At 46.2% G+C, this 130,377-nt stretch overlaps 4 protein-coding genes across 6 annotated transcripts; 3 read left to right on the forward strand and 1 right to left on the reverse strand.

Moving 5' to 3' along the window:
- Positions 1-2,168: 2,168 nt before the first annotated feature.
- Positions 2,169-15,554, forward strand: LOC115637294 (transforming acidic coiled-coil-containing protein 1-like). Its single transcript, XM_030538425.1, has 8 exons — positions 2,169-2,282; positions 3,459-3,535; positions 4,083-4,126; positions 4,729-4,889; positions 5,942-6,048; positions 9,012-9,132; positions 10,117-13,282; positions 14,848-15,554. Exons 1-7 carry the CDS (start codon positions 2,187-2,189, stop codon positions 10,183-10,185), a joined length of 675 nt encoding a protein of 224 aa, XP_030394285.1. The 5' UTR covers positions 2,169-2,186; the 3' UTR covers positions 10,186-13,282; positions 14,848-15,554.
- Positions 15,555-37,309: 21,755 nt separating this feature from the next.
- LOC115637332 (pleckstrin homology domain-containing family A member 2-like) lies at positions 37,310-90,995 on the forward strand. Of its 3 annotated transcripts, none has more exons than XM_030538511.1 (12): positions 37,310-37,362; positions 48,077-48,240; positions 51,319-51,375; positions 56,395-56,443; positions 58,044-58,141; positions 65,652-65,798; positions 74,732-74,878; positions 75,324-75,392; positions 77,347-77,417; positions 80,478-80,541; positions 87,142-87,219; positions 87,667-90,995. In XM_030538511.1, the coding sequence occupies exons 2-12, from the start codon at positions 48,100-48,102 to the stop codon at positions 88,033-88,035; spliced, it is 1,290 nt and encodes a 429-aa protein (XP_030394371.1). In that variant the 5' UTR covers positions 37,310-37,362; positions 48,077-48,099; the 3' UTR covers positions 88,036-90,995. The 3 variants fall into 3 exon arrangements, with proteins under 3 accessions (XP_030394371.1, XP_030394370.1, XP_030394372.1); XM_030538510.1 differs by lacking the exon at positions 37,310-37,362 and adding an exon at positions 37,663-37,746; XM_030538512.1 differs by lacking the exons at positions 37,310-37,362; positions 65,652-65,798 and adding an exon at positions 37,663-37,746.
- A 6,208-nt stretch (positions 90,996-97,203) lies between these two features.
- Positions 97,204-115,857, forward strand: LOC115637321 (serine protease HTR4-like). The gene is made up of 9 exons (XM_030538489.1): positions 97,204-97,636; positions 99,629-99,728; positions 100,858-101,062; positions 102,684-102,878; positions 103,781-103,813; positions 105,665-105,779; positions 108,308-108,365; positions 109,778-109,873; positions 115,643-115,857. Exons 1-9 carry the CDS (start codon positions 97,204-97,206, stop codon positions 115,806-115,808), a joined length of 1,401 nt encoding a protein of 466 aa, XP_030394349.1. The 3' UTR covers positions 115,809-115,857.
- Positions 115,858-117,806: 1,949 nt separating this feature from the next.
- LOC115637348 (TM2 domain-containing protein 2-like) lies at positions 117,807-121,016 on the reverse strand. Its single transcript, XM_030538543.1, has 4 exons — positions 120,687-121,016; positions 120,105-120,192; positions 119,114-119,229; positions 117,807-118,727 (listed from the first exon to the last, which is right to left on the reverse strand). Exons 1-4 carry the CDS (start codon positions 120,917-120,919, stop codon positions 118,514-118,516), a joined length of 651 nt encoding a protein of 216 aa, XP_030394403.1. The 5' UTR covers positions 120,920-121,016; the 3' UTR covers positions 117,807-118,513.
- Between the last annotated feature and the right edge of the window lie 9,361 nt (positions 121,017-130,377).

The following is a 130,377-nucleotide window of genomic DNA, read 5'->3' on the forward strand; positions in this document are numbered from 1 at the left end:
GTATTGATCCACATTAAGGGAGACTCTCCACTCAGTCAGACAAGTCATGGTCAGTGTCCAGGGCAGCTTGCTCCTTCCTTGGAACTGGGAGCTTGGCAGAAAGTGGGAGTGGCCGATTTGGGGGGCGGGAAACATGGGGGATTGTTACTTGCCGAGTGCTCAGAGCATGTGCCCTAGTGTAGGATATCATAGGGAAATCTCCAACCTACATCCAAGAGCTCCTCTCTTGGTGCACTGCATGGCCCTGGGCAGGGGTCGCATTAACAGATTTTTCCAACTGCACCAGCTTGGGGTCTCAGAGTATTTATGCCGAGAGCAGCTGACACTCCCATTACTGTGCTGTGTTCACTCACCTGCCGCTGTGCTGCGTAATAAGAAAGTTCACCCTCACTAACCAAACAAGATTCTGCATCTGGCTCACGACTGAAAAACACTAGAATGTACTGCTCAGAGAAAGGGTGTTTTTCTTTAACAAAACATTGCACAAACTTTGACTAGCTCCTCGGTATAATGCTTCTCTCTTTGTGGCCTGTGGCCAAGCAGATAACTGGGAAGGGAGTGTAGTTGGGATTAGTGGCATACAATTAAGAAAAGGACATTTTAGGAGACTAGGTATCAGGAAAGATTTTCTAACAGTGAGATCGGTCAGGTTGGAGAATCTCCCGAGAGAAAGGATTGGAGATATTTAAAGCTAGATTGATTGCAACAGTGGAGAATAGACCCCCTCAGCAGTGCAGTATATGAGGCCTTTTCTAAATGATTTTAGCATTGTGATTTCCTTGCATTTAAGTAAGAGGAGATGGGTTCTGAGTGGAGAAGTCCCAAGGTAGAGCATATGCGACTTTGCTCATTAGTAAGACTAGCAAGGGAAATCTGTGAAAGGTGCATTGATTTCCAGATCAGGGTATTAGATTGTGAAGTTCTCCCTGGTAGGAAGACTCTTGGTTTTCATGGGGTGTGTCCTGGATGAGGCTGCTTTGAGTAATTGGTCAGGGAATATGCAGCAAGCGTTCCAGAGAACACAGACTGGAAGGACCCTATCCGATGACCTCCTGCTCTAAGGAAGCATGTTAAATACCTGGCTGGCCCAGTTGCTCCAAGAAGAGGTTGCTGCTGCACAGCACATGCTAATGCAGAGGGAAGGGGATGGCAATCTGTCTCCAATCAGGGAAGCAATGATTGGACCCTGTCTGCACAGGAATGTCAGATAGATGGCTGCTCTGCAGAGAGATAATCGACACTGCTCCGTGCATGAAGGCTGTCTGACCCTAGAACCACTTGTGAAGCCCAGCAAAATAACCCAGGCTGAGCAAACATCTATACAACTGCTTCCGGCTGTAGTGAATCCCCCATTAAATGGGAGGTGACTGACACAGGATACGCTGTCCCCTGCAGGCCCTGACATAGGCTGCTGCAATTAACAACACTTAGCAAAGCTCATGTCCCTGGAGCTGTTTTAAATCGGTAGCAGCCCGCGGCATGTAGCAAAGGGAGTGTGATAATATTGTGGGATCTGGCTCTGGCAACATCTTCATTAGAAACTGTCTGATATAGGCCCTGCGAAACAGGCTTTCTGTCATTTCTACGTTTGGTTTAAATCTAACATCCTATTCAGGACTCAAAGTTATTGGATTTCTAAAGGGTGGTAGCCTAGAGACAAAGGCCAGGCTGACCTGGAAGGGACTCACACCCTTGCCCGTCAGGTGCATTAGCAAGAGACTTCCTTGAGGCCTTTTTCCCTTCACTGTGCACACATCCTATGAGCTCCTGCTCCTTCTAGAGCATGCGTCAAACCCCCTCACTCTGCAATGGAAGCGTATGCCCATATGCCAATCTGACAGTTGCATTTTCAAGTGACTTTGGAGGGAATCACTCATCCAGCCTCAAGAGAGGGTGGAATTGGCTCAGTAGACAATGGGACCTGAAGGGGACTGGGCATGACTGGAGTGATAGGGTTTGTATCCAGACCAGACACTCCACTGTTTCCTTCCCACAATGGAGACGGGCCTCTGAATGTTCAGTGTACATATACAGGATGGGTGAAGGAAGGACTTTAGAATGTGGAGACATACCCCAAAGACAGGCAGTTGGGCAGAAAAACTGCAGATTGAATGTGTCATTGAGCAGTAATTCTTGTCACCGCAGGGTGATTGTGGCCTGTATCAAAGGACAAAGCCCCTGGGGCCATGACGACCGGAGCGAGTGGAAGTGAAAGTCCTCTGGAAAGCATTTGCCTCAGTGAATCTGACAAAACAGCCGTGCTCACTTTAATAAGAGAAGAGGTAATGGTGACTCAGCACTGTCGGGGCTGGTGCCTGCTTAGGGCAGCAAAATGTGTTCACCCAGAGCAGGAATCCATCTCTGCCTGGGGCCTCTAGGGTCTACCACACACTAATAATATAACCTCTGCTGCCGCACATCTTAGGTGTATCCAGGATGTGGGAACTAGCCTCCAGAGAGGCAGAGATGCTGCGGGGTGACACTCTCAGCGGAAAAGGTGGGGCAGGCGATGAAGTTTAAGGCTAGAAGGGAACAGTAGATCTAGGCTGACCTCTATTGCACAGGCCATTACAATTTCACCCCATTACTCTGTATTGAGCCAAAATCTTGTGTCTGGCTGAAGCACACCTTCCAGAAAGGCCTCTAGTCTGGATTTTAAATCATCGAGTGCTGGAGAATCTTTTGGTTCCTCTTGGGTACCCTCCTACTGCTTGGCCAGCAATTCTCCTGGCCTGCAGAAGGTGCCTGCAAAGAAGACAGCAGCAGATCCCCCCACTCTCACACTTCCATCGTCTTGTGGTAAAAGCAAGACTCCAAAAGGGGAGAGTTTTATAGCCATGAATGTATCTAAGATTTGTACAGGTCCCTTTCTATAAAACCCCAGGTGAGCACCTGTTGATGTGCAGTGGCAGGCTTTGGGGCAATCATCTCCTTATGCATCAAGTTTGCCACTTAATGTTTATTTTTCAAATGGCATAAGCATATAATTTTCAGCAGAAATGCTTGCAATTAGACGCTCCAAACATTTTGAGCCAGCACTGGAATCTAGATTAAATCTTTGCCCATTGCTAGTAATCTTGGAATATCAGGGTTGGAAGGGACATCAGGAGATCATCTAATCAAACCCCCTGCTCAAAGCAGGCCCAATCCCCAGATTTTGCCCTAGATGCCTAAATGGCCCCTTCAAGGATTGAACTCACAGCCCTGGGTTTAGCAGGTCAATGCTCAAACCACTGACCTCTCCCTCCCCCCTAAAGAGCTGTCTTCAGCTAATATCAAAGCGTTCAGGTTTTGCATTGCTAGTGGTTGGATTTAATGTCTCTGATTATACTCTATGTCTTTCTCAAGTCATAGTCTGAAGCTGAGCTTCAGTTGTAGGGCTCCACCTCCGGAAAACAGCCCTTGTATGCCTGGAGGTGGAGAGTTAGAGTTTGCATTTTGTTTCCTTTATCATGTAGATAATCACTAAGGAGATCGAAGCAAATGAATGGAAGAAAAAATATGAAGAGAGCCGACAAGAAGTCTTGGAAATGAGGTAAAAATCTGAGCTCTGAGGTGTTCACCTCTCCAACATTATCCTTTAGCATTTCCACACAGAGCTACAGATCAAATCGTGCCTGACTCTTGGGGGACATTCCATGCAGCCACTGGTATATGAAGCAAAGCTGTTGATTTTGGGGTGCTGAATTGCTTGGTACTGAAAAGCTGCTCGTGCATCTCTTCTTTTGTGATTCTTGTGGTTTGGTTCGCTCTGGTGGTAATAAAATAACATGGATAGCCATGCTCAGGATGGAACATATTACAAGCCCTGAGCTCATCATGCTCAGACTGTAACAAGTCTATCATGTTCTTTGTGCTAAGAGTAAAATCCTATAGTCTAGATGTTTCAGGGACTATATATAGCTTCAGACTGTGCACACAGGCTGCCTCTGGAACTGGCTGGTATCATTTTTGTTTTCCAAAGCCATAAGAAGTGTGCATGGCAACAACATACTAGCTGCAGTTTGCCAGCAACAGAGCTTCACAAATACAAACGAAACCCCAGACTATGTGTAAATGTCCCCTGTCCCCTTTCGTTCTAGGAAAATCGTGGCTGAATATGAAAAGACCATTGCCCAGATGATAGGTAAGGTCTCTCTAGGTGGCAGCCGTCACTAGCGTTAGGAAGTTGGTGGCCTCGGGATGGCTTGTGGGATGCTGATCACAATAACAACACAGAGAAAAATGGACCCAGTTTCATCTGTTTCCCCTAGTTCAGTGCCCATCTGCTGTTACAACCAGGACTGGCCTCCATAAGGAGCAGCAGAATCCCTTACTCCCACTGCACCATCTGCCCTGACCAGCTTCTCTCCATTCTGACAAATGACCGTTAGGTTTTCTAAGTGGGAAGTTCCATGTGTTCCCATAGCCCTGACGTTCCTCTCTATTAGACACCCCACCCCATCCCGCTACCCCCTTTCCACCGTGACGATGTATCGTCCAGCCAAAGTGGGCTGACAGAAGCTCCCCTGGAAGAGCCATCAGCAACATCTGAAGTTGGCCAGTGAGGACCACTGCAGTGACAGCAGCTATACTTTCATCCTGCTTGCTCCTGGGAGTCCCTCCTGCTTGGAATCCAAGCCAGGGCTGTCACGGGGCAATTTGGAGTGATAACCCTGGGGCGCGGCGCAGCAGTCTCCATTTCAGAAAAGGACAGTTTTGATGTAAATATTTACTTCTAATTCACAGAAGATGAACAGAGGACAAACATGGCCTCCCAGAAGAGTCTGCAGCAGCTCACAATGGAAAAGGAACAGGCCCTGGCAGACCTGAACTCCGTAGAAAGGTCCCTGTCGGATCTGTTTCGGAGATACGAGAACCTGAAGGGCATTCTGGAAGGGTTTAAGAAGGTCCTTTACTCTCTTGAGTGACTTGCTTTCCTCTTCCTTGTTGTACCTCCTGTGCTGCCTGTGTGATGTTCTGTCCAATGGTTTCTGGTTAAGGGGTTATAGAAGCACACAGGCTATTACTGTTTCTTGTCCAATACTGTTTTGGTTGTCCTATGTCCCCAACGCTACTTTGAATCAATGCTCCTCGGTAGAGTTGGGCAAATAACAGATTTCTCAATACACTGGCAAGGCCAAGATTTTGGGACGGTGGGGGAGAGGGAAGGGAGACGCAATTGTTTCAGGTCAAACTGAAAATGAATTTTTTTGACATTTTCAGCAAATCAGAAAGTAAAAAAAATTCATTTCAGGGTGATCAGAATGTTTTGTTTTGCTATGGAGCATTTTTTACAATAAAATTAAAGGACATTTCTAAGCTAAAAGTCATTTCAAATAAAAACATCAGGATGGTTTATTTTTAAAACATTGAAGTTAAATGTTTAGGTTTTTTCAGATTTTTTTTCATTTGAAACAATTTGGCAAAATTGACACAAATTTGCAAATTGTTTTAATGTCACCAAATCTCCATTTTTCACCAAAAACAAGTCAAAAAATTGCCCAGCTCTACTCCTTGCCCTCAGTTGAAGGATGTTTCTGGTGCTTGCGTTTATCTGTCAACATTGGGATGAATAAGCAGGGTACCTTTCTGGGCTGTAAATGTCACAGGAAGCCAGTGATAAGAGCTGCTGGAGCTGATCGCAGCAGGGAGCCTGTTCCTCTTAATAGATTTTACAGTCACATTCTCCCTGTACTCTGTGAACCATAAGACCCCAGAAGTAACAGAGGGATCCAAGCAAAGGGCTGGAGCAAAGGCAAGGTATTATAAAAACATTATCAGAGTGGCGGAAAAAGGCCGTAGCATAAATGAGCAATCTGTCAGAAGAATAAAAAATACTTCAAATTGTGAACCTCAATTTCCATCTGGGTGTCAGTTTTGTAGTTCGTATCAGCACAGTGTGACATGCTCAACTCCATTTCTAAGTAGTCACCATTGTTTTGCAATTTTTATCTTCCAGAATGAAGAAGCTTTGAAAAAGTGTGCTCAGGATTACTTAGCCCGGGTCAAACAGGAAGAGCAGCGGTATCAAGCCCTGAAAATCCATGCAGAAGAAAAACTAGACAAGTAAGAATCCCACATGTGGGCTCTGCAGAATGCAGGCTGAGTCTGGAACTTCGGGAGAAACAAGAATGAACTTTGATTTCAGTCTTTCAACCAGGTTTATAAATAAAATATTAGATTCATACCAGAGTCTTTGAAAGAATCTGTAACGTTGAGAAGGGTCCTGCTCATTGTTTATAGACTCATAGAGTCATAGACTTTAAGGTCAAAAGGGACCATTATGATCATCTAGTCTGACCTCCTGCACAATGCAGGCCACAGAATCTCACCTATCTACTTCAATAACAAACCCCTAACCTATGTCTGAGTTATTGAAGTCCTCAAATTGTGGTTTGAAGACCTCAAGTTGCAGAGAATCCTCCAGCAAGCGACCCGTGCCCCATGCTGCAGAGAAAGGTGAAAAACCCCCAGGACCTCTGCCAATCTGCCCTGGAGGAAAAGTCCTTCCTGACCCCAAATATGGTGATCAGCTAAACCCTGAGCATGTGGGCAAGACTCACCAGCCAGCACCCAGGAAAGAATTCTCTGTAGTAACTCAGATCCCACCCCATCTAACATCCCATCACGGGTCATTGCGCATATTTACCGCTAATAGTCAAAGATCAATTAATTGCTAAAATTAGGCTATCACATTATACCATCCCTCCATAAACTTATCAAGCTTAGTCTTGAAGCCAGATATGTCTTTTGCCCCCACTGCTCCCCTTGGAATGCAGTTCCAGAACTTCACTCCTCTGATGGTTAAAAACCTTCATCTAATTTCAAGTCTAAACTTCCCGATGGTCAGTTTATATCCATTTGTTCTTGCGTCCACATTGGTACTGAGCTTAAATAAATACCAAGGAGGGAGAGGAATTATCCCTCTGATATATTTATAGAGAGCAATCAGATCTCCCCTCAGCCTTCTTTTGGTTAGGCTGAACAAGCCAAGCTCTTTGAATATCCTGTCATTATATCCAAAATCGAGATAAGATCCACTGCGTTTCCTTTGTCTAAAAAATCTGTTACCGTCTTAAAGAAGGAGATCAGGTTGGTTTGGCATGATCTACCTTTTGTAAAACCATGTTGTATTTTGTCCCAATTACCATTGACCTCAATGTCCTTAACTACTTTCTCCTTCAAAAATTTTTCCAAGACCTTGCATACTACAAACATCAAACTAACAGGCCTGTAGTTACCCAGATCACATTTTTCCTTTCTTAAAAATAGGAACTATGTTAGCAATTCTCCAGTCGTACGGTACAACCACTGAGTTTACAGATTCATTAAAAAATCTTGCTAATCGGCTTGCAATTTCATGTGCCAGTTCCTTTAATATTCTTGGATGAAGATTATCTGGGCCCCTCGATTTTAGTCCCATTAAGCTGTTCGAGTTTGGCTTATACCTTGGATGTGGTAATATCTACCTCCATATCCTCATTCCCATTTGCCATCCTACCATTATCTCTAAGCTCTTCTTAGCCTTATTAAAGTCTGAGGCAAAGTATTTGTTTAGACATTGGGCCATGCCTAGATTATCCTGAACCTCCACTCCATCCTCAGTGTTTAGCGGTTCCACTTCTTTTTTCTTTCTTTTTTCTTCTTATTTATATGGCTATAGAACATTTTACTATTGGTTTTAATTCCTTTTGCAAGGTTCAACTCTACATGGCTTTTGGCCTTTCTGACTTTATCCCTGCATGTTCTGACCTCAATAAGGTAGGATGACCAGATGTCCCGATATAATTGAGACGGTCCCAATTTGAGCAGTTTGTCTTGCGTCCCAACCGAACTCTGGTCAGGACGCCTTTTGTCCTGATATTTTGTTTCGTGCAGGGTGGCCTTTTTTTTTTTTTTTTGCTCAGGCAGTGGTGACAAGCAGAGGGAGCGCCTTTTCAATTAGTACGCTCACCTGGCGTGTCCGTATCTTCGGTGGCATTTCAGTGGCAGGTCCTTCACTCACTGACAGTCTTTGGTGGCATTTCGGCAGCAAGTACTTCTTTCTTTGCCAGCAAGATTTATTACCCACCACGGAAATGCCGCTGAAGACCGTCAGCGACTGAAGACCGGCCACCGGAGTGCTGCCGAAGACCCGGACACGGTGAGTGTAACAACTGAAAAGGCGCTCCCTCTGCGGCGGTCCCATATTTTGGAGTTGTCATCTGGTCACCCTACAATAAAGTAGCTTTCCTTGCTGATCACTCCCATCTTCCACTCCTTGTAGGCTTTCTGCTTTTTCTTAATCACCTCTCTGAGAACCTTGCTCATCCAACTTGGTTTACAACTCCTGCCTATGATTTTTTTCCCCTTTCTTGGGATGCAGACTTCTGATAGTTTCTGCAACTTTGACTTGAAGTAATTCCAGGCCTCCTCCACCTTTAGATCCACAAGTTCTTCAGATCAATCCACTTCTCTAATTTCCTTAATTTTGTAAAGTTAGCCCTTTTGAAACAAAAATACTAGTCACAGATTCATTTTTGTTTATCCTTCCATTTAGTTTGAACTGAATTAGCTCATGAAGGTGTGAATTTAAACAGAAGTAGTTAAACCAGTCAAACCCCTGGGTCCACAGTCTGATTTTGGTATAAGGAGCTTATTTTTGTTCATCTTAAACTTGTTGCAGTTGACTTAAGCTATCTCAAGAAAAGCTGCTCTGAAACCGAAAGCAGTGTGTCTACATAGGGGTTTGCCCATCTTAAATAAACCAGTTTAAAAGCCAATTTAAGTTTAAACTATTGCAACATCCCCATGTAGACACAGCCTCAGAATCTATTGCTCATAAACATGGAGGAGAACTGGAGCCAGCACAGCAAGTGCAGTTGTTACTGGTTGCTTTAACAGGTGACTTTATCCTTTGCTCTGCTAGGCATTTAGATAACTGTACCCTGTGGCACTGTGTAATGTTACTCTGTTGGGCTGTGGCCAATGCGATAAATATTCTTGCTCACCCTGTGTGTGTGTCTCTCTCTCTCTAAACCCCAACGTAGAGCCAATGAAGAAATTGCTCAGGTGCGCACAAAAGCAAAAGCTGAGAGTGCAGCTCTCCATGCTGGGCTGCGCAAAGAGCAGATGAAGGTGGAATCGCTGGAGAGAGCCCTCCAACAGAAGGTAAAGGCCCTTTGGCCACTGCCCCCATCTGGATCCTGAAGTGGTGTTTGTTTAGCTATTGATTTCAGTGGAAACAGTTGCTATTAAAGTGTCTCCTACTGATCTTGGGATCATTCCTCAGGTCACAGCCAGCGTGAGAGAGAGGGTCTCAGAAAAGCTAGCTCAAAGCCAGGCAGGGTGAGGAGGGGAGGAATATAAATTCTGTTCTTTAAATCTCTGCCTGTTCTCCACTTAACATCACACTGAAATATTGCTGTGGCTATTGGGAACAGCTGCATTTCAAGCTGCACCGTCCACTTGGGGACATGAAATCCAGACGATAAATGATACTGGGGTGTCTCCATGCGCTATTAAACTCACACGCACATGGAATGTGTGTCCCAGCTGATCCTCGACTTGAGCTGTATCAGGACTGTGCTCCTAGACAGGGACCTGGGCAGTTATATGGAGCTGGAGAGTGATAAGTTGTCATTAGGATCCCCCAGGATCTGCCTAGACAGCAGATCCTGCAGGACTATCTTGGAATGCAGATCTCTGGCATCATTCTAGGGAGATCTCCTGGAGACCAGCGTGGATAGTAAGTCTCTTTTTCGACATCCTTCTCTGCCATTCACTCAGCTGGCACATGCCAGAGTGCCTGCATACTACAAGGATAGCTGCTTTGAAATGCAATGGATGGCATTACAAAGGGATTAGTAGCCATAAAGCTGTTTGCAGAAGCGAATGCCCTGAACTACAGAGCAATCTCATTGGCCCCCACATGCCATGTGATAGAGCCCCAGTCCCTGCAGAGGGTCAGCAGCAGAAGCAAATTGGCTCTGCCCCCCTCCCCCAAGGGGCCATGCCTTCCCTTTTATGATGATAATGATGATGATTTATTTGTATTACCGGTGGGGAAGGGGTCTGGAATTGATCACTCACTGGTTACCTGTGGCCATCGGGGAACTTCAGCTCTTCATCTCCATGTGACCATTTGTCTTTCAGAACCAAGAAATTGAAGAGTTGACCAAGATCTGTGACGAGTTGATTGCAAAGATGGGAAAGACTGACTGAGCCTCACTGCCCTTCGTCCAACACTCTGCACTTGGCTGCTTATTTTGTAACGTTGCGCACCTTGCCTTATTCTCCAGGAATAATCTCCCCTGAGCAGAGAAAGCACATATGCACAGCTGCCTGCCCCACTTGACTGCAGGATCCCATCACCCCAGAGTCAAAGCTGGTGTCCCAAAGGGTTCTAGTCTGCTTGTTTCAGAGGGTTTGCAACCCCAGGTTTTTAGGGCTCAGCTCAGCTTTTCCCTAATCCGGCAGGACATGTGCATTTCCTGTGGTGTCATCAGCAGCCACATGCCCACCCCTACAGAGAGCACCTCAGTCAGGCCTGTGGACATTTTCTGGGGTCCCTTTCTGGCAGCTAGGGAGCTGGTTTCAGTTGTACCCATATGAGAGCTGGGATTTTTATTGGGTACCTTCTGTCGAGCAGCTAACCAGCTGGCATTTTTCTCCTAAAAACAACGGGGAGGTCCCAGCTATGATGCCGAGCCCACACCCAGGTGCCAAGAGCTGACAGTGCAATACTGGCAACTTGAGAAAGGAAGGCACTGTGGGGTCTCGGCAGAAGTGTCTGGGATAGGGAGGTAATGATGTTAAAATCAGGGGTATCTGACAGGAAATCACAAACACACACACGCACACGCGCATGTGGTTTTGATTAACTGGTTAATCCTACACCTGAACTGGTTTGCCTGAAAGTGCTTTGATTCATTTCTGATATGCTAATCCAAGTGTATATTCATGTAACATGTCCTAGCAAGTCCTGATCCCGTGTCCTGCCAACAGCTAGGGAGGGAAGCCCAAGTGTCTCTCTGGATATGTCTACACTGCACTCTGAGGTGTGATTGCAGCTCAGGTAGCCAGACCTGTGCTAGCATGGGTAAAAATAGCAATATAGATGCAGCAGCATGGGCTTCAGCAATGCACGTAGGTACCCAGGGTCCCTGACATGTTTGTACTGCGCATCTACATTGCTGCCTTTAACCAGGCTAGCACAGGTGTGTCAGCCTGAGCTGCAGTCACACCTCAGATTGCAGTGCAGAGGTATCCTTGGTCAGTGCACTTTATTGTCCTTGCACTAGGGCTCTCTGTTCTCTCTCATCAGCCTTGGTGGGTCCTTCCTCACAGCTGCACAGCTGGATCTTCCATCCAGACAGATGTGCTTGCATATTTGGTAACCCACTTTGTACATATCCTGTTGGGATGGTACCACTTCCCCAGTGCTGCCCTCTAGCACCATCATTTCCTGGCATTGATTAGTAGTATTTTAATAGTAATTCAAAATATGCAAAGCAGAGCTCTTTGGTATTGGTTCATAATGCTGCTGTGAGATTAGAGGAGTGACCTCTCCCTTTGGGGACTGCAGAAAGAAGGGAGCAGGCCCTAATTTATGCATATGGTGAATGTCCTAAAATCCTTTTCTCCAAGTCCATACAGAATGCCATTTAAAATGATGCAAAATGCTCTGGACTGTGTCTTGCTCTCAGAAATGCCTTTGCAGTTTTACGAATACTAAAAGGACCAGAAACTAGTACAAGCAAAGTCAGTTGCAAACAGCCATTAAATAAACTCGCAGGTCCAAATGAGCAGGAAACTGAATCATACTAGCTATGAAAGCAAACCACTCAGTGGAACTGTAGTATGCATTTTCCCTTTATTTGGACCAAGCCAGATTCATGCAGAATTGCTGAAGCACCTTTCATACTGCAGTAGAGACCCAGAAGTTCTGCAGGGTGATGTATATTTAAATGTATGTAGCTTGGTTTTGTACCATACTTTGTACCATACAGTTGCATGAGCCAAAGTTAGCAATGACTTTTGCCAGTTTGCGCATTGGCAATGCTTTCCCACCCTGCAGAGTTGCAGCTGGTCTCATCCATATGGAATTCACGAGGGTGCAGTACCCCTAGCCTGACAGCAGTGATGCTCACAAGCTGTATGAACTGTTCTGTCCATGCTAATTTCTCTTGGTCATGGAATTATGCTTTGGAACCATTTGTCTGAGGTTTTGTGCAAAGCAGTCCTGCCTTTCAGACAGAGAATGTAACTCCAGAACAAAACATGGGCTGTGCTAGGCAACAGCTGGGGTGGTAGTGGATCCTATTTTAAAGTCCTGAGTGGATAGTGGTGAAGTATCAAACCAGGGAAGGATTTGCTGTTTTGGAACTGAGCCCTAGCTAGTGGCTGATGTAAAAGTTTAGCAAGTCTTTTGGCTGCTATCGTTTCATACCAAAATCAAACTCTTCTATTTTCTGGTTCCTGACATGGACCATGCAGAGCACACATCTGTTTCTGTTGGAGATATAGTTCTAGAAATATACTTTATGAAATGTATTCTGTAGGGAGATGATGATTATACATTGAACAAGACCAAGATGGTGCCACCCTGCCCCTAGCGCATGACTAGCTAATGGGACTAGTTTAGCATGCCTCCTTTGAAAGTAGTATCCTGCTGTGCACTGGAGAAGGTCCCTCCAAAATTAGCCCGGGGTCGTTCCCTTGGTGGGATATGGACCCCCAGCATTTTTGTGACTATTGTGATGGCAGGAAAGGAACCCCCCATTCCTGTGCTGTTCCCCCGGGTGCAGTAGTTACACAGCCCTCAAGCATGTTGGTAGGAAAGCTTGTATCAGAATCTACAGAGGGAGACGGGCCACCCCCCTCCAGGCAGTCAGTGAGCCAACCACACACAAAGGAGAGCATGCGGCCACGAGGCTGCTCTTCCTGTCAACCTCAGTGATCCGGTTACACCAGAGGTAGCCAAATCCGGATGGCCAGATGCTTTAGAACGAATGCCAGAATATTTTAATTTATTTATTATCGTCATTATTGTTATTTTTTAACTTATTTTCTCTGAAGTCTAGACCTTCACTGTACCTTAACCAAGAAATTTTGGACCTTGACAAAAAATAATTGCTTGCCCCTGGGTTATACCATAGTTTGAGTATGGCCAGACTGAAGTGGGACCATTCTCTTTCGCTCACTTGTTTGCAGAACGTACCTAAATCGTGTTGTGATTCTTGAATAATAATGACTCTTTCTTGACAGGCGTTAGCTAGATGTTACTGCAAGTGGACAATGGCAAATAGATGAATCAAAGGTGAGCCCCCAAAGGAAAGAAGCCAAACACTGAGATACAGCTCTGAACCTCTGGGGTCTGCAGATTTGGGCTAGAAACCTTGTTGAAAGCAACCGTTCTGTGGGAGGAGCTTGTCATCTCCACTTCCAGCCCCAGCAGGGATGGGTAGAAAGTAGAGGAAAAAAAGATGTGTGAGGGAGGAGAGTTATCAAGTTTTTTTCAGATCTCAGACGAAGTTATTTGTTGTTTTGGGTTAGTTTTGAGTTGGGAGCAAATTTCAGGTTGTTTCTGATTTAATCAGGATCCATTTAACTCTCTCCTAGTAAATATGGGCAAAATTCCAGCACAAGGTCCATGCACCACTCATGTTGCACGTGATTTTGATAAGACTTGAGTGGTACCTAGTCTTGGCACTAGTCCTCTGCACAGGTGTGAATTTCACCCAATGTGCTCAAAATGTTGAGTTTAAATAAAGCCATTCATAAATTGTAAAAGAGTAGCCAGGATCCTGGGCTGACTTGCTCTCTGCCAACAGTGTCCATGTTGTAGCAGAGTTTAGGTAGTAACCAAATGGCACTGAAAACCTGCCTGGCAGCTCCAGAACCAAATCTGAGTTTTTGTAAAACATTATTGTACTACCCGATGAGAAAAGCCTCTGAATAAACACGAGTTTGCCACAGAACTGAGAAGAGATTTCTTAATAAAGCATGTTTAATAAAAACCCCTTTTATGTGTGAGTCACATCACAGGTTCTCCTCATCCCGAAAAAAATCCACATTAAAAAAGTGTAAAATATGTCCATTAAGTCCATTCTTTCTTTGTTATGAATAGTTGTTTGATGTAATCTCTGCCCTCAGATACACTGCCCCATATTATGCCACTCATGTTCACTCCCACCTGTGTTAAGAGAAGCGAAATTAGATTTCTGAGCAAACGTAGTTGCATTTGCTATCTCACTGGGGCCATAAGGGACTAAACCAAAAGCATTAAAGGTTTGCTTATTAAGGGCTAAAATCTGGAGATCCAGCGCGTTAGGGCACCGGGAGACTGATTCTTCAAATCTTAGCATGTTTTGAGGTAGCTGTCTCTCTTTGAGGGGTTTTTTTGGTTGCTCTGAGATGATGCGTCCTTGCAGAGAGGTTTTGATAAACTCCAGAGAACACAGCTCCATAAAATACAGTCATGAGTCTCAGCATCTATACAGAACTATAGCTTGCAAATTGCAAAGTCAATCTTTAACAAACCTCCTTCTCCTCCAAAGGTAAGAGAGCTGAAATGCAAGACAGTTCTACAGAGAGCTCCTTTCTCCCCCTCAGGAGTAATCCGATTTGAGAGCATTTTCCCATTAGTGTCTGTTCCCCAGAGTCCAGTGATTGCACTTTCTCTGTCTATATCATCTGAGTGTTGTTCCATTTCTGTGCCTCTCAGCATGCCATTAGAATTTGGGCAAATGAGATTCCTAAGGAATGATTTATTAACTATAATATGGTTATAGTTACATATATAATGGTTATAGTTATATATAATGGAAGATGTATGGAACTTTAAATGAGTGAGTCTGTTTTATCTTGTATGCTGCTTTATAGTGTACAGACCCAGAGGCAAAGCTTTGGTATACACTGGCTCATCATCGGTAGACCTTTCTATTCAGGTCTGTAAAGATGCCACTTCGTTGTTTGCCATTCAGGAGCATTTGCAGGAAGATCTGAAAGTTGGTGCTGTTCTCTGTACAGGGAGATAATGGCAATACTCAAGCTTTGCTGAGTAATTTTTACAAGTATCTTGTGAACACAAGACTCCTTCCCTAATGAACAAGCCAAGATGTATCGCTAATACTTGGAAACTTGCAAATGGCCACGAACCAAGTTCAAAGCATGATCTCTCTCTTTTTTCCTGTAGAATTGCACCACCCCTTTTAACTTTCAAAGTTGCCTGCCTGTAAAATTATTAATGTTGCCGTCTACAAGTGTACATTTGCAGTAGATCTCTTGTCTGCAGTAAAGTGCCAATTAATGACCATCCTGACTGCAAATCTGTTTCCACTGCATCTCTCGTGCAGTCTCTTCCCTCCCAGAGGCAGGAAGAAGAACTCTTTGCATTGACTACTATCAGGATTGCTTTGTATAGTGTATGTAACTGCCATCTGCATAAATTTTATATGTACAATAATTTCCCTTTTATATGTCAGGTAAATATTTGTAAGAGTTATACTCACACAAATGAGATTATAATAATGATTACTAATATATTTTTTCCATGTTTCATTGCCTGAATAAAAACTGTATTTACCATTCTTGGATGCTTTTCCTGTATTAGTTTATTGTATGTATATTGAGGACCTGATTCTGACCTCATTTACACAGGGTTAGGTGTCTCTCCATTGATTTCAATGCAGTTACTCCTGATTTACACCATTGCAAGTGTGATCAGAATCAAATCCTGAGACTGGCTTTTATGGACTCTAAAATGCACCCAAAATTAATTTCAAAAATGATTAATTTCCAGTGCCTTCAGGTCACATGCTTTATAGTTTCATACTAATTTGAGGGAATGTTCCCTGTATTTTGTGGGTTTGCATGGTGACAGATTTTGGGAGGGCTGGCTGCAGAAGGGTGAATAAAGGGTTGTGGTCATAGATCAGGAGACAGGATTCAGTTCTAATCCCAGCTCTGACACCAATTCTCTTGATGGCCTCAGGTAAATCACGTAACCTCTCCTCTTTAGCTTCTCCATCTGTAAAAAGGCAGATATTTCCCAGCCTGACCGTGGGGTCGTGAAGGGCAAGGAAGCATCACACAGTGTAAATGCTCAGTGTTAATATTCATCACTGATAATCCTCAGGCTGGGAGAGTTTCAAAGTAAATGGAGGTGGAGGATTTGGGAATGGAAGAAGTCTGTCCAGGCTGAGCTCCTTCAAATGGGAGGAGGCAGGTTCCTTTTTTAGCACTGTCGATCAGCATTATCGGCATTTTAAAAATCCACTGCAACATCAGTGTTTTCCAGCAGCTGAGAAGCATTCTATATGCAAAAACGAGTGGGACACTGTACTTCAATGCTGTATTTCCAGCAGCTCGGTTCACTTTGCCAGGACACAGCTCTCTAAGGGAAGAAGGACGTTTCAGTACTGTGTGCAATTGCCGAACTACCCAATGCCCTGCCATTCTGAGTCATGTACCCCCGTTTCCCCCATCTGAGAAATAACTGGATCCTTTGCACTAAAGTTTCCCAGATTGGAAACAAGCCTGTGTAGTCTGCTGGAGCTGGGTAGTAAATCTCACATGTGCAACCAGAGCAATGGGGAGGTACATGTTAAATGGATTTAAATAAATGATCATTGATACTTTTCCTCTCTGTGTGAGGATCTCAGAATGCTTTGGCAAGGGTAGAGCAGTGTCACTGTTCCCCCTTTTCTTTGAACATGTGGGAAAATTGAGACAGAGACATTATTTGAGCTTGGCCAAGGTCACAGTGGTACACGATTAGCTTGTGAGTATTATGTCTCAGAATTGCCTGCATGAACCACTAGACAATTCTGCCTCTCTCTGAGTGTTATTCCAACCCTTGATCCAGGGGTAATCCTGATAACGGCAGGGAACCTCACTTTCAGTTCCTACCTGTGGGATTGTTTTTCATTGTGATTATAAGAAGTGATTTGGAGATATACCTCGCTCATCTGAATGAGCCTGTTTTCACTCAATACCTCTGACTCAGAGGAGAAGTATCTGAACTGTGCTTTCTAGAGATTAGAGGTAACAGGGATGGGTACTCATCCAAGCCAGGCATACCATTATCATTTATCTTTTGTATAGTGCTACCTGTACTAGACATTCTACTGACAGGCACAAAGACAAAGTTTCTGCCCTAAGGAGCTTACGTCTAAATTGATGGAAGAATATTGTGGTCAGGTGCTTTGCTAAAACCGAGGTCCCTCCAGAGCCACCCGTGGTACATTAAGTCACTGACTGTTCCTGATTTATTCTTTCACAGGATAAAAAATCCTTGAAAACTAAGTTATGCCTTGAGATATCCAGAGTACAGCCTATAGTCAACCCTTCCCTGTATGCAGGTCTGGCAGTGCCCTTAGATGCTGCCTGTTGTCCTATGTGGCTAAGAAGGTATTAACCACAGATAGTGCACTAAGTATGTTATCCTTGGACAGCTGAGCCCATCACTCTGGTAGATTACTTGGAAGACCTTACTACACACCAGAAATTGTCCTGAACATTCCAGAGACTCCAGGAAACGTCTGCTATGAAGACCCTCCTGGCACTGGTCATCTTCATGTCCCTGGCAGCAGAAAGTAAGTGCCATGTAGTGGAAATTGATGGTAGAAGAAACAGCTCTTGGCATAACTTTGCACTGCTTGTTAGCTGCCAGCTTATCTGTCTGATGCCCTGTTTCATCTCTATAGAGCGTAATACTTCACCTATTGGACAGTGCATTCCTTCCCCAGCAGAGAATTCACTTTCCTTCAGAGGAAAGTGCCTTCTCTTTTGGAGAGAGCGCAAAGGGAAATAACCTCCCTTCACACTTTCCTCTTCAGGATGTTTGAAAAGCAGGCGTAAAATCCACTTTGCACCATATGGAAACTCCAGAACTAGCTTCTCCCAAGAGAAATGGCTGGTTCCTTGTGTTTTGGAGATCTGGATCATCCAAGTTGTTCCCTGATTAGGGAGATGTTTTCATTGCTAGGATGTTGGTTGCAAGTTTAAAACTTCGCTCTCTGGTATCATTTCTTGGAAAAGCTACTTTGAAGCAGGGAGGCAGAGCAGCTGTTTTGCAGCTGAAAGTGCTATGCCATGGTGTAGAGTGTGTTGTTATATAGACTTACGGGTCCTACAGTCTAGTGCAGCGTTATTACTTGCTTCTTGGCAAAATCAAAGGCAGCCAGGCTAGAAGGGTATGACGAGCTATTAGACAACCTCTTTGAAGAGACGCTGGCGTTTTTTATTCGTTCACTAGAGGCTGTTCTGCACCATTTCCAGGAATGTTTTCTCCTCCCAGCAGGAAAGGCCCCTGTCGAGAATTCTCTCTTCCTGCCAGCTCCCTTCCCATTCAGGCAGTGACGGCGGGGAGTCTGATCTGCCTCCTTCTCCAATGGAGGATTGGAAGCCTCACTCTGCTTCCCCAGACTGGGCTAGCAGTCATCTCGGTGGGCTAGGAGAACCTCTACGTTGAGGTCCTGGGGAGATACAATTAGATACTCAGAAACCAAGGAGCTGTTTGGTTTGCGAGCAAGTGACACCTTAAAACAATGAGGCAAGAGCCTCTGTAAACGTAACCAGATGCACACCACAGTGTTCAGATGGGATGGCTGGAATTACAGCTAGACACTTGTTACTGCCGTGCCGGTCGTTGGTGTTGTGCCCTAAGTTGTAGAGATGTTGTGATTTGCAATGGCTGATATTTGAAAATGTTCTCCTCTCTCATAGACAAGGGACAGTCAGATCTCTGCGCAGTATGTGGGACCAGCATAGAATGATGCCTATCCTGGTGGGGCGGGAAGGTCATATCCATCTGTTCATATACTGGGAGGGCAGGGGTGAGGAGGCAGGATACAGACAGGTGCACATGCCGGGGGAGGGGAGGGCAGTGCAAATATGGGGGCCAGGATACAGCCAGGAGCACTGGCCAGGGGCATATCCAGGTCTCTAAAGCCAAATCCTGAAGTCCATACTCAATATTGACCCAATCTTTACACAAGCCACATTCCCACTGACTACAGAATTTCTCCCTGACACAGGGGTGCACACGCTGCCATTTCACAGGAGGGTGGCACCACCAATCCTCCAAGTGGTTCCAAGCAGAATAGTTGGGTTTTCAGGACTCACCTGCACTGCGCTGGCACTACAGAGAACGAATCAGGGCTCTATAAATTGGACTATACTGTTTCTTGGAAAGAATGATTAGCGTTTATTGTCATTTGGCCCCATTATGGTCCCATTTCCCTTGTGAAATCCAGTCCCTCGCTTCCTGTGAGGTGAACCTCGTAACACAGCAGCAGCAGCAGCAACAACGGAATAGGCAGCCAAGATTATTCAAACCCAGCTGCTCTCCCAGTGGTATCCTGAGCTCTTTTTCTGGCCACGAGAGGGCTCTGTTCAGCTGAGAACATGGGTGCTGGCATGAGGTACAGCTGACCACATAAATGATATCTCGGTAGGGATGGTTCAATATCAAACACTCGTAGATACCAAGGTTTAGACTCAGATGGGATTCTCTAGTTTTTGTTGAGGGTTTTGGTCTGCAGGTGTTGTAAACCAGTGTTGTGCTTTAAAGTCTCTTGTCCTCAAGTGACACAAACATGTTAGCACCTTCTCAGTGGGTCTATGTGAGCAGATGATGCTTCACAATCATTTTAACCCTGTGTTTAATCCCTTCCTGTACAGCACACTGGGATGCAGCTTACAGGTGAGGTGCTACATGCGACAGAGCTTCATTCATTCAAATGCACAACATATCCAGTGTGCATGCCGTATGTCATAATGCAAGCATGTCCGTGTTTGGGCCAATCCTGAGGTTATGGATTTAAGCTCCAAGAACGCTGCTGTGTGCACAGCAGGCAGGTGCTGAGAATACTCTGGAGGTGGAGGTTAGCGCTCCTGTGGGGGTGTGAGGTCAGAGAAGCTGCAACCGAAGCACCACTGATTGCTGGGTGAAGCACTGAGGGACTTTGTTCCTATTCTCCAAAGCAGAGAGCCTAAATCCATGGCATGTCCTACTCTAGCACAAGGCTTTCTTCTTTGGAAGGCACCATGCAAAAGCCTGAGAGTGATGCACAGGAGGATTGCCTCAAGAGCTCATAGAGATGTGTTAGAGTAATGGACAGGTCTCCCCAGTGTCGGAGTCCATGTTGACATGCTTATATACTAACAGGCTGGATTTACCCATATCTTCAGGCTCCTGAGTAGTTTGTGTGGCATTTGGGCCTTTCCCATAGCATGCCACTTGTGCTCAGGACCGCCTAGAGGCGGGGGACAAGTGAGGCAATTTGCCCGGGCCTGAGGGGCCCCCACGAGACTTTTTCAGGGCCCCTGGAACGGGGTCCTTCACTCGCTCTGAGGGCCCCAGAAAACTCCTGTGGGGCCCGAGCCGCCAGAGCTTCTTCCGCTTTGGGTCTTCGGCGGCAGTTTAGTGGCCAGGGGTCCTTCCACTTTGAGACCCGCCGCCGAAGTGCCCCAAAGATCCGTGGCAGGGGGTCCTTCCACCCTGGGACCTGCCGCCGAAGTGCCAGGTCTTCGGCAACAATTCCGCCCCCCTCTCCCCCACTGCCGAAGACCCCAGGCCCCCTGAATCCTCTGGGAGGCCCTGCTTGTGCTGGAAACCAGAACTGCATTAATGCCCCTGCTAAGTCATTTCTTACAGCTATTACTCTCCAATGAGAACAGCAGAGGCCACGGCAACATCACAGCAGTTCTTGTGCCATGATTTTCCTGGAAAAACTGATGGCTGCAAGGGTGTCTGTGCTGTTCAGGTTTGTATACTGTGCCTGTTGCCATGGCATCTGAAAACACCACCATAAACAGTTACATCAGAGCGGAATTTGGCACAAAAGGCCACAGAGAGTTATAGATGGTTATTTTAGTTGTTTTTTTAATGAAAATGTTCTTTTTGGTGATTGGTAAGATTAAGGGAATAGGGGAAAGAGTAATGTCAGGAAGATTTTGCAGAACGAGAACTGGGAAGGAACGGAGGGTCCAGTTTAGCTTTGTTCTCATCAGCTTGAGTCACTTCTGGAAGATTTTGAATATATTTTGCATGTCTGAGAGAGACTTGGCTCAAAGCACTTCCCCTCGCACACACAGGGGAAAGTGAAGGACAGAGGGAGATGAAGTGACATGCTCAGTGTCCTGACTCCTAGGCCAGGCCCTTACCCACTGGTCCACATGGGCTGTGCATGAATAGCGCTATAAATGATCTTTCATACTTTCTCCCCTTTACTGCGTCCTGAGAGCAGCACCTTTGATAGGTTCTGCAAAGGAAAGTTACAGTTAATTAGCTCAAGCACCAGTCAGGTGTTTCTTCCTAATCAATCACTGACTGACAGAATCAAGCCTGTCACATAGCAGAGAGAATTGTCTTTACTATGGGCACAGTTTTGTGTGATAACGAGATTACCACGTAAATTCACTGCAGTGGGAGACAATCAAATCAAATCATAGAATTATAAGGCTGGAAGAGCCCTCACGAGGGCATCAAATCCAGACCCAGTGCTGGGGATTCTACCACCTCCCTTGGAAGCCTGTTCCAGAGAGTAACTGCCCTGAGAGTTTCAGAGTAGCAGCCCCGTTAGTCTGTATCCGCAAAAAGAACAGGAGTACTTGTGGCACCTTAGAGACTAACAAATGTATTTGGGCATAAGCTTTCGTGGGCTAAAACCCACTTCATCGGATGCATGTAGTGGAAAATACAGTAGGAAGATATATATATATATACACACAGAGAACATGAAACAATGGGTGTTACCATACGCACTCTAATGAGAGTGATCAGTTAAGGTGAGCTATTACCAGCAGGAGAGAAAAAAAAACGTTTTGTGGTAATCAAAATGGCCCATTTTCAGCAGTTGACAAGAAGGTTTAGGGAACCGTAGGGGGAAAAAATGAACATGGGGAAATAGTTTTACTTGAGAGAGAAAGTTTTTCCTAACATCTAAACTCAGTCGCCTTTGCTGCAGAATAAGCCCATTACTACTTCTCCTACCTTCAGTGGACATGAGAACAATTGACCACTGTCCTCTTTATAACAGCCCTTAACCTATTTGAAGACTGTTAACAGGCCCAGTCTCAATCTTCTTTTCTCAAAACTAAACAGGCCCAGTTTTTTAGCCTTTCCTCATAGGTTGAGTTTTCAGAGCTTTTTATAATTTTTGTTTATAACCCTCTGAACTCTCTCCAATTTGTCCACGTCTTTCCTGAAGTGTGCTGCCTGGAATTAAACACAGTACTCCAACTGAGGCCTCATCAGTGCCAAGTAACATGGGACAATTACCTCCCTTGTCTTACATACAACATTCCTATTAATACACACCAGAATATTAGCTTTTTTTTTTTTGCAGCTGTATCACATAGTTGGCTCATTTTCAGTTTGTGAGCCACTATAACCACCAGATTCTTTTCAGCAGTACTACTGCCTAGCCACTTACTCCCCATTCTGTAGCTGTGCGTTTGATTTTTCCTTCCGAGGTGAAGTACTTTGTACTTGTCTTTATTGAATTTTATTATGCTGAATTCCGACTGATTCTCCAAGTTGTCAAGGTCGTTTTGAATTCTAAGCTTGTCCTTCAAAGTGATTGCAACCCCTCCTAGCTTTGAGTCATCAGCATGTTTTCTAAGTGTACTTTCTACTCCACTAGCCAAGATATTTATGAAAATATTGAATAGTGCGGGACCCACTGCAGGACCACACTAAAGAGAAACTCCCAGTTTGACAGTGAACTATTGATAACTACACTTTGAGTCCGGGCTTTCAAGCAGTTATGCATACACCTGATAGTAAGTTAATCTAGACCACATTTCCCTAGTTTGCTCATGAAAATGTCATGTGGGACTGTGTCAAAAGCTTTACTAAAATCAAAGTATATCACATCTGCTGTGTCCCCCAGCCCCCCAATCTACTAGGAAAGAAGGAAATTGGACTGATTTAGCCTGACTTGGTCTTGACAAATCTATGCTGGCTATTCCTTATAATCCTATTATCTTCCAGGTGTTTGCAGATAAAAGGCCAGGATAATTTTATGAGCATTGCTAATTCGTGTAGCGAGCAATAACCTGTAATTGGCTCTCTTGAATCAGGACATAAACCAATCACCATAGGGATCAAAGAGGACCCTTGTCTGAAGCATTAGCTATTGGTCATTGGAGGCAGGCTGTGACGAACTGGGAAAGTTCTTAATGTTTTCTCTGAATACTGTATTGGTGCCTCAGTGTCCCCATGGCAGTTCTTAAGTATCTGGCAGAGCAAATGGCCAGTGCACCTAAATGTCTGGCACTCTGTCTCCTAGCAACTGATGGCCTGGGCCCCTCCTCTGCAAAGGTGCCAGCTGAAGGTGTTGGAGACAAAGGGATCAGGTGACCTCCTGGCCCGGGAAAGGAGCTGAGGAGAGAGGAGGGGCTGGGAGGGGTTGTTAGTCTGGAGCTGGCTGGGGACAAGGGTGGAGGGCAGACCTGGGGGTCTGGCTCACTGCCCCCCAGAATGGACCCAGCCGAGGGGTCCGGTTCGCTGTATCTACAAGCTCTGTTTTAGACCCTGTTCCTGTCACCGAATAAACCTCTGTGTTACTGGCTGGCTGAGAGTCACGTCTGACTGCAAAGTGGGGGGTGCAGAACATGGTGGCTTCCCCAGGACCCCGCTGGGGTGGACTCGCTGTGGGAAGCGCACGGAGGGGCAGAGGATGCTGAATGCTCCAAGGAGAGACCCAGGAGGTGAAGCTGTGTGAGCTTCTTGCCCTGAACAAGTCTGCTCCAAAGGAGAGGAGGCTCCCCAAAGTCCTGACTGGCTTGGGGAGCCTCGCCCGGTGACTCTGTAACACAGGCAATAAGACTTGATGGATCTATGACTTCTGATTCCGTATGGGAACTCTTGTGTTCCTAACAAGTCATGCAGAGGGACCCATGGTCAAGCTTTCCTGTGGACATGCAGCATGGTATTACAACCCTCATATGTCCTTTTGCTGTTTGATCAGAAAAGCAACACAAAGCAGGCTGGGTCTGCAGGACATGCAGCACAATTCCACTCATGCTTTTCTCTTGTCCTCTTTGCCAAGGGATGGCTCTAAAGTGCCACAGCTGCATTGCATCGAATGAGGATGATTGCAACCAGCAAGGATCCCACAGCTGTCCTCACTATGCAGATGCCTGCTCCACCATCGTTGCAACAGGTAAGTCCCTATTGACAAGGACAAAACAATTGCTAGTGAATGTATATCTAGGGGAGCAAACACACAGTCAGGCCCAAAAGGCATGTTCCATAGAGCAGCAAAAAATTTTCCTATAATGTGACCTTCATGTGGTGTATTGAAAACTCCGTTTATAATTGTAGGCTATCACTTTAAATTGCCAAGTGTAGAACAGGTTCTGGGCCTGCTTACAGGTTAGGTATCTGAAGGGAAGTGTGAGACCAGGGCCTACCAGCAGGAGTCTGCTGGCAGCCAGTCTAAGGTAAGGTGGAGGGAGTTGTGCCTCTGTGTTTTAAGGAGCAGCCTGCTTTGTCGCTCTCTGTTTTGGGGTTCTTGGGTGTTATTGTTATGAATTCTAAGACATAAAGTTATATTACATTGCAACCTTCCAGCAAGAACATTTATGTTTTTATCTAACTTCTCTGTGTGCATATACCAGGAACATAACACTTCACATGCAGCAGCATCAATTACTTCTTTAAAAAAGTCAGCTGCAAGCTAAAGAGAAAAGAGACTTTAAAAGGAGAAGACAGCATCCTGGAGGAAGAGAAGCGAGTTTAGGGACATGAGGGAGCACTCAGGAATGTGCAGTCATCACCTGTGGAGAGCTAGCAAGGAGGGGTGATGGATCCAGGCTGGAAGAAGTGAGTTGGAAAGCTGGTGGCTATGCAGTGAGGGGAGAGTGTTTTCCCAAAGCCATTAGAGCAATTCTGAATCGGATTTGGAGTAAGATGGGAGGGGCAGATGGTGCTGAGAATGAGGAGAGTAGGTAGCAGCAGATGGAGGTGAGAGAATTGGTGGGGGGTTGCAGTTGGGAGGCAAGCAAAAGTAACTGAGATTGAGGATAACTCTGGGCAGAGAAAAAATAGTCCCCACAAAGTGAGCAAAAGCTAGAATAATGGATACATGCTATAGAGGAGAGAGAGTCGCCGGCAGAACCCAAGGAGGAAAAGCTCAGAAACAGAGCAGGGGAAACCTTCCCCAGCTAGGAGTTTATTTTTAAAATGTTCCTTTTAGATTTCAATTGGTTCCAGGAAAAGAAGCAGCACTTTCCCCAGGGGATTCTCTGCAGATGTCCAAAGTCTTCTGCTGTGAGGGAAGGGGATGCACAGAAAGGGCTTGTCAGAGGCAGTATTAGCTGGAGGGTTTGTCCAGATTGCAAGATCAAAGAACTGAGGCTTGGCAGAGCCTGCTCCTGTGGCACCGTGAGTTCAGCGTCAGCAGCCTGCAGGAAGGACTCAGCAAAGGCTTCCAAGCTTTTGAGTAGAAGTCACAGTGAAGGCCAAATGGAAAACAGCAGTCCTGGGTTCTGGGCCATCCCAGAAATCCATAAATCCTGTTTGAGACGTCTAAATAAATGTCTAGCTGCTGTCAATGTTCAAGCTGGAGAAACGCTACAGCAAACAAACAGCCAGTCTCCTGGGACTAAGCAGACTTGCCAGAAACAGCACTGGAATTGGCTTGACTTTGTTTCCACCAAGAAGCAATATAGTGAAGTGTTAATAACTTAACAGCTAACATGGCTTCCTAGACCAGTAGGGAGTAAGCAGAGTGCTCAGTAGGGGCCTTAAACTCCATGCACTGCAGAACTAAGGAGAATGCTGAAACAGCTTATAGGTAGTAAAAGTGTGTTGTGGTTAGTTCACAGCTCAGCTTTAACAAGGATGAGGTTTGGTCTGCATTGAATCAGCAGGTTCATTTACGCTGAGCCAAAACTCATAGATACAGAGATTTTTAATGCCTGAAGGGACCAGTCTGAGCTTCTTGGCTGACTTCCTGCATAGCACAGGCCAGAGAATTGTATCCAGTGGTTCCTGCATCCAAGTGACAAAAAATCCACCACATCCCTAGGCAAGTGGGCTTACCAGTGGCCAATTAGCCTGGCTGTTTAACAGACTTCCAGTTACTGAAGTGTGCATAAAAACCATGTGCTTTTGCCAGTATGATACCATTCCACTGGGACTTGCATTTGCCAGGAGCCATTCAAATCAAGCAACTCTGTTAGTTCAACAAACCAGCCAGAGGAAAGATGGGCTGGCTTGCAGGTAAGGAACTCGGAGGAGCTGGGCCCAATTCCAGTCTCTTCACAGATTCACTGCTGGACTTTCAGCAAGTCATGTAGGCCCAGATACTCACAGATATTTAATACCTTAGTACATTGGAGGATTGGGGCCTTCCCCTCGCTGTGGCTCAGTTTAATGGAGAAAGTATTTCTTGAGAGATGTGCAGAAAGCTCCATTAGAGGAGCTCAGAGAGTACAGCAATGAGAGCTCCAGGAAAACATAAAGGTGAATAAATAGAATATGTAAAATAGTCCAGGCTCAAGGAAATTCCTTTCCAGCTATGAAAACAGAAACAGTCTGGGCAGAAGAAATGAATGTATTTATTTTTCACTGGCTTATGCAGAAATATGTACAGTTTAATTCAAGTGGTGATGTTTCCAATACTTAAGGCATGAAAGCAGTCTAAAAGCCATAGGAATTTCTAAAGGTCACCTGAGGACAGCTGGGGAAAATGATCCATCGTCACTTGGAGAACATTTGTGTGCAGAAATTGAGATTTTAATGAGAATTTGGTCAAAAGTAAAATCTCAACATTTCCCCCTAGATTTTCTTCTGGAGAAACTAAGAATTCTGTAGCTCATGCGTTTTCATAATTGGATCCCAGTTAGAGATGTGCTGGTTGTGATTGTGTGCAATCACAAGCTGGTTTGTAGGAAGCCTTTTGTGCAACTGGGATTTTTCCCAGCAGTTTCCATAATTGTTGCGCACAGTCGCAGCTCTGATGCTGACTTCTGGTTAAGAAGTAGCAGCAGTTGTGGGTATTGGTGGCATTCTCTGCTTTTAGTAGTGAGTGCACAGGGCAGTGACATCCTGTAAAATCATCACAATTGGTCTGAGATATACAGCAAGAATTTTCCACCCCAGAGAAAGTCCTTTACTATGCGCTGTTCTGGTCCTCCAGAAACAACAGTCTGACACCAGAAAGACCAAGTTCCCTTCAACCGAGGAGCTGAAAGACAGCAGAGTGGTGTGGAGCAGAGAGCACAGGGTGGGAAGGCAGATGGGCCAGAATTCTACTCTGGGCTCTGCCACTGTTCCACTGTATAGCTTTAGCCTTTCAAACAATGTGGCTGTGAACAATACTTAGCCACCTACTGCACAGTGGGATGGTGAGAGTTGATTCTGGAGGGCTTTGAACCCATATCAGTTCTGTGGATTATTCCCCAGGCTCACTGTGCAGCACTGCTTTGCTGTTCAGCTGTCTCAGCTGATGTATCTCCTGGTGGAGAGTCAGTTCTGGGGCAGGGAAGGTGGCATTTTTACTGCACGTCTCTAGCATAAAGGAGGTCTCTAGCTCACTCAGTGATGGGACTCGACAGATCAGCTTAACCCAGGAGAAAAGGAGATTGTTCAATACAGTAGCCTACTGCCATGACAATATGTAACCGTTTATACGCGTGTTTCTTTTCAGATAGCGTCATTAAGTCTTGTTCCTACAAGTCCTTCTGTGACCAGGCTTGGTACAGGAGTGTGAGCGGGGCCACCCTGGAATGCTGTTTCAGTGATGACTGCAATGGGCCCCAGAGAGGCTCCAGCGCTGGGACGAGGAACGCAGGGGATTCAACACAGTTTCACTATCCCATCTTCATTGCAGTGGCTGTTGTTGGGAAATTGCTGTTGAGTTCCCTGTGACGTGATGCTGCGCAGTGTCATGCTTTTCATTACGAAAGCTCAGCTGTTACAACAATAAAGGAAATGTGAAATACACCGGTAGCTGTTAAACCAGCCTACCTGCTAGCTGTAATACTGTAATGCTGGATGTTATTAAAACTAACAGTTTAGCAGCTCATATGTTTGCCCTAATTTCTTTCTGCACTAAAGTCAGAGGTTTCTAGATTGTTTTCTGTTTAAATCTCAAGAGACCAAGCCAGGAAGAAGTCAAATAAACTCTGCAGTTGAAAAGCACATCAAAGATACTGCTTTTCATTTCACAGCTAAGCCATAAGCTAGCAGTATAACAGGTCCTGAGTGAGTTGTTGAGTTACTTCCCTATCCTCCCTGTCTAACTTGGAGCTCACCCAGGCCAGGTCTGTATGAGGAGTGCTGCACCTTATACTGTGCCAACAAAGCACCCCTAGAGTGAACACAGTTTATACCATCAGAGCTGCCCAAGGTCACGCAGAGTGTCTCTGGCAGAGCAGGGGACTGGAGCCAGGTCTCTCAAGTCCTAGGCTACTCCCCTAATCACTGGACATCCTTTCTCTAGAACGAATCAATAAAAAGGACAAATGTCAGCAAGGGCCTTAGGCATTGCTAGGGAGGTGAGTCTCAGTGGGGTGATGCCCCTGGCCCCCTGACTGGCCAACCCAATGCAGAACTGGATGTTCTTTCAGGTTTACTTGAGCATTTGGGGGATTGGTTTCTCCTTCCCTGACTGTATAGATGTGGGCCTGGCCTAGACTATAAATATACCCAGAGCTGGGTATAAACTAATCATGGCCCCCTGAGTCTGCTCTGGGCACACCCATCACAGTATGCTGCATTAGAGGATGTGACCCTGCTGTGCCACCCCTCCCCCCCCCCCACCAACAAGAGCCAGATGGCTCCATAGAAATGACGCTGTTCTTCTCAAGGAGCTTGAAGCATCAGTTCTTAGCACGTTACATGGTCATATGAGCTACACAGCCCTGAACAAGTAGCACTTTGTGTGTCCATAGAGACTAAAGAGATTAAACTTTCACAGTGACTAATTCAGCTTCTGCTTATTACAATCAGCCCTGCTGGGAGATCTCGCTTTTCCTCTTCCCACCACGCTGTGCCTTTGAACCCATAATGAAGGGTGTGTTCTGCATGCAGCATGTGGCTATTATGTATTATATTGTGGTAGCGCTTAATGCCCTACTGGGATCAGGAGCCCCATTGTGCTGGACGCTGCACAAACCCATAGGCCGGTGCAGGCCCTGCCCTGAAAAGCTTACAGTGTAAAGAGACAAACAGCCAACCCATAGTGGAGATAAGAGTACAATGTGTAAGTAAAGTGACTGGGGGAGAATGGCAGGGGTGCCAACTCTTGTGATTTTGGGAATTGTATTAAAGCCCCAGATCCTGGAGTCATGTTATTATCTTAGAATCTCAGCTGCTGTTTAAAAGGGCGGGGGGGCATTTCTAGACATCATGATTGTGGGAAAAAGATTGAAAATTTGAACTCTAAAGGCACAGCAGGCAAACAAACAGATCCTCTGCCACGCACACATTTATTGTTTAAAAACCCATTAGATTTAAGCCAATCTCATGGTGCTGGGCTCTGGTTCATGATTTTGAAGTGAAAGTGGACTTATGATTTGTGAACATTTTGGAGTCGGCACTACTGGAATGGCCATAAGTTTTCTTAACTCCATTTCTTGTTTCTCTATGATTGTATGTATTTAATTAATGTATGTATTGTCATTATTATTGTATGATGGGACTGGGATAAGGTAAACAGGCAGTGAGTAGGAGCAAAGAGAAAAACAAGGAAGGGGAGAGGGACAAAGGGGAGAGGGTAAGCTGGGCCACTGCCCAAGAGTGTCGCATTGTTTCCTTGTACTCCCCTGTCTGTCTGTATCCAGCTGTTGTCTCGTCTTTGACTTAGAGTTCTTTGGGGCAGGGACTGTCTTTTTGTTCTGTGTTTGTGCAGCGCCTAGCACAGTGGGGTTCTGGTCCATGAATGGGGATTGTAGGTGCTCTAATCATACAAATAATCAGAAATAATAATGGGGGGGGAAGCATGGAGGTCAGTGGACGGGAGGCTGAGAGTAGAGTTTGGGGCAGAATAGCAATCCGCCAACAGAAGATAACGTCCAGAGCTCAGACTGTAGTGAAGTCTGCAGAGTCTCCCTGCCTCAGAACTCAAGACAAGGGGACATGCACTGACATTGAAAAGTGGCAAATGCAAAAGTGAGAAAAGAAAATATTTTAACACAACACATAGTTAACTATGGAACTACCTGCCATATGATGCCATTGAGGCCAAGAACTGAGCAAGATTCAAAGAAGAACTGAACACTTATATGGCTAATAAGAACACCCAGAGTTACAACAGTTAATGCTAATAAAAAATTTGGAAGAGATATAAAACCTCTTGCTTCAAGGCTTACACCAATGTCTATCAAGAGTTTGGATGGGGACAAATTGCACATCTGCTGACTGTGGGGTTCTTGCGCCTTCCTCTGGAGCATGTGGTGCTGACCACTCTGGCACACAGACAGGATACTGAGCCAGCTGGACCGTGAGTCTGATGGTGTCCCAGGGCGAGGAGGGCATGGGGAATGTGGAAGGAGGAGGTAGGCCACACTAGCTGAGATTTGCCCTGCCAAGCCCCTGCTGCTCCTCTTCACTATTGCTGAGGAAGGTTTCAACGCCTCCACGGTCCACCCTCTTCCCCCTAGTTCTGTTTCTGCCTATCCGTGTGTGGGGGAGGGAATGGGGAGTTCGGACCTGGTGTCTCCAGGGGGCCAGCCGGCACTGGGAGTGCTGAGAAAGGCAAGGGGCTCTGGCTGGGTTTCTCCCTGCCCTGCTGCGGATCCCAGTTGTTGCTGAGGGAGTCCCTGCTGCTTCAAGGGGCTGGCACAACACCGTCATCAGGGAGTTCCTGTTCTGCGTCCCCCAGCCCCAGTGGCTGGAGGAGTAGCTGGGGGCTCTGAGGCTTGATGTAGCAATGGGATCAGTTATATGCATATACTATCCCACTCTCCAAAGGGAGTTTGTGCAAGCCTCACTGGCAAAAAAAATCTGTCAAATGAGGGCCATAAGAGGAAAGGCTCCAGATTCCATAACTATGTTAGGAGCGCCCACGTGATCTTATCCCATGTGACTGTGCTAGTAGAAAACAGGGCTGTTTCAGTCCCAGGCCTTAGTGCAGTCACAAGGTCTGCAAAAGATGCCCCGATCTAAAAATACTCCATAGACCATTTTAATCAGTGCAAAGTAGCCAGAAAGAAAAAGGAAAAAAGAGTTGGTAGGGGTAGTCTGAGCATGCGCTGGTGAAAAATGCCATTTCTGTGCTGCATGTGGAAATATTGAAAGAGAAATCCAGCAGAAAGTGCCTGCCTGAGTGAGAACACTGATCAGAGCCTTGCTTAGCAGAGCAGAGCATTGTGTCTGCCCCAAAGATGTTCCTGCTAAGTGTAACCAGCAGAGTGTCTGAAATACTAACAGACATCAACCAGGACTTTCCAGGGGGGGAGCGAGCACATGGAAAGAGTGGAAAGCAGAGAATAATTAGAAGAGACAAACTTGTTGAATAACCTAATGAAAAAGCCCAGATTGGGAGGTCTAACTTTTTGTTACACATGTTTATATGAACAAAAGTGGTGTTGTAGCTGGGTCAGTCCCAGCATATTAGAGAAACAAGGTGGGTGAGGTAATATCTTTTATTGTACCAACTTCTGCTGGTGAGAGGGACAGGCTTTTGAGCTTACACAGAGCTCTTCTTCAGGCCTGGGGAAGGTTCTCAGAATGTCACAGCTAAACACAAGATAAAATGGTTAGTTTAGCACAAGGAGTTAGACCGGTCTCTTGGGCTGCATGTGTCTACAGAGCAACTAGACACCCTCAGCTGGCCCATGCTAGCTGCCTTGGGCTGCAGGGCTGTTTCATTGCTGTGTAGATGTCTGGGCTTGAGCTGACGCCCAGGGTCAAGGACCCTGCGGGGCGGGAAGGTCCAAGAGCTTGGGCTCCAGCACAAGCCCAGAAGTCTGCACAGCAATGAAACATCCCGTTAGCCTGGGCCCCACGAACCCAAGTCATTTTAAAAGGCCTCAGGCCCCAACGTACTGACCCCTTCTGAAAAGCTGGCCGCTTAATTTGGCACAGGCCAGCCGTGAGTTTGTCTTTGCTGTGTAGACATAAGTCTAGAATATACCCTAACTGCTTGTGCTAAACTATCTGTGTGATCTTGTGTTTAGCTGCGACACTCTTCCCCAGGCCTGGGGAAGAGCTCCGTGTGGCTTGAAAGCTTGTCTCTTTCTCACCAACAGAAGTTGATCCAATAAAAGATATTATCTCACCCTCCTTGTCTTATTTGAATAAAAGGCATTAATTTTGAGGGTGTTCACATGTATTGACTTGTTTACTTTTGGCTATCTATCATCTGTGCAAGCACCATTTTATTCCCAGAAAGGGGAAGGATCGTAAATACTCGTGTAAATGTGCCTCTGCACAAGACCACAAGTATTCACGCCAGATGTTTTCAGGCAACTGACTTGGGATCTTCCAGAGAACGTGGGAGACACTCAGTCAAAAAGCAGGAACAACAGCATGGGACACATTTTCAAGTGCTTTGCACCCAGAATTAGGTTTTTAAAAGGCCTCAGCATCCAACTCTTCTGAAAAGCTGGCCAATTAATTTGGTGCCTTCATAAGAGCTGAGCTCTTGAAAATCTGGCCCCATGTAACATAGGTGAACAATTATACAGAATGGCAAATAGCTTGCAAGCAGCCCACAGGCTGAAGTACGTTAGCACAAACTAGCAATTAAATCATTAAAAATAAGAAAAATAGCTGTGAAAAAGCCAAATCCATCTGTGGATAATTCACTTAAAGAAAAAGAGGCTCCATTCACCAGATAAATTGTTTACTGAGACTAGTTCACCCAACTCTTTTTCTGCACAGAAAGTTTGCATACTGCATCTGTATTATGCACACATATTTATGATTGCAGATGTGCTTATAGGTGTTTACATAATAATTCTGCAGATACTTACTATATGCTCATATGTAAACGCATGCATAATTTTATGTGTAACTCAGTTATCGTTATGTGCTTGGCCATTCCCAGGGCTGGAGGAGCTGCCCAAAAATGTTCTGGGTACAAAGGAATTTTAAAGTGAACATAAGAGACAGAAATGATTAAAAACTGCATTCCCCACCCTGCACCTAATCACACCTTGATGACTGGCTGACTAGGAAACATGACCTTGTGAGCTAAAAAGGAGCCACCTAAGCAGAAGGTAGCTGAAGCTGCAGCACCTTTCACCCACCTAAAAAGACATTTTAAAGGGCATAATGAAGTCAGGGGCGGCTCCAGGCACCAGCACACCAAGCGCGTGTTTGGGGAGGCAAGCCACTGGGGGTGCTCTGCTGGTCACTGCGAGGGCGGCAGGCAGGCTGCCTTCGGTGGCTTGCCTGCAGGAGGTCCGCCGAAGCCAAGGGACCAGCGGATCCTTCGCAGGCAAGCCGCCAAAGGCAGCCTGCCTGCCATGCTTGGGGCGGCAAAATGCTTAAAGCCGCCCCTGAATGAAGTGCCTCTAAATCTGTCACCTGCTCGTCACCAGGCAGCATGACTTTGGGTATTTATCCCTTTTGCAACCTGTGCCGCAATACTGCCCCCCTATAAACCTTGGGCCTGATTCTCCACTGCCCTGTACCTTGCACAGCCATGTGCCCTGGTGCATTGGGAGTTTAAAAGGCTGCCCAGTCACCCTGGTAGACTGTTATACTCACTTTGCGCTCGTTGTGAATGACCACACAAGGTACATGGCAATGGAGCCCCAGACCTCTTGACTCCTGAGAAACAGTGCACAGTTTCTAAGTCTTATGCGTCTGAGACTGAGGGGACACTAGGTGGGGGTGGGATCTGAGTTACTACAGAGAATTCTTTCCTGGGTGCTGACTGGTGAGTCTTGCCCACATGCTCAGGGTTTAGCTGATCGCCATATTTGGGATCAGAAAGGAATTTTCCTCCAGGGCAGATTGGCAGAGACCCTGGGGATTTTTCACCTTCTTCTGCATCATGGGGCATGGGTCACTTGCTGGAGGATTCTCTGCACCTTGAAGTCTTTAAACCACAAGTTGAGGACTTCGGTAGCTCAGACATAGGTCACGGTTTGTTACAGAAGTGGGTGGGTGAGATTCTGTGGCCTGCTTTGTGCGGGAGGTCAGACTAGAAGATCATAATGGTCCCTTCTGAATTCTGACCTTAAAGTCTATGAGTCTATGAGGTCGGGAGCACATAACAGAGGGGTCATGTGACTCCAGGTTGGAAGTGATGCCTGCTATAAATGGAAAAGCCTACCCTCAATAGCAGGGGATGTAGCTAGGACATGGAAGGTGGTGTGTCCTATAATGGCCGGGAAGGGAAGTGCCCTCCTCAGTTTTCAGAAAGTGGGGTAAGTCTCTGTTGCTAAATGTGCTGTTTTACTTACCTGGAGACTTTTGCGGCTTCTGTTATTTAAGGAAACCTGCTGTGAGGAAAAGGCCATGGAATCTGACTGGAGTATTTAGACTGTATTTGTACTGTTCCAGGTAGTGAATCTGCCCACCAATGTACATCCAGTCAGTGCATGTTCTTTATCTGTGCGTTCACACTGCTTCTTGGGGCAAGGGCTGTCTTCTGGGGGGCTACTGTAATAACAAACTCTGATGATGATGCTGAGTTTTACTGAGGGATGAGGTAGGCGAGGGGTGGTTCGTTCTTACTGTCACCAGCAGAGACGATGTCCAGAGGCAAACATGAATCAGCCAGCTAGGGGAAGCAAGGAGAAAAAAATACAGTTCTTTGAATGACTTGCTATGGCATGATTGCTGCCTGATCAATCCCCCTAGGATCAGATGCCCACCCCTCTCTAATTGCACGCAGACAAGCAGATCCTTCCGCCCAGATCCAAGGCTGGTGTAACAGTGCTGAAGTACATAGAAATGGTATCTAGGATCCTGCACTCCTGCAAGCAGCTCTCTGGGGTGGTTGAGAGGGACAGCTGTAAAGGGAGTGCAGCAGTTCTCTCCTGATGTAATAACACATTTTGGGTTACAATTTCCATGAGATGTTTGAGTCTGTGGCAGGGTGCTATCTCAATGGCAAAATATTTATGACAGGCTGGAACTGTCAAGATGATAAACCAGGAAGGAAAAGCTCCCTCCCCTGGAAGGGGCATCGAGAGGAACTCACTGCTTGAAGGTTTTGCCATGGCCAATCAGAAAAAGCCAGTATCAATGGCTGGGACTGTGAAACTGCCGAGGAGTTGCATGTTCCATATAATTTCATTTAATGTGTGGTTTGAAAGGAGGCTATGAAAACAATAGCTCCTTCAACCACGGCTGGGATCCCTGGGTGCAACCTTGTGCGGAGGTGGAAGTCTTAAGTGGCACTTAGGCATGTGCTACTCATCTGCTTGGTGGTATATTTCACCCAGCCAGAGATAAAGGGGGTTTATCTTGGGTCTCTGCAAAAAGAGTTTTCTTTTACAAGAGCTTGACTAGGGCATATGTTTCTTCAGGAATTTGATACCCAATTCATCCCTATTCAACACAAGCACGTGATTAACTTTAAGCACATGCGTGGTGCTGAGTAGGGATGGACTTATGCAGATGCTTAAATGCTCTGCTGCACAAGGCCTGTGCTGCTGTGCCTGGCTCTACAGTATTCTGCAACGGGTCAGTGCCTACTCTTCATTGCAGCCAATGTGGTTTTTATCTGCCTCTCACAGGAAGTGCAGGCCCCGAATATGGTCAGACAACAATGAAGACACACAGTTGCAGTAACAGCAGTTGAGTGATGTCTTTAGCATGGAAGGGAAAAAAATTGTTCTAAAAATGACCCAAACCACAGGAAATGCTTAGGGGTGAAGCAAGTATTTTAAGTAATAACAAGAGAGTGCATAATTGTTTTTCAAAACTACTGTCCATTCTTTAAAAAAAGTAAGATGAGGGGAATTGGAGATTGTTACTTACATTGCTTGGAAAAATACTCAAAACTCTCCCCAGAATTTCTGACTTTGGTCTCTGCAAAACTGCTCCACTGAGAAAGAAAACACTTTTATCACACAGTTTCTGTGCAAATTCACTCTGGCAGTTACAGAACCAGGAACCCTCTGCATGAGTAACAGATCTATCCCTTTGTGTAAAGAAAGGTTATTTGCCATAGCGGCGGAGGTATCTAGGGCAAATTAGGCATTGGCTCAATAATTGCTCTAGCGATATACATAATGTATTGCCTTCTGCTTTACAAACCACAGGGAAGCTTTCGTGGGGGGAGGCGGGGGTGGGGAAATTCTTTGTTCAATGAGATTCACGAAGATAGGAATCAGCCCATTGCTTTATCGATAAAGGAACATAGTGAATCAAACTGCTTTCACAGGTATGACCACTCCAAACTGCATCTTTGCAACATTTTTATTAAATGCACGAGTGACAGTAGAAGGTTGTATTAAAAGTGATGTTAGACCATGTGAATCATGGGTTAGGCATTTCACTGCTACCCAACCAGCTATATAGACATTGTTCACTCTTCCAGCCCCATTTTCATGAACAACAACAGTGGAGCAATCTCATATACAATCCAAGTCATTTTTGGCTTTTAGTTCCATTTTGTCACCAAGTAAAACTTTATGGTCCTCAACTCCACACTAGGGAAATACTGGCCATCACATTACAGGCAGTTTGCTGATGTAATATGTTAGCTATTTTTTTTTCTCCCTTTCAAGCAGACAGCCAATATCACAGTACTATATAATTTTTGGAGGGTCCTGATTCAAGAACCTCTTGTCTGATTCACTGATTGGTCGTAGAATTATTTTTCATCTGGGGATGCAACCTACAAATTCTGTGGCTGATATATATATCTCAGTGGATTTTAAAGGAAAATCAGGTGCAACCTTAGACCATGATTGTGCAAGATGTAAGCACTTGATTAACTTCGTGTGCATTTACTGGATGGGACCATTCATGTGCCTTACTGTTTTCTAAGGGCTGGGGCCTGAATTATGTGTAAAAACGTAACTGCATCATTAAGGGACAGATATTAATCCTGCATGAGTCAGGAAGCTGATGAGTTGAGATTCCCATAGCAACTTTTAAATCTGCCCCCTTCTGTTTATGCATCACAATAGCATCTTTCATGACATGAGCAGCACACAGCACATATGTATTGAAGCTATTAGAATTGATGAAAAGTGTTTTGGAAAACAAAAAAACAATCACCACCAAACAAAACTGGTTCATAGGATTTAGCAGCCCTGAGGTTTTTAGTTCAGCAGCGACCTTCCTTTGCGGAGCCACATTCATTTACACTGAAGCCTGGGCCAGGACACCCCCAAAAGTCAGTTGCTGAATGAAAACCATAGGTGCAGCTCCTGGTTCCTGGTATGTGTGGCAAGCAGGACAGAGCCAGGGCGATACCACTGCCTGCACTCCGGCCAGACGGCGCGGGACGAGCAGGAAAAAAAGTTGGTGCAAATCTATACGCCCCCCGCCCCCCACCCCGGAGTGAGAATGTATTTGTAAAATTCAACCCCCTTCCCCGGGCTGGCGATGCGGGCTGCAGGCAGAGGGCTCGGCTAAGACGTCTGGGTCTGCCCCACGAAGCAGGGGCCGGTCTGTAGCACCCTTCCCAGCCCCACCCGCCGGTCCCCGCTGCACCCTGCGCGCACCCAGCCAGCTCCCTGCCCCTGCACTCACATCCGGGGCTGGGTTTGCTGCTAACGCGAAACGTAAATTAACCCGGAAAAAACGAGGCGCCGGAGCCACACGCCCCCAGCTCCCGATGTGACCGAGGCGCCGGAGCAGCGCCCGGCTGGCCATGCCCCGGGGCCGCCCGCAGACGCCGCTGGGTGAGTGGGGAGCGCCCCGGGGGGGCCGGAGGGGCGCAGAAGCGTCCCCCGGGGAGGGTGGGTGCAGGCGACGCGCCGGCTGGCAGCGCCCTGGGCAGGGGTGAAGGTTTGGGGGGCACCCTGGGAAGGGGTCGGGGGGTGCAATGGGCCGAGCGCCCCGGGGGGCGGGGTCGGAGCTCAGCGCCTGCCCCTGGGGACAGAACATCGCTGGGGCGCGCGGCGCTGTCTGCCCGGAGCTGCCCCCGGAGGTGCCTGTCCGCGCCCTGGGCAGCGGAGCCGCAGCGGTTCCCGGAGCGCTGAGCACCCTCCCCACGGTGTTTTTATGTAGCAGCGCCCGGCTCAAGTCGGAAAGAGGCTGGAATAACTGCGTGCCAAGGCTCCCGCTGTGGGTATGTCTGTGGCGCCCCCACGGTCGGACAGAGTGAGTCCCTTTCCCCTTGCTACTCTGCGCAGTTTGAGCTGATCCTCAAGAAGAGTTTGTCGCTGTGCACATGGGTCATTGAAGACCACAAAATGCCCAGGCATCCTTCAGGGAGCTTGCAAAGGGCTCCATGTACGGCCCTGAGTTTCAATAGGGAACTGTGCCTGGGCATGTACTGGAATTCAAGAGGGGCTTTTTGGTTTAGCGTCTTAAGATATATGTTCATGCTGATCAGAGAAGACCATGTAAGATCCTTGTGAAGATTTTAATTCAACCATGTGATCTGTTCTCATCCCTATTCTGCACACTGTATTCCTGCCTTGGGTCTGAAGGACAGTAAATTCGTACCAATTAGTCTTTCCTTGATTTCAGAGGACTTTGGGTCTGGCCCATAGAAAGAATTTCAAGTGCCTGACTTCCATTAGCACTAATGGGAGTTACAAACAGTTTGTGTCTTAGTCTCATTTCAGTATGTTACTATTTTGAATATGTAGGAAGCCATCAGTATTCACATGGGATGCTGTCCCAAAAGGGAAAAGTCTCGATGGGGTTGGTTTGTCAGTCTTGGAATAGTGCAAGAACCTTTTCTTAGCGGCCCCTGGATCCGTAGCCTGAATCCATAGTGAAAGGCCTCTGCAGTTTCATGATTTATAATCAATAACAATTTGTTGTGTTTCTGTGGCACTCTAACCTTCCCAGCACAGAATATTTACAGGTGGGAAAACTGATGCAGAGAGATGTCTCAGATTGTTGGCACCCAAAATTTTGGGGCTAAGCAACAAATATATGGTGAGTGAGTCAGTGGGAAAGGCAGGATTAGATCTCCGGTCCAGAATCCCAGTCTCCTGGTTAGTTTCACTAGATCAAGTTGCCTCTGACAATTCATTTATGAACAGAAGGATGCTGTAATGACATAGTTTAACCTCACTACTGTCAGGCCTTCCTTTGAGCTGGTCAATTCCAAACATTTGTCTTTATTAAACAATTAACATAAGTTTTATTGCTGAACCTATTGCATCTGTTCTCCCATTCACCTGCCCTTCCTCTGGAAACTGCCAGCATTCTATGAGTTAATGGGGAGAATTTTATGAGCTCTCTTTAGTGATCATAGGCGAAAGGAAGTGGAGTTTGCAGACGTGGTAATGTCATCAAAGGTCTAAATGATCATCCATCATAGCGTAGGATGTTTTAATAACTGTACTAGGTGGTGCCTTGGGAACTGTTGACACTTTGTGGAAGAGTGGATATAATTTGGTTGCCCAAGACAGCAGTAGAGCTAAAGTAGCCCCGTGTCATCTCAAATTTCAACTCCTCAGAGAGGGAGACTGTGTCTCAGTTGTCTTAAGAAAAGCATTGGCTATGCCGTAGATCCAGGTACCAAGGTGGCAAGCCATCTCTAAGGTGGAATCTCCATCCTTAGAGGTTCTTAAGGCCCCGGTTAACAAAGCCTTGGCTGGGATGATTTAGTTGGTGTTGGTCTTGCTTTGAGCAGGTGGTTGGACTAGATGATCTCCTGAAGTCTCTTCCAACCCTGATAGTCTATGATTCTAAGCCCAGTACAAAGAATTAGAAATGTAGATTCATGTTGACAGTGTTTCCTTGGAGTGGATCCAGTGTAAATGTATCTTGATTCCCATTATTTTCAAGGATACCAAGTGCAGAGACCCTCACACTGTCTGGGGCCGGCAGAATACCCATTTATTGTAACCAATTGCACAGCATATGACTCTCTTCCATTTACAAAACACTAAACTCTGTGGTCCCGTGCAGCGTTATCTTCTGCACGGTGCCCTAGACTGACCTAGCTGTGTTATACTGGGCCATCTAAGAGTTTGTCTGCATGGGGACATCCAGAAAGTTAATCCAAATTAACTAACTGTGAGAATTTGAAATGGATTAGTTATACTGAATTAAATCCCTGTGTGGATGGTGTTGTTCAGAATGAAAATTTGCTTTAATTTGGTTTAGTTTAATTCACTTAGGAAGTGAAGGCCACTTTAATTCTGAATCATGTTATTCCCACAGGGATTTAATGTGGTTTAACTAATTCACTTCAAATTCATACCCTTAATTAATTTGGATTAATTTTCTTGTATATCCACATGTATGAAGTGTTGTTGTAGCCATGCTGGTCCCAGGATATTGTAGAGAGTAGGTGGGGGAGGTAATATATATTATTGGACCAACTTCTGTTGGGGAGAGAGAGACAAGCTCTTGAGATTCTGAATAAGAGCTCTGTGTAAACTCAGAAGCTTGCCTTTCACTAACAATAGTTGGTGCAATAAAAGATAATACCTCCCCCACCTTGTCTCTCTAATGTACATGTAGACACATCCTAATTTATCTAATGGCTACTTTGCACTATCGTTTTAGGAACATTGAAGATTTATTTTCTCTTAATATGCTTTTCGCTCTAGGAGTTGCGTTGATAATGCTGCTGTTCAGTGCTGCTGAAGTGGGATGAAAAAGTGAAGGAAACCTGTAACTTTGCATCTCAGGATAAAACTAGGGAGCAGCAGCCCTCCCTTTGATAACTCAGATTTTGGGATTCAGTTCCTGGGAACTCTGCCCCTTTGCAGCATCACAGGTCAGAAAGGAAAAAAAGGTGATCCGGGTAACTACAGGCCTGTTACTTTGACATCTGTAGTATGCAAGATCTTAGAAAAAATTTTGAAGGAGAAAGTAGTTAAGGACATTGAGGTCAATGGTAATTGGGACAAAATGCAACATGGTTTTGCAAAAGGTAGATCGTGCCAAACCAACCTGATCTCCTTCTTTGAGAAGGTAACAGATTTTTTAGACAAAGGAAATGCAGTGGATCTAATTTACCTTGATTTCAGTAAGGCATTTGATATGGTTCCACATGGGGAATTATTAGTTAAATGGGAAAAGATGAGGATCAATATGAAAATTGAAAGATGGATAAGGAAGTGGTTAAAGGGGAGACTATAACAGGTCGTACTGAAAGGTGAACTGTCAGGCTGGAGGGAGGTTACTAGTGGAGTTCCTCAGGGATCGGTTTTGGTACCAATCTTATTTAACCTTTTTATTATTGACTTTGGCACAAAAAGTGAGTGTGCTAATAAAGTTTGTGGATGACACAAAGCTGGGAGGTATTGCTAACACAGAGAAGGACCGGGATATCATACGGAAAGATCTGGATGACCTTGTAAACTGGAGTAATAATAATAGGATCAATTAAATAGTGAAAAGTGCATGGTCATGTATTTAGGGATTAATAACAAGAATTTTTGTTATAAATTGGGGACTCATCAGTTGGAAGTAACAGAGGAGGAGAAGGACCTCAGAGTATTGGTTGATCACAGGATGATTATGAGTCGCCAATGTGATATGGCCATGAAAAAAGCTAATGTGATATTGGGATGCATCAGGCAAGGTATTTCCAGTAGAGATAAGGAGGTGTTAGTACTGTTATACAAGGCACTGGTGAGACCTCATCTGGAATACTGTGGGCAGTTCTGGTCTCCCATGTTTAAGAAGGATGAATTTAAACTGGAACAGGTACAGAGAAGGGCTACTAGGATGATCTGAAGAATGGGAAACCTGTCTTATGAAAGGAGACTCAAAGAGCTTGGCTTGTTTAGCCTAACCAAAAGAAGGCTGAGGGGAGATCTGATTGCTCTCTATAAATATATCAGAGGTATAAATACCAGGGAGGGAGAGGAATTATTTAAGCCCAGTACCAATGTGGACACAAGAACAAATGGATATAAAATGGCCATCAGGAAGTTTAGATTTGAAATCAGATGAAGGTTTCTAACCATCAGAGGAGTGAAGTTCTGGAACAGCCTTCCAAGGGGAGTAGTGGGGACAAAAGACATATCTGGCTTCAAGACTAAGCTTGATAAATTTATGGAGGGGATGGTATGATGGGATAGCCTAATTTTGGCAATTAATTCATCTTTGACTATTAGCAGTAAATATGCCCAATGGTCTATGATGGGATGTTAGATGGGATGGGATCTGAGTTACTACAGAGAATTCTTTTCTGGGTGCTGGCTGGTGAGTCTTGCCCACATGCTCAGGGTTTAGCTGATCGCCATATTTGGGGTCGGGAAGGAATTTTCCTCCAGGGCAGATTGGCAGAGGCCCTGGGGATTTTTCGCCTTCCTCTGCAGCGTGGGGCACGGGTCACTGACTGGAGGGTTCTCTGCAGCTTGAAGTCTTTAAACCACAATTTGAGGACTTCAGTGGCTCCAACATAGGTTTGATAGTGGAGTGGGTGGATGGGATTCTGCAGCCTGCAATGATCATAATGGTCCCTTCTGACCTTAAAGTCATTGAGTTGACAGTAGCTATAATTGGGTTTGAATGTGATTTGAATGGTTCCCTTTCCATTTTATAACTCCCGGTGAAGCTGTTTTATTCAGGGAGCAGTGCCATACCCTTCCTGTATTCTGGGAGAAAATCAGAGAAGTTGGTTGTCTTGTGCTGGAAATCTTTTCCAGTAACTTCTTTGCTGGTGTGATCACATTAACTGAACCAGGCAAGGATTGTGTTGTTTTTTAGTATGTTTTTTGGTTTTGTTTTTAAGAGGGTGAATTTACGAATATTTTGCTCATCTAACTGTGTTGTAAAGGCAATAGAAGAAAAAAATCCCAGAAAGCAAGAGATCGTCATTCTGCAGTGTGTTGATATAAATTGGAACCAGTAATGAGATCCTAAGGGCCTAATTCCATTGCAAAGCTTGGGAAATGCTTTAAATCAGTGTTGGATTTCAGACTGGCTTCCAGAAATCGGATGCAAACTTCTCCCATAAACTGTGACTTCAACTGTTCAGTATCATTATCCTGTTCGTAATTTATAATGCATGTAATCTAAAGTTATAACGGGACATGTTCTTCTGATTGCTGAGCCTTCAGGGAGTCATTAGCTGTTCTAAATTATGTTAACTAGTTGTAAAGCATAAGCACAACAGAGTTTTTCCCCTTTTTGCAGTCAGTTCTTTAGTCTCAGATGGTACTGTCTTCCACTATTGTAGGATACAGAAAATATATTTATGTATCATCTGTTCCAGCTTGTGTGGTTGCTCCAGTGATTGTCAGCTATTTGTTCTAATAATTGATTAACAGAAGTTATTGGTTACTGAGTTTCAGGCAAACATTCTAGCCATGAATTAAGAAGCCTTCAAATCATCATTGACTCTGCGATCCTAATCCTGTGATTCTTCCCTCATTAGCATGGCTTGAACCTGTTTCTGGGCTGCAAGCTCATAGACTCATAGATTCTAGGGTCAGAAGGTACCAATGTGATCATCTAGTCTGACCCCCTGCACAAAGCAGGCCACAGAACCCTACCCATCCACTTCTATAACAAACCTCTAACCTCTGCCTGAGTTATTGAAGTCTTCAAATTGTGGTTTGAAGACCTCAAGCTGCAGAGAATCCACCAGCAAGTGACCCATGCCGGGTAACAGTATTTCTATGCAAATATGCATGTGGTAGGAAATGCTACAGTAGAACAGGTCAATGGTATGTTCAGTGTAGTGTTCTCTCCCCAGCAATGAACAATGTCAGATGTGAAATATGAAGGTGTAAACCACCCAGAATGCATCTAACTGTACAGCCAGTTGACTAATTTGTACAGTGCTCCGACAGTGTCAGGTGCTACATAAGTGCTGAGTATTGTAACAAGACTAAGCTCTGTTGGGAAAACTCTTCCCGACTCCAGCTGGATTTCTGGAGCTGGAAGATGGGGGAAAAACCCCACCTAGTGGAACTGCAGATGTTGTTCTTATTTTGAGCTTATGGGAAAGAGAAACTGGTGATGGTTCTAAGGAGACAGATGGATCATTGCAACCTCTGTCCTGCAGCATACTGGAGAATGGATCACTGTAACCAGGATGAGGAGTGTGCATGATGATTGCCTCCCTAGAGCATGCTAAAAAAGAGTACATTCTAGATCTTAAAGCTCGGCGTGATCATTATCTCCTCTGCCCACTGATTTTTGTATCTCAAAGTGCAATCTAAGGTTGGTCACTGTCACCTTTTCCTGTGCAGAAGGAGCTGAGCATTTGAGTATCCTTGATCAACCTTGTGTTAATTGAGGCAGAGTAAAACTATAAGAAGCTGCAGCATTTCTGACCAGCCTTTCACATACCACCACAGAGAAAGGCACTCTGCAGCCCAGAAGTGCCTGCTGCTAGAGTTTAGTTAATCTGTTATTGCCTGTTAGTACAGTGATACGGCTGCCCTTTATCTCTGTTAGCAAAGTCGGTTTCTTTACACTTTATATAAGCTCTGTGGTTTAAGGGCCTTGACTAAAGACTGAGATTCATAAAATAGTTTGCATCTTTATAATGGTCACTTCCAAGTAGAATTTGGCTACTGCTCACATGTGCTGCTGAGTTGTAACTGTTCTAAGGGCCCCGTAACGTATGGGAATGTCACGTGTCTGTACTTGTCAGGGATGGCCTTACTAAACAATGTTGTGTACACCTGAGAAGCAGCATATTGCTAATATACATGCTCTGCAACTTGATAGCACCTGGCTAATCGACGCTTTCATTTTGGGCCTAACCTTCCCCCTTGCTGAGCACCTTACTTCATGAGTGGTCACATTCATTTCAGTTGAGTGGTTTGTGGAGTCAGCATGAGAAAAGCTGGCAGAACTGGGCCCTGAGCTTGTTCCTGGTGGAATAGATGGGCCAGATATCTCCCCAGCTTCCTCATCCGATTGTGTGTGTGTTCTTTTTCCTCCCCTTTTGAAACACCATGACCTGTCTTACTTTTTATTAGCAGCAGCATTTCTGAAGCCCAGTCTACACACACAGTCACACCGGTTGAACCACAGGTGTGGTTTTAAATCAGTTCAAACTCCTGTGTGGACACTCTTATTTCTGTTGATCTGAAGTCAGTCAGGAACTGGTTTAAGCTGAACCAAATCAGTGTGCTCTGAAACAAAAATAAGTGTCCACACAGGGATTTGTGCTGCTTTAACTATATCAGTTTAAAATCATTAAACTGGAACAGCTTCCCCGTGTCAGAAGAGCCTGGGAAAGCGAGTGCTATCCTGCTTCTTTGGCCTGGGCCCAGTGTTTGTATTTGACAGTGCTCTGGTATGATATGTATTGTCATGTGTCTAGAGGCAATGGCTTAACAGATTAATAATTAACATTGATTCCAAATCTATTTCACAGTATCCTTTATTCTGTCTGGTTCAAATGGCTAATCCGATTCTAATGATATCCAAAGGTCTTTATAATTTTCTGTGTGTTGCCTTCTCTCTCTCACCCCTGATGGCAAGCCAAACTACCCACACTCTGCCCTCCAGCCTTTGGTCTCCTCAGAATAAGTCTGCTCAAAATTCCCCTAAGACAAGAGGAGTTTACTAGGAGGTGACCTTTGTCAAAACAGCACCGTCTCTGCTGGGTGCTGCTTCCAGGCCAGTCAAGCCTCCCTGGTCATTTCCTACCCTGCTTCCGAATGTGATACATGGCTCCAAACACTGATGCTGAAAATATGAGCAGATGACAGCAGACATTTTATTCTCTGTTCCATCTGCCTGTTTAACTACTGGACAATACATTTCTACAGGGAGGCCCCATGAGACCACCCATTGCAATTTGTAAAGTAAAAAATCATATTTTCTCCTTATCTGCAGAAGACCTTTATTTGTGCCGCCTGTTTTACTGGCGCTCATATGGGCTGCCTTTCACACTCCTGCTAGCTCACAGTCAAACTCCACCTGTGGTATATTTGTAACCAGTCCTTCTCCGTGATATAAGTCACCTCCCATTCCATCCACCAAGAGTCACAATAATTAAGAGGCTTCTTGCCGAAGGCATTACTGAGGTATGGTGTCTTTCCAGCTACCTACGTACAGCACCTGATTCTCCACTGCTCTGCACTTTGTGTTGGGACATGGACCAGTGCAAAGTGGGTCAGTGTTAGTGTTTTGTGCTGACCGTGCATGCATGTAAATGACAACAGTGTGCAAGACAGTGGGGAATCAGTCCCATAGACCATGTCTGTAGTGAGCTCCACCTTAAAGGGCCTGATTCTCCATTGCCCCAGTAATTCACGCCCTGCAAATTGAGTGTGAAGTGCTGCTACTCTAGAATGGTGGGGTTTTGCACCCACTTCAGCCTTATTGTAAATGATGGTGTTGCAAGGTGACCAAGAGCTAGGTCCCAAATCTTCCTCGCTTGCACTAACACCAGTTGGGGGTGCTGGTAGAAACCAGTCACCAGGTTCTAACCACCACGCTGTCAAACCTGGTGTCTTGTTCTTCTCTCGCTGAGTTTCTCAGGTGTCTGTCTCTGGTATCTGAGCTCTTGGCCAGCAGGGAGGGAGGTTCTTTCTCCATAGGGCTGAATCTTCTGATTGAAAAACTTTCAACTTCTCCAAAGGGACAGTTAGTTCCTGCTCAGACTGCAGCTGTTGAGCTCTCCTTGTTCAGCCAGGCTCTGTCCCTTTGCAGAACAGTATTCCTGTAGGACACGTGAGTCCTGAGGCTAGCTGGCAGATGCTGAGCCCTGAGTAACAAGGGTAGTGTTGGAAAGTGTTTGTGGCTCGTGTAGATTTAGTGTTATCTTCTGCACGGTGGTTTAATACTTTTTTTTTTTTACCCAGAGAGGACCGATCACTGCTGTCTTGCTGACTCTGCATCCCCACTGTACATACTTTCTGCAGGAGTTGCAGTTTGTTTTCCATTCCTTGGGGGGTGGGGGGAGAGAGAGAGTGAGTGTGTGTGTGTGTGTGTGTGTGTGTGTGTGTGTGTGTGTGTGTGTGTGTGTTCACCCGTGTGTAATTATTGTTTTGTTTGTTTTGGCCAAGGGCTGCTGGCTTTTGAGTTTGCTGTCTCATAGATGCCTCTGGAGTGGAATGAGGGTAGGGTCCTAGGCCTCTGAGCATCACCAACTGCTGCTCTGTTGTGAGGGATGATGTCTTGCTCTGTCCTGGGGCCTTTGTTTCCCTTTGGCCTGCTGCTGCTCTGTGACCATCCAGGTGGCCCTTGTGCTGTGACAAGGTGGGGAACAGTGAAGTGTTCTGAGTCCTCTTATGATAGTGCTGATGGGCTAGCGAGCTATTGAGTAACTTGTAGTGATTGAGTCCATCTGTAGTCCCTGGAAGCTCCCTGCTCTCCTAACTCCTGCAGTTCCCCAGCTGAGCTATTTTGATCACTCTCGTCTGTTTGTTTTATTTGCCCAGCTTCCGAATGTGTCCAGAATCGTAGTGCTGGGTGTCTTTGTCTTGCCGTGACCTTGGAATCCTCTTTCTGGTGGCCTGTCTGCTAGTAGCAGTAACATGCAAAGGTGGGATGGGGTTTGGCTCTGTCCGATCCGTAGCAGAAGCACCAGAACATTTGGATAACAGTTTGAATACGATCCAAGGCCTCAATCCTGCAGCTGATCATGCCGCTGAAACCCTGCTGGGAGCTTCACTGAAACCAACTGTGTTCTGTGCGGGTGTGGGAGCCTGCCAGGATTGAGGCCTAAATCTTCTACTCCCTACTTCAACCATCCTGCAGGGAGAAGCTCAGCCTCTAGACCAAGCTAAATACTCAGTATCCGTTGTTCAATTTCCTGATGTTTGGACTGTGAAATGATGCGCAACCTCAAGGAGGTGGAATTTGCACAAATGTTTCCATTTATGTGCAGCAGGACGAACCTGCTAATGGCCAGTTAAATGTGAAAGTGGAACAGAATGTCTTGTGTGTCAAATATGACCCAATCCAACCATCTTCTTCCTCATGCTCGGCTGCTTTAGCCTGCATGCCCAAACCTGGTGACTGAGCTGTCACCCCAACTCTGGAGAGGGAAAGGGAAAGTGAGGTGTGTGTGAATATGAAGTCAGCCTAGAACAGGGAAAGAACACTTCACTGCCCTGGCTTAGGGTAGGGGTTGGGAGTGCCCTGGTTTCACCGGCAGGCATTTGTGTTTTCTAGGGTGATGCTCCAAGAAGCCCGGAATGCCTTATGTGGATCGACAGAATCGTATCTGTGGGTTTCTAGACATTGAAGAAAATGAGACCTGTGGCAAGTTTCTGCGAAGATATTTCATCCTGGACACTCAGGCCAATTGTCTTCTGTGGTATATGGACAACCCCCAGGTGAGGTCCCAGAATGCACTCTGTGGAGCGTTGCAGATCTGCGTGGCTTTCATACATCACAGCTAAAAAGGCTTCTACTTCCTGATTTATGCTGCATCTGCCCCTCCCACTCTTAAGATGCATTTGTTAGAAGAGTTCAGTGCTGGGGTTTCACAGTGAGAGCTGGCTTTTGATCACACATATCTTTTTTTCCAGTTACCTTGGACCCCTTAGCAGTCCAGCTTGTGTTTGGACTCTGATTGGAGGAAACAGGCTTTATTTAGACAGATATGCTATTAAAACCCAGAAACTGGGATCTCATTTTTTAATTGGCTTTACACTTTTCTCTCTCCTTATTTTTATTACACCAGCTTCGCACACTAGTTAAGATGAGCAGAGACAGCAACTTCAGTGCTGGAAAAAGTGAGTTTCCTTGTTCCTGGAACCCTGTTCTTCTTAGCAGGGGCAACTCTAGCTTTTTTGCCATCCGAAGCACGGCAGTCAGGCAGCCTTTGGCTGCTTGTCTGCGGGAGGTCCCTGGTCCTGTGGATTCGGCGGCAGCCTGCGGGAGGTCCGCCGGTCCTGCGGCTTAAGCCTACCCGCTGCCGAATTGCCGCCGAATCTGTGGGACCGGCAGACCTTCCACAGGCAAGCCACCAAAGACTGCCTGACTGCCGCCCACATAGGGACTGACAGGGCGCCCCCCCCCCGTGGCTTGCCGCCCCAGGCACGCACTTGGAGTGCTGGTTCCTGGAGCTGCCGCTGCTTCTTAGCAATCTGGAATGATTTGTTTCCCGTTCTGATGTTAAAACTGCCATGTAAGAGTCTACCAGGTTCCTAGAGAGACATGGTGGGTGAGATAATATCTTTTACTGAAACTTCTGTTGGTGAGAGAGACAAGCTTTCAAGCTATACAGTTCTTCAGCTCTGTGTAACTCTTGTCCCTTTCACCAAGAGAAGTTAGTCCAGTAAAAGACACTACCTCACCCACCTTGTCTCTCTAGGATCCTGGCACCAGCGTGGCTACAGCAACACTGCAAATATCAGGATCTTGGCGAGTTGAAATCCTCTCTGCAGTTCAATCATTGGTTGTTTTGGCACAAAACATCCCATCATTAATCTCGTGGGTGTCATAATGGAAAGTCGCCTTTTGGATGTCCATTTGTGTCAGATTGTCTGATGCCTGTTTCTGGGGAAGCTGTGTCCCGTAAACGTTATCTCGCACCACTAATTTTCCTTGATGCTTCAAGTTGCATAGAAGAGATGCCTTTATGGGATGGAAAGAGTGTCTCAGGAAGGACCTGGTGGTAGGGATAGCAGATTCTATTGGGCTTTTTTGTATTCTGTCTTGCCACAGCATGAGGTGAACCGCACTTAGTAAGAAATACAGAGGGTGGTCTGTTACACTCTTTTTCTTTTCTTTTTTCTTTTTTTTAAGTCTAGTGTTCACTCATATCCTTTTCCTGCTCTGAGGTTGAATTTTCTACTTCTGGGGCCTGATCCAAAGCCCATTGAAATCTGTGGAAAGACTCTCTCATTGGCTTCAGAGTGTTTGGATCAGGCCTCTGTTGGGAAGCTGGTGCTGGGTCACTTCATTGAAGCAGCATTCAGCCTGAGTGCAGCTGGAAGCAGTCCTTCATTTCCAAGTGGGATGGGTCACTGTCTAGGCCGTGCTTTCTTGCTGAGGGAAGCTAGAATGTGACTGAATGGTATCTGTTATCAGTACATGTGAGCGTGTGTCAGAAGTGTTCCTGAATTCCCCCTCCACACCCTTTTAGACTTTGAATCCAAGACAAATAAAACGAGACTGTCTTCTGGTCTCAGCCAGTGAACCATTCGGCTCCATGCCGCAAGCCCAAAGCTGGGAGTGGAATGTGGGGTAGCAGTTTCTTTTCAAGGTTGGCTCTGACCCGGTGCAGTGATTGGTCACTCTCCCAGATGTTACTCCTAGGGCAGTTCATAGCTGTGGTTAGAATGCAGAACTATTCTGATGAGTCAGTATCAGCCAGCAATGCCTGCTGCTTGCTGTATCGAATGGGGGCAGGGTGTGGGGAGCAGTTGCTATCTTCCTCTTTCTCATTTTGCTAAATAGTATAATCTGCATAATATTTTGTGTGAGCTGCATCTACCTTCAGGCCCCAATCCAGCAGAGCACTTAAGCACACACCTCGAGTCCCTCTAACTTCAATGAGATGTGTGTGTGTGTGCTCAAAGTTAAGCCCCTGTTTAAGTGTTTTGCTGAATAGGAGTGGGCATAAGCTCATACGTAAAGTTAAGCATCTGCTTTGCTGAATTGGGGTGTCAGAAATGAAATGATGCAGGATGCTTTCTGCTATCATGTATGTTGTTAGACTTTCCTATGGCTGAGTCTTTGCAAGAGGATACTGCAACAGATCAGTTTCTCTGTGTAGACTATGCTCTCTTACCCCACACCAATGATATTTTATACAATTTAACCCCTGAAGAGATGATAAAGCCCTATGTCAGTGTGAAACATTATTAGGTCCCCATTCCAGTTCATATCTCAGTGTAAAGACAGTAACAAAAACGATTAAAATATCTGTCATCCTAGAAATAGGGTCATGCAGAATATGCTCACCCAGTAGCCAGGTGTCTGGAGTTTTGTATCTGTTGCGGCTGGCAGCTCCGGGAGTGGTCGTGGCAATTACTACAGTGATTAAAATAATAAGAATAAAAGTGTGAGCTGCAGGAATCTCTTCTGTGTGCACTAGCACAAGTCACCATTTGGACCAGCGTTCATTGTGTGGCGTTTGTAAACGCAGTTCAGAACAAATTTTATTTTATTTTATTTTGTAATCTGTGCCCAGTGCCATGGTCTCTGGCCTCTTGACTAATGTTAAAGAACAGAACAACTTTCCTCATGCAATAAACTACACTCCAACTAGTGCACCTCTTACTGCCTTGCTGCAGCATAGTGATGGGTTTCACACCATGGTAAAATGCTGACACACAGAGACTGTTGGTGAGGACAGAACTCTTAAGATGTCCCTCCATAAACAACGTGTAAAGTGATAGTCTAGCTCACCTGATTTGTGACTGTTTATCGTTTAACTCTTAACATTCTTGACTGTTTTGCAGAATCTGGCTCTCGGGTCAGGAGCTGTCGGATCTTTGCCGCTGACCTATATATCCAAGGTAAAACCAGGGTGGTGTCTCGGGACTGTTCTGCCGTGGGAGGAGGTGAAACAGACCAGGAATAAGCTAATAGCCTGCCCAGTACAGCAATTTGTAGGAGTCCAGAGTTATCTGCTCTATGCTACTACTGGGTAGAACTGGTGAGGATATTGTTCTTCAAAATGTTTGTCAACCAAAAATGTCCTTTTGGTTGAAATCAAAACATTCTGAAAAACCTATTGATTTTGATGAAAATTTGTTTAGAAAAAACCCAGAACTAAACATTGCAATAATGTCAGAATATCCCTTCTTGGCATTTTGGGGAATAGAACATTCCAGTTTGGGGGTTTTTTTAAACAACTTTTCAAAATTAAACTCATTGTGGTTTTTTGTTGTTGTTTTTTTTTTAATAGTATTGAAAAAGTTGACGTTTTAAAAAGTTGGAAATGGGAACAAACTGACTTGAAATGAATTATTTTTTTCAGAAATTTGTTTCCTGGGAAATGTTGAATTTATTTTATTTGTTTTGAAAATCTGAAATTGTGGAATTGCCTGCCAAATAAATCCTCTGATTCTTGCCAGCTCTGCGGTGACAGGTCTCTCAGTGTAGCAAAGAGGTCTGCATTTCCTTTGTCAAATGACATCACATAGGCCAGCAGGGTTGCTGGGCAGAAAGGAGGCTATTTCAATAATGAGGAAGAGTGCAAAGCCACAGAACCCGGAAGCTTTTAGTCAGGGCAACCAGTACACACTCCAGATCGGGCCTTATGCCCCAGCCGTGAGCTGTTTGCAGATGAAACTTCTGGGCCGGAAGATAGCATTTTAAATCTGTTTCATTGCTCAGAGTGCCAGTCTTGCTCAGCAGCCGATTGAACCTGGCTCGCATGCATAACGATGTGTTTTATCAGCTTTGTAATCAGTTTAAGTAAATAATAATCAGCAAAAAGTTGTCATGTAAACATCGCCCACTGCGCAACATGCTCTCGCTGGGACTCTGGAGTTGTGTTGTGGTCCTTTAATGTGCAGTGCAGGAGTGCCTAGAGGGCCCCAGATGAGGTCGGGCCCCATTGTGCTGGCAGGAGCAGCGCCAGGGTTGTTGGTGCCTTAGGCGGAGATCATTCCGCGCTCCCAGTCGGCAGCAATTGGGCGTCGGGAGGGTCCTTCTGCGCTCCGGGTCTTTGGGGCACTTCAGCAGCGGGTCCCAGAGCGAGTGAAGGACCCGCCGCAGAATTGCCGCTGAAGACCCGGAGTGCAGAAGGAATCCCCGCTGCCGAATTGCCGACGAGGGCCGCAAAATGCTGCCCTCCCAAATCCTGGGGCCCTAGGCGACCACCTAGGTCACCTAAATGGAAGCACCGGCCCTGTTTGCTGGATGCTCACAGCTGTTGAGAGACAGTCCCAGTCCCAAAGAGCTTCAGTAGAGGGTGCCTCTTTTCCTACACGTCTCTCCTGTGACGTTTCCATGGGGACTTGAATGAGCTGCTGATTCAAAGCCGTGCCCAACTGAGTGGGAGTCTCCTGTGTAAAGGTGGGTCTGTCTGCGTTTGGAGCTAAGGGAGTGATACCAGCTCCCATCCTCTCATTGAGCTAGTGCAGTGTAGCTAGGGTAGCGCGGGCAGTGGTGGCCCAGGCTACTAGCTGTGCTGAGAACATACCCACCGAGTTCTGGTGGGTTTGCCCTTGGCACAACTAGCCCATGTGCCACTTGCTGTGACTCGGGTCGCCAGTTCTGGTTGGACAAATTCCTGGAGGTTTCATCACATGACATATAATCTTTAATTAAAGATTATACCTTTAATTCCTGGAGGCTCCAGGAAAATCCTGGAGGGTTGGCAGCCCTCGCTGCTTCCCTGGCTACACTGCTGTTTTTAGTGGGCTAGCTTGAGAGTGTCCACGTGAGCTGGGAAGCACCGATGTAAATGTAGCCTCGGGTCTATCTGTGCTTCAAACCGGAGCCGTTAATTCCAGCTCCAGGACACCTACCTGCTGCAGCGCCAGTTGAGCTGGTGCACTAACTGTAACTGCTTAGCCTCGGTGGTGTAAGCCCCGGGACGGGATGGCCACCCCCTGTATGTTCCTGTGGTCTCAGATGGGTTTGTACCCGAGGAAGCTGGCCCCTCCCACTGCTTGTATCCCAGCAGCTAGACTTTGGTTTTTAGCCCATTAACTTGATTAAAGCTAGCATGGATGTGTCTCCTCCAGGTGGAATGGACACCTCCCTTAGGGGGCAGGGTCTCCAAGTGCTGCTCCTCTTCCTGTGTGGCTGGCTGCAATGTTGGTGTTTCAGGGCCTGATATCTCCGCCTCTTTGGCCCCTGGGAGTCCTTTGCCCATATTGTACTCTGCACGGGTGTAACTGACTGCCCAGAGAGCAAGGGGGTAGAGAATCAGATCCCCCATGTCTGTCTTCAGTGTCTGTTCCCTTCAATTGTATTCACCCGCCTCTAGGATGTAGGGTTGTGGGTTCAAGTCCTCATACCAGAACTTTGGCTCAGGCCCAGTGCTGTCCCTGCTGTGCAGTGCCAGGAGCAGTCACTGTCAAACCAAGGTCCCTTCTGGTAATTTCCAGGGGCTGCCAAATGAACGTTAAATATACTAGGGGACTTTTAGAAAAGAGTAGAGGGCCAGTATCCCCACTCCCTGCCTTAATATAGCAGGTACTAGTGCCCAAGGGTGGTTGTGAGCTAATGCTGAGCACAGGGTGGCCATTGTGTTTGCCAGCAGCAGCCCCGGTTCAGAAACACTGAGAATCTCTTCCCAGAGGGAGACTGCCTTGTGGTTAAGGCACTAGCTGAGGTGTGGGAGTCCTGGGTTCAAATCCTACCTCTGCCCTGGTCCAGATTCTTTGTGGCCTTGGGTGAGTCACTTAGTCTTTCTGTGCATCTTTTCCTACAATTTCATTAGTGCTTGTGCAGTGCTCATGTGACAGGGCCAAGGCAGATTAGCCAGAACAGCATCCACCAGAAAGACTGTAAGGTGGGCCATGTAGGTGAAAACAGCACAGGGAACAATACACAGTAGGAAATGTTGCTTGTTTAGCACACCTTGTGCTTTAAATCCCTTGACAGAAAGTCATGTGGCTAATATCGTGGCTCTGTTGACCAGGCAAGTTAAGACTGTGGGCTTGGCTACACTCGAAACTCCAAAGCACTGTTGCGGGAGTGCTCCCGTGGCAGCGCTTTGAAGTGCAAGTGTGGTCATGGCACCAGCGCTTGGAGAGAGCTCCCCCAGCGCTGCAGGTACTCCACCTCCCCAAGGGGATTAGCTTACTGTGCTGGGGCACTGTTTACACTGGCGCTTTACAGCGCTGTAACTTGCTGCGCTCAGAGGGGTGTTTTTTCACACCCCTGTGCGAGAAAGTTGCAGCGCTGTAAAGCAGCAGTGTAGCTAAGGCCTATATGTGCCACCTTTATGTGCTTGGAAGTTCGACCTTCTGGATCTTGGGGTGGGGTGGGATACGAATTGACAGCCCTGGAATCAGCTTTGGTTACCGTAGTTGGAAAAAGACCCAGCAGATCTCTGCTGCTGCTGATTCATGATTTATAAATTAAACTCAGATGAATCAATGCTGAGGGATGCAGTCTTCCCCATTTCAGAAGGAACTTCACTTATAAATTATATATATTTTAGACTAAATGAAAATTGCTACAGCGCTGGATTCAGTCGTAAACTGCAGGGTTGGGTTATACCAGTGGCTTTAACTACCAGTTATAAACATGCCAGAGAAATGGAGGTTTGCTTGAGACAGCATATTTAAAGTATTATAGACTGGTTCAGAAGTAGGAAGCCTGTCAAAACAAATATACTCTATAAAGGCCGTGCCTGGAGCTCCTGGGAATATTACTCTTACATAAATGATTCCTACTCTTTAGGGAGCAACCACTGTTATTTTCCTTCAGTTTTCTTAATTACCGCAGAGTGTGTGTTCAGTCCAACAGAAATTCATACTTGCAGGGCCCCTGAAAGAATTTGCATCCTTGTTGTGCAGTGTGGCTGGCACTGGAGTTGAGGGAGAGCAGCAGATGAGAGACTGCTCTCTGAAGTGACCTTCTTTTGAGGCTGCTGAGTTCGTTATGACACGTGGTCTCTATTAAATCTGATATGACTGAGTTCCTGAGAGCTCACTCAGCTGTGAGGCACCTCATTGTGAGTAGCAGCCCTGGTGAACTTGCATCATCCACTTCATTCTGATATACACAGGATATATCAGCCTCTAAAGGCCAACTGTCGCTTTGCCTGTTCACATATCTGTGGTGGTTTTGTAACGCAGAGGCTTGCCTGGCTTGCTGCAAGGCAGTCCTTTTCCTGTTCGGCGATGGTCTGCTTCCAGCAAAAGAAAATGTTTGCACCAAAGACAATGTTGTAGTAAAACAGTAGCACTGCAGTATATCAACATCAGAGACTTGGTGTGGAAGTAAGAGAAATTACACCACTATAGGGCATGTGTACCCTGTGCTGAGAGAGCCTTTCTAGGTGATCTGCGTCTGTTAGCATGTCCATGTGTGAACATGCACATAGTCTCTTAACTCCATTTGCCAGAATCATGTTAAAGCACAGTTTTTGCTAGCCAGGTTCTAGTACTTTTTTCATCTTCAGCAGAGGCTTAGATCTTGTATGCAAGGTTTTAGCCACATCCATTAAATAAATCTGCAGTTACTGGAGCCGTAGAGCGGTGTAGATATGCATATACATCTCTCCCCCAAAGAAATGCAACGGCAATTCTTCTACCTAGCGCCAGCCATGGGATGTTTACTTGGGACACAGGTACATTTGGGCCCATGATGAGGAAAGCACAGTATTTTCTAGTGAGACACAACTGAGACTAAGGAGGTATGTGAGAAAGGATGTGCTGATGAGCCTTTCTCACTTGTCATGTTAATTTTGCTTTGACTCAGGCTTGCTTGATCTCCTCATGATTTATAAATGGCCTTAATTACAGTGCTGAAGAATGGAAGACAATGTGTCCTTTCTAATGTAAGCAGATGCTGCCCCATCTCACTGCCGCTAACGTGCTTTATTTTAAAAATCTGTTTCTCTTCAGGTCAGCGTCGCCACCCCGAAACAAAAACCGAAAGTCCCATTCTGCTTTGGTGAGTGTAACACATGGGGGAGGGGGACACCAAAATGCCCAGAGCTCACATCATGGCAGATCTCTGACAGGAAGACTGGAGGGTTAGGTGGCTGTTATAAACCATGAGAATTCATAAACAGCAGTTATCCATGGGCCTTCTTTGTTCATTAGTATAAGGTGTTCCAGAAATGTGAGATGCTGTTTGTTGCTGGGAAGAATGTTTTCAGAAAGGGTGAAATTCACACTTTTACTGAGCAGTCAGCACAAAGAACTATGCACCACTTAAGTCCCTCTGAAACCTGTAGGGCTAAATGGTGCCTTGATCCTTTTGCTGGCTTCTTCTGCACAGGGGTGGATTTCATCCAGAATCCTTTGGATAGGACGAGACCTCAGTTTTTCCCTGTACACTCCAGCAGCATGGATGCTCTGGGTGGTTGTCTAGCCTGAGCAACTTTGTCCTAGTGCGTCACTGCACTAATGGAGCTTTCCCCCATATTCACCCTCGTGCTGCAGTGCATTATGCATTGTATTTTTCTGCATTCCTGTCATTGCAAAGAAGAGGTGGTCTGGGATTGATTTCCCTTCCCGGTGGCCCTCGGCTTTACCCAAGCCACAAAAGGTCCTCACTTTCCTGAGCAATAATCTCACCACAGAGTTAAAGCAGCAGAAACAGCAGCACCAGCACATACCTGTCTCAAAGGGCTGGGGGTGGAGGGGGCACAATTTTCTATACTTGCATGTAGGAGACATGAATCAGCACCAAACCCAGAGCAGGTAGCATATTCCCACGCCATGACTGAGCTTGCTGCTTTGCTGTGCTGTGCTACGGGATCCCATGAGCCTACGAAGGTAAAATAGGGGAGTGTTACGGTTTAACTCCTTGGTACTCCAAAGCTGGGACATCCCAGCATAGAGTGTATACGCAGCAGTGCATGTGCAGGGGACTGCAAGTGCAGATAGCTAATGTGAGGAGGCCTGGGTTTGAACAAAACTTTGTGCAGTTCAGAATGTCTCAAGGTTTTCAATGCAGAAATCCTATGAGAATGTTTCCTTTGACCCAGCTGCTGCAAGCCAGAAGGCCCTACTAGCTGAGAAGTCAGGATGGAGAGGAGGGGCTGTGTGTCCCAAGAGAGCCTTTCCAGACTCCCATGGGACTCCTGTTCCAGATTTGATCTGCCTTTGATCATTGCAGATGAAGCTTAAAACTGTGGTTTTGACCACTGGTGGTCATAACAGCTCCCAGGGCACTTGTGAGCATGTTACCACAAGTGCCCTGGTTAAATTCTAATTCAGATTGTTCCAGATCGCTCTGTGGTTTCAGTTGGATTGTGGTATTCTTCATGCACAGTCCTGAACTGTTGTGTAGTGTGGCAACGTGCAGTTAAACAACTGCCATACTCCACCCCAGAGGTGGCTGCAGCGCAGTGGTGGTTCCTTGCATATTTTCCAGTCAAGTGGGTGCAAGGCTGAAATAGGTAATGCTTGCAGGGTACTGTGGGGTTGGAAGTTGAGAGGTGCTGCTGATATGCAAGGTATTATTATTGAATTAGTTTAACCATGCTGAGCAATGACTAGGGTTCCCTTCTCTCTCTCTCTTTTTTTATTCCTCTCTTCGATAGTTATCAATGCTTTATCTCAGCGCTATTTCTTACAAGCCAGCGATCAAAAGGACCTACTGGACTGGGTGGAGGCTCTGAACCGTGCCAGCAAGATTACGGTACGTTACGCTACTATCACTGGCTTTCTCCACTTCCCTCTTGGGCAGTGGGGCTGTCAGAGAAATGTTTGGAAAGCCATATTTAACTTCTAGCTCTGCTTCATCCCCTTTCTGCAACCTGCTCAAAGGTAATGGCTGAGTCTGGCCAGAAACCAGGCTGCTCCTGGAGCCAGCTGTGCGCTGAGTCTGAGCCACGCTTGATGTGGAGTTAGCACTGCTAGCTCTGCAGGAAATTCCTAGTCAGGTTGTGATTCACAACCACAAAACCAAGGAGGGAGTTGAAACCCTACTCTCAGCTAGCTGCTGCTCCGTCCTTCAGTTCCCTTGGGAGCTGCTCCGATCCATCCACATGCAGCATAGTGCTGCTCTGTAGTATAAAGCAATCGTGGTACCGTCAGCATTACTGTCCCAGAGCTCCTGAGCCCCTTCAGCTCCCATAGGAAGGAATGGGACTGCTGCAGCTTCCTGGATAGTACAGAGAAGTTATTTAAACACTGCATGCTTAGCTGCTGCTTTGCAAGTTTTAACAACTTGCATGATTTTATTTTAAGAAAGAAAATACTCCAAGAAAAGGGGCTGATCTTTTCGTTATGAAACTTCCTAAAGAGATTTTAGAGCTGGAAAAAGACACAGGGCCGGATTTCCAAGTGCTTAGCACCCACAATGTGAGCCAAAATTTCAAAAGTCCTTAGGGCTGGTAGCTACCATTGAAAACTATAGTAAGTGAGCTGTTCTGAAAATCTGGCCTCAGATGAGTGAGCTCTGTGGCTTCTTTTCCTTCTCCAGTAACTTAAATCTGGAGAGACTTTTATATTTATAAACAAAGGTAAGATAAATGCATTTCCCGTATTCCCAGGCACAGCTGCTACATGTGACAATGAATAAACCCTTGAAAAGAGAAGCTACTACGGGAGATAGACACACCCTTATGTGTTCTGGTGCCACTGTGTTAAAGTAATTATTGAAGGCTAGGATCTGGGTGTAACAGATTTCTTGCTGCTGCTATCAAAGGGTTTCTTTCTTGTGCTTAAGTGATTTGCTTATTCAGTTTTTCTCCTTCCTGGTATGATTGGTCTCATGAGATTTGATACAGCAAATACTTTGTATTGTGGGACACAGTACGGGAGAGAATGTGACTGGACATGTCTCTGTCTTCCCCTCTCATAGACCAGTGCATTTATATAGCCATAAGTTAACATAAGTGACTTCTGGTTTGCCTGTTCTGATTAAGGTTCTTGAAGCTTGACTCATCCTGGGACACCCCTAACCTAACAGATCCATTGAAGGAGTCATATGATTTTAAAAGGATGAATTGAAGGACTCTATATACCTAATGGTCACAGTGCTAGACGGATTTTACTGCATCATATGCTGATGTATATTGCCTAGTTTTTTTATGAATCATGTATCAAGATGAATGATGTTGAACGAGTTAAGCAGTGATCTTTAGCAAAGACCTCTCTTCTCCAAGCATCAGTCGATCATGTGGTGTGCTATACATCTACATACTGCAATATAATAAAACACACAGGATTTCATTTTCCACAGGGTTGGGGCCTGGCCTGCCTTTTGCTGATGTGCGTTGCACTTGCCTTTTTGTATCTGCAAGTGAACTGAGGATGCAAATCTGGGTCCCTGCAGCTGCCTGATGGAGGGTGAGCTGCTTGGCTGCACCTGCTCTGATTTGCACCTTCCATTCACTTCTGGGTGCAGGTTACACTTGCAAAAACCCCAGGCTAGCCCCAGAGGCATGGCAACTGCCCTGGTGGCAATTTCCTCCAAAGTGCGACTAGCAGAATATGAACTTTAGACCTGAAGGACCCTGATCTGTTTCTCCTCATGCCTTACACCTTGTGTTGTCATTTGCACCTATGGAAAGTTAATGTAAAATGCTACTGTTCTGATCTGAGCGAGCTTTACCTCCACTCTGCATGCATTCTGCAGAAGTGTCAGTGAGGATACAAGGTGCTGGGCATTGGCGAATCGGGCCCCTAGTATGCGGCTTTTAGAAAGAATTGCGTCTCTTTATTGCTGAAAGGAGCCTGTTTGATTTTTAAACCCCTAAAGCCCAAACTATTAAACTTTGGCTGGGCCTTCTTGGATCCTCTGGCTTGTCTACATTGGCTAGCTGGTCTGTGTCACTCACTGGTTGACTGGGTCTTTAGTAGCTCAGCACATCAGACAAATCCAGCAGGGGAGTCTCCTGCCTTCTACAGGGCAGTTAGAAAAGACAGTGCCACTAACAACATTTGCAAGACTTCTGGGTGTGAGATTTGACCCACCTGCTCCCTGTGAACTTCCTTTCTCCCGTGTGCCTGTTCACACAGTCTTGCTTCTCGGGGCCATTCCTGTTACCAAGCTGCAGTGTGGCCGGGTGCTGAGTAGAAACCCATAGTTGCTGAAAGACCAAATACAGTGAAAATGGGCAAGGGAATTAATGTGCTGCCTTTCCTAGAACCAGCAAATAAATTGACCCAGACTGTGTATTGGGCTAGCTGGGCCCTTCATCTGACATCAGAGCTGGTGGACTGAAATGCTAGCTTGTCTGTTGTGCCAACAACAAAAAGCATATGCTGCCCCTGCTTTCGTTTCCGAGATCAATATGGCTTCAAACCCATTTAGACATGAGACCAGAAAGAGATCCCAGGATTCTGGTAGTCCAGACCAGTGTGCTGTGTACAGGGGCGGTTCTAGCTTTTTTGCTGCCCCAAGCACAGCAGGCAGGCAGCCTTCAGTGGTGCGTCTGCAGGAGGTCCCTGGTCCTGTGGCTTTGGCATACCTGCCGCCGAATTGCCACTAAATCCGCAGGACCGGCGGACCTCCCGCAGGCATGCCGCCCAAGGCTGCCTGACTGCTGCCCTCACAGGGACTGACAGGGTGCCCTCCGTGGCTTGCTGCCCCAGGCATGTGCTTGGACCGCTGGTGCCTGGAGCCGCCGCTGGCTGTGTAGCATTTCTTTGTCCTGGCCCTGTGTTGCATACACTCAGGGTGATGCACATGGTTTAGCTGCCTTAGGTGTCAGAGGAATTCTGAAGTGCAGGAAACAGAATTAGTCAGAGAGCATCAATAGTTTATTGAACATGCTGGAATAACAAGTTAAAGCACATGTCTAGATTCAGAAGTTCTAAGAAAGGCTGTTTCTGTATTAAACCTTCCTTGGCACTTCAGGCCGGGCCTAGTATTTCCTTATATCCTAGTCTCTTGGAAGAGCGAGAGGTTTGTCTGTCCCAACAAACGCCTGTTGCTGGGATGTAGGTGTAAAATCGCAAACACGGCAGCAGCATCTAGAGAGAACCGGCTTGCAAAGAGGCACGGTTCAGAAGGACAGTTATTAAGTAGGACAGGCTGTTCTCTTTAATTGCAGTAGGCGTCTGTTTGCCAGAAGCCGGGAATGAGTGATTGGTGCTGGATCACTTGGCATTGGCACCTGTCATTGACCACTGTCGGAAGACAGGCTACTGAGCTAGAGGGACCATTGTTCTGACCCAGTGTGGCCATTCCTATGTTCCCAGACAAGTGAGTAGCCCTAGCCAGGAGGCGCTGGGCTCCCCTGCGGGCTGAAGCATGAGATTCCAGTCCACACTCCTCCCACTGCGAGGCCATTGTTTTTCTGCATTTGTCATGGTCCTGGCTGACTATCCTCAAAGCTGCTTGGGCCATGATAGCCTGGAACAGCTCAGTCACTTATGGGGAGGTTCTGAAAAGCATAACTGGGGTTTTGGGGGGAGATCCAGACTTTCAGTGGGACCTGGGCCCCTAACTGCCCTTTGCCATTGAAAATCCCGCTCTTGATGTGTATTGTGCAAGGCTTGATCTGTTACTTGCCGAAATATTTCTTCAGCACTCTACATGGGCAGCACTAAGCTAAACCTCACAGCAGGGAAAGAAGGATGGTCCAGCTCCTAGGGAGGGTCCTCTTGGATTGAGAGACAGGTTCAGTTCCCTGCTCTCACATAGACTTTCTATGTGACCTTTAGCAAATCACTCGGTTTTTCTCTGCCCTATCTGTACATCATAGCACTGCCCTGCCTGGTGGGGGTGGGGGTGTGAGAATTAAAGACTCTGAGGGGCGTAGATACTGTAGTAGTTGGGGCAGTTAGCTGCAATAGATACCCTGGAGAGGTAGCTCGTTCTTTTTTCCATTTTGCAGATGAAAACTGAGTCACAGGCCGATTGCTGTGAGCTGGATTTGAATGGGCACCCCCTAGCAGTAATGCATGCAGAGATTCAGACCCTTACTATACAATCTCTTCATGTGTGCATTGTGAAACCATTTCCGTTGGTTTGGCCATGTGTGCCAGCTCCTCCAGCATTGACGTGCACAGATCTCCTTGTCTGCACTCCCTTCCGTGATGCTTGAGAAGATGCAGACAGATGAAAGACAGCATGTTGCGCAAGAGGTTCTGATCTGGCCAGTTGCTCGTCATGCCAGCGTGTTTGGCAGCTTGGTGCGCTAGGTGACAACCGCATAAAGTTCCGCCGGACCATGCTGCACAGGTGTAGGTTGCTGAGGCAAAGTGCGCAGTGCTGGTGTGGGAACCTTCTGGCTTGTTGCTTTCTGTCACAGCAGCTGTGCTGTTTCTGAAACAGGAAGCGATGGTGTGTTAAGATGCTCATGTTTCCTGTTCCCTACCACTGAAGGCTGGCTACTTCACTTGGTTAGCAAAGCCTGGCTTTTGAGAACTGCCTGGAGTTTACTGCTTGGGTTATTGCTCCAAAGATTAACTGGAGAAAATATATTTGTCAGCAAAGCAGCAAAATGCTTTCTGTTGAGCCTTTTCATGACCAGTGGATTGATTAGTTCAGCACTGAATCACTTTCTGTACGAGACAGTAGCTGTCGGTTCTGGTCCGGCCAGGAAAGTCTTGGACTATTCACTCCTCTTCTCAGTCCTCATCTACACACAAATTGGAGTCAGCTCAGTTAAACTGGTTCAGTTAGACTAGACCCTTGTGTGGAGACTCTCTCATTTTGTGCTTTTATTTTGGGCAAGCTTCTGTCTGTTCCTAATTCTCTTAAGCGAAACCGAAATAAGCCTGCTCTCAAACAAAAGAAGAGTGTCCACAAAGCCTTTTACACTAGTTTAACTAACCTGGTTTTAAATCACTCCTTAAGTAAAAATGATGTAACCCTGTGTGTAGATAAGCCCTTACTTTTGGGAGGGCAAATTTACTTTTTTATTTAAAAAAATGCTTTAGCACACTGGTCCAGTCTGTTTAAGAGGCCAATCACTGAATGCAAACTACCCTGTGAGTCTAACTTGGGGAATAGCAGGAACATTCCCTGAGACTCTGTGTTTCTCAGTTCCGTCAATGGTTAGAGCTCAGGAGTGCCTGTCTTCTCCCTGCCTGGAGCTCTTTCCTCTAGCCCATGCTAGGAATCAAGAAACCTTTAAATCACATGGGGGGGAACCATTCCAGGACACCTTCACTGTCCCATGTCATTTTCCAGTAGCAACATCTTCTCCTTTGGGCTTACAGTGTGTAGTGCAGTGTCTTTGTCCTGTCCCCTTGCTGTTGAGTGGGATGTTCTGCTCAGTCTGCGGGATGCTGAAGGCAAGGAATAATCATGCATGAGAATCAGGGGCTCCCCGGAGCCAAAAGGCCTTGAGGAGACCTGTGCCTGCGAAGGCACTTGACAAACTGGATACCAATATTGCAGCTCAGGTACCTGGATGCATTCCCTCCTCTCTCTGCAGTTTCTCTGCTGCTGGTGCTAGACCAGCTCTGCAGAGGAGAGAGGTTGTTGACACAGGTAACAAAACTGTTGCTGTAGAAATGGAGTTGTCTTGGGTTTGAGCTTCTTTCCTTGGGCACTATACTTAGCACAGTTGGATTAGTTCCACCCACTCCCCCCCCCCCACGTACTGCCAAAGTTGAGAATTTGGGTAAACAGAGCAAAGCGCAGGGCCAAAGGGCTGGATCCCTAATGACTGAAAAGTCTCTGAGTAAGGCAGGTAACCCCGCCCCTCCCCCAACTCTGGATGTGTCTACACTGCAAAGAAAAACCCGCAGCACCACCACGTCTCAGAGCCTGAGTCAATTGACTCGGGCTTGTGGGGCTAAAAATAGCCATATAAATATCCCTGCTCGGAGTGGAGTTTGGGTTCTGAAACCCAGCGAAGTGGGAGAGTCTTGCAGCCCAAGCAGGAATGTCAACACAACTATTTTTAGCCCTCCAGCCTGAGCGCCGTGGGCCAGAGTCAATTGATTCAGGCTCTGAGTCTCGGTTCTGCAGGTTTTTCTTTGCAATATAGACATACCCCATGTGAACTGGTTGGCAGTTTCCTTTGGCCTGCACAGAGTTACCGCAGCCTGGTTCTCCCCTGCCCTGCTGCTTGTGGTGTGACTCAGCCTGTGTGAAGTATGTGTAACACACAACCAAACTGGAAAGAGTGCCTTTGACATGTGCTTGACACAGGTGGGAAGGACTGCACAGAGTACAGGACAGTGAGGAAGCACACCCATTAGCTTCCATCCCAGTTAAGATGGATGTGCTCCTGCTGACCCACTTTGACCAGACCTGCTGCAGGGAGAGCCCCTTCTGGCATGTGGGGGTCACGCTCTGTTCAGAGAATCCATCCTGAATTTACACCAGCTTGTGGCGAGGAGCCTCTGATTTTAGCCAGAGAAATCCAAGGTTTCAGCTTCAGTCAGAGGGCTGTGGGCTGCGTCCGGCCAGGCCCAGGAGGATCCATGAGCATTTGTGGCTGATTATGCCACACCCATTGGCAGAGTGACAGAGCAGCCAGATTTGCAGTGTCATCTGCATACAAAGGAAGAACAAGTAACTTTACATAGGAACATCCCTGAGTCTCAGGAGCCGGTTTGGGAAAGACCAATGTCGACAGCAAGAGAACAGGCCACACACACAGAGGGAAATGCGTGAGGGCGTGTGCGATTCCTGCACAGATCCGTGCCCTTTCCCCAGGACACGGAGAGGGCTGTTGCCCAAACTGCAGTGGGATTAGAGCAGCCTGGTCCTGCTGTTACCTCTTGCTGGTTAATGGTATATCAGCATTGGGAAGGGGATGATTCAGTGTGCTCGGAATACAAAGCTGGGTCCCAGCAGCTTGCACACTGCTGGGGTCACACTGGTATAAATGTGCTGTCATCTAGCCTGGTTAGACTTGCAAAAGCTAATTGTTAAGGGTGGCAGTAAGTAGAGCAAGATGATTAAAGGAGCACAAATGCGCACAGGGCTCCAGAGGCAGGTCACAGACTCATGTCAGGTAATGTTTAATTACCCACCTCCTCTCTTCTTTCCTCATGTCATAGGGTTCTCCTGCTTGGGATGGAGCCACACCCTCATTAACCTTGATGTGGGGTGTCTTGGTGTGGTGTTTTTTTTTTTGTTTTTTTTTTAAAAGGGCACTGCTGTATTTGTACAGAAGAATGGACAGGCCAATGTCCCAAATGCAGCCCCTAAACCTAAAACTGCTAAGTCTTCATTTCTACCGGGATGGGTGGTTTGGGGCTAGATTTGACGCACCCATTTCTGTCCTTCACAGGTGCCAAAGAGTGGTAGTTTGCCCCCAGCCACAGAGATTACAAAGCCCCCCATTACACCCCAGACCCAGGAGAAGAAACCACAAGTGGCCTACAAAACTGAGATCATTGGAGGGGTGGTTGTGCATACACCTATCTCTGTCAATCAGGTAAGCAGGGTGTGTCTGCATGTCAGATCTGCAGCTTGTGCTAGCAGAGAATGTTCTGAAATGTGCATTCAATTGGGAGGAATCAGAGTGTGCCATGTGAGGATGGCAGCATCGGCAACTTCTGTGATAAAAATCCAGATCAATCAGGCGCCCCCCCCCCCCAAAATCATGAGCTTGAAAATCATCAAAGTTTAAAAACAAATTTTAGGTGCCTGTTCTTTGCCCCCTGGTTTCTGAGCCTTAGGGTTCTGTTGGTTCTCATTTTGCAGCTTTTTCTCGACAACCAGGAGGGCTAGAAATTTCTTTTTCTTTACTTTTTATAAAAGAAAGCTGAGATTCTTGTGAGTCCAGGAGCCTGGGACTATAAGAAAAGTGCCAAGTACTGCCAGTCTCATGATAAAATCACAAGAGTTGGCAATTCGGGGATGGTGAATAGAAACGATCTATAGTTTAACTTTCGCTCCTTGCCTTTCTGTCTCCAAGCACTGGAAATGAAATACTCTTGGTACCAGCACAATGCTCTGGGACTCTAGCCTCTCACTGGCTTGAAGGAGCAATTCTTGAGGGATGTAGGGGGGAAAAGCTGGCAGTTCTCTGCACACTTAGCAGGGTGATGAAATTTATACCACATTCTGCTCTTTGATTTTCCTGTATTTAACTGTTGGGGAGGCTTCCAGACGTGTGCTTGACCCATGTCTGTGCCATTGAATGGGGCTCTGCTTCATCATTTTTATGTCCTAGCTTCTGCCTCTAATCATTTCTCTACCAGACATAACAGAGATCTGTGGAACAACTGTGTGTGATTAACATGGTATGAAGGATAAACAGTCTTGGGATGAAATGCAGGGTCCATGCTGCTTAGCTACCATATGTTTGAGCAGGAAATGCAATATTCCTGCCTATTTCCTCTGTCCAATTCCTTACTAATGCAATCAGCAAAGCTCTGCTGTAAACAGGCCGACAAACATTGCATCAGTTTTCTTCTACAAGCTGTTCCCATCCTGCGTTTTGCATTCTGAAACAGTTAAACAGAACAAACGCTACTCAGGTGTGTAGTTAACTGCAACAAATTATACCTGGATCCCTACTTTTTAAGCAAAGAATATTACCTGTCATCTACCACAGGTGGGAAACCCGCATTTATTATTGTTGTTCATTTTTGTTAAGTGCCTGTCTGAGCCCCTGGACTATGAAGCCGTACAGCGATTGGAGGAATATTTTTTAATACACAGAGATGACAGACTCTGCGAGCTAGGCCGCTCTGCATAGTAACTCACACATTACAACAGTAAAGCTTGTGCGTGAGGCCCACAACAAATCACCCCTCCCTAGAACCCCAGCTGCCCCCACTCCATCCCAGTGTTTCTCTCAGGAAATGGGTGGCTAAATCTATTTTCCAGGGGTCCAAGTTCTGGTTCCTTCACAAAAAACACCTTCCAGGGGACTGTTGGCTCAAGGGCCTCGCCACATTGCAGCTGCTCTGAGCCCAAACCATTTAGCAGCAAAGAATCCTGTGGCACCTTATGGACTAACAGACGTATTGGAGCATGAGCTTTTGTGGGTGAATACCACGAAATATTCACCCACGAAAGTTCATGCTCCAAAACATCTGTTAGTCTATAAGATGCCACAGGACTCTTTGCTGCTATTACAGATCCAAACTAACACGGTTACCCCTCTGATACTTCAGACCATTTAGGTCTTTATAGGCCAAGAACACCTTAAATCCCACCTGGAAACTGATACGCAACTGGGGCAGATTCTGGAGCAACAGTGTCACGTGAGCTGCATGAAGTGTGGCTAGGCAGGCAGGCATATGTCAGGGGATGAAATCTGGTCATTGGCAGATACCCAGAGCCCTCCTGGGGTGTGGTAAAACCTCTTGCTTTCCTTGGACGGGTGCATGCAGAGCAGACTGTGACACAGGAAATCGGTGGCAGGGCTGATGTCTCAACAGCTAGATACTATGGTGACCGTTGTTCCAGAAATGCCTCAGGGAGATGGGTTTAGCTGAAAGGTGTGACCAGAAAGTCCCTTATTGGCTGCGTGTCTAAGCAGCCTCAGTAACACAGCCTAGATCAATAGTTCTTCACGCTGAGCTTGAGTGGCAGGTGCTTCAGACAGTACCATACTGGGGACTTTGGGCTGCATGGGCCTAAATCACACCCCTTTGGTCTGCTTGCCATCTCTCTCACACACGTGTGTCTGGGGAACTGCATGCCCTGGTGCAAGCCAGTAACTTTTTCACCCAGAATTTAGCATGAACCTTTCAAATGTGCAACTTGCTCCAGTTTTCAGCGATGAGGCAGAACTTGGTGCTCAGTTGGAGGCATTTCCAGTGACTGAACTTTAGTGTGATTGTTGGAGGAGGATCTTGAATGCAGTTGCTTTGGTTTACCCCATTATATGACATCTGTTGCCTGGGTAATCTGCCTGGAAGCCTACCTCTGAGTCTGAGGTTTAGGCTCTGAGCTATCTGGGCGAGAGGCAGGAGGCTGTCTGACCTTCTCTGAAGTAACACAGTCTGATTACACACTTCTCCTATTGGTGGAATTGATTTGCACTTTCAGTTCAGGAAACCAGGTCTGTGCCTGTGAAACCTTCCCACTCAGGGTTTATAAATAGCTGCACACAGCACTTCTTTCTGGCTCCAAAGTTCAGTGAACCAAAAGGGGTTTAATGGAGCCACATGCAAAGCTGCAAACTGCCTCAAGTTTCATGCCCCTTGGCTATGGCCTGGTCTCTGTCTCAATTTCCCACTTCTGCAAGGCCCACGGAAGGTCTGAGCCAGGTCACCTGCCTGGTTCCACTAGCCCCCACTGCTGCTCTCCAGAACAGCAGCTGGGAGGTACCACAGGAGGGTGTGGAAACCTCCCTTTCTCCAGTAATCCGAGTCTCCCTTTCCCTGGACGCATGGGAGAGGCATGTGCATGACCATCAGCAACTTCCACCTCTTGGTATTTTGACAGCCTAATTTCAGCTCTTATCAGTCACAGGCCTAAAAATAGAATGGAGAATTAGGTCACTGCGGTGTTCTCCTTGGCAGGCATTTTTAACTCTTCCTTGGCTACACAGATGTGCACATGTGCAGAATTGGGCCTGACTGAGCATAGGCATTGCTAGGGTTAGATAAGACTCATGATTCATCTAGACCAGTAGCCTGTCTCTGATTGTGGCCAGCACCAGTTCCTTCAGTAGAAGGTGCAAGAGACCTGGCGATGTGATCATGGGATAATCTCCTTGTGGGAGGAGTTTCTTCCTGACCCCTGTCACTGAGAGGTTGGGTTGTTCCCTGAAGCGGGGTTTAATAGCCATCTTTTTAATCCTAACTCAATGTGTCTGTTCTCCTTATCCATGTACATGTCTAAGGGATACTGCTGGCAGGAAGTAGCAGAGCGAAACAATTGTACCGCTCCATCCTGTGTGAACAGGAACTCAAACTATCTAACTGATCAGAGAGAAGGTTAAGATGTGACTTGATTGTGGTCTAGTACCTACAAGGACAGAGGCTTTGTGATAGCAAAGAGATCTTTAGTTTAGCAGACAAAGGCAGGAAAAGATCCAGTGGCTGGAAACTGAAACTAGCAAATTCAGACCAGAAATAAGGTGCAAATTTTTAACATGGAGGTTAAATGACCATTGAGGCATCTCACTCAGGATGCTGTGGTTTCTCCATCACTTTAAGTCCAAGTTGCTTGGTTCTCCAAGAGAGATGCTCTGGCTCAAAGTAGGAGTCACTGGGTGAGCGTCTCTGGCCAGTGTTCTGCAGGAGGTAAGACCAGATGATCTAATGGTCTCTTCTAGCCTTAAATTCTATGACTCGATATGGTTTCCAGGGGGTGTTCCCTCCCGTTTTGAAGCAATTCCTCCTATCTCAGTCCCTGGTGTGTGTGTGTGGGGCTCACTACCTGAGTGGAGCAGTTCTATAAGGAGACACATTTCACCATTTCTGGGAAGGTAGGAGAGTGTTCAATCTGAAGGACCACTTTCATCCTTCCTACCGTGCTGTAGGGATGAGGCCTGGCCTGCTAGTTAGAGCACCAGCCCGGTACTCAAAAGACATGGGTGATGTTCCTGGCTGCACCATTGATCTTAGGTGCTGTGACCTTGGTTGTGTCACTTCCTATCTCTGTGCCAGTTTCCCAGCCTGTAAAATGGGGATAATGCTATTGAGCTGCCTGGGTGCTGATACTCGCTGCAGGGGCACGCACTGGGAGGCAGTCCCATTTTTGTAAGTGCTTTGAGACCTGGGGATGGAAGGGGCTAGAGAACTGCAGAAGGTTATGGTAGATTTCCTCTGGAACGTGGGGTTTTAGCCTGGGTGTCTCCTCTGCCTCTACCAGAGCACTAGAAAACAGGCAGAGAAATGAAACTGGCCCCACCCTCGCTCAGCATGTCTGGTACCAGTTTCCAAGCAAAACTCCCATGCTAGTTTGGTGCGAATGGCTGCTCTGTGCTTAAACTGAGAACAAGCCTTTCCCTCGACACAGTGGCATTTGCCTCCTTGAGGGTGGCAGCTCCCTTTGACTCCCACTCCCTGGGAATGTTTGTAGGTGGGTGCAAATGAATCCCCAGGGCTGGCAGCTAGCGCTCTTGGTGCGTGCTCCTTGGGCACCGAGTCCTTGGCAGGAAGCCCAGAGCACCCCCACGCTTTTTCTGTTTGGCTGCAATCCAGGCTGAGAATCCAAGAGGAGGTTTCCAGGCCCAGCTGCAACAACGTTTACATCCTCCCTGGGTTTCTAACTCGGCTTCACTTCCTTGCCCAAGCCTAATTTTTCATCCCTGTTTTGGGAAGTTCTTGTTTGTTTCTGTGGGTTTCTCTACAAGGCTCTGGCTGGCCCCAGCCATGTGCATCAGGGTGGGGGAACCAAGCCTTCTTTCTGACTCTGTGTTTTTTCTGGCTCCTCATTGGGGCCCAGTGGCTGCTAGCCAGTGGTTTCCCCTCTGACACTAAGCTGCTTTGTGGAGTGCAGAGGGAGCCTGTAGCCTGAGTGAGCAGGGCAGCAGCAGCTGGGCACACAATGGTGCTGTGTATTCTGGCCTTTTGTCACTTGGGAGCCAAGTTTATTGTCTATTAAAAACAAATAAGCAGCAGTTAAGTGGGCACCCTGCCATGTGATTTATGTTGCAAGTGAATACTGGTCTGTTCTCCCATGTGAGTGGCTGGAGGTTTGCTTTTGAGTTAGTTTGTTCTCCAAAAAAGCCTAAAGCTCCATCCACAGACCCTGTTTGCTTCAGAGTCGCTTTCGCAGTGCAGAGGGTGTTGAGGAAAGGAGGCCAGCTGCTGAGTTATTTTCTGCAATTCCGATGCTGCCCGTGGTGAAATGGACTTTCCTCCCAGCCAGGCTTCGCCTGCGGCAGCCTCCTGAGCCTGCATTCATGGCCTCTCTGCCTTGCCTCAGGTGCAGCTTTGTGACTCCATGCAGGAGGAAAGGAGAGTCCTGGCTTCACTGATAGGATGGATGGAAAAGCCTTGCTCCTGTCTAGTGCATTTCTCTGGGAGTCAGTGTAGGATTGCTCCTTACAGCCTAACCTCTGGGGAAATGTCTTCCCTAACGATGCACCTTCTGTCCGTCCCTCTGGGAGACTGATCCCTCAACTCTCTTCCGTCCTTCCCCGAACACCAAGTGCTGCAACAAATGGCAAAGAGCCTGTGCGAATCCACGTGACTGGGGAGTGGCTGGTTCCCTCCTGCTGCGAACGCATTTCTGCTGCCCAGCAGCTAAGTGGGCTGCAGAGTGCCCTGCTGGCTCAGAGGGGCACGGAAGGGAGTGAAGGGCTGGCTTGGGCACAAGTTGCTATATTTTTATTGATTTATTTTGGTCCTGGAAAAATCAAAGTCCTATTGTGGAGGGAGGGGGAAAGTGCACAGCTGAGGGTGAGAGATGGGGCATGTTGTCTGGTTAACCACACCAGGCCTCTTCACCAGCGTGCATGCCATATAAGGACAGCTCAAGCCCTGCAAGCCAACGGATAAGAGCCAGGAGCCTCTGCTCGAACAATTCACTAACCTCAAACTTGTGCTGAAAGGAGGAGGAGGGGAGAGAGATGTGCACAGTGATTACATTTTATCTCCCTCCGCACCCCCCAAGTTCTGCCTTATGAAGGAGGTGGGAGGGGCTGGGCTGGGTGCCTCTTTCTTAGGGTTTCTATAATGAGGGCAGAGTAGCAATGGCACAGCAGCAGCAGGCAGTGGAAAATGTATCTGCCTGCTGACTTCTATCACATTTTCCCCCCTTTGAGTTTCAAGAAGTACCAAGCCACCTTCCCCCAGGACAAGCAGGGCAAAGGAGGGCAGCTAGAGGCTGGTGGAACTTGGCTCCTTTCCCTTCGGCTGTGTGATTGCCTTGGTGTTGCTGTTTTCTGAACGAGGTGCTGCAGGCAAACCACAGAGCACAGGAACGCTACAGCCAGTCTGACTGAGTGTCCTGACACTGCTCTGAGGACCAGCAAGAGCCCACGTGGGCTGGGCTGACATGCCCCATCCATCAGCCTCTTCTGAGCAGTGCCTGCTGCCGTGTCAGATTCCCAGCCTGGCAGCTGCAACGGGACGTGTTCTCTCTGCTCCTGTGAGCTGTCTGGCAGCGTGATTCCTGCGAGTCTGGTGAGCAGGGCACCTGCTGCCAACTGGCAGGGACGGAGCAAGCTGGGGTGCTGCAGGACGAGCACGTGTATGTGCAGCTTTGTGATCCTAGCGCACCCGGTGCCTGGGCCGGTGGCTGGTCCAGATAAGGAGTTGGGGTTGGAATGGACCTGCAGTCCCTGTGTGCCAGGGACTGAAGAAGGCCCTTTAGGAAAGGAACAACACCCAGTGCAGGACAGCAAATTCCAGACCTCTGAATCCCCACAGTGTTACTTTCCGGTGGCTGGAAGAGGCCCAGAGTGCTGCAAGTTTGCATCAGATGCCTGCAGAGCACCCAGAGATGAGCTGAGGCCTGACAGAGACTGTGGCTTGCTGAGACTGAGGTCTGTGCGAGAGAGATTTGGTTTGGTGCAGCAGGATGGGTGTCCCATATTGCGCCAATGACTTTGCAACGTGCAGACTGCAGCATCTGTCCCTGGGCAGCCCCTGCCCTGAGTGACATTGCTGGGCACAAATAAACCACTTCACATCCCCAGGCACGGTGCCAGCTGCATTGTACAGGGTTTCACAGATTCAGAATTTAAGGCCAGGAGGGACCATCAAATCACCTAGACTGACTCGTCTGTATAACACAGGCCGTAGAATTTCATCCGGTTATCCCTGTACTGAGCCTGATAACGTGTTTGGCTAAAGCAAACATGGCCTGGATGCTCTTCTGCAAGACATCAGGAGGTGGCGAATGCACCACTCCCCTCAGTGGTTTGTCCTTCACTTAACAATGTGGGCCTGGTTTCTAATTTGAATTTGTCTGGCTCCAGCTTCCAGCCATTGGTTCTTGTTTTGCCTTTCTCTGCAGTACTGGTCTCACCAACACCGTATGCAGGAATCAAATCAGCTTCCTGCTCCTACTCCTTAGCACTCAAGAAAGAGATCCTGGAGTTCATGTGGATAGTTTTCTGAAAACATCCACTCAATGTGCAGCAGCAGGCAAAAAGCGAACAGAATGTTGGGAACCATTAGAAAAGGGGTAGATAATAAGACAGTTAATATCGAAATGTCACTATATAAATCCATGATACACCCACACCTGGAATAATGTGTGCAGTTCTGGTCGCCCTGTTTCAAAAAAGATATATTAAAATTGGAAAAGGTACAGAGAAAGTCAAAAATGATTAGGCGTGTGGGATAGCTTCCATATGAGGAGAGATTTTAAAGACTCAGACTGTTCAGCTTAGAAAAGAGCTTATTAAGGAGGGGCATGATAGAGGTCTATAAAATCATGAATGAGGTGGAGAAAATGAATAAGGAAATGTTATTTACCTCTCCACATAACACAAGAATAAGAGGTCATCCAATGAAATTAATAGACATCAGCTTTAAAACAAACAAAAGGCAGTACTTTTCCCACAAAACACACAGTTAACCTCTGGAACTCATTGCCAGGGGATGTTGCCAAAATTATAGCTGGGTTCAAAAGAGATTTAGGTAAGTTCATGGCAGATAGGTCCATCAAGGGCTATTAGCCAAAATGGTCAAGGATGCAACCCACTTCGCTGGGTGTCCCTAGCCTCTGTTTGCCAGAAGCTGGGAATGGGTGACGGGATGGATCACTTGATAATTGCCTATTCTGTTCATTCCCTCTGGGGCACCTGGCATTGTCCACTGTCAGAAGACAGGATACTGGGCTAGATGGACCATTGGTCTGACCTAGTATGACCTTATGTTCAATTTTTGTGTCATCCACAAATTTTATTAGCAGTGACTTTATTTTTTACTTTCAGATCACTAGTAAAAAGGTGAAATAGCTTTGGGTCTAGTACTGGCCCCTGCAGAGCCCCACTAGAAATGCCCCCTTTCGAAGCTGATTAATTAACAACTACATTTTGAGATCTGTCAGTTAGCCAGTTCTTCGTCCATTTAAAGTGCACGTCATATTAGTGTGTCATGCTAATGTTTGAATCTGCATGTTATGTGGTACTAAGTCCAGCTCCTTGGTGTAGCTTTGTGTCTGACTTTCCAAGGTGTGATGTGCCTACCAGGCTCCCCCGCCCACCGAGGCCTAGGTTTGCTGAGTTGTGCCTTTTTTTTTTTTTTTCACTTGCACTGCAAGTGCTCAGCACCTCTGAAAATCAGGACACTTGCAAACATTGCTCTCATGCTTGCATGGGGCAGGCGTCTTGTTCGGCTAGGCTAATAAAATATCATTTGATTGTGGCAAGGGGCAGGAGTAGATTAGAGGCTGGACTACTAAATTCCTTTGGCTGTTCTGCCAGGCTCAACCATGCACGCACCATCACTCTCCCATCCTCAGGCTGTCTGCAGGTTTCCAATTGTTCTCCTTTTGTTTCAGAATGGAGGGGAAGGCACAGATGGAGGCGACGTGGCCACTCACCCTCTTCTGAGACGCTCCCAGAGCTACATACCCACCTCTGCCTCCAAGCCGTCCACAGGGCCACCCATCCTCAAGAGCGGCTACTGCGTGAAGCAGGGGAATGTGGTGAGTGCCTGTTGCAGGGTCACACTGAGTCCATGGAGCAGAGCACTGGGAGGGGGGGCTTGAAAGGAGCTTGATTTTATTGCTTCTGAGCCTTCTCTTGCTTTCCCCACTCCGCTGCTCCTCAAAGGGGTGCTTTTCACTTCTCAGGGTCCATGGATCACATTGGCATGAACAGTTGCTCTGTGTAGGAGGAGGGAGTGTGGCAGTGTTGGTGCAGAATGGTGCTGGTGTCAGAGCAGTGGTAGTGATTCAGCACCCTCAGTTATGAGCTGCTAGCTCTCAGCTTTCTGTTCCCCAGTGGAGCAGGCTCAGTGCTTTCACCAATGCCCCTTTTTTTGGAAAATGTGATCCCTAGGTTCTCAGGCCCCATTTGTTTTTTCCAAGGGGCTGGGAAGGCTGGAACTCAACCCTGGAAGCATTAGGGACTGTTCTGTCTGTTTTTCAGAGGAAGAGCTGGAAACGCCGGTACTTTGCTCTTGACGACTTTACCATCAGTTATTTCAAGTGCGAGCAGGTAAGCAGCCCCAGGGCCGGTGTAAGGATGTTTCGTGCCCTAGGTGAAACTTCCACCTTACGCCAGCCCCCGCCCTGAGGTGCCCCCCCTCCCCGTGGCAGCTCCTCCGCCCTGAGGCACCCCCCCGCAGCCCCAGCTCACCCCTGCTCCGCCTCCTCCCCGAGCACACTGTCGCTGCTTCACTTCTCCCGCCTCCCAGGCTTGCGGTGCCAATCAGCTTAGGCATTGCAAGCCTGGGAGGTGGGAGAAGTGAAGCAGCCATGGCGTGCTCAGGGAGGAGGTGGGGCAGGGGTGAGCTGGGGCGGGGAGTTCCTCTGCGTGCCGCCCCCTCACCCTTACTTGTTGCAGATGGCCCTCCTCGCGCCCCACTGCCCCAGCCCCCTCCACCTAAATGCTGGCAGCAACCGGGGCAGCCAAAGATCTGGCCGCCACGGTCGCTGCAGAAGAAAATGCCACCTCGCAAATCCTAGTGCCCTAGGCTACTGCTTAGGTCACCTAAATGGTTGCACCGGCTCTGAGCAGCTCCCTCTCGCTCACTGTTCTCTGGGTGACCTTGTCCACTTGTCCCTTCCCTCGTGGGTGTATTGGGCTTGGCATTTGCAAGGCTGCATTTTTGGCTTCTGTTAAAATCAATCAAAATTTTGAGCACAGAAAATATGTGGGAGAGAACCTCACGTTTGGCGCTAAAGCTAAGAACAGATCCCACATACTGCGGGGGTGCAGGGAGCGGGTGCAGTGGCTGGGTTTAGGGACAGGTGGCAATCTGTGCCTTTGGCACAAATACAGCTCAAAACTGTGCTGTCGCAGAGGCTGTTCCTCTGCCTAAACCACCATGGAGTCCTGAGTCCTGTTTCTGCAAGCAAGAAACCTCACGCACGCGCCTGCATGCTCACCTCCCAACCAGGGGCGGCTCCAGGCACCAGCATGCCAAGCGCGGGCCTGAGGCGGCAAGCCATGGAGGGCACTCTTCCGGTCGCCGTGAAGGCAGCAGGCAGGTTGCCTTCGGCTGGATGTCTGCAGAGGGTCCGCTGGTCCTGAGCCTTCGGCGGACCTCCTGCAGGCGTGCCGCCGAATCCACAGGACCGGGGACTTCCCACAGGCAAGCCACCGAAGGCATCCTGCCTGCAGTGCTTGGGGCGGCAAAATACCTAGAGCCGCCCCTGCTCCCAACATATGCATACTTCCAACACACACCCCGCAGCATAGGTGGCATGCACCATCACGACTGTAATTGGCCATGGATGCATTTAGGGGACAAACTAGAAGAAGGCTTCTAACCATCAGCAAGGGGAGTGAGGTTCTGGAACAGTCTCCCAGTAGCACTGAGGGCAAGTAATCAGTCTAGTCTTAAAACAGAGCTTGATAAGTTTACAGGTGGGATTATATGACGGAGGTTGCTTGCGACAGCAGAAGACTGGATTTAGTGACCCAGGATGGCTCTCCCAGCCCTGTATCTCACATGCCATGCTGCATGCTCCACTGCATGTATGCAGCCAGACCCCCCTCATGCCCGTGAGATGCCGGTTGGACTTCCCAAGACTTGAGACAGACGGGAGAGGAAGGCGCAGAGCAAAGAATGGAAAGGGGGTGAATTGAATGTGATCCAATAGACTAAAAAAAAACCAGCAAAACCTTGCCGTGCTCATCTGCCTTCCCCTTCTCAGTCGCTGTTCACTGGGTGCTGCTTCTGGGTTAGGGATGAGGGGGTGAGAGATGCTAGATGGAGCCGCCATTTGGGAATGCTCCTGCCCAGTGACATCTCTCCTTATTCCAGCCAGTGGCCAAGGAACCGGTCACCCCAGGACTCCGTCCATGGAGGCTTTGCTGAAGGTTGCTCTTAGGTCTCATAATTCAAAGTTCCTGGGTGCTAGAGTGAGCTCCCAGTGCCACCAGAGCAGCCCGCTAGGTTGAGACAGAACCACTGACTCTGTTTTGTTTTGTCTTGTCTCCCCAGGACAAGGAGCCCTTGCGTTCGATCCTCCTCAAGGATGTCCTCAAAACCCGTGAATGTCTAGTCAAATCTGGGTAATGCCTTTTCCTGCACTTCTGTTGTATTTGATCCCGTTAGAAGTGAGGTGGGACTATGAAAGGACTTTATCCTCAGATGTGCTAGCCCGGGTGTCCTAGCCAAATTCCAGTGGGGTGGCTGCATCCTGCCTGGCCAAGGACACCCTTCTGGTTTTGCAGATGGTTCTTCGCTTCCTGTGTGAACCTGCTCTGTAGCACTGCCGCTAAATAGTGTATGTTTACACAGCGAGCAGCTGTCCATGGCATTGAGCCTCAGAGCCGGGACCAGCAGCCACAGTGCTAATAGTAGCTGTGTACACATCACAGGTCAGGCTTTAGCTCAGGCTCTGAAGCTGAGCCCAAGCTCCAGCCCAAGCCGCCATGTCTACAAGGCTGTTCATAGTGCAAGCCTGAGTCTGTCAACTCAGGTCTGAGCCTGGCTGCTGCAGGCTATGTAGACATGCCCACAGTGCTGTGTTATGACCTAGCAATGGATGGATCGGCAGGATGGGCTAGTGGCTAGAGCCCTGCATGGGCACTCGGGACACCAGGGTCCATTTTCTGGCTCTGCCACAGGCTTCCTGAGAGATTTTGGGCAAGTCATGTAATCCCTCTGTGCCTCAGTTTCCCATCTGTAAGTGGAGATGCTAGCAATGCCCTGCTGCATAAGGTGGCTATGAGGGTATGTGCTCAGATACTGCAGTGAGGAAAAGACTCAGGGGAGGGGGAGGGTGACATGAGGACCCTCTGAGTGGAGCAAGTATGCAAGGAAAGAATGGGAGAATTATGGAACGTTAAGGAACAATGAGAGAGTCTGACCAATCCACAGCGGCCCGTAAGGCTCCTTTGGGAGGACAGTACTAGGGCATGAGTGAGGACTGGTAGGTCCTAATCCCAGCTCTGGCACTGACTCTCTGTGTGAGCGTCAGGAAATCACCTCACCTCTACGTGCCTCAATTCCCCATCTGGAAAAGGGATGTGACGAAGAGGGGCACCTAAGGGATGCAAAGGGCAGATTGTAGTTTAAGTTGCCACAGCTGAGTTCCCAGCCAGGGCTGTCACAACCTGATTCTCCTCAGATCATGTGTTCTCTGGTGCCTTCCTTGTTTGAGTTATGCTGTGTCTCACTGGAATTCCCCAGTGGTCACATTTCACAGCGTCCCCTGTGTCACAGGTTTGCTGCTGATCTCAGGCAGTTTTCAGGGTTGGTTTGTGGCTGGGACCCTTGCCTTTCATCGAGGGCATCTTTCCAATATGTAGCACCTTTAATTTTTCCTTTATTTTGTTTTCCTGTTATCCATCTGGAGTTGGGACCCAGCTCCCTGTGCTGGCACAGATTACTGGCCCGGCCAAGTTACGCTGTGTCTAGACATCCCATTTCAATTAGCACCTTTGATCTGAGCAATCCCATATACTTACCTGGATGCTGGGGCTCCCTTTTTCAGAAGAAGTGAATTTACGGAGAGTAGAGCCGCTCAGAGTCCCCAGAAGGAACTGGCAAGGGAATGCATTCCACGGCCAGTTGCAGGTGGACAGCCTGAGCAAGAACACTTAACCCCTGTTAAACAGAGTGCAGAGAGACCCCCTACCAAGCAGAGCAGCGACCCAGACTGCAACGGTGGAATAAACGCCTGTTATATTCAAGGAAGAAAGGTGGGGTGCCCCTGTGGGGATTTGGAGCGGGGCTGCAGCTTCCCATATACATCTAGGGGAAGTCAGCTGCTGGCCAAAATTCATCCCCCCCCCTCCACCCTTGGTGCACTGAATTGGATGTGTACCTGAGGACAGCAAATGGGCGGCTAGTTAGAACTGTGCTCAATGGAGGATCATGGTCTGTGTGGCAATGAGGAGGGGCTCTGCAGACATACAGTTACTGTTTGTGAGTGAACTCTAAGCTTGGGTTTGACTTGTATTAGCCAATTGGCTAATTCTTGCCCCATCTTATTCTGGCATGACCCTAGATCTGCACCAATACAGATGTTGCCACAGTTAAAATTGTGAGAGGGAAGCACAGTGCACTGGATGCTGAATAACAGTATCCGTGTCCTTAATGAACTGAAGAAACTACTCAGGAAACTAAGACTTCTGTGCTGCTGGCAGGGACAAAGGCAGCTCGGGTCACATGCAGTCCAAGTACTCACCGGGCAAGTGTCCTCTCCACCCAGACCTATCAAACATGGTTTGGTTTTCTTCATTATCTTCTCCCTCACTTGTGCATCCCTGTCCCCCAGGGTCCTGTGATGGGCACTGCTTTTGAGTCATGTTCCTTGTTTACTGGGTTTTGGTGCACTGGTTTTGAATGGACCCATGTTATCAGATATGATGAAAACCAGATGAATTGATTGACAGTGATTTCATAGGCAGGCTGCACAACATCTTTAGTGTAATTTACTACTTGTGATATTTGTGCTTGCACTGAGCCTTAGGAGAGCCCTGAATAAGACCAGGCCTTTATGAATGCTGTTTTATTACCCAAATTAGCAGTGGAGATGCTGAATATATCCAAGTTGATTTAAAGGTATGGAAGTGAAAACATGAGCTAGAGCTTTAATGAAACAAACTCTTCTTGCCCTATGCAAAAACCATTTGACTGACAGAATTATTTCACACTTGATAGTGAGGATACGCTTATAAAGGCTAAATAAAGAGTTAATAAATCAAATAGACAGGAGTAGTATGTGTTATAAGCACATCAGTAGACGGTGTTGTAGATGGTTATAATCTATGCTTATAAGCAGTCTCTTGACCTGCTGGACTTTAACAATTGACTAGCCATTTATTTAAAACCTCTATTAATAATTTATTATCCTTTATCAACTATTTATAAATGGAACTTTTGTATAAAGTGTGGGCTGAGAATCATTTGGCTTGCAGACTGCAGTGCACGTGTGTAAACAAGGTGTATTTAATAAGAAACACAGACCTCAATTCTATATAACTTAAGATTAATACTGAATACATCCAAGGTCTGCATTGAATATTCTGTTGTTAATGTTTTCTAGATATGAACATGAAGAAGAAATAGTCTATCCTGCTTGTGATGAATTCAGGGTAAATCTCTCTGTCTCTTGTTTCTAGTGACCTTCTCATGCGGGACAATCTGTTTGAAATCACAACGAGCTCTAGGACATTCTACATACAGGTAAAATCATTCCTAGTTTCAAAGGACTTTGAAGTGATTAGATAACCTGTACTGCACATGAGCTCATAATGGGGACTGGTGTTTTGCTTTGAGTTTACTGTTTTAGGCAGTAAATTTAGCTCTTGACAGTTGCTCTGAGTCACAGTCCTCTAAACAGGATGCTCCCTGATGGGCTTCCAACCAGAAAACACAAGTAGGTGAGTTTGTATACAACTCAGCTCAGCTTTGAGGCTCCAGTTGAGGGTAGGGGGGAAGGAGAAAAGAAAACTGCCTGGTGGTTTCAGTTCTCCAATTCAGTGTATTTATAATTGCAGCAATTTGTATGGGCAGGAAGAAACATGTAGACACAAAAGTACCAACACTTAGATGAAAATCCAGATGGAGAAAGTCATGACTGAAAAATTATTTCACTAGGAGGGTGGTGAAGCATTGGAATGGGCTACCTAGGAAGGTGGTGGAATCACCTTCCTTAGAGGTTTTTAAGTCAGGCTTGACAAAGGGATGATTTATTTGGGAATTGGTCTTGCTTTGAGCAGGGAGTTGGACTAGATACCTCCTGAGGTCCACCGGCGGATTAACAAATTTGCCGCCCCTAGGCCCACAAAAAATTGCCGCCCCCCCCCCCCCCCCCCGCCAGCTCACCTCCGCTCCCTTGCAGCAAGCCTGAGGAGGGGAGGGGAGAAGGGGAGTTGTGGCGCGCTCGGGCGATGATGGAGGTGGAGTGATGGTGAACTCTGGCAGGGAGCGGTTCCCTGCCCACCCCCGCCCGAAGATTTACTCCCCACGCCTGCTGGCCCCAGGTCACCTCCCTATCCCCTAAGTGCGCTGATACTCACTTCTCCCTCCCTCCCAGCGCTTTCGCGCGGCAAGCCTGAGAGGGAAAGGGGAGAAGGGGAGTTGCGGCGCACTTGGGAGATGGTAGCGGTGAAGCGGAGGTGAGCTGGGGTGGGGAGTGGTTCCCGGCCCCCCTGGGTTACTACCCGTGCCCGCGGGTCCCAGCTCACCTCTGCTCTGCCTCCTCCGATCGTGTAGCTACTCGCTTCTCCTTCCCTCCCAGCGCTTTCGCATGGCAAGCCTGGGAGGCAGGAGGGAAGTGCAGCGCACCTGGGAGAGGAGGTGGGTGGGGGATTTGGGGAAGGGGCAGAGTTGGGGAGGGCGCGTGAGCAAATTTGCTGCCCTAGGCCTAAGCCTTGTTGGCCTAGGTGATAATACATCGCTGCTGAGGTCCCTTCCAACCCAGATATTCTATGATTCTACGACTGCAGCTTCCTTGTCCTGAAGTTTGCTGTCAATCAGGCCAGCCCTCTTCCACTTCCTCAGGACTGTTGATCATTCCCAGCTCCTGGTGCCACATGGAGGATGGAAAGTGAACTGAAGGCTGGCTTGCAGCAGTGCGGGCTGCTTCCTGCTTTTTAAGGCAAATACTGATCCTAACACAATGATAATGCTCAGATATCTCCCTTTCTCTCTCTGGGGCACTGTGCAAACATTAGCGAATAGCAGCTGGTTATCCTCTACTTCTAGCCCCTCTTAACTCTTTCTTGGGAGGCTGTCGGCCCGATTCTCCATTACGTTGTTTTTTGAACAGTCATTTACACCAGTGCAGATTGCTACCATCCTGATTTGGGAGCATTTTACATCTGCTTTGCAATGGCGTTACTGATCACATGAAGTAAACAGCAAAGAAGAGTCTGGCCCTGTAGGTACAGAGCTATATAAGTTTCAGAGTGTTAGCCGTGTTAGTCTGTATCAGCAAAAAGAACGAGGAGTCCTTGTGCCACCGCAGAGACTAACTGGGATGAAGTGGGTTGTAGCCCACGAAAGCTTATGCCCAAATACATTTGTTAGGCCATGTCTACACTACAGCATAAAATCGAAATTATTAAAACCGGTTTTATAAAACTGGTTTTATAAAATCGATTTTACGCGTCCACACTAGGGCACATTAATTCGGTGGTGTGCGTCCATGGTCCTAGGCTACCATCGATTTCCGGAGCGATGCACTCTGGGTAGCTCAGTAAAAGAATGAGACCAATAACTTCGATTTCCATCCACACTAAACCTAAATCGATATAGTAATATCGATTTTAGGGTTACTCCTCTCGTTGGGGAGGAGTACAGAAATCGATTTCAAGAGCCCTTAAAATCGATTTAAAGTGCCTTGTAGTGTGGACGGGTACAGCGTTAAATCGATTTAACGCTGTTTAAATCGATTTAACGCTGTAGTGTGGACCAGGCCTTAGTCTCTAGGGCCTGGTCTACACTGGGGGGGATTGATTAAGATATGTAACTTCAGCTATGAGAATAGTGTAGCTGAAGTCGACGTATCTTAAATTGAATTAAAATGACTTACTTCGCGTCCTCGCAGTGCGGGATCGATGGCCGCGGCTCCCCCGTCGACTTTGCTTCCGCCTCTCGCACTGCTGGAGTTCAGCAGTCGACAGGAGAGCGATCGGGGATCGATTTTATCGCATCTACACAACGCGATAAATCAATCCCCGATAGACCGATGGCTACCTGCCGATCCAGTACCCTAAGGTGTCATGGGGCTATATAAATACCTCCTGAGTCTCCAAGGGGGTAAAAGTAAAGAAAGGGCTGACAGGTAGAGAGCTGTCAGGTGTCTACACTGGATAGTATTTATACATTGAGTCAATCTGCCACAGAAATTTCAAAATGAACATCAGTTTAAAGACAACACTTCACTCCCCCAAACCCTTAGACTCATTCATATCTCATACACACCCCTCCCCCAACTTCAGACGGGTGTTTTTTTCAGCAGAGACCATGCAAAGCAGCGAGTACTGCACACCCACCAAGTAGTTACAGCCAGCTGTCTTCTTTCACTGCAACAGTTCCAAGAGCTGCAGCAGCTCTTGGGGACACATGCTCTGCAGCCGCATCTGTGCACCTCTGAGAGCTTCTGCCCCAGCTTGTCTCCTGCCCCGACTCAGGCCTCTGAGGCTTTGATGTATTTAGTCTATTTGCTGAGCTGGTCCCCAAAACAAAATAATTCAAACTGAGCAGTATCTGGCCTGAGCATTGCAAATGCCTGTGTAAGACTGGCAGGTCTGAGCCAGCTGCAGCTGCCTCCTGGACAAAATCCAGATTGCTCGCCCCTGCAAGAGGCAGGAAGTCCCACGCTACGCCTGGCCAGTTCTGCAGCCCAGTGTCTGCTCAGCACTTCGCTGCCGGGTTGGTAAGGAGTCAGTGGGCTGCTCTGAGCCTGTGGGGAGAAGAAGTGCCCCATGTTGCTATCTAGTGCCCCCTCTGGCTGGCTGCAGGAGGGGCACTGAGGCGAGAGCTGAGTCTCCAGAGGGAAAGATGCTGCATGGTGAGGTCTTGGGGCAGTGGGAGAAGAGGCAACTGAGGGAAGCTCTCCATGTCCAAAGGATTCTCGCTGCCTGGAACAACTCATGTGAGAAGCTGCTCAGGGCCCTGCCAATAGATGCCCTGTGGTCTTTGCTCCATTCAGAGCTGGGTGTCCTGTGGAGCTTCTGACTCACCCTAGAGGTGCCCACCAGCTTCTCCTTGCCTCGTACAACCCAGGGTAAATGTCCATCACCCTGAAATGTCTGCGCAGGGGCCTCTGTGTGAGGCGAGTCAGGGTGTATCTCAGTCCCATTTCTGGTCAGACAAGCAACTCCATCACAGAAATCACCATCTCCACTCAACCCTCACGTGGGACATCTTGGCAGAGAGACCAAGGGCTGGAGAGACTCCATTCCCGTCTGATCCCAGGGACGATTGGTTCATGCTCCCTACAAGCCAAGGCTGGGGTGCGGAGGCAGAGTGTGGGGTGGTGATGTCAGGGTTTAGGGCAGCGGATAAATTTGTGTGTTTGCTCTGCCACACCAAGCTAGTGACATCTTTAAACGAAAATATCCTGTGGGCTCCCTGGAGACCCCTTGGTGTTGCCTTCTTGATGCATGAATGCGTTTAGCAACATGTGAAAAGCAAATAGGCAGCCAACTCCTTGCAGGAAAGCACCACCCCGGCTTGTTTTCACTGGCCATCCTCCCTCTGCAGTACCAGTGGTAGGAATTATGAAGTGGTCTGGAAGCCAAGAGAGGAATCATCCCTAGCGCTTGTTGGAGAAGGGCACATCTTTATCCCTGGTGTGTTTCCTCCCTGCGTGAACCCTTCCGCAGGGAACGCTTACTTGTGGAGAGCAGGCTGCCATGGTAAACACAGCATCAAACCCTCTCTCTGGGCTTGTCTACATTGGGAAATTGACTTGCATAGCTATTGCAAAATAAGCTATTTTGCAACGGCTATTCTGCAATGGCTCCCTGTGTGGACACTGTATTCTGGAATAAATGTCACTTTTATTCCAGAATTATTACTCTGCTTTGGAAGTAAGTGCTTTGGAAGCAGACTAATTACTCTGGAATAAAAATCACTGTTGCTCCAGAATAGTCTCCACTTGGGAGCTATTGCAGAATAGCTTATTCTGTGCCAATCAGTTTCCTCCCAAAGACAAGATCATGAACTCATCTAACAAGCTGCCTGATTTTGCACTGCAGACTTGTTATTGCTTCAGCTTTTAAAGCCAGATGCCAGAGGACTGGCAGTTGTATCATCTCTGTTTTTGAAGCATAAAGTGCAGGCTCACAAGCCACCCTTTTATCCCAGAATCCAAATATGAGCCTTAGCAAAGCAGGAGCTCTGCAGGACCCAGCAAAGGCAATTGCTCAGCCTTTCCAATTCACATCACCCTTCTTTTCCACCTCAGGCTTCTGTGGGCACGTCAGTATCCAAAATGCTCTTCCAGATCCCACCTTGTTCATAGCTGGGCTAGCATCCAGGGAACCCAGAAGGTCTGAGCATGCAAAGCTCTCTCCTGTGGCTACTCTGCAGGATTTTGTTCTGTGGGAGCCTGGCTATGGTTTGTGTATGTGGGAGAAAGGAGTTTACCTGGCAGAGAGAGAACCACTGTAATCAGGAGAGTGCCTGGTCTTGGGAGGCCCCCTGGAAGGTCCTCTGCCTGTGCAGAGCCACGGTGGAGATTCTGCAGCACAGAAGCACATAATTCAGTTTGGCTTGGAAAATCACTGGACTTTATCAGCATCTGTTTCAGCTGACAGGCTCAGCCTTAGTTTATATGTGGGTGCACCTTGGCTCCAGTATGGTCTCCAGCTGCTTCCTGAAAGCAACATAAGGTGCCTCCTTCCACGCCGGGACTGAATAAACTACATCTGCAAAGCCCCAAACTCCTGCTGCCGTGGGAGCGTGGGACCTGAATGCCAGTCTCCTGCAAGACAGCAAAATACAGCTCTGTGCTGCTTGTCCTCTGGCCCAGATCGGGACTGCAGTGGGACCGCAACAATCAGAGATAGAAAAGGCCTGTTTTGTCTCCTCATATCCCTCCTCAGGGCCGGCTCCAGGCCCCAGCATGCCAAGCACATGCTTGGGGCAGCATGCAGCGGAGGCGCTCTGCCGGTGCAGGGAGGGTGGCAGGCGGCTCCAGTGGACCTCCCGCAGGCGTCCCTGCGGAGGGTACGCTGGTCCCGCGGCTCCAGTGGAGCATCCGCAGGCACGCCTGCGGGAGGTCCACTGGAGCCGCAGAACCGGCGAGCGGCAGAGCGCCCCCCACGGCGTGCCACTGTGCTTTGGGTGGCGAAATGGCTAGAGCCGGCCCTGTCCCTCCTTCAGGGGGCGGTGCAGGACAGTTCCCTACAGTCTATTTTCTAATGCTTTGCCCAGCCTTGATGGGGCTTCCTCCCCTGGTCTAGGGTGACCAGATGTCCCGATTTTATAGGGACTGTCCCGATTTTGGGTTTTTTTTCTTATATAGGCTCCTATTACCCCCCACCCCCGTCCCAATTTTTCACATCTGCTGTCTGATCAGACCTACCCTGGGCAGACAGGGGAGGGGGAGATCTCATGTTTTTTAAATACTGGTTTCAGAGTAGTCCCTGTGGCGGGAAGGGGCCGGTGAGGAGGCCATGCTCACTGAAATGTCTCTGCTCACCATATTCTATGTATAGTTCTTGCCCTTTGGTGGAGTTGGTTTGTAACTTAACATTTTGTGTTTTTGGGGGGGGGCAGGGGAATAGCCCCATTTTGTTTTGTTGTTTTTTAAAGAGGTTGGCCATATGGCGTTGTCTCATCAGACAAAAATCACCCTGTAGGAGAATTACAGCAGCGAGCTGCTATTAATGGATCTGATCCTGCAGAGTGTTGAGTGCCTCCTGAGGGCCCAATATGTGCTGGTTTCCTGAGCTGTTGGGTTTGGATACCTTAGAAGTCAGGCTAAGCATGATTTGCTCATCCCCGAAGATCGTCTCATAAATGTAATCAAAAGTCAAGCCTTTTTGGTACGTTTCTTGACTTTCCGAGTGGAGTGAAATCCTAATGACACATGAAGCAATTTCACAGAAATTGAGCAGGGTTTTTATTTACAAAATAGGTCTGGGCTGAACTAGGTCATAAGGTATACGACCTAAGAAAAGCTAGTGACATGCTCTATATGTGGTACTTGTTAACATCAGAGATGCACTGGCCAGACCCCCTGGATAGCATAGTTGAATTGTTGCTGCTCCAAGTGACTTGTCAAATGCAGGCCGAAATCTCATTTGTGGCTGGTATGTTTTGCAGGCAGACAGCCCTGAGGATATGCACAGCTGGATCAAAGCAATCACAGAGGCGATGCAGGCCCTGAAAAGCCGCCCAAGGGTAGGTCATATCCTTTCCTCTTCACATTTAGCATCAGTTAAAGAGCCATTATTTTTAAGCTGATGTGATTTATTTAGCGGCTTGTGCAAATGTTCGGTGAATTAGTCAGTTTCCAGGATAAGACCCTGCTGTCTCTGGATTTGTCTACCACTCATCCAAAAAAAGTTTAAAAAACAAGAAGTAGTAGTTAGGAGAAGTCATTCAGTCCAGCTTGGCTATGAAATCAGCAATGCTCCCTGAAGCCCGGGCAAAAGATTCAGCAACAGCAAAAGCTAATTGAATTCAGATTTGCATAGTTCACTTAATTCTCTTGTCCTTGCCTTGAAGCCTGAAGCATATATAGTACTAAAGTCCTGATCTCTAGAATCGTCCTCCAGGATGCTTAGAGCAATTTCTACAGGAACTAACTCCCACCTTTCCCCCTCTGCTCTGCCTGTCTTTTTGCAGGAAATGTCCTTCGCAAGATCCGTTTCTTCTATGAACAGGCCTGGGTGCTCCAATCTTTCAAGTTCCTTGATCCCCTCCTTGCCCCGAATGAGACAGCCCGGGGATGAGAGGAAAGCACTCTGCAAAACCCCTTCCACCCCATCCTGGCAGCCTTGGACACCAGTGCCGCAGCCAGGAGGGAAGCAGCCCATGAGAGAGGAGATGACGAGGCATATGAGAGACTCAGTGTTTGTGCCCTCATTCACAGAGTGTGATGCTGGAGCCATGCAGCAGAGGCGTGTACGGCACAGATCTGAACCCCAGCACATTAAAGAGAAGCCATTTATGTTTAACCTGGATGATGAGAACATCCGGACCTCTGATGTGTAACCAAACCCAGGCTCTTTTTGCCTTCAGTTTTGTTTTTTTTTAAATGATGAACTCTGTTGATAGCAGTTTAATGCAAAGGTACCTTGATTTTACCCCAGACACATGTAGTGGTATCAGCTAACCCGAGCCAGCATAGTGCGCCACTTGTGTAATAACCATTGCAATGTGATGTACTCCGTCTGCTGAAACAGAGCAGAGTTTGGACTGGAAGAGCTGGTCTCTTCAGTACAAGTGTGGATACGTGTGCTAAGTGCATTGGATTAATCTCTGGTGAAACTCCATTTAATTATCTGGGATGAATTTATCCTGTTTTTGCCAACTCCCTCCAGTGATATGAGCTTTAGATAGAACCACTTCCCTTGATAGGGTTGCTTTCCCAGAAAAGGAAGTGGAGGTCACATATTTCTAACAGTTCCCCTCTTCCCCACCCCCCCACCGTAAACCCACCTTTAACAGCTCAGTTTCTTTTTGTACCACCAGGCTGCCAGTGGTGAGCATGAGAACTGAAGCAGCTGCTGGAGGAAGGTAATGAGAACTGTCAGTAGCAAAGGCAGCCCTTTTTGTTTTATTAGGAAGACACCACTGTGACTTGGTGATCTTAAACCCATTTTGTGCTCACTTTGTACAGGAATAAATGACGACCACACATGGTGTAAATTCGGAAGCGTCAGCCCCCAGTGCCTAAGCTGACAAAACAGCACTATCTTTAGCAAATACCATGATTCTGAATTCTTGGGAATCATGCAGGAAATATAGGACAAGATTTTGTCAAAGGCACAGAGGGCAGTTAGGTGCCCAGTTCTCACTGACTTTCAATAGGAGATGGATGCTTAACTCTCCCATACAGGCCAAAAAAGGAATGAGTGAGTCACACTAGGAAATCTGCTGTGTTTGTAAAAAGAAAGAACACTGCAGTTTTAAAACTGGCTTTCTAGGAGACCAGCTCTTCACAATAGCCAACTAACAATGTATTAACCAATGTGTTTTCTTTGTAGTAACTCCTTTTCTAGCCATGGCCTTTACATGATGTCAGACTGTGGAAAAAGCTCCTTGTTCAGAGTTATGTAACACTTCATGCATTGATGATAACCAACATGTTTCTTGGTATATTTATATTTTTTTAAAAAATGTGAGTCAAGGATAACACCACTTCTTTGCAGACTAGGTGTAACTGAGTATCTGTGGCAAGAATATTCTCAGGTATTTATCCAATCTTGCATTGCATACACTTGGGCACAAAGACTTAATTAAAATGCCTGAATCTTGAAATATTAAAGAACGTGTAGTGAAAGCAGAATATTTACAATGAAATTTGGATGATTTGGCCATCCAACCAGCATGCACTCTCGACCTTTACATGTAAATAAGCAGAACTCTTTTTTTAAGCAATGCAAATGTGGCATTAACCCATAACAAAACAAGCTGATGCACAAAGGGTATAAAGCAATTTACAGCAGAGACAGTGTTTTGATCTTTCTCACCTAAGAAGTGGGTTAGTAATCACTCTCAGCTAGACACCACACAATTCTCTTTCCTGTCTCTTTATTTCCTGTGGGGGGTTGTAATAGTGGCTCAGGTTGTTCTGTGATTTTTTTTTTAAGACTTTGTAAAGCCTGCACAAGGCAGGTGCACCTCTTACATTGCTATTTACAGGGCTTCAGTGGCTCATAGGACTTTTGCCAGCCCTTTGCGTAGGGGGGAGTTTCACCCAGAACGAAAAGCTATCCATTCTTTCCATTTGTGTGTCCAGCTGCTTCTGCACCAAGCCTTTTCCTCTCCCACCCTTACTCAGACAAAACTACCAGTGACTTCCTTGGGAATTTTGCCTGAGTAAGTACAAAGGATGAGGTGCTGTTTATCTAAAAAGCAGCACATCTAGCTGGAAACCCTTATCCAAGGCTAAAGCAAGTTCAAACCATCGTTAAGTAATTAAAAACATCCCTTGCTTTATTATTAAGACATTGCTGAATGAGTTGCAAGTTCCAGCTATTCGTAGTTTCAGTGCTACCTACACTCCTAGAAACTGATCTTTGTGAACAGAAGGCAGCTGCTGTAGATAAGGGCCCCACAGTAAAGCCATGCTAGCCATGGACAGTACACTTGCTCTGAAAAGGGTTAGATGAGGTAGTTAAAATCTGCTGGGACCTAGAATTCTGCCTATGCTAGCTGCTTCCTGTTAGCAAGAGTGAGAGACCTTTAAGGGGGGAAAAGGCTAGTGTAAACCCTGCCGAAGACTCCAAATGAAATTTTGTGTCCTAAACCAGACATGTGCATGCTCTTGCCATCTTTAATAAACTGAAGTTGATACCTCAGTCTTAAATGTTCCAATCATACTGCGGCAGATGTAGGTTTGGGATCTCTTGGAGTAGTCTTAAGATAGCAAAGATTTCTACTTCTTTTTATTGTCTGACAGTTGTCATTGACTGTATGAAGCAATGCCATGTGCCCTACAAACTCTGCTTAACATTACTCCACTGGAGAAAATCCCTTTGTTTTGTCCTGGCCTGCACTGATTTAACTGTTTTAAGAACTGTATGTGAGCCTGGTCCAAACTCAGTTTGGGGCCAAATGGGGCTTTATCATGGTTTGTCCCATGAGTACAGATGGAGCCAAATCATGTTATAACTAAACTGAAATAATATGTTCTTGCTTCTATTTCTACCTGTACCAAAGAGTTTTTCGGTAACTCATACAGGCCAGCCAAAATCCATTCCAACCCTGGCCAAAACCACGTTCAAACCGTACTTGAGCACAGCGGTTAAATAAGACTGAAAATCCTTGTGTAGAACAACAGTATCTATCAGTCTCAGGTTTCCATAGGGCACCCATTGCTATGGTGTTTAGGCTCTGATCAACGTTATGCTGAGAGCAAGGATTGGAGGGGAGGGCTCAAAGATCCATCTAGCCCATCCATCCAAAGGTCCATCCAGCCCAATATCCTGTCTTCCGACAGTGGCCAACGCCAGGTGCCCCAGAGGGAATGAACAGAACAGGGAATCATCAAGTGATCCATCCCTTGTTGCCCATTCCCAGCTTCTGACAAACAGAGGCTAAGGACACCATTCCTGCCCATCCTGGCTAACAGCCATTGATGGACCGATCCTCCATGAACTTATCTACTTCTTTTTTGAACCCTGTTATGGTCTTGGCCTTCACAACATCCTCTGACAAGGAGTTTCACAGGTTGACTGTGCATTGTGTGAAGAAATACTTCCTTTTGTTTGTTTTAAACCTGCTGCATATTAATTTCATTTGATGACCCCTAGTCAAAAGAAGATAAGAACGGCCGTACCGGGTCAGACCAAAGGTCCATCTAGCCCAGTATCTGTCTGCCGACAGTGGCCAATGCCAGGTGCCCCAGAGGGAGTGAACCTAACAGGCAATGATCAAGTGATCTCTCTTCTGCCATCCATCTCCATCTTCTGACAAACAGAGGCTAGGGACACCATTCCTTACCCTAGTCCTTGTGTTATGAGTAAATAACAGTTCCTTATTTACTTTCTCCACACCAGTCATGATTTTATAGACATCAATCATATCCCCCCTTTACCCTGATGGTTCAGAATCAGGTGTGTGCATAATGTGTGCTACCGTTATGGGAACAGTAATACCAACAAAAGTGACCACTAGAAGCATAGGCTACAATTTTTATGACGGGGGCAGGGGAGGGGAATCCTCTTTCTAAACAATGGACTTCAGACACACATCCCTGGCTCTGCCCACCATATTCTTCAGGGTTGTAATGTACATTTAAAAGACAAATGAGGGTTTGCCTATTAAAAAGGGAGGATAGTTTGAAAATCTGTACATACTGACTCACCACAGAATGAAATTAAAGTAGCACTTACATGCATTGCTTAAGCCCCATATTTTCAGATTCTAGTAGTGTTGAGGATGCACAGCTTTTGGAGAGAGAGGCCAGTTTTAGAATTTTTATAGTAATATCTGTTGAATGCAAATAGGTCAACATGACTGTAATACAGCCTGAATGTAGTTGCACCTTTTGTCTCCATGGACACAGCTGGCCAGAGCATGATTTAATAATGTTACATGCTTGCGGGGACAGATTTCAGGAATCCATGCCGAATTCTTTTACTCTTTTATATTTCAGTTCTAGTCAAAACAACTAAGTACAAATGTATACTTTTATATTTCCTGCCAACCTATTTAAAATATTGAATGGACTCCCTCACTTCAGTTCAAACAATGGTTCTATGGGAGACACTGGGAAATGTTGAAACAATGAATATGAATTGGAATAAATGTAAATGGTAAAACAAAAGTTATATTACCGAATTGTAGGAGTCTACATTTGGATTGGGGTTTTTCCCTTTGGCTTTATTTGCACTAGATTTTCTCTTTTATACTGTTGTGAGTTTTGTTTGGTTTTTTTCAGCTGACCTGCTGTTTAGCTAATAAAACATCTGTTTTTGACTATATGTAACCATTTGATGTGATTGTGAATATAAAGCCTGGAGTGGCATCACTCAGACTTACTGCCATGAGGGAGCCCTGTGTCTGAGAACATTAATTACAGGGGGACCATAGTTAAGGTTGTGCAAGGCTCTGAAGATGTAAAGTGCCATAAAGATGAAAAGTATTTCTAATGAATTATTGTTGAAAGGCATTCAAGGGCCTGGAATGGCAAAGTCTGAGTTTATTGCACAGATATGATTGATTATCCAAGGGAGAAGCTACCAGTGGCTTTAGTACTATTGTTGTGTCCCCTTTTCTCTGTCTTCTTCCCCACCCATAACCTCAAAATGGCACTGAGACTGGTTCCAAGGCCACAGGATAGTGGCAGACAAAAATGTGTCTTGGAAACTAATTCAAGTTCACTGTGGTAAAATAGTGCCATCACCATTCATGTTATTCACCCCAGCTCTGGTATCCTTCCCTTGTATACAGTGAATTCCCACAAAATGGAATGGACATCATAGTAGAGGCCAAACAGCTTGATCAATGTGAAGCTTTGCAGCACTTTTTAATAACTAATATATTTTAAAATGTGTGTTTGCCCCCTTTCTGGAGTCTTGCTTTTGTACAGATGCATAGTCGTGCTATTTACCACCAGGGTCTTGCAAGGACCACCTTGAAAATGAAGTGTGGACCACAAAGATTAATTTCTCCAGATTTAGTAGACAAATGGGTGCAGACTTAAGGTAACTTGAATGGAAAGAATGGTGTGAGAAAATGTTCATCATTTTTCTTCTGTTTGTATTTTACATGAAGGCACCAAAATGGCTTCAGCCATTTTTGTAAATATTTGCCATGCATTTCAAGTGCCCTTAGACTGGGGTGCTTCTACTTAGAGGTACTCACACCTAACCCGTATTAGGGATTACATGAGACTAGAACCTCTTGATCACGTGACATGTTGATATTAACTAATGTGGGATGGAATGTCCATTTTTTTTCCCCAAAGGAAAGTATGAGCAATAAGTTTCCATGTGACATTCCAGTCACTTTTTCAGGCTAGAAGCTGGTGCACAGCTTGGGATGTTGAAGATACTTTGGGGTAACACACAATTACTAAAGAGCCTACAGTATTTTCTACAGATTTTTCTCTCTTTCGTAGTAGTCCCCAAACAGTTTCTTAGAGTGAAGTTTTGAGTTACAGATGTGGTAAGATTGAATGGAAGTTTGGAAAACAAACATAGAACTTGGACTTTTGTTTAATTCTTTTGTGAGCTGCTTGTGCATTTGATTGTAATATTTGCACCAATAATTCTCAGCTGTGAATTGCACTTGTGTAAAGATGACTTTTGGGTGCATGAAAAATCTTCGAATGATACAATACTTCTCACTTTACTTGTAGTGAAAAATGTTGTTGCTTGTTTTGTAGTAAAAAAAAAAAACCTGTGTGAAATCTTTAAAGAATGTTCTTTGTGTTTTTACTTGCATTTTATCATCACTTTTAAAACCCTTTCCAGGATAAATGCAATGGCTAACATATGTAAGCACTCATCCATAACATGCAGGAAAAAAGCAGAGTTATCATAAGTGACTTCAATCTGAATGATGTATGCTGGAGGTCTCATTAAAATGTTCTTGGAATTTCTACAAATTTTACAGATATCAATTTCCTAACTCAAAAAGTATTACATCCAACATGGGGGAATTCTATATTAGACTGCATCTTAACAGATAAATAGTGATTAATCACAGAACTAAAAGTAGCTTAGGTGAAAGTGATAGTGACTTGATTACATTTGTTATGTGGAAAAAGAATAAAGTCCAAACCAAAAACATATACAGTTGGTGCTTTTAGAAACGTCCAGTTTCACAAAGTTGAAAACAATTGGGTCAAATCAGTTGGGAGAAAAAAATTATAAGCACAAATGTCAATAATGATTGGGAACTGTTTAAGAACATCTTACTAGATGCATAAAAAGCCACAAATGAGAGAGAAGGCCACACTAGTTCAAAAAAACCAACCTGGCTTAGAAGAGAAGTGAAAGCATATATATAGACAGAGAGAGAGAGAGGAGAAAATATGCTGCTTTAGATAGATAGATAGATGTAACAGATGGAAGAAGTGGGAAATTTATGTAAAAAATACACATCAGAAGCTAGGAACTGTAGAAAATTGATAAGGGAAGAAAAAGAATACAAGGCGAAAGCTATGGCCAGCAGAGTTAAGGACAATAAGAAGGAATTTGAGAATATTAGGAACAAAAGGAATCCTAACAATGGGTATGTATCCATTACTAGATGGAAATAGAACAGTCAATAATAAGGCAGAGAAGGCAGCAGTATTCAATAAATATTTTTCTGTATTTGGGAAAAAGCTAGATGGTGCAGGTATACCATAACTATGAAATATTTTCCATTCTAACAGTAAGGAGGATGTCCAACAGCTGCTACTAAAATTAGACATTTTAAAAAATTAGTAGGTTCATATAATGTGCATCCAACAGGTTTAATGGAATATCCAAGGACCTCTCTGAACAATTAATATTGATTTTTTTTTCAATAATTCTTGGAACACTGGGAAAGTTCCAGAGGACTGAAAGAAAGCTAATGTTGTGCCAATATTTAAAAAGGGTAAATGGGACAACCCAGATAATTATAAGTCTCTCAGCCTGATATTGATCCCACGGAAAATAACAGAACTGTTGACAAGGACTCTATTAATAAGAATTTAAAGGAAGGTAATAATTAATGCCAATCAATGTAGGTCTGTGGAAAATAGATCTTGCAATCTCATAAAAAAAGACAGTTTAAGTCTGATGATAAAGGTAACAGTGTTGATGTAATAGACTTCTGCAAGGCATTTGGCTTAGTACTGCACGATACTTTGATTAAGAAAGTATATGATACACAATTAAGATGACACACTTTAAACGGATTAAAAACTGGCTACCTTCTAGGTCTCAATGTAACTGTATACAGCAAATCATCAGCGAGCGGGTATGTTTCTATTGGAGTCTGCAGGGATCAGTTCTTGGCTCTAAGCTATTTATCCTTTTTGGCAATTTACCTGGAAGTAAACAAGAACATTACTGATAAAGTTAGCAGATGATGAAGACTGGAGGAGTGGTAAATAATGAGGAGGACAGGTCACTGATACAGAGAAAACTGGATCACATGGCAAGCTGAGCACAAGCAAACAAACAAAAAAACATTTTAATAATGCCAAATGTAAATGTATACATCTAGGATCAAAGAATGCAGGCCACACTTACAGGATGGGGGCTCTATCTTGGGAAGTGATAAGTCTGAAAAAGACTTGGGGGCCATGTTGAAAAATCAACTGAACATGTGCTCCCAGTGCAACACTAGGGCCAAAAAGGCTAATGCCATCCTTTGGATGTATAAACAGGGGAGGCTGGAGTAGGAATACCACTGTATTTAGCACTAGTGTGACTGCTAGTGAAATACTGTGTCTAGTTTGGTGCTCACCATTCAAGAAGGATGTTGATAAATTGAAGAAGGTTCAGAGGAGAGCCACTGACTTGAGTCACTGTGGGTTGAGTAAATCCCAAAATCTCAGGCTCAGTTGTTTTTGCAGTATCGTTCCTAGTTTTTATTCAAGGCAGGAGAGAGCCAAGTGCTATACCCAACACCCAGTGACTCAAGTCAGTGGCTCTGCGGGAATGAAACTGTGGAATCCGATGATCAAATCACATCTCACAGCCTCCGTAGAACTTACTGGCACAATGTAGTAGTGCAGTGGATAATAAAGTCCTATTCCTGTTCACTAGGGGGTTACAGCTCACAGCTGTCTCCAGTACCTCTCCATTCATAGACTTTCAGCAAGGGGTCTCAGAGCATTTTACAAACATTCCTCACTGTGGTAACAACCCCTGGGTGAGGTTGGCGCTCGGTCATTGCCCTGTGGGTACAGACAGGCCTGGAGCACAGGATTCCTGGGCTGACCTTGCATGGACCATCACTAGCTTAGGCCATGTCTACGCTACATTCACTGCATTTATTACATCGCTTGTGTGTGTGTGTGTGCACGCGTACACACACTTGGCTCCTCGTGTGAGCAGCGTGCGACCTTACCAGGAGTGTGTCTCACAATAGTACTGTCAGTGCGTGACCTGGTGGGATGGCTCCTGAAAGCCAATAACAGGCCATATAAGTAATACAGTGCATGGACCTAACTACGTCCACCTGGACTCCACCTCCCTGTGGCAGGTGGGGTTATTAAAGGGGCACATGGGTGGGAGCCAAATGGAAGTGAAGACATTACCAGTCCTAGCTGGGGCTAACCCGTAGTGTGGCTCAGGCTTTAGCTCAGGTTCGCCTGGCTGTGCCCAGAGCTGAGCTGCTCCCCCCAGGCAGAAGCCTGCAAGGCCCAGTAGGGGAGGGGTAGGGGGAGGGGAACCCCTGGAACCATTTCTAGGTGGGTGCTGGCAGCCTGACACCGAGCTCCAAACCAGCACCCCTCATGCTAGCACCTCTGCCCCTGCCTGAGGCTGCTCTGCCACGGGGCTATTGGCCAAGAAGCAGCGCTCACCCGGGGCCCAGCTGTGCTGGGGAAGGTGCCCCAGGCCAGCCGGCTGCAGGAGCCACCCTGCTGGTCTTGGCAGGGGCCGGCCCGCGGCTCCTCCCCGACGGGAGGCGCTGAGGCCGGGGGCAGCCCTTAAAGGGAGCCGGGCTGCGCCGGACGGCGGGACAGCCTTGGAGCAGCGTCCCTCGGGTGCATCCCCAGCAGCCATGGGGCCGCCCCCCTGCTGGCTCTTGCTGCTGCTGGCCGCCCCCCTGGGGAAGCCGCGGCCGCCCCCGGCCGTGCCCTGCCCGGCGGTGTGTGAGCCGGCGCGCTGCCCCCCGCGGGACCCCCAGCTCTGCCTGGCCGCCGGGGGCCTGCTCCAGCCGGACCGCTGCGGCTGCTGCTGGCTCTGCGCGCCCGGGGAGGGGCGGCCCTGCGCCGCTGGGGGGCTCTGCGCCCACGGGCTGCGCTGCCAGCGCCCCGCAGCCCTCCGGGCCCGGGGCGGCACCTGCCTCTGTGCCGAGTCCCCCCAGCCCGTGTGCGGCAGCGACGGCCGCACCTACCGCAGCCTGTGCCAGCTGCGGGCCGAGAACCGGCGGGAGCGGCTGCGGGACGCGCCCCCGGCCATCCCCGTGCAGCAGGGCGGCTGCGGAGAGCCAGGTAAGGGAGCCACTGATCCCTCCTGCCCCGGGAGCCAGTCCCGTGCACAGGGGCGGCAGCGGGGAGTTGGGTCACGCAAGGGAAACACCGAGTCCGCCCCAACCAATCAGCTTCCTCCTCCCCGACCCAGCCTGTTCCCTTGCCCGCTAACCTGCCCTACCTATCCAAGCAGCCAGCCCGCCCGCCCGACCAAACACAGCATCCATCTGCCCAGCGCCTTCTCCTGCTCAGTCTTTCCTCTCCTTGCTCTCTGTTGCCACCTGATTCTCTTCTCATCCCTTCTCCTGCACTCACTGTCTGCTAGGTTCCGTCTCCCTCCCTTCTTCTCAGAGTTCAATAGTTGTCACTTTCTGTGTTTTGTTCCCTTCTAGTCTCCTACTTCTCCCCTGTGAGATCAGATTTGTTTTTCATTTCCCTTTGCTTCTGTTTCCTGGGTGAGGCAGGGATGATGCCCTACTTTTGGAATGAATGAATGAAGTTTCACAGAGGGGTGTAAATGCAATTTCTCCATAAGGTTCTAACTGGCCAAGTCCAGAGTGAAGGATCCAACCAGGTGCAGGACCAGAGGCTTGAGTTTATCAGCACAGGTTTTTGAGCTCAGCAGCAGGGTTACCCAGAGTTCTTTTTCAGGACTAGTCTACATTTGGATACTTAATGAAACAGCTATTCTGGAATAAATGTGTCCAAACTGGGGACTTATACTGAAATAATTGTTCCACAATCATTATTTCAGTAATGTTCCAAGGGTAGACACCTTTAGGTAACTGTATGAGGGACTGCCTATTTAATCTGTAAATGCAGGCTTTGGAGAGTTAAAAGCCTAACAGGAATATGCTGATTAAACTAGTGGGATCGAAAACAGTTTTCTGCCTCTATGGCAGTGAGTTCTTGCATGGCAAATATGGAAATTCAGTTGAACTGAATTATTTGGGGTCTAGTCTCAGTATACTTGTTTTGCTCTACTTTGCCCTGAAGATTAAGACACTGTGTAGGAGAAATCCAGATTGCCTCTCCCAGAGCCTGAAGAGGGGCCAGTTCACCTCAACCGTTACAATCTTCTATTTCAACAGTACATTGAATGGAATATAGTTGGTAGGATCCCTCTTGCTTCTTGACACCCTTCACTGGCAACCATGACTTAATATTAAAATAAACCTAGTGGAAGTGAGTAACTGAATCCTGTATTCTCCATATATGATCCATCCATCTAATAACAACACAGGATGCTTCCACCCACTGTCCCAGGGGAAGGTGAAAAATCCCTAGGGTCTTTGCCAGCATTCCCTTCAGAGGGAAAATGCCATCCAGAGCTCAAACGTAATGATCAGCACAACCAAATGCCTGGAAAAAAACCACCCTTAGCATGTAATCCTATCTATGCTACAAACTTCTGCTTATGTCCAAGGAATTGCCTACCTGATTTATTTTCTGCTTTTCACAATATTTCAATATTTAACCAGATCAATCCTAAGTAAAAACCACAAAGTAGATGTTCCTTAAGAAGGTGCAGAGAACTGGTCACTGACTAAGCAGACAGAGCAGTGCTGTGTACGGCTCAGGTATCTGTCTAGCACAAAAGGGTCCATGGGGAACAATCAGATAAACACAGTGGTCAGTGGCTGGGAATAAAGGGCTAACACGCTGCAGAATAATATTGAAAGGTAAGAAGAGTGGGTGGTCTTGGTGATTATATGATTCCCAAAAGACTTTGTGTGTGAGATACAACCTGGAAACTTGTTGTTGTTGAATATTAAAATTGTGATTCTGCCCAAAGCCCCAGTCAAGATCTAGACCCATTTTGCTAGGTAAATTAAGACAAAGTCTCTCTCTTAAAAAAGAGCTTGCAGTCTGATTTGTAGTTCTGTTTGAAAGTGAGCACATGGTGACTTGTATGGTGAGAGTTTGAGAAGCAAGTCAGTGGCTGTTCCTTACTGTAATGATCTCCATGTGTAGTGGAAAACGATGAACAGGAATTAAAACCTTTGCCCCTAGGCTCCTTCCATCCTGACAGCCTGAGGTACAAGTTTAATTTTATTGCGGATGTTGTGGAGAAGATTGCTCCAGCTGTTGTCCATCTTGAGCTCTTTCGCAGGTAAGGATGCCAAATTAAGGCTGTTTTAAACTGTTTCATAATGAATTTGCTGGTAAAGGTGGTTGAGAGCACTTTTTGCAAACATTTGTGAACTATGGTATAGAAGCAGCAAAGCAGGCTCTCATTCATGAACATTTGAATAAATAGACCACTGTGTGGGGGTAGAGCGGCCCAAGTGGGGCAATTGGTCCCAGGTCCTGCAGGGCCCCCCCTGAAGAATATAATATTCTATGGTATTGCAACTTTTTGTTATGGAAGGGATCCTAAAAATTGTTTTGCCCCAGGCCCTCTAAATCCTCTGGGCAGCACTGTGTGGAGGAAGAAATCCATAAAATTGTCTTCCTCTGGATGTGCCTGAGATTGGCCCAGGGAACTCCCATCAGGATTAATTATAGTTAGGCATGTAAACACCATTTAAATTGAGAGGGGGGTAGACTGCCCTGAGCTGTTACTGTGGCCAGTAAAACAATCCTATAGAAATGAGAGGCTTGAATTGGGAGATCAGAAAGTCTGACGCTTGTAAGCAATGCCATTTTGTTTACTATTTGATTAATAGGGACACTCCTGTCAAATCTGGCCCCCAAAGTTAGGTTTTGTATGAACAAGCATTTGTGAAACCTGAACAAATATAAATGTTTTTATGACTTTAAGAAAAACAAACAAACAAAGGTTCCCCTGCAGCATCTCCAGCCCAACTATTGCAGCCCTTGGCCACAGCATGAGAACCAGAAAGTAAAATTGATAAGAAATGGACTTTTAAAATGTGTTGCTGATTAGTTTAATTGACCAAGCTGAGGGTGATGGAAAAACTGTAAGAAATACACATTATTTTAAAACTTTCCATTTTAGTAATCTAATGTAGTTGTACTGACATGGAATTTTTGCTCCCCCAGGATCCTGGTTGAACAAGATCCATTCATGTTGGCAACCTGTGCTCTAGCTTTTAAGATATTCCCAGTACTGTACCTTCTTTTAAAAAAAGAAAAAAGGGGTGGGGAGGGATTTAGGATGAAGATTAACATTATGGTACTATTATGAGGTTTTATATCAGAAAGCACTCCTCTTCAGCGTGCATCTTGGTACGAATTCAGACTTACAACAGCAACAACATAACTCATTCATTGCACAGGGTGTCCTACTCAAGCCAAGAAGTTCTTGTGTCCAGTGGCTCCGGATTCATAGTGTCAGAGGAAGGACTGATTGTCACTAATGCGCATGTTCTCACCAATAAGCAGAGAATCAGAGTGGAGCTCAAGAGCGGGGAGCAGTACGAAGCTAAAATCAAAGATGTTGACCACAAGTTGGACATAGCCCTGATCAAAATATATCCTGATGTGAGTATGTCTGAGCTCTTTGAGGAGGACCATCAGATAGGGAAGCAGAAAATAAACTGAGGTTTAAACTCAAAGCTGGTGCATTTGTGTGTTTGATAGGTAGTGGTCTTTCCTCCATAAGACTTAGTGGTATTGGGGAAAGCATAGTTACAACCTTTCTGGGCACAGGGTTCAGAAGCAGCCCCACCGCAGAGAGGTTGGTCTTGCCCAGTTCGTGTACATACCCTATATCTGTTTACAAGAGGCTCTCATTTAGTAGCTGCAGGAAGATACTGTTGATATTTTTTTTCAAATAACTTTTGTTACACTAATAAAAGAACTAGTTCTACTCCAAATAGGTATTTAAAAAACAAACAACAAAACACTCAAAACCTTCCATTTTCTTGGAATAAACTTTCATTTTGCTGTCCAGTTTGTATCTCTGTACGAGGTGTGTGTCTATAAGGGATTCTGTGTCTCTCTGTGGGAATTAGTTGGGGGTATTCTGTTTGTTCTTTACTTAAAAGAAAAAAAATAGAAACAGTCTTCTTTGCAAAGCCACGGGGGTGGGGGGAGGGAGGAAGGAAGTAACTAAATATAATGGAAGATTCAGCTTCCAAAGGGGGAAGTAAATCTACCCAAATAAATTGTTCATCTTATTTTCATAGGAGAACTATTTTTGGAGCTGTATTTAAAAACTCCTGAACCCTAATGGTTGGCTGGTTTGAGTCAATAAAAGACCATATTGTGACATTTATTGTTTTAAGCTGAACTCCCCCACTGAATTGAAAGGAGAGTCAGTATGGCCACAACATGTCCCACTGAAATACTGGTAAAGTGAAGAAGAGAGGTGATTCAGGCAGTGCAATGATTTACAGCCATCCCATTAATGACTGCTGCAGGACAGAGGTTCTTTCCAAACTGTGAAAGGGAGAGAATGGCTAATATTTCTGGCAGGGCCGTGGGAGGCAGTACACAGCTCTTACTAGGTGTTTTAAATACTGAAGAGCGTTTGAGTGTCAGATGCCATGAACATTATTCCATCACATGACAAGCCAACCCACAGTATGATCAAGCGGAGAATCTGTCACTCTCATCTAGGGAGCACTAGGAAATTTCTTTCAAAGACATCCCGCTAGCAAAATATGTGAGGTGGGGCTTAATGGAGGAAGTGCTGTGATGAAATGGAACAATGCGATTGGACTCATTGAGGGTCACATTTTTTTGGAAATTGTCCACAGAATGTCTCTTTACCCATCAAAACCTACGTTTGTACTCACAAGTTGAGTAGACCTGCCTTTGATCCATGCTGTCCTATAGGTATGCGTGCTATGAGTATTTCCATGTTGTTAGTGAGCAAGCTAGTGTGCCAGAAGCAATTAGCCCTTATATAACATGCCCTAAAGGATTCAAAGTATGTGCTGATCTGAATGAACCCCTGCTGTATGAAGACATCTTCATATCTGCATTCAGTGATTAAACCTAGGAATCCTGAACTTCAGAGTGTTTAATAACACTTGAGTATCTGCTCTGCTGCCTATAGAATAACTCCCTCTCCTGGAGCCTGTGGGCCACTGTACTAGTCTAAGGAATCAGTGTCTAGCAGTAAGTGACCAGTTTGATTGTTCTGCCTCCTTCCCAGACTGCCCTCTCTGTACTACTGCTGGGCAGATCCTCTGACCTCCGTCCTGGGGAGTTTGTTGTGGCGCTGGGCAGTCCCTTCTCCTTACAAAACACTGTAACGACAGGAATCGTCAGCAGCACTCAAAGAGGCAGCAAGGAGCTTGGCCTGAAGGACTCTGACATGGCATACATTCAGACAGATGCCATCATCAATGTAAGTGCCAAGTCTAGAGATTTCCCCTTCAGGGGTGGGGACCTTAGGCATGTCCACAGCAGCAGAGAGTTCTTCAGTTAAGAACACAGGAACCCCAGTTAAATCTTAGAGAATGATGCCCAAAGAGTTCCCAAACTTTTCATTGTGTGAACTACACTGTAATTAACAGAGATGGTCTCATGGATGCCTCTCCCGTTTGCATTCACCTCATATCCCTGTGCTAACCACAACAATGGCTTATGGAGGAAAGTAATGTTACGGAAGTGTTTAGCATGGCTTTCGTAAAGAGGAGTCCAGGCCCCCCCCCCACACTCTCTCTCTCTCTCTCTCTCTCTCCATTATCACCAGAAATGTGTCTTGGAGCTATATCCTGTGGTTCTTATTGAGGGATGGCTCGAGTGACTGAAATGAAGAATGGGAGTTAGATGCAACCATTTCTGTGCAGCAAATTTGATCAAAACCCTCCCATAACCTGTTAGTTCTGTGAGATCTTTTCATCAGTAAAGAGACTCTACTTGCACAATGACCTTGCTAAAGGGTCTGATGCTTTCAGGACTCCTTCACCTGTTGATAAGAGGTTATGCTTCCTTGCAAGGATGCCCAGAAGGGCCTTTAGGCTGACTGTTCCTGTGGCAGCTGCAAAGGGGGAGTTGTTTTTTTGCAAGAACGGAAGGCTCATGTTCGTATGCCTTGCGGTTCCTAAACTATTCTGCCCTCTTACACATTGAGGTATTTTTTCACTGATGTCTAGAACTCTCCTTAATAACCCCACCCCCCAGCAAATTATAGGTATCAAGATTATTTCAATACAAAAGTGCCTTCCTCAGACTCCAGCAAATTTTGTCAGGGAATGGTGGTCTTAATGTGACTGTAAAGTCCTCTCCAATTGTGTTCTCTTACAGTATGGAAATTCAGGTGGGCCCTTGGTGAACTTGGTAAGTTTCCCTCTTCGCTGCCACTATTTCTCTATTTCTAAAGTTCCTCTCAATTTCCTCTTAATTTATTGACAAGCATCCTGTGTGGCCTTTTACTCCCTTTACTGTAGCTTCTAGTAGAATAAAGTCATTTAAATGATGGCATCATTATGTGAAGTTAAGCCCAATGTCTTTAATCCTGTGAAGGCTGAATTCTCTTTTCACTTACAGTTAGACCTGGTCTCACGTTTTTTATGGAAAGTTTGGACAAAAAAAAAACTCTATTTATTTTCATCAAAATGTTCCACCGAAATTTCTGAATGTTAACTGAAAAATTGGAAATCAAAAGATTTTGACCAAAATCTTTGTGGAAAGATTTTTTTCTCCACAGAAAATAGACTCTTCTGTGGAAAATCTTTGTTTCCTTGAAAACCCAACTTTGTGTTGGAAAAACAATTTCTGACGAAGTGGGTATTCACCCACGAAAGCTCATGCTCCAAAACGTCTGTTAGTCTATAAGGTGCCACAGGATTCTTTGCTGCTTTTAGTTTCAACAGAAAACTTTTCACCAGCCCTACCTACAGTCAGTCTCATAAATCAGGGATTGTTCCATTGAATCCAGTGGGGTTATGTGGCAGGTGAGAAGAGAATCTTGTTTTATCTCCCACCCCCACCGCACACATTCTAATTTAAATTCCCCTTAGATTCTACATTTTAGTGTCATGTTTTGCAATCTAACACACATGATGTGTCTATTTCACCCTGGAGTTAAGTGAACAGAACTGAGCTATTGCTTTTTGAAATATTGGGAAAGCTCTTGTGTTTATCTGGGAATGCTTTTGAAAATGTAGCTACCCATCACAAACATTATTATAGCCTGGGGAGATTCTCTGCATCTAAGCTCAAGGAGCACCTGTGAGAACAGATGGGCAGAAGACAGAAGTGACCACTGTGACAACCATGGCCAGGTGCTAAACTGTTTAGAAAATCTGGTCCTGAATTTGCTTAATACACAGATGACAGACTGCACCCTCTGAACCATGGCAGTCTTTGTAACTAATACAACCTGCAAACTTTCCACATCAAATACCATCACTTTCTCGGTGTGTACAAGCAACGGCAGGATGCTGTTGTGGCTACTCCATGTGTTCAGTCCTGCCAGGTGCTGAGCACTCACAACTCCCATTAACTGAGTAGAACTTATCTGTCACTCTGCAGGATGAGATCCTTGGTGCTAATAAGGCAGAAAGAATGGCTCCCCTGTAAATGGCAGGGCAAGCACATGGAAAGGATTAGCACTGCACATGGTTGCATCAAACACTTTGCTGGGGATCTGGATTCTGGTTACACCATTCTGAACCTACTAATACAATGGTTTCCACTTACTCTAATGATCTGTACTCAGACCTCCCAAAGCCCAGTGTTTCGGTGTTCTGGGATCCTCAGATCTGAGTCTCTCATCACTTTATTTTCAAGTTGGAGTCTTTATCATTTTAAATTTGTATTCACTAATTGGAATACAAATTTAACTGGATGAATAAATTTGTATTCACTAATTGGAATTAAATGGTGGGGGAAATTGTTAGTTACTCTTCCCTTGTACTATAGCATTTGTGTTTGTGCTTATAGTGTTAACAAATGCAGCAGTGTAGATAGCTTTACTCTGGTCCCTTTACGTGTCCCTATGGTCATATGACCAGTTAATTTTCCAGTGCCACTCTGCCAGCACTGGTTCAGTTTTGCTGTGAAAGTGCTTGCCACCCCAATAACACGATACATTGTTGACTCTTGCAAACCTTGCACCAAAAGTGTCCCAGAAAGTGGTGGTGTATAAGCCAGGTCTGGTTACTCTTGCTGCATTCTCTGTAATAGGATGGTGAAGTTGTAGGGATAAATACGCTGAAGGTAACGGCTGGCATCTCCTTTGCCATCCCCTCTGACCGAATCCGTCAGTTCCTAGAAGAATCTCACGACCGGCAGATGAAAGGTAGGAGTGTTGTTGTCAAGGTTTCTCCCCCACTCTGAACTTTAGGTACAGATGTGGGGACCTGCATGGACACTTCTAAGCTTAATTATTAGCTTAGATCTGGTAACACTGCCACCATGCAGAAATTTCAGTGTCTGGAACACTTCCTGTCCTCCCAAAACCTTCTTTCCACTCACTCTCAAGTTTTCCCTTCACTCCGAGGGTATTTGAGAGGCATCTGTGCCTAGGGATCTTTGGTGTGATTGTGGTGTAATGAACTGTAATCGGTTGGGGTTCTTGTGGCAGTGGGCCTTTATATGTCCCAGTTCATTACATTTAAAACATTGCCCAGCTGACTGGTCACTGGGTCGAGGTGGGTTGCTGGAGACTGGTGAGGTGGGACAATAGGGTGTCTGGGGCTTTCCTTGGGTTGTGGGTGGGGTCGTGGGTTGCTCCCGGTGATGGGGTTTATTTTCGATTTGCCCCCTCTGATATTCGCTCCCCTTGCTAGTAGTTTTTTTCTTTTCTGCCACTTTCACCAATCTGGCTCCAATCTCCCTCGCCTCGGTTACAGTTTTGGGCTTCCCATCTAGGATGTACCTTTCTATTTCCTCAGGAACACCCTCTAAAAACTGCTCCATTTGCATTAGGAAGGACAGCTCTTCCAGAGTTAGCACTTGCTCCTGATATCCAGGCCTCCCAATTCTTTCCAATGTGGTAGGCGTGTCGGGTAAATGACACATCTGGATTCCACCTTAGGGCTCTGAACCACCGACGGGCATGCTCAGGTGTTAGCCCCATTCTGATTCTGGCCTTGGTTTGAAAAAGTTTATAATCGTTCATGTGTTCCTTAGGCATTTCAGCCGCCACCTCTGCTAAGGGTCCACTGAGCTGTGGCCTCAGCTCTATCATGTACTGGTCTGTAGAGATGCTGTACCCATGGCAGGCCCTTTCGAAATTTTCTAAGAAGGCCTCAGTATCATCACCTGCTTTGTAGGCGGGGAATTTTTGGGGATGGGAAACAGTACCTGGAGAACGGTTGTTAGGGTTGGCTGGTACATCCTGCTTAGCCCTTGCTAATTCCAGGGCATGCTTGTGGGCCTCCCTCTGGATCTCCATAGCCCTCTGGTGGTCAGCCTCTTTCTCCTCCATCTCTTTTTGTTTCATCTCCATAGCTCTCTTGTGTGCTGCTTCTTCCCTGGCTATTTCTGCATTAATTTTTAATTGTTCTAGTTCCATCTGTCTCTTATGTTCGTTGTCTTTCTCTGTTGCTTCCTGCCTAGCTAGTTCGTTAGTTGCTCCACTGGTACTCATTTTCCTGCTTTCTTGTGCTGGCCACACCCCTCTGCAGTTCACTGAAACTGGGATGCACTCAGCTCAGGGCTGCTTGGTTAACAGAGACTTTCTAACTAGCTATACCCGAGAGGTAGAAAGAAAGAAAACAGTTCAGCTTGTAAATTCCTTTTGCTGGCTGCTTGCTCACAGCTTGAAACCTACTCTTAACAAAGACCCTTGTTAAAAAAACTTAACATCTCTGCCCTCAGGCTGCCTTCTAAGCAGCTAGAAAGGAAAAAAAAAAATCCTACTGGCTTTTGGTTCCTAAAAAATCCCTCACCACTGCTCACCATGTCAAGGTTCCTCCCCCACTCTGAACTTTAGGGTACAGATGTGGGGACTTGCATGGACACTTCTAAGCTTAATTACTAGCTTAGATCTGGTAACACTGCTACCATCCAGAAATTTCAGTGTCTGGAACACTTCCTGTCCCCCCAAAACACTCCCCTCCCTGGGCAGCCTTGAGAGGCTTTTTCACCGAGTTCCTGGTGAACACCGATCCAAACCCCTTGGATCTTAAAACAAGGAAAAATCAATCAGGTTCTTAAAAAGAAAGCTTTTAATTAAAGAAAGAAAGGTAAAAATCATCTCTGTAAAATCAGGATGGAAAATACTTTACAGGGTAACCAGATTCATATAGCCCAGAGGAACCCCCTCTAGCCTTAGGTTCAAAGTTACAGCAAACAGTGGTAAAATCCTCTCGGCAAAAAGGAACGTTTACAAGTTGAGAAAACAAAAATAAGACTAACACGCCTTGCCTAGCTGTTACTTACAAGTTTGAAACATGAGAGACTGATTCAGAAAGATTTGGAGAGCCTGGATTGACGTCTGGTCCCTCTTAGTCCCAAGAGCGAGGCCCCTGTCAGGGAGAGGTTTGCTGTTGATGGCTCTGATCCAAAGCCCATTGAAGTCAGTGGAAGAACATAAGTGTTCTGCATTCTGCTAACTTTACTGGGCCCATAGTTCCATCTTCTGATGTAAACATTTTAGCATGCTTAAACTATACCATAAATGTGGCTTTTCTATTCAACACTGTTATAATTCTAAACGTTAGTCTCCTAATGACCCAATAGAATTTAAAATTGGAGCTGTTTTGTCAGCTCCTAAAACCCACTTCCCCCCCTTGGACATTCTAAGCAAATGCCTGATGTTTCTGGGAGTAAGGTTTTGCTGTGTCTTATTTGATTTCATGAATGTTGACTCTGTCCTTCTAGGGACGATTCGACCCAAGAAGAAATACATGGGATTCCGAATGCTTCCCCTCACTTTTAAGTAAGCTTTGTTTTCTGCACTCATCACCAGCTTTCATGCAGTCTCTCACACTGTCTATCATTTGAGGTGGGGTGTGTGATTCCCAGCTCGAGGAGATGTACCTGCACTAGCTGTGATTGAGCCAACATGATAAAAATAGAATGTAGCTGTGGTGGCACAATCAGGCGGATGGGTTAACTGCCCCAAGTCTGTGCCTAGTATCTTGGACAGCTACATTCAGGGGCGGCCAGCCCCTCCCACTGCTCACGCCACCATAGCTAGACACTATTTTAGTGTGGTAGCTCAATCAGAACTTCTGCAGGTGTCATCTTGCCACCTCCCCTCCCCCATCTCAAAGACATACCCTCACTGTAAGGACAGAGAGTTCAAGACCGTCTCTAGCAGATAGTCAATAAGTAGTTCAGCCATAACTCTCTTCTTGGGAGCTGTAGAGATTCTGGTGCATTTACAGAACTTCCAATGCAGTGCTGTTCATGCTCCAGGTATCAAAGCGCTTGACAAAGTAAGATCATTAACCTCCGGTAGACTGGGGGTAAGCTGACACTTCATCTATTTATAATAAAACAGATATAATTGCTTTTATGTATATGTGTTGATTATGACCCACGCCCTTTGTCACTTAGTTGGGAAGCTTTTTGGGCCAAGCACTGTCCTCACAGGCATCTGTACAATGCCAAAGGTGAGGCCATGATCTAGATTGGAGCCTCTGAGTTCTACAGTGGTATTAATAATAATGGCGATTATGCAGGTGACTAGGGAATCCAGAGGAATACCAAGGGTCCTAGAGAACTTAAACGTCAGCAGGAAATAGTAGCATGATATTCAGGTTAGAAAATTGCAAACATACCTCTGAGGGGAAAGTGGCAACAAAAAATAAGTTTCATGGTTCTTATTAAAACAACTGTTAAAATAGTATGTCTGAAAGGGGTTAAAAAGCAGCTTTGAGCATAAGAATCCAGTTGTTTTTGGTCCTGCCATGATGGCAGGGGACTGGACTCGATGACCTCTCGAGGTCCCTTCCAGTCCTAGAGTCTATGAGTCTATGAGTTAGTGTGAATGTTTGTATTTCGGACTTTGCATTGAGACTTGCTCACAGTGAGCCGTAGCATCAATTAATTATGCTTTCAAAAAAACATCCCTGAATGTTGACAGTCTTGCTGCAGGATGATTTTTTTAAGTGTCTGCATTTCTGGACAAATGGGAATGTTTGTGCATTTATAGCTATGCCAATTTAAAATCTGTTGGGTCTTCTAGTCCCAATACCGAGACAGAATAATACTGAACCATTTCTGAATTGGCAATATTAAAAAGACAGTTTTTTCCTAGGCCTTGTGCAAGGTAATGGATTAGGCAGTAATGGGCTGATCAGTATTTCACATGAAGAGTTCTACCATCATGATTTCCTTTTTCAGTCTCATCCGTGAACTGAAAATCTATGATAAAGACTTCCCGGACCTGAACTCTGGAGTCTATGTTTTTGAAGTGATTCAAGGAACTGCTGCTGCAAGGTAAGAACCTAAAGATGAAGGCTGCACCACCTGCCTCTTTGTGGGCATTGCAGGGGCCTCTCAAATGCTCCTATTCAGGGCTGGCTCCAGGCTACAGTGCGCCAAGCGTATGCTTGGGGCGGCATGCCGCAGGGGGCACTCTGCCGGTTGCTGGGAGGGCGGCAGGCAGTTTTGGTGGAGCTGCCGCAGGCGTGGCTGCGGACGGTCTGCTGGTCCCGCGGCTCCGGTGGACCCCCCGCAGAAACGCCTGCAGCAGGTCCACCGGAGCCGCGGGACCAGCTGACCATCCACAGAAACGCCTGCGGGAGGTCCACCGGAGCCACGGGACCGGCGAGCGGCAGAGCGCCTCCCCATGGCATGCCGCTGTACTTGGGGCAACAAAATTGCTAGAGCTGGCCCTGCTCCTATTGCAGTGTTCATGTAAGAGCCCTATACAACCTTCTTTAACGCTGTGATCTCTGAATGGAGGCTGATATTTTGCTCACTCAGGGCTTGGCTACACTTGAGAGTTGCAGCGCTGTAAACCCACCACCAGTGCTGCAACTTACTCACTGTCCACACTTGGAAGGCACATACAACTCTGCATCTCCCTGGCTGCAGCGCTGGCCATACTCCTGCTCTGCCTGGGGTATAAGGATTGCAGCGCTGGTGATGCAGCGCTGCTCCACAAGTGTGGCCACCAAAAGCGCTGTAATTGGCCTCTGAGGTATTCGGAGGTATCCCAGAATGCCTGTTCAGCCACTCTTCCGGTTTGTTGTGAACGCTGGGCTCCCGGACCTGCTTATCTTAAAAAACAAACACAACTCCTGTTTGCTCGAGCAGAGGCAGGCAAGGGAATTTCTTTGGAATGGTCACAGTTTGCTTGAGGAGAGAAGCAACATGGCGGGGGGGAGGGGAGAGTCCATTTTGGAGCAGCTGCTTATGTGGTCTGAAGGCTATTTAGGAGTGCATAATTTGCATGTAGTGAATAAGAGAGGGGTGGGGGAAGGACTTGAAACTTTTAAAATGATTGAAGGTTGGTGCTGTGTATCTTCCGGTCCTTAGAACTTGCAAGGCAGGGAGCTGACACAGTGTCAGCTCCAAAAATCCACTCTCTGTGTCTCCCCCACACTCCCTGTCACACTCCACCCCACCCCCCTTTTGAAAAGCACGTTGCAGCCACTTGAACGCTGGGATAGCTGCCCATAATGAACCACTCCCCACAGCGCTGCAAATGTGGCCACAGTGCAGCGCTGGTAGCTGTCAGTGTGGCCACACTGCAGCGCTTTCCCTACACAGCTGTACCTCCCAGCGCTGCACACCTGCAAGTGTAGCCAAGCCCTCAGAGTCCACACCAGGATGGCTTTCTGTGAGTGGCTATCACAGGGCTTGTCTACATCAGAAAGTTGCAGTGCTGGTGAGGGAGTTACAGCGCTGCAACTTTGAAGGTGTACACATCTGCAGGGCATCACCAGCGCTGCAACTCCCTGTTTGCAGCGCTGGCCGTACTCCCGTTTTGTCTCGGGTGTAGAGGATCCAGCGCTGGTAATCCAATGTAGACACTTACCAGCGCTTTTCTTGACCTCCGTGGAAGGAGGAAGCCTCTGGTAATCAAGCTGGTCTCCTTTCCCGGTTTGCTCTCTCGTTCCCGGAACCCCGAGCAAGCAGGTCTCCTTCCCTGCGGTTTGCAGGGGGGTTCGGGGAACGCGAGAGCAAACCGCGGCGAAGCTGGTCTCCTTTCCCGGTTTGCTCTCTCATTCCCGGAACCCCGAGCAAGCAGGTCTCCTTCCCTGCGGTTTGCTGGGTGGCTCCGGGAACGCGAGAGCAAACCGCGGCGAAGCTGGTCTCCTTTCCCGGTTTGCTCTCTCGTTCCCGGAACCCCGAGCAAGCAGGTCTCCTTCCCTGCGGTTTGCAGGGTGGCTCCGGGAACGCGAGAGCAAACCGCGGCGAAGCTGGTCTCCTTTCCCGGTTTGCTCTCTCGTTCCCGGAACCCCGAGCAAGCAGGTCTCCTTCCCTGCGGTTTGCAGGGTGGCTCCGGGAACGCGAGAGCAAACCGCGGCGAAGCTGGTCTCCTTTCCCGGTTTGCTCTCTCGTTCCTGGAACCCCGAGCAAGCAGGTCTCCTTCCCTGCGGTTTGCAGGGTGGCTCCGGGAACGCGAGAGCAAACCGCAGCGAAGCTGGTCTCCTTTCCCGGTTTGCTCTCTCGTTCCCGGAACCCCGAGCAAGCAGGTCTCCTTCCCTGCGGTTTGCAGGGTGGTTCGGGGAACGCGAGAGCAAACCGCGGCGAAGCTGGTCTCCTTTCCCGGTTTGCTCTCGCGTTCCCGGAACCCCGAGCAAGCAGGTCTCCTTCCCTGCGGTTTGCAGGGTGGTTCGGGGAACGCGAGAGCAAACCGCGGCGAAGCTGGTCTCCTTTCCCGGTTTGCTCTCGCGTTCCCGGAACCCCCCTTGAAGCCGCCCAACAGTGCTGCAGTGTGGCCACATCTAACACCACTTGCAGCGCTGGTTGCTGTAAGTGTGGCCACTCTGCAGCGCTGGCCCTATACAGCTGTACTAATACAGCTGTAACAACCAGCGCTGCAAAATTTTAGATGTAGACATGGCCACAAGTACAAGATCAGTTCAAGTCTGAATCCATTTCCACCACCCCCACTCCCCTTGCTCTAAAAATATATAGAGAATTTTCAAATCCGGAAGACCAAATGATTTTGTGTGCTTGGGATGAAAGGGCCTGTTGTGCTTCTTGTACTTGGGCAAAATTCTGGCAGTTGTCAATGGGAAACTTGCTTGAGTAGAGAATTGTGCCTTAAATCAGGACAGATTGATCAAGTGTGTTAGTTTTTTGTATTTTTGCTAGAAATCCTGTGAAGATGATCACTTATTGTGTTTTTTGAGTAGAAAAGGATTGATTTCATATAGTTTAACTCTTCATAACTTTTTTCATCCTTATAACCTGCAGCAGACTGAGGGTGGTGCTCACTAGCAGTAAGTTATAAAACAAACATGTTAGAGCTGTAATTATGAATTACATGTACACCATGACTACAGAATGCTGCCAGTGTTGAGGGCACTGCTGAGACCAGAATGATATTAATTCATAGATTCTAAGGCCAGATGGGACCATTATGATGATCTAGTCTGATTTCCTGTATAACCCAGGCCAGGGAACTTCCCCAAAATAATTCCTAGAGCAGGTCATTTAGGAAAACTTCCAGTCTTGATTTAAAAGTTACCAGTGATGGAAGATCTACCATGACCTTTTGTAAACTGTTCCAATGGTTAATTACTCTCACTGTTCATACCTTATGCCTTATTTTCAGTCTCAAATGTCTAGATGTCAAGGCTAGTAGATTCTGTTGTACTTTAAACCAGAAATGGAGAATGTCTTCCAAAGCTTAAGTTCAAGAGGAATTGCTAAGAGAATGCTGAATCTGTCACATGCAAACTGATACCATTACGCAATGGGGAGAAAACCACATGAATGCTACTGCTTTCTTCTTTGGGTGTGTCTACACTGCAATTGGTAGGTGTGATTACATCTGTAGGCACACCTGTGCTAGCTTTGATTTAGAATACAAGTAACAATAGCAGTGTAGCTGCCCAGCATCGACTAGCCTGAGAACAACCCTGCCCAGCATTCTGGATATGTATTAAGCAGCTAGCCCCTTTGGTTGCCTTTGCTGCCATAGCTACATTGTTGCTGTTACTCGAGCTGGCTTTGATCTAGCTAAATGAAAGCCAGCATGGTATGCATGCTTGCTGCAATCATGCCTCTGACTGTAGAACAGGCATACGGCATGAGGGTAAGGTGAGAGGAGAGACTCTGCACCAAACCCTCTGTCCTCCACATGCCAGAAATCCCAATGAAATTCATGGAAGTCTCATATAAGGCAGGCTTGCAAGATCAGGTTTTGTGTTAGCAGCAGCTATAGCCCAAATGTGGGCAGGTGTTAATGCAGATGGACCTATGCACACAGATCTATCAGTATCCTAGTTTTCTGGCCTGCAACATTATTTATTTCAGTACAAGTTTTTGCTGAGCCCAGTTGTTCACATCATAAAACCACCACACAGTTTAGTCCAGTGGAACATCTACCTTACCACCAGGGGACTAATTCAAGACGGCCAAGCTCAGATAACCTATGACCTAAATGAGATTTGAACCCAGTTCCCCAGAAATATGAAGTTAGTACAGGAAACCACAGGATTTAAATATAATGGGCAAAATTCTAGGCTGATTAAGTTTCCATGTATTCCCATTTAAGTCAGCAGTAGTAACTAATTAAGAATTTAGCCTGCTAAACAATAAGGTCTGCAATTTGGAACTCTTCCAAAGTTTGTAGTGTTTTATTTCACATTGAGAATTACTGAACTTCTTGCACATGTATTGATGTCTGATTTTGGGGATCTGTGTAACTTGAACTGTAGCTTCCTTTCCCATTTTTACTTGACCGAGAGTGTTTACAGCATGTGTCAGAAAGCTTCCCCATTTTGTGTGTATGTCACTTTACATTTTTAGTGCTTTCTCAAAGGCTATGCTTATGTTAGAACAGTGCTGGGGGTGAAGGGAGGGAGAATATTAGACACCAGACCTGTCCCATGCTAAAACTTAAGGGAATAAATCCAGCCATGTTTTTTAGAATTTCATCCAAAGGGTGTTCACAGTCTGTTTGATAGTGTTTCCTATGCATCCCTCTCCCTTTCCCCCAGTCCCGTGACTCCAGTACACTCTGATGTCCAAAGCGAATGAGTCTGACAGTGGAGCTGAGCCTTCTACCTCTTTCCATAAGAAGACAGAGCTCAAGTGAAGCAGTTTTGCCCTCTGACTTCTATCAGTGAATTGGGGCATGGGTGCTCCTACAGTGGAGTCATGCTCCATTATAGACCGTTAAGATCACCTATAACTAAAGGGACTGCTTCATCTCTTGCTTCCCTTTCCAGCAGGTACCTCTGTGGGTGTACACTTCTGTCAAAACTTCCATTAACGTAACTGATAGAAATTGGAACCTTGGTTAACATTTCTTTTCCCCCTGCACAATGGTACTTAGTACCACAATGCAGCTCTCTGTTTCAAGTCCTGCTGGTTACACTGAATAGTTACCAACTAACAGCTCTTTGCACACCTTGTTTCTATGCAGTAGAGCCTCTTCTGAGGGTTGTACTGCATCGTATCTAGCAGCTTGTGGCTAGCCCAGTGACTCTAATAAACCCATCCCCAATGTGTATCCTAAAAAGATAGGTGATCATTCTAGGAAATATGTTGTAGTTCTGAGGCAATAACATTGACATTTGGATACAAGTGGTTAGATGCTGGGGTGTGAGCCATGCAAGCCTGTGAATGCTGCATTCACTCTAGAATAGAGAAATTTTGGAGTCACTGAGAAGCGTGGCCAATCAGTACAAGCAAGAAACAGCACATAGCACATTCTCCTTGCAGGGAGAGTTGTTTCTATTACAGTTGTCGACTTCTGCATACAGGAGAAGATAACGACTGTGTTAGTTTCATAGTGAAACTGTTTGTGTGTAATTCTAATAATTAGATTCTCTGAATTAATTTACAGTGGCTACCTCTAGAGTAATGGACTGACTTAAGTTGCCCTTGTTGAATTTTAAAGTCCTTAATCATGTACGCCCTAGCTGTATTCAAGACCTATTTTGAGGTGTATCTGTACACAGACAGCACTGGCCTTTTACATAGATTTCACCATTGTGACTTAGGCAGGAGGTGACTGGGTTCTGAAGGTTACTCCCTGTTTTATCATCTGATTCAAAGTCTCTGGTTTCTTTGTTGCAGCTCTGGCCTGAGAGATGGTGATGTGATTATCAGCATTAATGGAAAAACAGTCACCTCAACAGAAGATGTAAGTGAAGCTGTTAAAGACAATGATGATCTTTCAGTTGTGGTTCGTCGAGGAAATGAAGATGTGATCTTGAATATAATTCCAGATGAAATTGATTAAAGGCTGACTTCTATCAGAAATAGTTTCATTAAACAAAGTCAGACCTGCACTATGTGGCTTAAGACAAAGCTTATGCTGTACGCAGTTTTTTCTAGTATAATGTAGGGAAAAATCTTTCACAGGTGGTCTAGAAAGCAATATTTAGACAGTTAGGATTTTAAAGTGAATTCTAAGATAAATCAAACTGATGTTTTTTTCCACTCTGTATTTTACTTCAAACACATTGGAAAGGGACTATTGAAGTATGTTCCCCCCGCTTCCATATTTAAAGGAATTTAAAGCTAGCCAAAAAATACTGATTGTAGTCCACAATGTGGACAAAGCTACTTCTATTGTCTAAACTTGAAATACTATTGAAGTTAGCTGCAGATCTCCTATTACTGAGAACTTGAGACCTGATCAAATTTGGATTGACGTCAAAGGGACATGAATTAATTTTGGTGCTTTTGCTGAAAATTAGCTATCATTTGTTCTATATTTGCTTTTCTGTAACACTTTGTGGATATAAAAAAAAGTGACTTTGGAAAAATAGCACTTTCCAGTAGAAAAGTTTAGCACATGTATAGTGGAAACAGCTAAACTCTTAGCTACTGATACCTGTTTCTAAAGCTTTAAGATTGAGCAGAGATTTTTGGGTGCTCGAACAGCCTGATTTTCAGAAAGTGCTGGGCACACTCTGCCTGGAAGTCAGGCCCCTTCACTATCAGCCAAAACCAGAAGTAGCCTAGAGTTAATAATCACTCTTGGAAATTATGACCATGCTCACTTGATAAAGTAAAGTATTAAGAAAAAATGTTTGACTCCAAAGGTGTGAATGGAAGATTAAAAATATCAGCTACTCAGCAATGTGAGTTCATAATAGTGGACTATTGTAAAATCACAGATGTAGGAATGCTATTCAGAGATTGGACCAGTGGTTCCTGTACTACTAAAATGCCCACATTCCATTTACATACATTCTTTAATGCTGACTCATATCTCCCTTGCTTGTTTTTGTGTTTAGTTTCTGCTGTGATCCTCCTTCTACCAACCCTGCCTTACAGTTACTCCTCCACCAGGGTACCTTCCTCCCCAGTCCTCCTCAAAATTACACTTGTGGTATATTTGTGTATTACACTGCTATGAATCTTTAACATGCTACATGCTTTTAACTAATCATACAAGTTGCTAGAGCTACTGCCTTTTAGAACAGAGCTACAGCTGGGAAGAGGTGTTCTTTTCCACTTGCACTGTCTTACAAATATCCTGAACTGACACCTGGACTTTGCCATTAGCTGCACTGTCTCTAGTGTATTCTTCCCCTTCCCCTCCAGTCCTGTAAAATGAGTGGAATTGGACAGCTGTCTTCAGAGCACACACACTTGCCAAGAAAACCTGTGCAGCTTCCCCTAGAAATCAATGCCAAAATTTCCTGTTACCAGTGCAGTTGGTGAATCTGACCCTAGCCAAAATTTACAAATCCGTGCTTGTATTTATGCAGTGGATTTCTATAACTTATTTTACGGTTGTTCTACCTTTCCTTCACCCTGTTTAGCACAGAAGTCAAAAGCACAGCAAATTCATTCACATACACCAGTGACCTAAATTCCTCGCTCTAATTCCAGCTTTAATAGTTAGTTTCAGTCCAACTACACAAGCACAAAAAAGTCTCCTTAGCTATTTTTACCCTACAGCTAATGAAACAAACTATGGTAAGTGGAGCTTTGCAGAGAAGGTTGAACAGACTGACTCCTACACCTACTACAGCAACCAAGATAGTGCAACAGCACCTGTTTTTCCATACACTTTTTATTTTAAGACATTTGCTTGACTTTGTGCTTGTAGGTTCTACTCCTTTTACAAAAGCACGAAGCAGCAGAGAGTCCTGTGGCACCTTATAGACTAACAGACGTTTTGGAGCATGAGCTTTCGTGGGTGAATACCCAGTTCGTTGGATGCATGCATGCATCCAACGAAATGGATATTCACCCACAAAAGCTCATGCTCCAAAACATCTGTTAGTCTATAAGGTGCCACAGGACTCTTGTCTGCTTTTACAGATCCAGACTAACACGGCTACCCCTCTGATACATAAAAAGCATGAAAGTATTCTTGTACAATGCAGTGTATAAGACCTAGGAACCAATGTTGAATAAGTTACAAAGTTGTGCTGCTCAAAGTTTCTCGCATTTATACATATCACTGAGTTAAGTAAATAAGCTTAATTGTTGATCACTTCCACAGCGCACCGATGTTTGTCATTAAGGAAAATTTCATCACATGTACTTCTATAACTCAGTGAACCTCTGAAAAAATCTACTGCACTGGGAACAGCTACACTTTAAAGGGGAGAGGCTAAAAATAGCACTTTAGCACATGCTATTTTAAAACATTAGCATGAAAGTGAACATCCAAAGGGAAAGGTACAATACTCAACTGCTGTGTCAAATCTGTTATTCTGGAGAAAAGATTACCCAATTAATAGGAAGAATATACAGTGAGTAGTTTTCTTTGTAAATGAAATTTGAGGTATGTACAAAGAAGTTAGGTATAGCATTGTTCTGCAACTGCATTCACTATGCAAATCCAGAATATATTTATACAAAATAAAAAAAAATGCAGAAAAAAAGGCTGTTCTGACTGCAGAACAAATTTATCCAGTTGTACAGGGACAGATGCCCCATTAACTTCTCCTGCTGTCAATTCTCAAATAGCAATTTTTCTGTTCAGTAAGTCGTGCACCAGTTGCTGCCATCACTAGGCATCAACCCACCAGTAATAAGGAGAATAAGGTCAACAAACCACCAGATACCAAGTCCTCCAAGAGTCAGTAGTTTTCCCACTGCTGTCCCTGTATGGCCCAGACAGAATCGATCCACTCCAAAACAACCCAGGAAGAAGGAGTAGAGTAAAGTAGTTATAAAGTAGTGGCCAGTGTACCTACAATAAATGAAGAATGAATAAATTAAAACCTCAAATACAGTTTCATTTGAGGAAAGGAGGAAAAAACACCCTTTCATAAAATTGAGCCTTTGCTGTGTTAACCTCCTCAATGTTTACAGTGTAGCTCCCTCTAATGGACTTTGGGGAATTTACATATTATAACTCTTAGGAAAATATGGGCCAATGAATAATGCAATCCAATAAAACACAAAGGAGTTCCCACGTATCCTGAGGCAGGGAGCAAATCCATTAGAGGGAGGATAAAAATTCATACAAAGTTACAACAACCCAGCCAATAGTTAGAGCAGCACGTTACAATGATGTCTTAGCTACCAATTCAATCTTTCAAAATGTAATATATTTCTGGAGGAAATAAATCTTACTTTATACATGGTTTATTCCCTCGTAGAAAAGTCCGAGGCTCTGCACACTCAATACCATCTAGTGCTTTGCACTGCACTGGAGTGTGGTCTACATCGCTATAGGCTTGGCCACCAAACTGTCAGAGGGGAAACAAATCACACACACAATTGAGAAATTATTTACCTGGGGCAGGAGGGAGGCAGGAAAAGGCCAGTTAAAAGGATATTTTCTTATCACAAAGTAAAAGGGCAGAGGGCCCTCAGTACTAAGTGTTTAATACTTATTGTTGGTTCAGTAAATGCCTGCAGTCTTGTTCAGTCACTATGTTATTTTTGGTCCTCACTGGTGTTTATAACTCCTCCCAGTTTAGAATGATCTGCAAGTATCATTAACATACACTCTATGCTTCTCCCCGCACCCTATCATGTCACTATGAATTCTTTGTCAGTGGACAAAGATTTAACTGTGCCCTAGTGGCCAACAGTCCACAATATATCACCTTGTACATCAGCTAACTGAAAAACCTCAAGTGTTTCAGTCCTGTTGCTTTTCTCATGGGAAGCACAGCAGATTACTGTGGAGGGATGAGAAAGAAAATAATAGTTTTCACCCTCACAAAACTGCTCGTGGGATAAAAAAGTGGACCCTGCACCTTTACCTCTTCCCTAAAATGTCCATGATCAGGAAGCACAAGTGGCTTGGAAACCTTTTCCTTTAACTTCCTGAATACTGCTTCTGCCAGGAGAGGAGAACTTCCACAATCCATAAACTTCTATGGGTGAAGGAGAAGCACATACCCAAATCCACTGGCTGCAGAACTACAGAAGAAAGCTCTTGGGGAGGTATTCTATTCCCTTATGCTGGCATAGCACTCTTGGTTGCAATTATTACAAACTACCCTCTGCTTCTAAGGAGAAGTTCCATTCAGGTTAAGGGTCCAAGGATATCTAAGACCACCCCAGTGTGTGAATACCTTCTGAGAAGTTACAAAATCATCTTTTTTCAGCCCACCTTAACACATCCATAACCTAATTCTCGCTGTGCAGTAATATTTCCAACATGGTCTACTGGATCCTCACATTCAATGAATTCCTCGGGCCTGTAAATGATCAAAACTCATCACATTCACACAGTTAAATGTGGGGGGGGGGGAGAGAATAAGTTAATTCAAAAGGGAAAACATCATGTTGAGGTCCCCTATCTTCCCCTTCACACGCACCATCACGAGCCCTGTCACCCATTCTTGTATGTGCCCCATTTCCCGTTATCGCCCCATCTATCCCAGCCCGTCACTTGTCTTCCCTGCATACATCCCACTTTGTCATCCCTTTCCGAATGCCCCTTTCTGCTGACCACTATGCAGGGGTCTCTTTGCTCAATATAAACAAGTTCTCAGCACCAGACCAGCTCCTCGCATTGCCCTTTCCCCTGTACCCCAGCTTCCTACCTTAGCATCAGATCACTCCTCAGCCCTCTCCTTACCCCACAGTTCTTCCTCAGCCCCAGCCCCCCTCATCACTCCCCCATATCACTCCTCCCGCTCCCCACCTTCTCCCTCCCCGCCCTCAGCACCCCCTGCCCTCCCTCGCTCACAGGAAGGTGCAGAGCACAAGCGGCGCCTGCGGGTCCCCGTAGTCACAGGCGGGGGCCGGGCTGCCCGCGGGCTGGTCGGGCTCGGGCTCTCCGGGGTCCCCGCTCTCCGCCCCGGTCGCGTTGTGCTGGTGGCTCCGGGAGACGCCCTGCAGCAGCAGCAGGTTCCCCAGCAGCAGCGCTGCTTGCCCGCACAGCAGGACGTAACTCACCGGCCACCCAACCCCCGGCACCATCGTGCTTGCCCTGCCCGCCTCCCCGGCGCCCCCACCCGGCCTGCGCTGCTAGGAAACACCGCCAAAAACCACGCCGGCTAGGCCGCACCGGAGAGAGCGCAACCTATCGCCTTCCGACCAATAGGATGGCTGAATGTTTGCGAGGAGGCGGGAAATCGGGACGAATAGCCCACTCCACCAATAGATCCGCACATTATCGGCCAATCAGCGACTGGCAAGGAGCAAGCTGGGTTGGCTGGCGGAGAGGGGCGGTACTACTGCAACCAGTAACAGGATTGGTTACTCGTGCGGCAGTGGCGACCAATGGGTGAAGAGGGGGCGGGGAAAGGCCACACTCTCAGGGTAGAGTGGTGTGTCTACACTGTACAGTTAGCCTCGTTTCAGCCCTAGCCTCTTTCCTTCTATATGCAAAGCAAAGCAAAGCAGCTTGACTTGGGTCAGCAAGACCTGGTTCTAGGGTCCTGCTGGGGCGTTCAGAGCCCGAGTCCTGCTGTGACTTGGGCCTATCAGTGGGTCCTTGGTGTCTCTTCTAGGCTGGTACATACAATGTTCAAGTACAGAGTCATAGATGTTAAGGCCACAAAATCATTGTAATCATCTAGTCTCTCGTTTCTCAAATGCACCCACCGGGGTTTTTCCTGAATTCATGGCCATTTCCTGGGCTGGAAAGGAGGAGCATCAGCCTCTCTCCTTCGTCCCTGTTGCTCCTGCATGCACCACCTCTCTGGAGACACAGGTGGGAAACACACTGCTTAAGGAGCAACGTGAGGCAGCGAGGAAAGGGTGATAAGGTGAGCAGCGGGCAAGGGAGCCTTGCGGGGGAGTGAGGAGGCAAGCAGTGAGCCAGCAGTAGAGAGAGGAGATGAGTGGGTGGGCTGGCTGAAAGCTGGGGAATGAGGAGGCAAGCGGTGAAGTGAGCAGTGGGCAGGGAGGTGAGGAAGCGAGCAGTGAGGCGAGCAGCAGGTGGGGAGGTGAGAAGGGGAGAGACCAGTGGGGGAGGCAGGGCCACCCAGAGGATTCAGGGGGCTGGGGCAAAGCGAGGGAGCTGCAGCGTTTGTACTCACCTGGTGGCAGTACGGGTCTTGGGCAGCACTTAAGGGCCCCCTGCCGCCGAAATGCCGGCCGAAGATCTGGACTGCTGCTGGGCCAGGGCCATAGACTTTAAGGTCAGAAGGGACATTATGATCATCTAGTCTGACCTCCTGCACAATGCAGGCCACAGAATCTCACCCACCCACTCCTGTAACAAACCCCTAACCTATGTCTGAGTTATTGAAGTCCTCAAATTGTGGTTTGAAGACCTCAAGCTGCAGAGAATCTTCCAGCAAGTGACCCATGCCCCATGCTGCAGAGGAAGGCAAAAAACCTCCAGGGCCTCTGCCAATCTGCCCTGGAGGAAAATTTCTTCCAGACCCCAAATATGGCGATCAGTTAAACCCTGAGCATGTGGGCAAATTGCCCCACTTGCCCCATCTGGGTGGCCCTGGGGGGAGGTGAGGAGGCGAGCAACAGAGAGGATGGGGGAGGTGATTCATACATTCATAGATTCTAGGACTGGAAGGGACCTCGAGAGGTCATCGAGTCCAGTCCCTTGCCCTCATGGCAGGACCAAATACTGTCTAGACCATCCCTGATAGACATTTATCTAACCTACTCTTAAGTATCTCCAGAGATGGAGATTCCACAACCTCCCTAGGCAATTTATTCCAGTGTTTAACCGCCCTGACAGTTGGGAATTTCTTCCTAATGTCCAACCTAAATCTCCCTTGCTGCAGTTTAAGCCCATTGCTTCTTATGCTATCTTTAGAGGCTAAGGTGAACAAGTTTGCTCCCTCCTCCTGATGACACCCTTTTAGATACCTGAAAACTGCTATCATGTCCCCTCTCAGTCTTCTCTCTTCCAAACTAAACAAACCCAATTCTTTCAGCCTTCCTTCATAGGTCATGTTCTCAAGACCTTTAATCAATCTTGTTGCTCTTCTCTGGACCCTCTCCAATTTCTCCACATCTTTCTTGAAATGCGGTGCCCAGAACTGGACACAATACTCCAGTTGAGGCCTAATCAATGCAGAGTAGAGCAGAAGAATGACTTCTCGTGTCTTGCTCACAACACACCTGTTAATGCATCTCAGAATCACGTTTGCTTTTTTTGCAACAGCATCACACTGTTGACTCATATTTAGCTTGTGGTCCACTATAACCCCTAGATCCCTTTCTGCCATACTCCTTCCTAGACAGTCTCTTCCCATTTTGTATGTGTGAAACTGATTTTTCCTTCCTAAGTGGAGCACTTTGCATTTGTCTTTGTTAAACTTCATCCTGTTTACCTCAGGCCATTTCTCCAATTTGTCCAGATCATTTTGAATTATGACCTCGTTCTCCAAAGCAGTTGCAATCCCTCCCAGTTTGGTATCATCTGCAAACTTAGTAAGGGTACTTTCTATGCCAATATCTAAGTCATTGATGAAGATATTGAACAGAGCCAGTCCCAAAACAGACCCCTGCGGAACCCCACTTGTTATATCTTTCCAGCAGGATTGGGAACCATTAATAACTACTCTCTGAGTATGTTTATCCAGCCAGTTATGCACTCACCTTATAGTAGCCTCATCTAAATTGTATTTGCGTAGTTTATCAATAAGACTATCATGCGAGACCATATCAAATGCCTTAGTAAAGTCTAGGTATACTGCATCCACCGCTTCTCCCTTATCCACACGACTCGTTATCCTATCAAAGAAAGCTATCAGATTGGTTTGACACGATTTGTTCTTTACAAAGGAGGCAAGTGGTGAGCCAGCAGCTGGGTGATGAGATGGGGTCTGGTTGCAAGTGGGGAAGTGACAAGGTGGATGGAGGGGCGTCTGTGGCAGGGCAGTGAGGAGGTGAGCGATGGGTGGGGGAGTGAGGAGGGACGCAGGAGCCAGGTGAGGGCTGAGAAGGTGAGTAGTGGGCGCATGGGCAGCAGGTAAAGCCCCCCTTTGGAGAGGCTAGCCCCCTACTCCACCTCTTCTGCGTGCGTTCCCCTCCTGGCAGCTGGAGCCCTGAGACCCCCCTGTGCCTGGAGCCACAAGCCCCCCGCCCGGAGAAGCTCCCAGCGGCTCCCCTGTGGCCGGAGCTCAGGGCTGGCCGAAGCCCCATGACCCACCCCCCCGCACACCTGCCCAGAGGAGCCCTGAGCTGGCCAAAACCCGGAGTGCCCCTCCCTTCATCCGGAGGAATTCCGGGCTGGCCAAAGCCTCGAGGGCCTCTCCCACCCCCTCCCCCGCACTGAGGAGCCCTGGGCCAGGCACATCCGTGCGTCCCCTCCCCAGACCCAAGCCACCCAGATATGTTTTTCATTATTATTTGGACTTCTATTATGTCAAAGCATTGTTAAATTTACTTCACAATTGTTATACAGACAACCACTTTTACCAAAAAAGCAAAAGAAACAATAATATAAAAGACAAGAATGTGCAAAGCACCTTATTTGTGTTTCTATTCTGTTAGGGCTAATAAAGAATAGAGATAACTATGCATGATTTTTATTATTGTCTGCAAAAAAAACTCCAAAACCTTACATAAATAAATTACAATGATTTGGATATATGTATGTGCATACTACTTTACTAACTTTAGGTAAAATAATTAATTTTAGGGAAAAGTGTCAGTGCGGCTACCCGCAAGAGTTGGTGGCCAAACTCTGAGGCCACCAAAAAATTTATTGCGAGAAACCCTGACTAGTCTGACTCCCTACGTAACATTAGACATAGGACTTCCCTGAATTAATTCTTGCTTCAAGTCCAATAGTTGTGGTTGAACTCAAGAATATTTGTTATACAAGCAACCAATAGTGATGTAAAGATTTCCAGTGAACAGGTGCAACTGTTGATAAATAAATACTACACCCATCTTACAGCACCCCTGCTACCATGCTGAGATACTGGTTCCCTGGTGACTCCAAAAGAAGCATGCTTTCCATTGAACCATCTGTTCATCAGAAAATAAAATAGCTTTATTGCTTAGCTATAATCATGGGAACTCCTGTGAAGTGCCTTTTCTTACTCTTTCTACAGCTTTCTTACCAGAGATGTCAAAGTAGACAGGACTCTAATTGCCTCCCTGTGCTACCACTCCATACTTCAGTCCCTCAGCTGAACCTAGCTGATGGATCACCACTTTTTGAGGATGCTGGTTTTAAAACGTACTTGCGCCTAAGTTTCCCTAAGCTGCCTTATGGAGAACTGGAGTACTTGTGGCACCTAAGAGACTAAGGGCTTGTCTACACTACAGAGTTGCAGCGCTGGTGAGGGGGTTACAGCGCTGCAACCTAGGTGGTGTACACACTTGCACAGCACGGCCAGCGCTGCAACTCCCTGGTTGCAGCACTGGCCATTGTGAAAGTAGTATGAATTATATAGTAAGAATAGAAAGGATTAAAGAAATGCTGTCTGTACCTTTAAGCAAAACTGTTGGAATGCTGCAGTCCAGGTGTCAGGAATATAGACATTAACATAGAACAATTGCACCGTTTAAGGGCAATTGGTGAAGTATTAGCCTTAGATCGATAACAGTTAGTAAGGAAATAGAATAGGCATGCTGTGCCCCAGGTGAATTTTCCTGTTTTGCTTTCTTTGTCCCTTTGTCTAATTCCCGCTCTTTTATCTGTATAAATAAGACTGTTTGGGCCTTGCATGGCCACTCACATATTCTGAATGTTATTGGCAGAGCGCTGCGCTAATAAACAGAGTGGTCTGACAAACTGTGAGTCCTGATTCTAACTTTGACAATTTGGAGGTTCCACCAAGATGGCAACTGTCTTCACTGGGGCTGTGTGATTCCTGACTGTTTTTGTAGGATGACCGTGGCAGCCGGCACCTGGGCATTTGGCCCAAGTGGTCCTCCACTAGAGCGGAAAGGCGCACAACCACAGTGAGGTCTACGCCATCGAACCTGTTGGTTCCCACTCTGTTCTGGTTGGGGTCCCGGGATCTGACATCAGGAATCTGGTCAGGTAATTATTTCTGTGTTTTGTCCGGACTGAGGACTGTCCTGTCTCTGTGTCTATCTGTCCTCTTGTGGAGTGTTTGAGTCTGGGTGCCATCTCTGTCTGGGGATCGGCCGACCAAGGGGTTCCTGTCCCCGCGGTCTGAGTGAGTGGAATCTGCACAATTGCAGCCGCACCGCACTTTGGGTAAAACCCTTGGTGTGAAAGCAAGGGCGATTGAGGCAGTAGTCTGTGGGCTCCTTTTGTGTGTTGCAGCGGGCATCGCTCTGATGAACCCGAATTTCCTTCTTGTGTGATTGGTGTATGAAAGTCCTCCTGTACTGGTAACCAGACGTCTAAGTCGGGACAGTTCTCTAAATGAACGCCGGCTCATTTTATGTATTTAGGATGGGTCCAGACTCCTGTAAAAAGGGTCCAGACTCCTGTACATTTCTGGGAAAATGGTCTAGGCTAACTCAGGGGGATCCCAAAACTCAGTGGCCACTGTTAAAATCTTGGAACAAAGACTGAGTGGACGTCTTAAAGGACAAACTCGGCCAACCTAAAACTAAATTGGCTAAAGGAGAGGTTAATGGTTTCATGCAGTGGTGGGAAGAGGCAAATCATAGGTGGACAAAATCAAAACTGGCCTCTCTCAATTATTCAAATAATAAGTTAAAAGCTTTATTAAAAGCCTCCTCTCCCACCACTAGACCGAGTGCTCCTCTTTACCCCACTCTCCAAACCCCGGATCGATCCAACCCCCTTCATACTCCCATCTCATTGTGAAAATGACCAAAAAGCCCCTTGTTCTGTTCCCCTTTGTTGTCTGCCTCAAAAACTGATTCTTTAGTGTTCCACTACCAATTCAGCAAGGAGGGTGGGCTCCTCAACTAGCCCCCACCCTTCCTAGTCCCTTTCCTTGAACACTTCTTTCAAAATTGTGAAGTGACCACAATAGCACTCACAAATGGTCCATTGGAGGAAGAAAAAAAAAAGCAGGATCGGGCCCAGAAAAGCAGGCAAGCAACAGATAAAGAAACTGAAAAACAGGTTGAAAGCCCTAAGGGAATAGTGTTAGAAGTAAGAAAAGCAGTAAGTGCAGGCATGAACCCCTGGAACAATACCTAAAATGGTGAAATCTGAGGTGATAAAGGTGTTATTTTGGGACATAAACAAGTGATTTAAGTAAAGAGAGTGAAAAGTTAACTCTACAGAGGCTGGAGAGAATTAAGCAGTTAAACTTTGTGAAAATGTTAAAAAAGGACCATGTTAAAGAGAGAGAATTCTTGGTTTCTTTGCAGCCATTCTGAAGGGAAATGGGCCCTTTTCCAGAAGAGTGCCTGTAAATAATCCATATATATATACAGCTATGTAAAAACAAAACAGTGTAAAGGAATGTTAAGGAAAAGAAAATGTGTATGTATCTATGTCTGTGAAAATATGTAAAGTTCTAAGAATCTAAACCAGCACATCTGGTTTGTAAAACTCCTGTTTTGTAGATATGATAAATTGATTTTGTTTTTTTTTGTTTTTAATGCCACTACAAATTCATTTGACTCTAATTCAAAGTTGCAAAACTAACAGACCTTTTTGCAAGACACAGGCAATTAGTGTTGTTTGGCTTTGGGATTTAGCATTTAACCCTTAAGGGGTAACTTCATTCTTTACAAAAATTAAAATGTTTTAAATAAAGACCAAGTCATGGCTGCAATAGGGCAGTCAAAATCAGGAGAATAGGTAGAGATTCTGGAGTCTTTTTGTTTGTTTGGTTTGTTTTTTTTGTAACAATAGCAGATAAGAGCTGTAATGAAAGAATAAGAAATTAACAGTGACCCTCTGAAGCAACAGCAGAGGTGAGGTGCACAAAAAAAAAAAAAGAAGCAATGTTAAAAACACTGAGCCTTAAAATGGCTCTGTGTAATCAGACTGTCACTTTGATAAGGATACATGAAAACTCTGTAAGAACAAAAGAAACAGTTACACCTTATGTAAAAATTGATATGGCTAATGTTTTTGAAAAGTTATAGTATAGAAAGCATGTGCATTTTCCCTGGGACATGTGCAGTGTATATTGTAGAAAGGGATGTAAAAAAAAATGCAAATGAAACGTGCTGCTGAATTAAAATCCTATTAGGGCTCCAAAAAGAGCTGCAGTAGGCTGTGTTTTCTTTTTCAGATCCCTGTGTGTTAAGACAGAGTCTCTGAGCTCTGCTGATGGCTTTGAATCCAAAAGCCAAGCCTGTGTTGATGCAAATTACCTAACTGATAAAGAAAGGTGAGAACTGCCAGCACAAAAGCAGCTGCAAATAAAGAACATACCTGGTCAGCAAACAAATTGCCTACATAAAAGGCATGGTATAACAAGATACCTTTAATAGATTTGATGCTAATGTTATTGTTAATATTAAACATTAAAATAACTTTAATGTTAGTAAGTACCCCTGTAACAACTTGTAGTGTGTATGATTTTTGGAAAGATCCTTTAAAGTAATATGGTAATGATGCTTCTCAGCTATTACCTGTGAATAAACTTAAAGCTTAACACAGCAGGAAAAACATTAAAAACTTGGTCTGCTATATAAGAGGAAAAACTTGAGGTACACCACCTCATGAATTTAATAACTAAACAGTGGAATAACTTCCGCATAACCCTCAAAAAGTAGAACCCATTAAAACCTGGCCTGCCTATAGAACAAAAAACCACAAGAAAATAAGGGGGTAATTCCTCTGTTTTGCCTGCAGTCAGGAAGGGTATTTGTAAAAGAATGGAATCTTTAAGCAATAATCAATGCCACCCCAAAAGGGGTAGAAAAATATTCTTTTTGTCTTTCAGATAATCCAAAGTACTGTATAATGGACTATGTGTATGTGTTAATTCTTGGAGGAAAGTGTTTAAAAAGTGTTAGCAACTTACCAGAAGACAAATGTAAATGTAATGTAAGTACTGTGTTTACCAATAATCACATTTACTATTTGCCACAACAACAACACCAAAAGAGTCTCAGCTTACTGTAAGCACTGATTTAGTTGAGTTCTCTATCAATCTTAGCATTGAATGGCAAACAGTTACCAATCATCTGTTAAAAGGTAAAAAGGTAACATAGTTCCTAGTAAAAAAAAATGTGGAAAACTGGACCATTCATATTATACACGCAAATGGGGACATGTTAAGAATTGCCACTACAGAAAAATATCATAGCTTACCATTGGTATAACATATTTTCTGGATGGTTTCCCACAACTACTGGCATACTAATGTTACTACCCCTAATTGTGTTTTTGGTTTTAAATTGTATGTGTGTAATTGAAATGTTTACAATGTGCTGGTGGATAAAACAAATGTGTGCAAAGCTAAAGCCACAGGCCCAAATCATCTCCCAGTATTTTCTATTACATGGACTAAATAAGAAGTGACACTGGCGATTAATAATCTTAGTGTCAAAAGGGGGATATGTAGGAGCAGGATTTTATAATGTCCCATAAGAATTACAGTATAATTTGATTTCATCCTGCTAGCCACCTTTTTTAAATACCAGAAAGAAATGACCCTCTGGGACTATAAGATTCTGTTTTCCCATATGCATTACAAATTGGGCCCTCTCTAACTCTTTGTTTTAAGATTTAGGTAGTAAGAGACAGGATTCCCTATTGTGTCTATGTTAAATAAATTAGAGAAACATTGAAGGCCTGGGTCTCAATGTAAATTTTCTTAGTTATCAATTGTAAAACTTAGCAAGGTTTAATTTGCAATGCTTTTTTTGCTCGATATAAAATACTACTGTTTGTATTCTCAATCTATTTGTGTGAATGAGGAATGTATGCATCAGGAAAAGATAAGGTGTGAAGGCCATTGTTACAGTCAGAGTCAAGGGACGGCTGTTAAACTGTCTGGCATCTCAGAGTGGATACATGCTTCGCAGTGTAAGAATGCACAGACCCCAGTGAACCAATCATCACCTCAGGACCACGCAGAGTCAATTTTTTGACTCCAGAAGATGTACAGGAACAGCCTGCAATACCTTACAATCTACGCTCTCGTAAGGGTTGCCAGAAGCAGATGACTACATAAAGCAAGGCCCAAGAAGAAGCAGTAGTGAGCTTAGCGCCTGCTGCCTGGTGGACATAAAACTGTGACTGCAGTTCCCTCAGTTGAGGTTGTCAGAACCAGAAGGGCCCTGCCTCCAACATGCACCTCTGGTGGTGCCTGTTCTTTGGCTGCTGGTGTCTTAAGGTCTGGGGAGTCCACAATGACAATTCTTTTATCCAGCAGCAAGTGTGGATAGCTCAGACCCTTATTATTTCTAAATGCTGTGTCTGCAGCCACATCCCAGCCCACTCTCAAACTGGTGTTCCTGTCCTGGCTATCCCACTCAATTCCCCAGACCTCACTGGAGGACCTTGTCTGTTTAACACAATATGGAACAGTAATGACACCTGGGAAGAGGCTATTGGCAGTTCCTTTACCCCACTTGGGGGAGCAATACAC

Source organism: Gopherus evgoodei, chromosome 19 (assembly GCF_007399415.2).
Source record: "Gopherus evgoodei ecotype Sinaloan lineage chromosome 19, rGopEvg1_v1.p, whole genome shotgun sequence".
In the NCBI taxonomy this organism is placed as follows: Eukaryota; Metazoa; Chordata; order Testudines; family Testudinidae; genus Gopherus; species Gopherus evgoodei.

What these genes read in the sequence shown, in the direction of transcription:
- LOC115637294 (XM_030538425.1), top strand. Translation starts at nt 2,187, where the DNA reads ATGACGACCGGAGCGAGTGGAAGTGAAAGTCCTCTGGAAAGCATTTGC. An exon ending in CAAGAAGTCTTGGAAATGAG is followed by an intron (nt 3,536 to 4,082) that starts GTAAAAATCTGA and finishes CTTTCGTTCTAG; the next exon opens with GAAAATCGTGGCTGAATATG. An exon ending in AGAGAGCCCTCCAACAGAAG is followed by an intron (nt 9,133 to 10,116) that starts GTAAAGGCCCTT and finishes TTTGTCTTTCAG; the next exon opens with AACCAAGAAATTGAAGAGTT.
- LOC115637332 (XM_030538511.1), top strand. Translation starts at nt 48,100, where the DNA reads ATGCCTTATGTGGATCGACAGAATCGTATCTGTGGGTTTCTAGACATT. An exon ending in GGTATATGGACAACCCCCAG is followed by an intron (nt 48,241 to 51,318) that starts GTGAGGTCCCAG and finishes ACTGTTTTGCAG; the next exon opens with AATCTGGCTCTCGGGTCAGG. An exon ending in GAATGTCTAGTCAAATCTGG is followed by an intron (nt 77,418 to 80,477) that starts GTAATGCCTTTT and finishes TCTTGTTTCTAG; the next exon opens with TGACCTTCTCATGCGGGACA.
- LOC115637321 (XM_030538489.1), top strand. Translation starts at nt 97,204, where the DNA reads ATGGGGCCGCCCCCCTGCTGGCTCTTGCTGCTGCTGGCCGCCCCCCTG. An exon ending in TGATCAAAATATATCCTGAT is followed by an intron (nt 101,063 to 102,683) that starts GTGAGTATGTCT and finishes CCTCCTTCCCAG; the next exon opens with ACTGCCCTCTCTGTACTACT. An exon ending in GTGGGCCCTTGGTGAACTTG is followed by an intron (nt 103,814 to 105,664) that starts GTAAGTTTCCCT and finishes TCTCTGTAATAG; the next exon opens with GATGGTGAAGTTGTAGGGAT.
- LOC115637348 (XM_030538543.1), bottom strand. Translation starts at nt 120,919, where the DNA reads ATGGTGCCGGGGGTTGGGTGGCCGGTGAGTTACGTCCTGCTGTGCGGG. An exon ending in CTTGTGCTCTGCACCTTCCT is followed by an intron (nt 120,193 to 120,686) that starts GTGAGCGAGGGA and finishes GATCATTTACAG; the next exon opens with GCCCGAGGAATTCATTGAAT. An exon ending in GGGAATAAACCATGTATAAA is followed by an intron (nt 118,728 to 119,113) that starts GTAAGATTTATT and finishes CATTTATTGTAG; the next exon opens with GTACACTGGCCACTACTTTA.